The sequence below is a fragment of the Chelonia mydas genome, chromosome 1 (genome assembly GCF_015237465.2).
Source record: "Chelonia mydas isolate rCheMyd1 chromosome 1, rCheMyd1.pri.v2, whole genome shotgun sequence".
Lineage (NCBI taxonomy): Eukaryota > Metazoa > Chordata > Testudines > Cheloniidae > Chelonia > Chelonia mydas.
In genome coordinates, this window is record NC_057849.1 from 200801071 (window position 1) to 200935699 (window position 134629).

The window sequence follows — 134629 nt, forward strand, 5'->3', positions numbered from 1 at the left end:
AATTAATAGGTTTTTTTTCTCTCAAAAATTCATTAGGTTTTGACCAGAGTGCACAGGGGGAGAGAGGGAGACAAAAGGCCCGGCCATAACGGGGTGAGGGCCTGGTTGCGTGTCCACCTTGGCTACATAAGCTGCCAAGTGGAAGCTGCTGTTGCTACTACAGGAAAAAAAGTCTCATGGAATAACAAACGCTAAAACCTTGGTATCCTCATGTTCTTGGGAGTTTTCTTGTGAAGATCAAGGGAAAATATATTGGAATAAATTCGAGGCCTCTGACCATTTGTGGTTTCCTTGATGCAGCACACTAGGCAGAGAACATCCTCAACTTTGGGGCAACACTGAGGATACAACTCAGGTCCTCCTGCTACAAAAGTTGGATCTGTCTCACTGTTTGAGCTAAGTAAATACTTAAACCCAGTGCCTGCAGCGCAGGCCCTGAGACAGGCTCGTAATTCTGTTGCCAGGGCAGTGGGATAGGCAAACACGAGCCCGGTCGTTACAGTATCCCAGCACGCTGCTTTGGGGCTGATAGTTCTCTATGGTCTTCAGACAAAGCTGATTTTTTTTCCTGGAAGCCTAGGTGCAGAACTGGTCCAGCACGTTCAGAGTAACTCCTTCGTGGACGACCCCTCCCCCAGGAAGGCAGCCTCTGAAGCTGGGTGCTAAGCTGCACTTTGCATGCACAGCGCCGCACCCCCAGTAGCCAGCCCGCTCGCCGCGACGCCCAAGAGGCCACGGGAGCTAGCCCTCACTCCCCTTCTGAGCGCTCGCGCCGGCGCGAACGCTGCCACTCACCCTGCCCCGCCCACTTCTACTCTCGCTCCGCCCTTGTACCCCTCAAGCCCCGCCCCTTCCTTATCAATGGCCGCAAAGGTGCCTGCCGGTCGTCCGAGAAGGGCCGCGCTGCGCATGCGCCGGCTCGTCGAGTTCCTTCATTGCATGTTGTCCCTGTATTCCTTTCCCGCTAAGTTGCGCATGCGTCCCCGGTTTCTCTCGCTCTCGTTTCCCGCCGCGCGAGAACGCGCATGCGCATCGTGTCTCCCGGCAACGAGCCGTCGTGTCAGTTGCCTTAACAGAGCCGCTGGCTGCTTCCCGCCCGGCCGGGGATGCGCTGCCTGCGGCCCTGGCGCAGGGGCTGGCCGGGCCCCCGGTGCTACTGCTGGGCGTGCGAGGGGGCGGGCCCGGCCCGGCATGGAGGTGGAAGAGGCCTTCGCGCTGGTGGGGCAGATGGGGCCCTACCAGGTGTATCTGTGCGCGCTGCTGGCCGTGCTGCTGCAGGTGGGGCCCGGCCCGGCGCCTCCGAGCGGGACGAGGCGGCCGGGGCCTGGTGCGGGGGCTGGGGAGGGGCGAGGTGAGGGGGCCTGTGGGGAGGGGCGGGTGTGGGGGGTTGGGGGGGTTTGAGGAGGTGTTTGGGGGCCCTGTGCCCGGGGGGGCGGGTAAGGAGGTCTGTGTGGGGGGGTGTCCTGTCCTGGGGGGGGGCGAGTGAGGGGGCCTGCCCTGGGGGTGCCCTGTGCCTGGGAGGGGCGGGTGAGGACGGCGGGGAAGGGACTCGTGCATTGAGGTGTGTGTTTTTATGCTTGCACATTTCTTGTAATTCAGTGGAATTGGGAGAGTTGAGTCTTCAATCTTTTTTTCCCTCCCCTTGAAACGAACAAGAATTGTATAGCAAAACTCACTTCATTATTATGGTTTGAATTTTGTATGCTCCAAATTGATGATTTCTTCCTTCGCTGTAGCCTGGCTGCATTGCACAGATGGAATATCCTGCATTACTAATCATGCTTTTGAGTCTAACTTCAATACACAATGATTTCACCTTTGTCTCTGTGTGGGTGTGGACAACTCAGGTAGATTTGTGTGGGAATTGCACAGCTCTGTCTGTGTGTGTATATATAGTGTGGCCCAGTGACAGTGGTTATAGAAATTATAATCTGACTTTCAAATGTTTAAAATTCTTTGCCACATAAATGTATGTCTTTATATCTATATTTGATGTCTTTTACAGTATCTCTTTAAAAAAATCTTTAAAATAGTTGTCTTTAAATTCAGACCTTAAAACATGATGTACCTGTAGATAGGAAAAGTTGGACTCCAGTTTCTTGAAGCACCTGCTTCTTTCTCTACTGATTTAAAAGATATTGAACCTTTAAGCTATCTTTGGTTGCAGGACTGACTGGATGTGGGTCAGTAATCCCCCAGGTAGAGCAGGAGTCTGGATCAAATCTGCATTGAGCAGGAGGGATAGTAGGGGAATTATAATTTCTGTGATATTTTAATTTTTTTAAGGCAGTTAGTGGAAAGGTACTAGTCCTGACTCAGAGGGAATAATGAGTGAAGTGCGAGGGAGTAGGTGAAAGGTACTTGATATATGCAGTTTATTTTATGGTTGAAGAGAGTTTGTTAAAATGTATCCAATATACATACACACACACACACACACACACACACAGTATGGGGGTTATGACTGTTTTCATTAACCCTCTTCTCTCTCTCACACCTGCACATTTTCAGAGTATAAATTCCTTCAAGTCACAAGCTACTGCATGAGATAATTTTGGTATAAAGCTTCATCTTTTCCCTTCTTCACAGCCATTCCAAATCTTTTATACAACCAAATGAATCAAGCTTCTCTTTTGTTAGAATCAGCTCATAAGGTCAGCCTTAAATGCTAGAAGTTATTGATGCTTTTCAGGGCAAGGAAGGTGGAGCATGCTTTGCTGCTGTTCAGCACCTTCATTTTCCAAATCTCAAATACCTTTAGTCTTAAATCTGCAATGTTACCTTGTCTCCTGCCTCTGGGTGATCTAGTCTGTGAAAGATGGTTTAGCACCGTAATGCTCACATTGCCAAGAGGAATAATTGGGGACCTTTCACCATCCCCTGCCATTGAGTCCTACTGCAGCAATGCCATTTTTTTTCATCTTGCTAAATTCATCTCTTTCTCCAAGGTGCAGATTTAATCTTTTTGTATTAGAAAGGTCAAAGTTTCGTGACTTATTGTGTTTGACAGTACATGTTTCACCTATTATTTGCTGAGAACAATGAGGCTGCTTGTGAATTGTTGATAAGGCAAACACCTGTCAGAGATGGTCTCGATAATGCTTAGTCCTGCCATGAGTGCAGGGGACTGGACTAGATGACCTCTCAAGGTCTCTTCTAGTCCTATTCTATGATTCCTGTGTAGTTCAGGCTGGAGTGCATTTGGGGTATTGAGTTGCCATGATCAGCTGATCTTGTTGGATCATATTAAAGAAGTTCTGTATTAAAATCACAAATGAGTTTGATTCCCCATAGTTTAAATTCCAGGGTATTACTAATTAAGAGGTCTCTTGGTTTTTGGTACTGTTTCTCTCCCTCTGTGTGTGAAACTTGCAAGCTGCTAATTGTGTTAGTACATTCTAAGACAGAGTCTGTTCTCAAAGCAATTCACAGAGAGAGAGAGACTCAAAGCAATACTCTAAGAACAGAAACAGCACCCAGAAACTCCCCGCCCTTTTGTTGTATTAACAATTGTGATTGAAATAGAGATAGAGGATGTATGTGGATGGATGCTTGGTGTGGATAATAACTGAATGATCAGGGAGGTGCCAGCCTAAGAATCCAGTGTCCATCGGCTGAAGAAGGCGTCAAGTGGAAATAACCAGAGGACCCCCGGAGGGCAGACTGGAATCCACCCAACAGCCTCAAGAATGGGAGAACTAAAGAACAAGATAACATCTTGGAGCCGTCAGGAATGTGCTATCTGCTGATTGATTCAGCAACAGCATGATGAAGCAATTCCCATAGACTGGCATGGAAAGAAATTCCTATAAAAATAGACTCTAAAAAGTGAGAACTTTGGGGTCTGATTCTGCAAACCAACTTCCAGGAGCATCAGATGAGCATCTGACAAGGCCCTGCTCCCTCCTCATGTCCAGGCCACCTGGCCAGTGGCTTGGCATGAGCAACTCTAAGGCTGGTAACTATGATAACAACTTTGCAGAACCTGTGTGTGTGTGTGTGTGTATGAATGAATGTGTGAATAAATATGAGATTGAATGGAATGTTATAGCTATAACTAACTGCTTACTATGATTCTTTCTGTATTCACAATAAATGTGGTATTTTGCCTTTTTCCCTTTAATAAGATCCTGCTGGTTTTTAATTTATTGGTACAACAATCTGGCGAGCTCTCCATGCTGATCACACAGGAAATGGGAATTCAAAACTTCCCGGGGCTTTAACAGGGGAGGAACTGTTTCCTGTGTACCTGGCTGCTCTACAGCGGAGTAGAAAACGGTCTCCAGAGTGGTCACAGTGGAGTATTGTGGGTCACCTCCTGGAAGCCAATTCAGTCAACTTACACAATGCTGCTTCTACACTGCCTCTCTGTTGACCCATCAACATCTAATTAAGCTCTACGCCTCTCACGGAAGTGGAGTAATTAAATCGACATTACAGGCAAGTTAGGTCATCAGAAATGACCTGTAGTATAGATGCATACATTATTAGGTGGCTTCTGTCAACCTAAGTTTGTATTGTAGACCTGGCCTAAGTCTACACTAGGGCTTATGAGTGGGGAGGAAGAGGGGGGAAATGAAACTCTACCCAACATAGCTATGTGAGCAAAAGTTTAAATGTAGACCAGGCCTAAGAAAATACCTGACTTCATGTAGGTGGTTTTTCTCCAAACTGGAAACTGACCAATAAGACCATGAAATCTGCTTCCACCCAGGAAAGGGACCACACAGTGCTTGAAAAATTTACCAGGTGCCATGCCAGCATGGAAGTTAGAGGCTTCATGGGCCATCCAGGAGCAAAACTCTGAGAAACTTTTTCTCCTTCATCCCCCAGGTACCAAGAATGAGGATGAGTAGACAGAGGGTGCTGCTGCTGCACCCTGTGGTGAGCACCCCAATTCTAATAATTGGTTTAAAAAAACAAACCAAAAACCACAACTTTAAAGGTGACCAAGAGAGGACTTGTTAAAACAACCCAAAAATATTGTGCTTGCTTCTTTTTGACTACTATATGATAAAGAATGTGTAATTTTTTTCTTAAAATGTGTTTTTTTGTGTGTGAGTGTTCACTTTTACGTCAGTAGTATTAGAAATGCCAACTCTAGTCTTTCTTGGTTTTATTGGAGGATATCCAGGTTGTCTTGGAGTTTTTTTATGATGAGAACAGACACCTTGGTATCGGGAGCAGAGGTGATGAGATATTTTTGTTAGATATTGACTTAACACATTAATATTTTGGAAATTAACTTCAAAACTTTAACAGAATAGTTTTAAACAGTCTGACTAAAAATCTATTCCCCTCTGTAACGCTGCCTGAAGTGGCTCAAGAGCGAGAATATCAACCTCAGGGCTGACTGTTAGGAACCAGGGCACAAACCCAAAATTGGTTGTGAATTCTATAGTTAGATTTTACCAACCAGTTATCAAGTGTAAATTCCTCAGATTCTATAACAGCCTTAGCATGGAGTCAGAGAGGTCCCTTGCATACTCTAATCTATGTTGCCACCCAGGTTTTTGGATTGGTCCCTTATACCAAAAATCACAGCAATATTGAGGTTACTCCCAGTCTTCAAGGACCTGTCACTCTACCTCGGGTCAGTTGCACTTAGTTCTCACACCAAAGACAATGCTTGTAGTCAGTCCTATAATAAATTATATAAAGATTTATTATGAAGGAAATGCACCTGGGAGTTATTTACAAGGTTTAAGCAGGTACATGTAGATAAGATTGTAATTTATTTGTGTAGGTTTCCAAAGGTAATAAAAGCTTCTACTTCTATAATCAGCAGACTCTGTATCTCTTTTAGGGCTATCCCTAAGCAGCTGGGTATCTCTTGCTTATGCCTAGAAACACTCCCTCCCCCCCCCCCCCCCCCCCCCCCCCCACCGGTTCAAATAGCATAGAGATACCTAATCCCTTTTATACAGGGTTTTAAATCACCCTGCTGCCATGTGCTCTGAGCTGCAAACTCAGCTGATAGGAGGAATCCACTTGCATGACTCATCTTCACAGGCAGGGGAGGTGGATGGAGACAGCAGAACAACAAATGTATTTTGTCCTCTTTAAGATCCCACAGTAGTCCATCTGATGTCAATGGACCTTTCCTGTTGGGAAGGACATAATGTCTTCTGTTGAAGATCAGCCTTTCACACTAATTAATGTCTCTTTCCTGTCTGGTGACTTACAGTCACAGAGGCTCACAATGCAATGGCTCAAATATTACCTTACAATATGGGATTCAGATGTTATAAATGAAACAATTGCATAGAGCAACGCCCGAGCAGTCAATAAAGCCTAAATACTGAACATTCTTTTAATTCTAATGCCTATTTTAACAATACTAACACACAAGTGAGCCAGACTGATTCCAACTGTGCATTTGTCAGGGTTCAGTTGAGACATGGGTACTTGGGCATGAGCTGGCACCTGGTCTCCCAGGGTCACACTCTCTCAGTTGGTCAGCTTGCACTTTCTTCGCTCTTATGGTGATGTAATTTCACAGGTTTGCTAGTCATCAGAGTTTTCTGGGCAAGACAGGATCTGAATTTTGGTTGTTTTTTGTGTTAAGCACATTAGAAAAACTACATCTTTGAAGCCTACCGCATCCATCATAAAGAAGAAAAAAGGGCATATGGCTATTTTTCCCTTTTGATGGTCATCTATTAATATAAATCAGTGCTTTATCTGTGTGGAAACAATAGCATCATTGTGTGGAGCAAATTCAAATGTTATAGGACTATAAGGCAGAGTGTAAACTAAATGGCATGATTTTGACTTATTTTATTGTATAGGGTGAATACCAAATTGAAAATAAAAGGCCTGGTTCTCTACTACCTTGCAGAATTATTTACCCATTGCAAAATTAATGTAAAACATTAGTGTTCTGATTGTGTAACATCACATCCCCCCAAATCATGATAAAATAGAAATTTGGCTTTTATTTGCCGTCTGGATTTTTTACCTGTGAAGTTGATCTGGGTCATATTTTCAAGCTTTTCTCTACAACTATGAGGGCCAGGAACTGTTTTTAAATGAAAGGTGAGATTCTCACATAATTTCAGAAGCTAAGGCTTTGAGAAAACACTAAATGTCTCCAGGCTTATGACAAAATTGAGTTGGCAACATTGCTGTTGGCAAAAAAGCTCTGAGGAGCTTTGAGTTAAAACAGTCTTATAACAGTGAGTCCAATAAGCTGTAATGCAGAAATATGTTCTATATTTAATAGCAGCAAGATATGTCCCGAATATTTCATGTATTTTTTTAATTTAAAGGACCGATTCAAGGGACCTATTTTTAAAAATAGGCTTTTAAAAATTGTTCTTCTCTGTGTATGCTGTTACTCGTAGAAAACTTGCAGCTGAAATCTTTCCATACCAAAATATCTATCTCCTCCCATTGTACACTTGTATCTATCTATCTTTGGATTGAGTGCTCTGTGGAGTAGATTTCTTTTAAAGGAAAAATGAGTATTGTGCTTCCATTCCCCAAACCAAATGTGTCAAAATATTTTACTAATTTAAGGGTGCTGCCTGTTAACTTGGTAATAAATGTATTTTGGGCTTATAAGAACCCTTGAATCCTCAAGTGTTGTTTAGACCAGGATAGCATTATTTGATGTTTTGTTTAAATCAGATCACACAATCCAGCAGACCTAGGAGATATATCTGGTAATGCCACAAACAACTTTATAAAATCTTCCCTTATTTTTTCTGATTTCCGGTTGGGGGATTTCCATTTTTACAGAAAGTCTTAGAACAGTAGTTTTCAACCTGGAGTCTGGACACCTTGAATTTGTAGACTGGTGGTCTGTGGATCTTCTTTGTTAATGGGGAAACAACTCGCTATTGTACACACTACAGCTTATGTCGGTATAAGTTATGTCGTTCAGGGGTGTGAATAGCCACCCCCCTGAGCGACGTAAGTTACACCAACCTAAGCACCGGTGTGGACAGCGCTATGTCGGCAGGAGAGCTTCTCTCACTGACATAGCTACCACCACTCGGGGGGCTGGATTAATTAAGTTGATGGGAGAACTCTGTCCTGTTGGCTTGGAGCATCTGCACTAGCAGCACTACACTGGTGCAGCACTACACTGTAAGCTCTGTAGTGTAGCCATAGCCTCAGTCTTCAAGCAGCAATGTTCCCTGCTGTAGGCCAGACTAGGGCACTTTGGATTTTCAGTGGGCTTTTTGACTAAATAAAAAGCATCTGTCTGATCCCTGACTCGTCTTTGTCAGGTTGTATGACGGATTTTTGTTACCAATCTGCCTGAGGCGTCAGGTGATCAGGCTGAGGCCGCAGGATCTTTAGGGGAGGAGATGAAGGAGCAAACCAAGCATCTAAGTTTTAAAGCTTTATTGATAAAATAATAGTGGAGAGTGCTGGGAAGAGGGGGGTTCCCCACATCACTGAGAGGAGGGAAGAAAGCGTTAGTGCCCCAAGTCCTAACCCACTTTCATACTCACACCTGCACTACCCGAGGCTGGCCAAGCCTAGGTGTAATGTAAGAAGAAGGGGTGGACGGGAGTTCTTGTCCCGTGCATGGGTCATCCAGGGTCCGCTGTTGATCTCCATGTCTCTTCGGCTCTTAGAAGGGTTTTTAAGTTCTGGGTTCTTTTGGGGGCATTTCGTTCAACGACCTCTGTTTCTGGTGCTTTTTGTACCAGTCCAAACCAACTTTCTGTGGCCGCCTCAGCTTTCCCAAAACACACCGGCTCCAGGGACATGAAACTCTGCTTTGCCCCCACCCGTCGTCTCACCTGTTTGCAATCTCTGCAGCCCTGATTCAGTTTACTTTTACTTTTCTCATGGCTGGCTGGGGCTGAGTGAAATCTAAACGCAGCTGCAGGCTTCTTGTCGAGTGCTGTGACCTTGGGTTGGGGCCAGTGTCTTATTGTCGAATTGAGCTAGCTAGCTGTAGTGTCGACTTAACCCGTGCTCTGCTCTCTTCTTCCTTCCCCCTCTAGCCTCTCGCAACCTGCAAAGGAATCTTCCACCCCACACTCACACCTTTGACCCTTCGCAAAATGTTTGCGAAGCTTGCAACAGCATTAGCAATATACAATGCTAATCTGCCTCTCCCAGGGGACCCCTTGAAAGAGGGGGCCATTGGGGTGTGACAGTTGCGTGTGTGTGTATTAATATAAAGAAATCAATTGATCAGGTTTGTAGAAGACACCAGTGTTGGGAATGTAGTAAACAGGAGGACACAATCAAACTGCAATGAGATCTGGAGAGATTTGATTGGTGATGGGGGTGTCTGCTGTAGGCAGTGGGGGGATATGTGGTTCAAATAGTAAAATGTCCCCCAAAGGGGACGAAGTGAACAGTACAGACATAAAATCTCGAGATGGAAAAGAATGTAATCTAGTTCCATTGAAATGCATTTTCATCTTGTTTTCTTGATACTCTTCTAAATACTCTTTTATGTATCCAAGCCCTGTATTTCCTGTAGTTGTCACTGGGTTCTTAAGGTTGGTGGGAAAGGAGGTATCCACAAAGAGCGTTTCTCAATAGGTGATCCACGCTCTAAAAGCATGTGAACCACTCGTCTGGAATCATGATACTGGAGTATATGATGTTAGATGCATCTTGAAGTCATAAGAGAATCTAAAAAGACAGGAAGGGCATTTTAATATTGACTTGAAATCTCTGTGGATGAAATGTTGCTTTTTTGGTGTTGGGTTAGCATCTTTGTTGTCTGTTTTGTTTCAGCTCTATGCAGCTACTGAAGCAATCCTCATTGCGCTAGTAGGGGCGACACCTCCCTACCACTGGGACTTTGAAGAGCTTTCAGCTAATCAAAGCCATAGCAACCAGTCAACTAATGAAGAGAGAGCCTTTGGGGAATGGCTTCTGACAGCCAATGGGAGTGAAGTTCATAAGCATGTGCACTTCAGCAGCAGCTTCACATCAATAGCTTCCGAGGTATTAAATAATGAAATGGGTTTCTCAGCCCAGTGTGAGATTAATACATGTCATGGGGGCAAAGTGGGAGGAGTAGAGGAGCTGGTTGTACAATTTTCTTGTCTTGGTTTCCAAACCAATGAGTGTTTTGATTATCAAAGAAGTAGGTGCTTTAGTCCAACTGGAGAACAAGTTGTCTGTTCAAATGTATGCGTGGAAACAACAAACCAGCCTTGTTCTGCTGTATAGACCTTGCTCATTTGGGTCTCCTCCAAAACTTAAATAAGTTTCCCATATGGGAGTTGTACATTATACTGTTGCATGTTTCTAGAAGTGGATTGGAACTGAGAAAAAGGATCAGTGGCATTAGTGTTCAAAGTTCTGCATGGTGGCTGTGTTCTTCCTCTGTAATTTTTGTCATTCTCATGATGGGGCTTAATTCATAAATAGTGCTATGCTTAAATATACCCCAGGCTGCTCTGTAGCTCCTCCATAGCAGGAGCTGTTTAAGGTATTCCAGGGTGAAGTTTAGGGTTTATAGGTATGGACTATAAGTTTTTGCAAGTATCCCTTCCATGGTTCCTACGTAATTCCCCATATAAACTACTCAGGTCTGTACTGGGGTGGGGATTTGGACAGTGCATGAGATGCTGTGGAGCTAGGCCTTAGATCAGGGGTTGGCAACCTTTGAGAAGTGGCATGCCAAGTCTTCATTAATTTAAGGTATGGCTTGCCAGTAATACATTTTACGTTTACGGGGGCCAGTGGACGGAACCCCAGACTGGCAGCGGGCTGTGTGGGGCCGTTGGCCGGGACCCCAGGCCGGCAGCGGGCTGAGCTGCTCAGCCCGTGGCCAGTCTGGGATTCTGTCTGCCAGCTCCTGCCAGGCGGGGTCCCGGCCGCTGGCCCTGCTCAGCCCGCTGCCTGCCTGGGGTTCCAATCATCCAGGCAGGCAGCAGGCTGAGTGGGGCTGGCGGCCGGGATCCCGACTGGTAGCAGAGTGCCCCCAAAAATCAGCTCGCATGCTGCAGGTTGCCCACCCCTGCCTTACATACACATTAACGCTAAATTAGCATATGTAGTTGCCCATTTTGAGCACATTTACTTGTAAATGTAAGACCTGAATTTAGACCTGTGCAGTTTAGCCAACTGTTAGTGGTTATAAATGTATGGTCAATGTCCAGAGGTATTAATTTAGCTTGGACATGTTTTTTAAAAAAACTCAAACTTCATTGGTTGAGTAAGGCTATGTTTTAGTCATGGGTATTTTCAGTAAAAGTCATGAACAGGTCACGGGCAGTAAACAAAAATTCATGGCTCGTGACCTGTCCATGACTTTTACTGAAAATACCCATGACTAAATCTTGAGTGCTCTGTGGGAGGTGCCATGCATACTTTGGGAGGTGGTGGCCTGGGACCCCAGCTGGTGCTGGATGGGGAGTTTGGCAGGGCTGGCAGACTCCCTACATGGCTCTGCCTGGCACCCTGGAAGCAGCAACATGTCCCTTGGCTCCTAGACAGAGGTGCAGCCAGGGGTCTCCATGCACTGCCTTCGCCCCAGGCACCAGCTCCACAGTTCCCATTGGCCAGGAACTATGGCTAATGGAAGCTGCGGGGACAGCACCTGCATGTAGAGGCAGTGCACAGCGCCGCCTTGCCACCCCTCAGCCTAGGAGCCGAGGGAGGGACATGTTGCCTCTTCTGGGGAGCCCTCCAAGGTAAGCACTGCCCTGAACCCTCACCCCCTCTCGCACCCCAGCCCTGAGCCCTCTTCTGCACCCAAATTCCTGCTGCCGCTGGGGGGGGGGGGGTACGGCACGGTGGCCCGAGACTGCCCCAGCGGCGGCTGGTGCAGCTGGCTCAGGGGTTGCCCGAGCTGCTCAGGTGACCCCCAAGCCAGCTGCATCGGCTGCTACAAAAGTCACGGATCTGTGACTTTCCGCGACAGTCTCTCAGCCTTAGTTACGAGCATGTTAATAAAAACTGGCAGTTTTAATACACTCCCGACTAACTGTGTTCAGAGACACTTTCTGTGCTGCTCCATCCTGTATTATAGAGCAAAAAGAATGAAGAGTAAAAAAGAATATAATGTTCTTAACTCTAAATTTAAAATGTGATTGTGTATAATAATTTTAGTGCATAACTTAAGACAATTTAAACTGGCTATAACATTTTAAAATCTTCTGTAGACACTTCTGTATTCATCCTCTTGAATTCTTCCCCCTTGTTTTTAACCTTAAGTACGTTTGTGTATGTGTCACCAACCAATGTCTTAGGACTTAAATTCTCCATAGAGTTTTTCACATGGCTTCATTCTGTAGATAGGAGATGTAAGCAAAGAACAAATAAAAAATAATTAAGGAAGTACTTACACAAAAAGTTTGTATCTGAACCCTCATATTTTGGAAAAGTTCAGAATTGGATCTGAACTTTGCAGCACAGATTCATCTTTTTAAAAATTCTGCATCCTACTAAGATAAATGTAAACTACAGCATGTTTCGGGTCTGCTAGGGGTATAGTGCATATTTGGAGGAAGATCACCTCACACTAAACTGGGAGGAGAGGTAGATACGCTGGAGGGTAGGGTAGATACAGAGGGCCGTAGACAAATTGGAGGATTGGGACAAAAGAAGTCTGAGGTTCAGCAAGGACAAGTGCAAAGTCCTGCACTTAGGACGGAAGAATCCCATGCACCGCTACAGACTAGGGACCAAGAGGCTAGGCAGCAGTTCTGCAGAGAAGGACCTAGGGGTTACAGTGGACGAGAAGCTGGATATGAGTCAACAGTGTGCCCTTGTTGCCAAGAAGGCCAATGGCATTTTGGGATGTATATGTAGGGGCATTTCCAGCAGATCGAGGGATGTGATCGTTCCCCTCTATTCAACATTGGTGAGGCGTCATCTGGAGTACTGTGTCCAGTTTTGGGCCCCACACTACAAGAAGGATGTGGAAAAATTGGAAAATTGCCCAGCGGAGGGCAACGAAAATGATTAGGGGACTGGAACACATGACTTACGAGGAGAGGCTGAGGGAACTGGGATTGTTTAGTCTGCAGAAGAGCAACGAAAATGATTAGGGGACTGGAACACATGACTTACGAGGAGAGGCTGCGGGAACTGGGATTGTTTAGTCTGCAGAAGAGAAGAATGAGGGGGGATTTGATAGCTGCTTTCAACTACGTGAAAGGGGGTTCCAAAGAGGATGGCTCTAGACTGTTCTCAGTGGTAGCTGATGACAGAACAGGGAGTATTGGTCTCAAGTTGCAGTGCGGGAGGTTTAGGTTGGATATTAGGAAAACCTTTTTCCTTAGGAGGGTGGTGAAACATTGGAATGCATTACCTAGGGAGGTGGTGGAATCTCCTTCCTTCGAAGTTTTTAAGGTCAGGCTTGACAAAGCCCTGGCTGGGATGATTTAGCTGGGGATTGGTCCTGCTTTGAGCATGGGTTGGACTAGATGACCTCCTGAGGTCCCTTCCAACCCTGATATTCTATGATTCTATGTGGTATTCTAAAGGTTTTAGCCTAGATTTTTTTCAAAAGTGATGCAATTTTTGGGTGCCCAACTTGCAACATCTTAAAGGAGCCTGATTTATAGAGATGCTGAACAACCACACTGTGAAAGGCCTCCTTCTTTAGGCATGTCATAATGAGCACTGAAAATATCACCTCTTCTCAAAACCTAGACCCTTGTAGACAAGTTCTGAATGATCATGTTTCTCATGAGATATTGGACACCATGCCATACTAGAAATTGGAGCTTTAAACTACTGGAATGGGGAGATTCTCAGACTTCAGTGTGGGATGCAGTACTTGTCCTATTGCATGGAAGGTTCTGCTGTAGTAGGCTTTAAAGTTATGAGGTAGCTAAAAGGTATTAGTTATAACTTTCCTTTTTAAGTTCTGTTCAGTTGCACTCCTAATAACTGTGGTACCTGGCTTTACAGGTGGAAAGTATAGTTCTATTAAAATACTGTCAAATGTACAAAAACTGCCTAAAAAAATTTCTGTAAAATATGTTTTAATTCATGATGGAGTGGTCTAAAGACATGATCTGCATTTATTTGGGATGATCTGCACACTGTTGTGTCTTTACAACTCGTGGCCGTCACAGATTCATGCTAGAAAAAAATCGACTAACTCACAGACCAAGTATTTCATGAATTGATGTGATGGGCCTTATACAGGGGAAAGAAGTACTATGTCGTGACTACATTAAAATGAAGTTCTTCTAACCGTTTGGGTGAATTTAGAGAGCAAATTTGCTGTAACTGAATTATTCCCTGAGCTGTGACTGATTCAGAAAGCATCAGGTTTTACTCAGACACATGATTATTGGGCTTAATTAACATTTATATCAAGAATTACAATATGATTCTTGTGATATTGCAGGAAAAAAACTGCTTAGATAATTGAAATGAGTGTGTATATGTTATCGGAGTCCTGTTCTCTAGATGTTTCCACATACAGTGGGGAAAAAACATTTGAAAAATGCATGGCAATAATTAACTTTAGAAGCTAATTTTCTCAAGCATCTGGATTCCTTATGGCCATGTTACTAACTATAACAGCATGCATATATCACCCATTAAGTGATAATTCAGAATTACACATACAGTAAGACGAATCAAGTTATTTTCATGGTGTTCCTGAAATATTCTGTAGGCTTTGATTACATGCTTTTGCTGCTTCTGATGAGGCTGTTCATTACTGGCCTTCAAACCAGTTTTTTGAGCTCTGCTAGAAAAACTATATGTAACAGTGTTTGGAGCATCTGGGTAGTAGAAGACAGAAGGGAATTCAGAAGGTCAGTGCACAGATGTTTCAAGAGTGGGGAAAATGGCACAATCATACAGCCAACATGTCAGGGAAAGGATCTGGATGTTGTTGTTGGGAAGTGAACACAGCAACAATAAACAGGGAAAGGTAAACAAGATGGTTGTAGTGGAGAGAACACAAGAGAAGATAGTATCATTGAACAGTATGGAACACTTATTAGGTTCATTCTGGAATTCCTTTGTGTTGGAGGTTATTGCCTTCTAGAGGCTGCAGTATATAGACCTGCTACAAAAATGAAACTGGATCTGATTTCAATTCCAAGAACAAACCCAGCCCTATAAGAGACTTGGATGTTATCAAGTAGAAATGGATTGTAAAGTTGACCGAGGTAATTTTTTTTATTTTGATGAAGAGTTCAGGAATTAGGGGACGTATGAGGTGAATATGTGCAGAACAATTTCTTGCTAAAGATAATAAAACTTCTCATCTTCACTTTCAAGGCTTTGTACAACTCTCCCCCAGTGTTTCCCTTCTTAGCCATCAGTGTCAGCCTTGAGGCCACATGTGTTTCCTTCTCCCAGTCCTTCATTAATGCCTCTTTCCAAGCTGCATCCTGTTCTTGGAATAAACTCCTAATGTCACCTAATGCTCTAGGTCTCCACCTTCTCATTCAAATCCTTTCTAGAGTCTCACTTCTTGTATTGCTAACCCCAAGAACTCAATCGTGAGTTAGCCTACCCCAAAATCATGAGATTTTTGTTTGTTACATGGTTTGAGTGTTTAGGGTGCACTTGGGTCATGTTTGGCGGGGGAAGTGGGGAGGCGTATGGACCTTGACTATACCTTGATCAAGAAATTTGAACCTTCACAAAAAATAATTGACTATGCCTGGCCTAGATTAACAGCTCTGGAGACTCATGTTATCCACAGTACAGGTACAATAGAGACAGTGCTTGGGAAAGGTTCTGGTCCCAGTCCGTCTCCCCCCCCCCGCCCACCTCCCACAGCCTGCTCTTCTAAAAAAAAATAAAATGCCAGTGCTTACAAAGGCAGAGAAGTAGAAGCCAACCAAATGGATCTCACTTACAAGGTAGGTCATGATGAGGAGAGTTAGGGTCATCTTTGGATCCAAACTGTGACTCTTAACTCTGTGTATGTTCCCTAGATATAATGGTCATGTACATACAGGTACATAAATGAAAGGTACATAGACAAAAAACAACAAAGCCAACAAAAAATAATGTTCCCTTGGGGAACCTAACCTTTTCTTCAGATGTGAAAGGCATTATTGTTTTGGAGGAGGGGAGGAATTGTACAATGGGCCAAGGTCTTTAGGGGGTTTGGGGTGGGGAGTGATATTTTGGTGACTGAAGTGGAGGTTGAGCTGGAGTTTTCTTTTTAAAAGATTTTTCCTGCCCAAGCTGTTTACTTCTTGGACTTTGACTAAAACTTTTTTTTCTTCTCCCTAGTGGTTTTTAATTGGGAACACATCGTACAAAGTCAGTGCTGCCAGTTCGTTTTTCTTCAGTGGTGTCTTTGTTGGAGTGATCTCTTTTGGCCAGCTCTCAGATCGCTTTGGGAGGAAAAAAGTCTATCTCACAGGTAACCCACTGCAGCCCTAACAAAATGACTGGAGAGAAATGTCATTGTCTTGTTATTGCCTTCATGTCTGTCTCAGAAGACACAGTAGCAGTTATCCAAGTTTTGTGGAAAGCCAAGGCATAGAGATGAATTTTGCATCTTCCACTACACACAAAGAGCCCAAGTTAGGGACAAATAATCCATATTTGTGTGCTCAGTTCAGCACTTAAAAGCCTGAAGTGTTTAAGCAACCAGTTGTGAAGTTTGGACCCCCAACACATGTGCTTAAACTTAAAAGTTGGGCCCACATTTTTTGCCATGATGCTCATGTTCCCTGAATGTTCCACAAAATGAAACTAAAATTTCAGAAAAAAGAAAAGGAGTACTTGTGGCACCTTAGAGACTAACCAATTTATTTGAGCATGAGCTTTCGTGAGCTACAGCTCACTTCATCGGATGCATACTGTGGAAATTGCAGAAGACATTATTATATACACAGACACCATGAAACAATACCTCCTCCCACCCCACTCTCCTGCTGGTAATAGCTTATCTAAAGTGATCATCAAGATGGGCCATTTCCAGCACAAATGGCCCATCTTGATGATCACTTTAGATAAGCTATTACCAGCAGGAGAGTGGGGTGGGAGGAGGTATTGTTTCATGGTGTCTGTGTATATAATAATGTCTTCTGCAATTTCCACAGTATGCATCCGATGAAGTGAGCTGTAGCTCACGAAAGCTCATGCTCAAATAAATTGGTTAGTGTCTAAGGTGCCACAAGTACTCCTTTTCTTTTTGCGAATACAGACTAACACGGCTATTACTCTGAAACCTAAAATTTCAGAGTATCCGAGATTAATTATTCATTAACCTCTCACTTAATTGTCAAGACTCCTAAAAGTTCCAGATGAGTTTGTCATCACTTCTCAAATCATGCATGCATTGCTGGATATTTGTGAACTTAGCAGAGTTTTAAAACCCATGGACATCATGTACCATTTTCATACCATAAATTTGTTCGGGGAATTTCGTGTACAGGACATATATTAAAGTTTAACACTTTAAAAAAAAAAAAAAAAAAAAAAAAAAAGCATGACATTTTTAAGTCTTGTATTAACTTGGTGCTGGTAAAAGGTGTCTGACCCCGAACACTGAAACCCTCTAGTCACAGAACAGATACAGGGAAGATAACAGCAGTGCAAACTTCCTCCAAACTGTTTTCTGACAACAAGGAGGAGTTATGACCTGGAGAGAGAACTTCTAGGGATGAGAAGAAAAATCTGTTCATGGCCTGTTCAGTCCTGGGCTTCTCTATTGAAACTACTAACAAGATATCTTGGTTACTGTCAAATGTGATGGTGGCTTTTCTGAAGAGGAAAAACAGCTCTCTATTAACTGGTGTTGGGTATTAGTGCAGTAAATCCTGTAAAAAGAAAAGGAGTACTTGTGGCAACTTAGACTAACAAATTTATTAGAGCATAATCTTTTTTGAGCTACAGCTCACTTCATCAGATGCATGCATAAATTTGTTAGTCTCTAAGTTGCCACAAGTCCTCCTTTTCTTTTTGCGGATACAGACTAACAGGGCTGCTACTCTGAAACCAGTAAATCCTGTGAAGATCACCACCTTTCTAAAGCAATCTCCTTTAAGAGATTGCTCCAGTGTGCTTACTACAATTCTGCCCCATCATCTACATTAAGCAACAGACGTTTGTAGCTCTTGAATATGATTTGATTAGAACAGGTTTCACTGAATGTCAAGTAATGCTCATGCTAAATGCTGTCTTTCTCATTCAGGTATTTTTCTGAAATTAAATCTTACGCTTTGTCTTCCAGGTTTTGCCCTTGACATCCTGTTTGCCATTGCAAATGGATTCTCCCCCTCATATGAGTTCTTTGCAGTCTCTCGCTTCTTGGTGGGGGTGATGAATGGAGGGATGTCTCTGGTGGCCTTTGTTCTACTGAATGAATGTGTGGGCACTGCCTATTGGGCATTGGCAGGTACAGCTTTAGCTGCAACACTTTTATAGAAAACTATTCAGCTCTAGAGATCTGTTTAAGCACTTGTGCCAAGAAATGCCAAATTTAATGTTGCAGACTCTGTTCCCCTGTGCATACGCATGATCATACAGTCTCTGAGCCTTGCCACATTTAATGTACACCTTAGATGAACACAGTAAATGACTTCGGGCCACTTCAGATTTCTGCACCACTAAGACTGGACACTGGCAAATGCACATTAGTTGAGTTACTCTCCTCTGCACACTACACAGCTGGACAAGCCACGCATGTATGCATGATACTGCATTCCTTCACTTAGAACTTTGGACCCAGGAAGGCACTTCTCAAGGGGAGTTGTTTGGCTGCCAAATTTCAATTCCTTCCTCCCTCATGCAGTTTTGATGTAGCAGGACTCAAAAAAAATTGTGGGCTTTTTTATCAAACAAACCATTTCTTTCCCCCCCCCCCAACTGCCTTTTTTTTCCCTGTATTCTCCTTATACTCAAAAGTGGCTGGACCACTTTTGTTTAAACTGCCCCCCCCCCCCAAAAAAAAATCACCCTGTGATAAAAATCAGCCTATAAACTTAAAATAGAAGAGAGACAAGGTGGATGGGGCAATATATTTTCTTTGACCAACATCTGTTGGTGGACGAGACAAGTTTTTGAGCTTTTCAGAGGTCTTCAGGTCTGGAAAAGGTAACAGAAGTTGGTCCTACAAAAGATATTAACTCACCCATCCACCTTGTCTCTCTCAGATCCGGGGTCCAATGTGGCTGCAACAACACTGCAAAGAACATATAATGGAAATATTTAGACACCTTTAACTGTAGTCATTGCTAGCATACAAGCTGTAATGCAGTACAGTGCCTGCAGATTACACTTCTCCAGAGTCTGGAACTTGACACATTTACTCTTTGCCTAATTCCAGGGAAGTGCTTGGCTAAGGGATCAATGACAGTTTTAAAGCTTAATATCTCATGAACCATGAAGGTTATAAACTAACGTTTTATGTTGGAAATGTCATCTTTCCAATAATTAGTAGTATTTATTTTCGAGTGTGGGAGGTTGCAATAAGCCATGTGGGCGTTATAAGATCTAATTGTTTATAATGTTTTGAAATTGATGGGTGAAAAGTTCTGTAGGAAGGCCAAATGATTATTTATGTAGCATTTTTCTTTTGTCCTGTTCTTTTCCTGCTTGTTGTTGTTGTTTTTAACAGTTCTTCCCTGTTAAGGATCTCTTTTCCGTGATTTTGAGTCAAGTAGCCTTTTTGTCCATACTTCCTGCCTTCCTGGTAAAGTGCTAGTCTTTCTGATCGCACATAATGGGGATGAGCAATGTAGTGAAATGGTTTGTAACATTTCTTTTTTTTCCCTATGTTTCCAATGTGTTAGGATCGATTGGTGGCCTGTTCTTTGCAGTGGGAATTGCCCAGTATGCTATGTTAGGGTACTTCATTCGCTCCTGGAGGACTCTGGCAGTTGTGGTTAACCTGGAGGGAACAGTCGTCTTTCTCCTCTCTCTGTAAGTTATTGTTTTTAAAACTGTTTCATTGGCCTTCATCAAAAGAGTAGGAATTGAGAAAGTAGATCAAAGAGTTCTCCAAGGATCAAGTGGAGCACTAGGGTGAAGATAGTGGTACTTCTATGTGATGTATGAGAGAAATCTCATGTCTCCCTTACATTGGAGTGCTGACATATCTGCAGATTTAATTGGCTTAGATATGCCATATTTTTATTACTCTCTAGTATGAAGTTTAAGAACCGCTTACTCTGCACTTGTCATATACCTGAATGTGCTGGATTTACACATTTACTACAAGATGCTGCATATATGTAACTATATGGTCACATGCTATTTCTCAGTTTCAAGGGCAGTATTATAATGTATGCACACAAGGGACAGCATTGAGGTTGTGCATACACTCTTAAAGGTATGCAAAAGGGAAAAATTTAGTTTGGTGCCATCTTCTTTGATTACATAATGGGTAAAGAGGCCTAAAAGGTTTTTATCAAAAGCACTGTTTTTTCCTGTTGGTTTGTCTTTCATGTTTTGGATCTTGTGACTAGCTGTCCATTTGTCATAGCCTTCCAGCCAAGACATCACGAGCAAAAATTTAGCATTTGTAAGAGTAGGATTTCTAGTTGCTGTTTAACTTCAGTGACATTTTAAATAAAAGAAACCTTTATTAGAGATGCAACACATTCACACCTTCAGTTGAGGTGTTAAAATATAAATCCCAATGAGAACTTTGCTCTTCCCTTAGTGAAGAGTCTGACTTGACATTCCTGATATTTTTAGGTTAAAAATCTTTAGTTAAAAACACCCTAACCTTTCAGCTTGTCTTTCTGAAGCAAAATAAATAAAAATAAAAAATATAAATGCTTTCCTCTCAGGACTTCAAAGCTCTGCTCAAAAGTACCTCTACAGTAAGTGCAGTTTCTGTACCAAATCTCAGTCCTCCAGCTGTTTGACCCTAGAGCTGTTCAAAAAAGGTTGCAAGGATGTTCTGTGTTAGAGAGGAGAAAATGTTCCTTTCCTAACTTTTTATCCAAAGGTGGCTGGATCACTTTAAATATATGTTTAAAAAAATCAACTTTGGGTAGAGACTACAACCTGGAAAGGTGAAAGCTTCAGGAAGTTATAAGCTGCTGAAAACAAGAGGCACAGGAGGATTTTTGTAGGCAGCAATCTCAGCTGTACGAATCAGATTCTGCCAATAGGGAGTGACAGAGCTGTTTTGCAGTGACTATTCTGATGCCTGCAGGAGAAAATTTTGGACTGTGTTGGGGAGAAGATGTGAGACAGCTAAACTAGTTTAGTTTTTCATAACCAGCAGCTGCCTGTGTACTGTAACTGCTTAATCCACACATCCTTAATTCTGTATTTCTCTAATGCAGACTCCTAACATTTGAGTCAAATTTTAAAATACAGAGCAAAGTTGTTGCATGTTAGATACTGAGAAAATTGGTAAATAAAGATGCTCTTATTCGCCCCACTTTTTATTAAAGTGTAGTTTACCTGCAACTACAGATGAATTCTAAAACTGAGGTGAAACGTTGTTTGAAAAAACATGCTGTGACATTGAAATGTCCTTCAGCTTTATTCCAAACAGGCAAATCCAATCCTCTATAAGAGTAGGGCCCTAAACCCTCAATGAAATCTCTGTTTCAGATTCATTCCTGAATCCCCCCGCTGGTTATACTCACAAGGTCGGCTGAGAGAAGCAGAAAATGCCCTCTATCTCATTGCAAAGAGGAACTGCAAGCAGAAATGTACTTTTTCACTAAAGCTCCCAGCTGACAGGAGTCACAGAGAGACCAGCAGTTTCTTGGACCTGTTCCGATACAAGATCCTTTTGGGGCGCACTTTGATCATGATGTTCATCTGGTATTTGCAATTCTTTTTAAGTTCAGCTCTTTTTAAAGTATTTGAAAAACGTGTTGAGAGACAGCTCGTCATGCTTTCTGCCTCTTTATTACTATGGGCATTGTGCATGGAACAGAATCTTTGTTTGAGTTCCTTAACTCTTGGTGCTTATTCTTCACCTGATGTCATTTTAATAATCTAGGCCTGAGGTACTTCATCTTGACACTTTTATGATGCTTTTCATCCAAGAATCTCAAAAGTAGTTGAGAACTCTTTCCCTACAGCCCTCCAAAATTGCTGAGATTGGTCATGTCCTAGTTCTTTGGCCCAGGGTTGTGGGGTTTTTAGTCTGATTCTTTTTTAGTGCCCAAATTATTTGGTCCCTTTGGATAGTAAGTCAGTTCTATTCTAGTATTCAAGATACTGCCCTGTTCAGAGAGCTGCTTTAAAAAATAAATATCTAGCACTTCATAAAAGGATCGTAAAACTCTTTACAAAAGCCCTGGTCCTGCAAAGATGTATAACTTAAGGTTAAACATATGTGTACATTCTTTGCAGGATCTGCTCAAAGTTGGGTAAGATCACATTTTCAAATGGAAAAGCTGAGGGGTTACATGACGTAATGGCATTTTCAGGAATAAAATCCAGGTCTTCAATTCTCAGTCCCCTGTACAAACCACTAGTTAATACTTTTTCTATTTTTAAAATAAACAACCTTCCTTTTGTAATACTGCCATGACAGCAACCAGTTGTTGTCTGTCTGTCTGTCTCTCTGTCTTAGTGGTTTATACCGCTGCCCATCACCGGGTATCAGAGTACCTTCCATGTAAAAGTGGACTTCATGGAGTCTTTGGCACTACCGCCTTTTCAGGGTAGTAATTCTGATTGGAGTAGGGTTTTGTTTTTGACTTCTTAGATTTCATTAACCTTTTTTAGGTTGACTTTTGTTAGAGTAGATTTTTATTGGTTGGGGTTTCGTGGGGTTGGTGTTTCTAACTTCAGGTGAGGAATAATCAGCAAAAGGAGACATTATCTTTATATTTAAGATGTTTTAATGCAAATATCCTGGGATAAACAGGGTAAGAAAAGTAAAGTAAGCTATTAAACAGGTTTTTGAAACTTTCCATATAATAATAGTGTCATCTGCTCTCTTAAAGATCTGGGCAGCCACTAACAAATGTATTTTGTAAGGCCAATTTGTTTTGTAAGCAGAAAAGAAAAACTGATTTATGAATGTGATGATGTCTAGACAGACAGGTGATTGGTACTTTAGAAATTCAGGTAGAACGGTTTCAAATATTATCAAATAGTATGTGCTTAAACATGCATGGTCTGATACAATAGATTCCTAAGAATAAATTATTTCCCTTGCTTGTGGGGATTCCACCCCAGTAATGATAGGTGCACTTTCTGGTAGCTTTTAATGTTCCTGCAATCCAATAGTGTCTTGAGTTCACTGTTGGCGAAATGATTCTCCTTTCTCTTGGCAAACACACTGCAGTGCACAGCTGGCCACAGTGAGGATGGCACTGACATCCAGAGAGTTCTGAAGCAGCCCCATCATGACTTCTACCAGACAAATGAACAGTCCACCGTTATCCTACAGCTACTGAGTGGCAGGGGGTACCCCGGAGCACACTAGAGCTCCTGCCCGCTGCAGGCAGTGGGGGCTTCCGGAGCTCTGAGCGGGCCCCCACAGCTGCCTAACCGCTGCGGGCGGTGTGGGGACTCCACAGCTGAGCTCCCCATTTTGTCATGGATATTTTTAGTAAAAGTCACAGACAGGTCACAGGCTCCTGTGAATTTTTGCCCATGACCTGTCCGTGACTTTTACTAAAAATATCCGTGACAAAATCTTGGCCTTAACTATAAGTGAAGCAGCCTTGTGCAAACTATTGTAAACTTTAATGACCAGGTTTACCTCTGGATTGCCCATGGTAGGCAAAGAAGGTGGTTACGTTCATATTATTTACTTCCACTTTAGTGATAAAGTGAAGAGGTTTGTAATCAAGCATGCTTATGCTATCAGGTTAGTAATATTATCTAACCTGTGCTGAAAAAAGTTAATGAGAGGAGTTGAAACCAAATAGTATGTTATAAGGACACTTGATCATAGAGTGGAATAATGAGAAATGTAACTGTTTGATCAATAATGCAATCAGTAATACAGCTCAGCTATACGTACCATGGAAGATTTATACAGTGGTTCCAGCTTGCTGGAGAACAGCTCTTGAAGTGACTTTGTTGTATAATGGACTGCTAGAACTATTTTAAAGATTATCAAAGAATATGGAGGGCCTTTGTATACACTATAGGAACTGTAAAGTGGATGTTTCAGGAGCTAGCAGAGTGTTGATGGTGAAACCGCAACTTGAGCAAGCATAACTGCAAAGTTGGCCAAGGGATGCACCGCAGAGGGGCCCAGGGAAAACTACTTGTGGAAGTAAGTTGCTGACTGGAGCAAACAAGCTGGTGTTCAGCGTATGTCCCAAGATGGCTGTACCAACAGCTATAGCCTAACTTACCTTATGCAACACATCTCATCAGCTCAGCTTGCGTAAAGAGAGGAAAATTCCAGCCCCAGTTGCAAGAGCTGAAAGGTGATGCCTTGTTCCCTGACTGGATGGTGGAGCAAAAACAACTTTTTGTGGTTGGACATTTTGAATCTTCAGCAAACGTATGGGTCAGCATCTGATTGGTCCATGCCAACATCTCCAAAAAGAGCAACCAGGTTGGACCACCCAGCAGAAATGAGACAAAACAGCCTGTCACCTTCCAGAAAACTGAAGACACCTGGAAGGGAAAAGACAGAGGTCCTGGGCTGGTCACCTGGGAGTCCTCTTGATGACATCAAGTTCCTATGTGGGATAGACATTTTTAACTGTCTTTCTATTTTCCAGCAATTCAGGTTGCCTGCTAATGCATCTGGAAAAGACTGTTCATGTCATCGTTCACTTCGCTTGTTTGCAGTGTCAACTCCTACTGTGAACAGTAACTGAGCTGATGTTCTGAGCAAGTTCTAGTGATAAGTAACACACAGACTTTCTCTTGAGTGATGACCAAAATGAGTTAATTGACTACTTCCTGAAACTGGGAACCGAAGTAGTAGAAATTGTAATCAAATCAAAAATTCAGTGTGTCCTCCTTTTGTGAAAGGTTCCAATAAAAATTGTTCAGTTTCAAAGTCTTATACTTGGTTTTTCTTTCTCTTCTCCTCCTCCATCTTCCCCCCCCCCCCCCCCCCCCCCCAGGTTTGTGTGCAGCTTGGTATACTATGGTCTGACTCTCAATGCAGGTGACTTAGGTGGAAGTATTTATGCCAACTTGGCTCTCTCTGGGCTGATAGAGATACCTGCCTACCCAATCTGTATCTACTTGATTAACCAAAAATGGTAAGTATTAAATAGAATGAAGCTCAATATGTAATTTTTTTTCCAGAGGTAATTTTCCTGGACACCTGTTTGCCCTTAGCTTATTCTCAGCTTAGTCATGTTATAGGAAGTATTAACAGTCCCAACCTACTCTGGCCTCCTGGGGGAATGAATTATGTAAAAAAATTAATAAATTTTCATGAAAGAGAGAGCAATCTTTCCTAACCACTCCCAAGCAGTAAATAATACTCTAGTTCTGGCACACAGATTAAACTGAAGCTCTCAAGGAGAATTCTGTAGTGTCTAGCTGCTCTGACTCTCTACTAACACAAGATGGCATTCTTCAGACTTCTGATCTTGTGACACCACAGTGAAGAATCCCATAATACTTTCTATGCCACTCCAAGATGAATTCTTTTGGAACTAGAGTGCTGTCTTGGGGGCAGCTCCCATCTTGGTGTATGTGCATTGTGCCTCATAGGGCTGACCGATAGGGTTTCCAGTTTTGGTTGGCTATATTCCTGGAGGTTAGATCACGTGACATAATCTTTTTAATTAAAGATTAATCTTTAATTTCTGGAGACTCCAGGACAGTCCTGGAGGATTGGCAACCTTACTGAACACTGGGCCATCTGGCCTATGTTTGACGTGCAATACTCCATTCTTTCTCTCTTTCAGTAGAGCTCATCTCAAAACTTTATTAATAGGTGGCTTTTCTCCCTTTTCCGTCTGTGTTTGAGGAATAGCTCCTCCTGCACGCGCCCATTCTCTGCCCCCTCTTCTCTCTTTCAACCCCCCTCACGTGTGCGCGTACACACACACACACAATGGGAGACAAATTAAAAAGATAGGAATAGTCAGCCAGTCTGTCTGGAGATTTCTTAGTGATTTACAATCTGCACTACGTAGTGCATCCTTGACAGGCTCATGCACTGACCATACTATGAGAGGACCAGAGATTTCTGTTTGAAAATTTAAAGAGTGAGAAAGTAAAGACTCTGCAGGAGATTTTCAGTAATTTATGCTATGTGAGTAGAGTGGTGTTGGGTGACTTTAGATTGCTCAGTGCATTGAAGTCCTTGGATGAAAAATGGAATAGAAAAGTTAAGTATTATCCTTTTTGGGGACCCCATTAGGTTCGGCCGAAAACGGACATTGGCAGCGTTCCTGTTCCTGGGAGGACTGGCCTGTCTTATTGTCATGTTTCTTCCAGAAAAGAAAGGTAAATGCCTTTTTAAGATTTTTATAGTAGTATTGTGCATGTATATAACCCCCTCCAACTCAGGATCTAAAGATTTCACAAACATTAGGTTCATAACATTGACATGATGTAGGTAATTATTATCTCCATTGTACATCTGGGGAAACTGAGGCATAGTAAGGGGGAATTGGTTTTTTGAAGGCTTTGTGATGAGTTGGGGAAAGAGTTTGGAATGGAACCCATTTCCAGGCCACCAGTCCTATGCTGTTAATCACCATACCAACATATTTCTGCCTCTGCTTTATACTAGGAATTGGGGAAACGTACCTTACGCCGGGGTGGGCAAACTTTTTGGCCCGAGGGCCACATCTGGGTATAGAAATTGTATGGCGGGCCATGAATGCTCACGAAATTGGGGTTGGGGTGCAGGAGGGAGTGCGAACTCCGGCTGGGGGTGCGGGCTCTGGGGAGGGGCCAGAAATGAGGAGTTCAGGGTGCAGGAAGGGGCTCCAGGCTGGGGCGGGAGGGGGTAGGGTGCAGGGGGGTGAGGGCTCCAGCTGAAGGTGCAGGCTCTAGGCTGGGGATGAGGGGTTTGGGGTGCAGGAGGGTGCTCCAGGCTCGGACCAAAGGGTTCAGAGTGCAGGAGGGGGCTTGGATGCAGGCTTGGGGTGAGGTTTACCTCAAGCGGCTCCCGGAAGCAATTGCATGTCCCCCTTCTGGCTCCTACGCGGAGGTGCGGCTCTGCTGCATTCTTCCCTGTCCACAGGCGCCGTCCCTGCAGCTCCCATTGGCCGCGGTTCCCAGCCAACGGGAGCTGCGGGGGCGGCGCTTGGGACGGGGGTAGTGTGTGGAGTGGAACCCCTTGGCTGCCCCAAACATAGGAGCCAGAGCGGGGACATGCTGCTGCTTCAAGGAGCCGCATGAGGTAAGCGCTACCCCAAGCCTGTTCCCCGGCTGGAGTGCAGTTATTTTTTGTACATAATTCTACATTTGTAAGTTACTTTCACAATAAAGAGATTGCAATACAGTACTTGTATGAAGTGAATTGAAAAATGCTATTTCTTTTGTTTATCCTTTTTACAGTGCAAATATTTGTAATAAAACTAATATAAAGTGAGCACTGTACATTTTGTGTTCTGTGTTGTAATAGAAGTCAATATATTTGAAAATGTAGAAAAACATCCAAAAATATTTAATGCATTTCAATTGGTATTCTACTGTTTAACAGTGGGATTAATCGTGATTAATTTTTGCAATCACGATTAATTTTTTTGAGTTAATCGCATGAGTTAACTGCAATTAATCGACAGCCCTAATTTTTAATTTATTTCAGGAAGCCATATAAAGGTCCAATGCTAGGTTGTTTTTCAACTATTGTACACAGATATAGAAACAGAAAATATTAGCAAGAGAAAAGACTTCTCCTTCCTTTCAAAGCTAGGCACATAAAATTAATGATACTTCATACTTGTATTACATAGCATTAGTCAAAGGCTTTAGACCATTGAACCTAGCAGGATTTTTAAAAGGATTAAACATTTATATGGATGAATATCTATTGTTACACTAGACAGTGGTGAATGTAATTGTTTTAAAGGGATAGAACTCAAATTTCAGGGTATATGTCAATCACTAACTGCCTGGGTTGAAATAGAAACTGGGTCTTTTGTCATTATCCTTTATATAGGATTTTAACACTTTCCTCTGAAGCATCTGGTACTGGCTAATGTCAAACAGGATACTGGGCTAGGTGGGCCACTGATCTGATCCTATATGGCAGTTCCTATCTTTTTTTCTAATGAGGCAATTTTAGATCACCCATCACATAAGAACCAAAGCCCCACTGAAAGTCACCTAGATACTAAGTCACTTAAGAACTTTTGAAAAAATTTTCTGTTGTCCTTTCCACCAGCTTACCAATAGTACAAATTCTACTCTTCAACATTTATTGCTTTTGCCAACGGTACTCTCAGAAAATGTTTAGAAATTGTCATTAAAATGTTCAAACCAGTCTCCTTCTCTTTTACTTCTAACGCCCATTATAACAATTTAAAAACAGAATTTAAGTACGAAAGTGAACTTCACTGTTTTTCATAATTTGGTCAATGAGAAAAACTGACTTTGCTTTTTCTGGCTCTCATGCTTTGGTGCTGGGAGCTGTAGTAATTTAAACAAACTATATCTACTGGATTTCTTAATTAATAGAAACACCTGGACTGACATTAGATGTTAAATTATTCTCCATCCTCCCCCCCCCCCCCCCCACACCAAAAAATTGTAGGCCAGATTTGAAAGTCTCTTTTTTTCAATGTAAAACTTAATTCTAAAATACATTTCACAGGGTGTTCAAAGGAAGATGTTCTTTCTCTTTGTACAATCTGACAGTATAGCTAAAGAAAATGGGTGCATTTTCCCTCCTCATCTTACAAAATTAGATAGGTGACTTTTTTGCCACTGTTGCCTGAAGGATGGATCTCTTGAATTCTTCTGAGCTTTGAGAGCCCTATTGAAGCCACATATAATTAATGTGTGCACCTCCAACAGATATTGTCAGCATAACAGACTCTTCAGCAGATTCCCTTTCATTCCATTTGTTACTGAAGTGATTACTAAAGGACATTTCTGTATGCTATGGATCCTTACAAGGGTCACACTTTCTTTATCAGCCACAGGAGTGTTTGCAGTTGTGAACAGCCGTTCTTTGTCTTTACTGGGGAAACTGACAATCAGTGCAGCATTTAACATTGTTTATATCTACACGTCAGAGCTTTATCCTACAGTGATCAGGTAATCTGAATTCACTTTGTGATGGTGGTTTCTCTTGCCCATCTCCCTAATCCTTATTTCTTCCACTTTTATTTTTGTCCTGTTAACGGCACCTTCTCATAGAGACTTTCCCTTAATTAAAGGAAAACTTGTGTGATTAGTCATAGGGCCTTATAGCAGTATCACCCGAAATCTGCCAGGTGCTGGGTAAATATAAGACAACTCCATTAAGTATTCATGCTAGTGTAGCCAGTGATGTTGGGGCTTATACCTTCAAGAGGCTGCAATTGTTTAGTGCAACTTGATCATTCACAAACACTTGAGCAGCTCTGACATTTGATCCAATAGGGAGTAGTGGAGCCACATACTCGTTGTAGGAGAGTGGACAGATGAATGTAGCGTATAGATGCACTTTGTACTGGCGGTTCCCCCAGGTACAGCCATTGGTAGCCAGCCAGCCACTGTAGCTCATACAGTGCACCCGTAGTGTAGACATGCAAATCTGATATGTGGTGTGATTTGGATTAGTGCCATTTATCCCCAATTTCAAGAAAGGTTAATGTGCACTAGTCCAAATCACAGTTCACAGTGGCTTTGTCTCTGCTGTGGCAGCTACACTAATGCCTGAAATTCTGTTTGTGAACAGGGTCTCTGTTCTTCAGCACTGTGTACAGTTCCATTACTGGAATGCTTTTAGCAGCATTCCAATACCTCCCTTGCCAACAAACTTTGTCATAGGCATAGTACCATGACCAAGAATTTTCTTATTGCGGGCATCTTTTAAAAAATTCCTTAATTCCTCTCCTGCAAATACCATTGATTAATGCCTGTATTTTTCTTTAGGAACGTTGGAATGGGTTCCTGCTCCATGTTTTCCCGGGTTGGTGGGATTATTGCTCCCTTCATCCCTTCACTGGTTTGTCTGCACTTACATTTTTATTTCTTTATCTTTATATCTTGCTTAGCTCTGACGTATCAGATGTTTTCAGGGATGGGGGAAATAGGATAAATTGTGTATGATTCAAGATCTGTAAAATATAATCAACATGGAGGACATGTCAATATAGTATCATGATTCTCCATACATGGTGAAGGACAGCAGGATGTAGCCCTTATGTAGGCAAAACTCCCACCACTTGTTTCAGTCTGTGTTTTACCCATGTAATGATTTCATGAACTGGCCTATACGCTGCAACAGCCTGACCACTTTCAGATGCTCAGATACTATGGTGGTGAGCCTCTCCTAAAACCCTGGATAGGCAAAGTTAAAACCCAAGCTGGCTTGTAGGATTTGCCATATCAGATGAGATTGTTGTACTCTCTTTAGTAGTTCTTATCCCCACTCTGTCTGTGGCTAATGCTAGAGATGAATCCCTTCATATAAATTGCCTCAACAAACATGTAGTTCTGGAAATGGATAGGGGAAAGGGAAGGAATGATGTGATCAGTTTATTCCTTGAAATGTGAGGTTTGCGGTTTAACCTTAATATTTTAATGGAGAAGAGAGAGGCAGCCTGAACTGGTTTCACTCTCACTAGATACGTGCAAATTAAAATTCGTAACTAAGTGTCATATTTCTAGATGTGGATATTTGTGTAGAGACCTGAGATACTTAATCCCTGAGCCTGAATCTTGCAGTAGGCCCTGAACAGAATGAGAAATCAGGGTGATGGGAATTACATATATTATGTATCCTGAGGTACTTGTATAAAAATAATGGTCAGATTTTCTTCTGGCAGAAAGGAACTGGAAACTGCCAACTCTGACCAGGTGACAATTCCCTCTGTGGGGTGGAGCTTTCTTGCTTCTGCATCCCCTCCCACCTGACTCGGGCAAAGGGGTCTGTCAGGAAGGCAGGGTTGAGGGTATTCTGACTATCTGGCCTTTGGGAGTCCATTGCTAGATGGTGTAGACTATACAGCCCCCAGTGTACTCCAGGATAGGCTCAGGCCAGTGTAGATCTGCCTGAGGAAGTGTCATAAGCTCCCTGACATGGGTGGTGGTGGTGATTGGGTAAGGATATGGGGAGCACTCCATTCTCTTGTGTCCGGAAAGAACTTGGCACTGTGGAGAATCTGAGCAAACGATCTTAAACAAATTATCAATTTGAGACTTCATCAAACTTAACATATGTCAGCTTTGCGTAAATATGGGAACAAATAAATGTTGAATTGGGGAGAAAAACTGTTTGTTTTGGGAGTTCCCCGAGCACATTTGTAAATAAGGTTTGTCTTTTTGGTGGGGGAGAAAGTTGTGAGATTGTATATATTGGTGATAAAACATTGTGCCTTTATGCCTGGTCATAGTCTAATATTGTGTTAACTTCTCCTATCTTGATTTAGAATTTTTTCACAAATGAAAGTGAGTGAGACTTAACTGATTTTTTTTTTTTTTTTTTTTTTTTTTTTTTTTTTAACAGTTGCATCTAAAGGGTCAAATTTTCAAAATGAACTTGCCTGGCTTCTCAATTTGCCTGAAACTGTACATTCAAGTTTCTGGAGTTCCATTTTAGGCATCTCACACTTTTTCTCCCCCAAATTTGATTTTGCATTTGACATCTACTCAATTTGTGTGCACAAATCAGTGTTTGTGGAAAAAATTCATAGCCAAGAACTTGAATGCATGAATTTAGCAAGGTAACCTATTTCCCCTTGTTTCCCCCTCCGCCACCCCCCCCCCCCCCCGACGTTCTTGTTAAACCCTGGATTTGTGCTGGAAGTGGCCCACCTTGATTATCATACACATTGTAAGGAGAGTGATCACTTTAGATAAGCTATTACCAGCAGGAGAGTGGGGTAGGGGGAGAGAAAACCTTTTGTAGTGGTAAACACCCATTTTTTCATGGTTTGTGTGTATAAAAAGATCTTCTGTACTTTCCACAGTATGCATGCGATGAAGTGAGCTGTAGCTCACGAAAGCTTATGCTCAAATAAATTGGTTAGTCTCTAAGATGCCACAAGTACTCCTTTTCTTTTTCGAATACAGACTAACACGGCTGTTACTCTGAAACATGAATTTAGCAGGCACTTATTTAAAATTCGTTCCAAAACCTGTGGATCCAGAGGTTCTAATCATTTCTGAAATCATCTGTTCCGATCTTTATGTATCATGAAGGCTACATTTTAGTCACAGGTATTTTTAGTGAAAGTCATGGACAGGTCCCAGGCAGTAAAGAAACATTCATAGCCCGTGACCTGTCCATGACTTTACTATATACCCCTAACTAAAACTTGGGGGTGGGGGGATGCTTGGGACCCCGCTGGTGCTCGGGGGGAGCGTTGCTGGTGCTCAGGGGGAGTGGGGGAGGATTGGCAGGAGTCGCAGGCTCCCTGCCGGGCTCCACATGTCCCCGCAGTTGTGGTCGGGGGGCTCCAATTGCTGCTCCCACCACAGGTGCTGGCTCCACAGGCACAGCTCCCATTGGCCAGGAACCGCAGCCAATGGGAGCTGTGGGGGTGGGGCCTGTGGGCATGGCCAATGCGTGGCGCCTCCTAGCCCCTCTTCTGCCTATGCCAGTGAGAGCCAGGGAGCCACCCTCCCCCTTCCCACCCCTCCCTCTCGCGGGCTCCCCCTCCCCCCTGGTAAGTGCACCCTCCTGCCCTGAGCCCCCTCCCACACACCCAAACTGCAGCTGCTGGCCTAGGGGCTGAATCTGTGACTTCCATGACCTCCGTGACAGACATGCAGCCTTACGTATCATACCTGTGATGGGTTCCCCACGGGGTGCCACCTGGAACTGGGGTGTCACTGAGCCCACCAGCCTGGGTTCCCTTTACACTGTACTGCTGTGACCAGCCTGTCAAGCCCTCTTCCAGGCTTCAGTCTGCACCTTCACCAGCACACATACAAGTAGGGACACACCCATCTTCAGAAACATACAGATGCTGTGATCAGTTCTGCATGGGAAGGCTTCAGCTAGGGAAATTCCCAATTACTCAACTGCACACACCCCCCTCTGGAGGGTAAAGCCAAAATTATACTGTCTTGCGCTGCGCAGAGAACTGTACAGCCTAAGCTCATGAAATTCGCCCCCTCCCTCACAACTTTCTGCCCCCAGTTATGACTCCCACACACTGGTTTTAGACCAATCAAATATAAGTTTATTAACTACAAAAGATAGATTTTTTTTTTTTAAGTGATGATAAGCCCTCGGATCGTTACCCCTTCCTACTTCTGCACGTGGGCACCAATGATACTGCCAAGAATAACCTTGAGCGGCTCACTGCAGACTACGTGGCTCTGGGAAGAAGGATAAAGGTGTTTGAGGTGCAAGTGGTGTTCTCGTCCATCCTCCCTGTGGAAGGAAAAGGCCTCGATAGAGACCATTGAATCATTGAAGTCAATGAATGGCTGCGCAGGTGGTGTCGCAGAGAAGGCTTTGGATTCTTTGACCATGGGATGGTGCTCCAAGAAGGAGTGCTAGGCAGGGACGGGCTCCACCTAACGAAGAGAGGGAAGAGCATCTTTGCAAGCAAGCTGGCTAACCTAATGAGGAGGGCTTTAAACTAGGCTCACCGGGGGAAGGAGACCTGAGGTAAGTGGGGAAGTGGGATACCGGGAGGAAGCAGGAGAGCACAAGAGGGGAGGGCTTCTGCCTCATACTGAGAAAGCAGGATGATCAGCGAGTTATCTTAAGTGCCTATACCCGAATGCAAGAAGCCTGGGAAAAAAGCAGGGAGAACTGGAAGTCCTAGCACAGTCAAGGAATTATGATGCGATTGAATAACAGAGACTTGGTGGGATAACTCACATGACTGGAGTGCTGTCATGGATGGGTATAAACTGTTCAGGAAGGACAGGCAGGGCAGAAACGGTCGGGGAGTTGCATTGTATGTAAGAGAGCAGTATGACTGCTCAGACTCCAGTATGAAACTGCAGAAAAACCTGAGAGTCTCTGGATTAAGTTTAGAAGCCTGAGCAACAAGGGTGATGTCGTGGTGGGAGTCTGCTATAGACCACCGGACCAGGCGGATGAGGTGGAGGAGGCTTTCTTCCGGCAACTAACGGAAGTTACTAGATCGCAGGCCCTGGTTCTCATAGGAGACTTCAATCACCCTGATATCTGCTGGGAGAGCAATACAGCGGTGCACAGACAATCCAAGAAGTTTTTGGAAAGTGTAGGGGACAATTTCCTGGTGCAAGTGCTGGAGGAACCAACTGGGGCAGAGCTCTTCTTGATCTGCTGCTCACAAACAGGGAAGAATTAGTAGGGGAAGCAAAAGTGGATGGGAACCTGGGAGGCAGTGACCACGAGATGGTCGAGATCAGGATCCTGACACAAGGAAGAAAGGAGAGCAGCAGAATACGGACCCTGGACTTCAGAAAAACAGACTTTGACTCCCTCGGGGAACTGATGGGCAGGATTCCCTGGGAGAATAACATGAGGGGGAAAGGAGTCCAGGAGAGCTGGCGGTATTTTAAAGAATCCTTATTGAGGTTACAGGGACAAACCGTCCCAATGTGTAGAAAGAATAGTAAATATGGCAGGTGACCAGCTTGGCTTAACAGTGAAATCCTTGCTGATCTTAAACACAGAAAAGAAGCTTACAAGATTAGACAAATGACCAGGAAGGAGTATAAAAATATTGCTCAGGCATGCAGGAGTGAAATCAGGAAGGCCAAATCACACCTGGAGTTGCAGCTAGCAAGAGATGTTAAGAGTAACAAGAAGGGTTTCTTCAGGTATGTTAGCAACAAGAAGAAAGTCAAGGAAAGTGTGGGCACCTTACTGAATAAGCGAGGCAACCTCGTGACAGAGGATGTGGAAAAAGCTAATGTACTCAATGTTTTTTTTTTGCCTCTGTCTTCACGAACAAGGTCAGCTCCCAGACTACTGCACTGGGCAGCACAGCATGGGGAGGAGGTGACCAGCCCTCTGTGGAGAAAGAAGTGGTTTAGGCCTATTTAGAATAGCTGGATGAGCACAAGTCCATGGGGCCGGATGCACTGCATCCGAGAGTGCTAAAGGAGTTGGCGGATACGATTGCAGAGCCATTGGCCATTATCTTTGAAGACTCATGGCGATCGGGGGAAGTCCCAGACGACTGGAAAAAGGCTAATGTAGTGCCCATCTTTAAAAAAGGGAAGGAGGAGGATCCGGGGAACTACAGGCCACTCAGCCTCACCTCAGTCCCTGGAAAAATCATGGAGTAGGTGCTCAAGGAATCAATTCTGAAGCACTTAGAGGAGAGGAAAGTGATCAGGAACAGTCAGCATGGATTCACCAAGAGCAAGTCATGCCTGACTAATCTAATTGCCTTCTGTGATGAGATAACTGGCCCTGTGGATGAGGGGAAAGCAGTGGACTGTTATTCCTTGACTTTAGTAAAGCTTTTGATACGGTCTCCCACAGTATTCTTGCCAGCAAGTTAAAGAAGTATGGGCTGGATAAATCGACTATAAGAAGGTGGATAGAAAGCTGGCTAGATCGTCGGGCTCAACGGGTAGTGATCAATGGCTCCATGTCTAGTTGGCAGCTGGTATCAGCGGAGTGCCCCAAAGGTCGATCCTGGGGCTGGTTTTGTTCAATATCTTCATAAATGATCTGGAGGATGGCGTGGACTGCACTCTCAGCAAGTTTGCAGATGACGCTATATTGGGAGGAGTGGTAGATATGCTGGAGGGTAGGGATAGGATACAGAAGGACCTAGACAAATTAGAGGATTGGGCCAAAAAAAATCTGATGAGGTTCAACAAGGACAAGTGCAGAGTCCTGCACTTAGGACGGAAGAATCTAATGCACCGCTACAGACTAGGGACCGAATGGCTGGGCAGCAGTTCTGTAGAGAAGGACCTAGGGGTGACAGTGGATGAGAAGCTGGATATGAGTCAACAGTGTGCCCTTGTTGCCAAGAAGGCTGTTAGGAGGCTTATTCCTTCACCCACTTACATCCCTGGTCCTTCTTGCATGAACAGAGAGCAACAATACCCAAAGTCCAAAAGTGCAAACAATTCTATGTTTATTGGGGTGAACTTCCAGCAAGCATGATTCCAGTTTCCTTCCTTAGTGTCCCCCTTCCCAGCTCTGACACCACAGAGCCTTACACCTGTGTCCCTGTTCCCATTCCTGCCCTTAGCCAAACATGATTCCAGTTTCCCCACCCCCATTCCCTGTTCCCATTTCCCCCACACCCACTCACTTCCTGATTGACTGCAGACTATATAGTAAAACTTGAGTTCTGCTTCGCTATAGCTTAACTAATCATTTTCCTGAAATTTAACTAACCAATCCTAACATATTGTAACATGATTATTTAACCAATTATATCCCACCACCTTAGTTTACACCCAGCAAAATTAATTATACAGCAGACAGAAACCATCACAGAACCAGACAGAGATTATACAGACAAACAGTGGGGAAATGGGGACTACAGTGATAGAACAAACACAGAAATGAGGATTTCACATCCCAGCTATTGATAAGTGAGTTCTTGCCAGACAGGAAGCTATCAAACTAAGTTTCCTTTTACATTTTCTAGGCACTTCCCTTTCTCTGGAGGCGATAGGCATTATCAGGACAGGATTGTATTCCTAACAGCCCAATAGCACCTTATTTCAATGTGACTAGTTTGGAATGTGAAGAGGTGACCGGTCGCTTCCCAGCTTATGGCTGCGTCTGTTGCTTAGCCAAAGGCCTTAGCCTAAGAACAGGGCCTCAGACTGTCACAGTAAGAGAAGGACCTTACACTGGCAGACAGTGATTTTGATTCTTTTATACCTCTATAACTAGCCAAGGGATAGGAATACACCTAAATTCTTAGAGTATAGGCCTTTACAGACAGGCCTGAATATCTATATCCTAACAAAGGCTAATGGCATTTTGGGCTATATAAGTTGGGGCATTGCCAGCAGATCGAGGGACGTGATCATTCCCCTCTATTCGACATTGGTGAGGCCTCATCTGGAGTACTGTGTCCAGTTTTGGGCCCCACATTACAAGAAGGATGTGGAAAAATTGGAAAGCGTCCAGCGGAGGGCAACAAAAATGATTAGGGGACTGGAACACATGAGTTATGAGGAGAGGCTGGGGGAACTGGGATTGTTTAGTCTGTAGAAGAGAAGAATGAGGGGGGATTTGACGGCTGCTTTTAACTATGTGAAAGGGGGTTCCAAAGAGGATGGATCTAGACTGTTCTCAGTGATAGCTGATGACAGAACAAGGAGTAATGGTTTCAAGTAGCAGTGGGGAGGTTTAGGTTGGATATTAAGAAAAACTTTTTCAATAGGAGAATGGTGAAGCACTGGAATACGTTACCTAGGGAGGTGGTGGAATCTCCTTCCTTTGAAGCTTTTAAGGTCAGGCTTGACAAAGCCCTGGCTGGGATGATTTAGTTGGGGATTGGTCCTGCTTTGAGCAGGGGGTTGGACTAGATGACCTCCTGAGGTCCCTTTAACCCTGATATTCTATGATTTGGGATAGCAAACAGATCAAAACAGATTACCTAGGAAATAAACAAAAACGCAATCTAAGCATAATATACTAAAGAGATTGGATATGAGTAGCAAATTCTCACCCTAATTGTTGATTCAGGCAGTTTGTAGAGATTAAGGGGCCAGCTGCCCTTGCTTGCAGCTTAAAAACCCTAGATATTGCTTTCACAGGCTAGAAATCCCTCTAGCCTGTGTCCAACCCTTCTCCCCCAGTCCAGTCCTTGTTTCTCAGGTGTTTCCAAGCGTCTCCTTTGGGTGGGGAGTCAGCGAAGAAACCTGATGTCACTCTTCTGCCTTAAATAGCTTTGTCTCCAAGCTTGGTTCCCGCGCCTGTTCAGTGGAAATACACTGATATTCCAAGATGGAGTCCAGTACCAGGTGACTTGGTCACATGTCTGTAGGGTCACAGCAGCAATGACTCAGTCTGTTTGTAGCGTCCTCAGGAAGGCTCCCTGGTGGGAGATTAACTTTTTCTAAGACCTGTTCTCCATAATGGCCCTTCCCAGCCAGCCATCTAGACTGCGTGCATTCTGCCTAGTGGGCGTTCCCCAGGTGTAAACACATTTGTAATAGATGCATAAACAATATTCCTAACTTCAGATACCAAAATGATACATGCATATAAGTAGTATAATTATATTCAGTAAATCATAGCCTTTTCAATGATATCTCACATGATCAATCTTGCATAAAATACATTATAGTTATGCCATAATTATATCATAATATCTCTATGAAGAACGTGGTGTAGTGTGACAATACCTACCTCACAGGGTGGCTGAAAATTAAGTGCCTGAATATGTAAAATGCCATATGTTTGCCCCCCTTTCCTTAACTATCTCTGCTCTTAATTTTCAGAAATCTGTGCAGTGGTCTCTGCCATATATCGTGTTTGGAGTGACTGGCCTGTTGTCGGGGCTCCTGAGTTTGTTGTTGCCAGAAACACTGAACAGCCCTTTGCTAGAGACGATATCAGACCTGCAGGTGTGCTCATACTGGAGACTGGGGGACGAAGCTATGTCATTGCAAGCACTAGGCGGCTCCCGGGTACATCACTTTTCATAATACTTCTCCACCATTGTAGTGCATCGATTACAGCTGTCAACTTTAGGAGTGCTGAACTAGATGGTGCTTAGTCTGTGGATGACAGGCCCCAAGGGGACACTGGGGATAGTTTAGTGACCTTACCCTCATATCTGAAATACTCTCTGCAAGTGCAGGCTCAGATCCTAGCTAGGTCAACTCATCCCTCTCATGCTTGGTGAGAAAGTTACAACTTTCCCTTTAGGATAAAGGACCCTAACACAGAGATCTCTGCCTCTGTCACCTCTAGGCTGCTGGGTCCTATAAGGCCGTAAGCCTTTCAAAAACCTTATCTGGCACAAGATGCAGCGGCTGGTTTATGAGGGAGGGCTGTGCCTGTATTCTATAATCTGTGCAGGCTTCCACTTTGTTTTTGGATGCAGTTTAAGATGTTGGTTCTAACATACAAAGCCTTAAATTGGTTAGAACCTGGTTAACTCTGACGTCTGCCTCACACCTGACCGTAGTAGCTGAGATTAGTTGAGATGCATGATCTAACAGCTCCCAGGCTTAATAATGAGGAGACTTGGAGGCAAGGTATTTTCAGTGAGGTTTACTTGACTGCTGAGTTTGCTTCCCTTTGTTCATTCATCAGGTTTTGTTGACCTTCCAGTCATGTCTTGGTGTGAGAGTTCTTCCATCTGTTTTTTTCTCCTGGGGAGGGAGAAATAAATGAGTGGAAAGAGTGATTAAGTTTGGGGAGGGATCTTAGGTTTCTTAACACTGGTCCAAAACGTATAAATATTGTAGGGTTTATAAAGATTGACTTGGAGCACTAGAAGGGTACATCTTGTCACATTAAATGAAATGAAAAAATACTCAGTCTTTAGGAACACGCTTCCCCAGATATACATCTGAATTGAATCCAGATAAAACAAAAGGAGCCAGATTCATGTCTGCAGAGACGCTGTCTACTTCAGTGAAGTTACACCCAAGATGGCCTCTGACATGTTATACATTTTTTTAAGACAATCACAGGTAAAACATATGGAAAATGAAAAGCTGTTAAACATTAACCCTGTCTGATAAAGGTGATAGAAAGGTCTAGTGGAGCTGCCATTAGGATTACTTAATACATTGTTCTGCTGGATACCCACTGATGCCTAGTGTACATTTGTTTTGCCAACATACTATGTCATAGACTCACAGACTCAATTAGCGGAGTGATTTTTTTTTCCTGACATAGCTGTGTTAGCAAATGCCCTAGCGTTATACCATCAGTATAGTGTTATACCCCAGTTATACCATCAAAGCCATTTTGCTGGAATAGCTTTTTTTCGCCCTCCTGGTATAGATGCAGTTTAAACCAACTCTTTTGCTGGTAAAAACTGCATCTATACAAGGAGGATTTGCTGGTGCAACTGTACTGGCAAACCCCTTAATTATCGACAAGGACTGGGTATAGCCACTTTACATGATTCATAAGAGCTGAAATATTTGGATAATCTCCCACTGTGCTCAAAGATTTGCGGAGAAAATCTGACAGTGTCCAATGTTGTTAGTCTGGGTTGGGCAAAGTAAGAAGACTTGTCTGATTCTATGCCAGGGGTCGGCAACCTTTCAGAAGCGGTGTGCCAAGTCTTCATTTATTCACTGTAATTTAAGGTTTCGTGTGCCAGTAATACATTTTAACGTTTTTAGAAGGGGTCTCTCTCTCTGTCTATATTATATAACTAAACTACAGTTGTACGTAAATTAAATCAGGTTTTTAAAATGTTTAAGCTTCATTTAAAATTAAATTAGAATGCAGATCTTATCAGTTTAGTGTGATCCTTGCCCTTGCTTTTCCTTGCTGCGTTTTCCAGTATCCCCAGGCAGGCAGTGGGCTGAGCGGGCCGGTGGCTGAGATCCCGGCTGGCAAGGGGCTGGCAGCCGGAACCCCGGGCTGGCAGCCGGAACCCCAGACTGGCAGCAGAGTGCCACTGAATCAGCTCGCGTGCTGCCTTCGGTATGCATGCCATAGGTTGCTGGCCCCTGTTCTATGACAATACATGTGTTAATGTTTTCCCCTCTTCTCTGGGAGCAGTTGCTTTGTGGGCTTTTAGGTCTGTAAGTTACATACACTGAGTGCGATAATTCTCCATGCCAAGGAAGACCCATAAATCACTGTGATACACTGCTACCTCGATATAACACGGTCCTCGGGAGCTAAAAAATCGTACCGCGGTATAGGTGAAACCGCGTTATATCGAAGCCACACACGTGACGTGCTGATCCACCAGAGCAAGCAGCCACACCCCCTGGAGCACTCGTTTACCGCGTTATATCAGAATTCGCTTTATATCGGACCATGTTATATCAAGGTAGCAGTGTATTATAAAACTGTAATGCACAGGTTGGTTGCTGCCTTCCATCCCAGAGGGCTGTGTTTCACGGGTGCTTCGTTTATTGGGTTCTAAAGCACTTCAGAATCTATGAAAGACAGATATTGCAAGCTGAACAGGATTGGGCTGGGTCAATACTTGGATGAGACGTTCAGGGAAATCAAAAGGATATTTTAGGAAATGGTATTTGTGATTTTTGTCATAAACAAACTAGGGAAATGTAGCCTAGATGGAGTTACAATAAGATGGTTGCATAATTGGTTGAAAAACCATTCCCAGGGAATAGTTATCAGTGGTTCACAGTCAAACTTGAAGGGCATAATGAGTGGGGTCTCACAGGTGTCAGTTCTGGTTCCAGTTCTGTTCAATATCTTCATCAATTATTTAGATAATGGCATAGAGAGTACACTTATAAAGTTTGCGGACAATACCAAGATGGGAGAGCTTGCAAGGTTTTTGGAGGATAGGATTATAATTCAGAATGATCTGGACAAACTGGAGAAATGGTCTGAAGTAAATAGGATGAAATTCAATAAGGACAAATGCAAAATCTTCCACTTAGGAAGGAACAATCAGTTGCACACATACAAAATGGGAAATGACTGTCTAGGAAGGAGTACTGCAGAAAGGGATCTGGGGGTCATAGTGGACCACAAGCTAAATATGAGTCAACAATATACTGCTGTTGGGGGGGGGGGGGGGAGAGCAAACATCATTCTGGGATGTATTAGCAGGAGTGTGGTAAGCAAGACACAAGAAGAACAATTTTTCTCCCTCCTCGTTGTAACAACCTTTTATGTACTTGAAAACTTATGTCCCCCTCAGTCTAAACAAACCCAATTTTTTCAATCTTCCCTCACAGGTCATGTTTTCTAGACCTTTAATCATTTTTGTTGCTCTTCTCTGGACTTTCTTCAATTTGTACACATCTTTCCTGAAATGTGGCACCCAGAACTGGACACAGTACTCCAGCTGAGGCCTAATCAGTGCAGAGTAGAGCGAAAGAATTACTTTTTAACCTCTGAGGATAGGACAAGAAGCAGTGGGCTTAAATTGCAGCAAGGAAGGTTTAGATTGGACATTAGGAAAAAATTCCTAACTGTCAGAGTGGCTAAGTACTGGAATAAATTGCCCAGGGAGGTTGTGGAATTTCCATCATTAGAGGTTTTTAAGAGCAGGTTAGACAAAGACCTGTTGGGGATCGTCTAGATATTGCATAGTCCTGCTGTGAGTGCAGGGGACTGGACTAGATGACCTCTCAAGGTCCCTTCCAGTCCTATGATTCTATTATTGTTTACAATTTATCACCCATTCCTTTAGTCAGTGCAGAGCACAGTTCCCTACCAAGGTGTTAGGGGGTGCTTACTGCTGGAAATGCTCTGTCTGAAAGAATGTTGTTCATCCAAACAAAATTTTAAATGTGTGTATTTTCGCACTTGCACCACTCTAACCTTTTTTTTTTGGGGTGGGGGGTGGGAAACAATTCCCCTCTTATATGTAATTAGTGCAAGTAGGGCAAATTCCTTTGCTTGGAGGATAAGAATGATCTTGTGGCCAAAGTACAGCACTGGGAGTAGGGAGATCTAGTTTCAGCTCTCATTTAGCAAATTGTCTCTGCAGTTCCCTTCTCTACCCCAGACAGTCACCTGACTTGGATCGCAAGCCACAAACTTTTCAAGTAGTGAAAATAGCTTGCAGGTATGTATGTTGCACACCCTTGCATTGTAGATTGCAAGAGTACAGAATAGCCTTTTGTCTCACAGTTTCTCCCTTTCCAGCAGTTTCAGTGCCTGCAGAACCTCTTTCCCTTTGTGTCAGGTATAGTTAGGTTTTTTGCTGTTTTGTTTTTTCTAGTAGTTAGCTTGTTCTGTAAAAGCTTACTGGTCCCCTGAGTCTCTTTTCACCTGTGTTTAGGCTTATTGTTGGCTAGTTGGAGCTTTGTTTATCTCCATGGCAGGTAATCCTGGCAAATGCCTTTTTTTTTTTTTTTTTTTAATGTGAAGCTTGTGTAGGAAGATGTCCACTCGTGATAAATAAGGATGAAGAGGCATTTCCCCCAAACTCTGCTTCCTGAGCCTCTGCTTCTAGTAGATCACAGAGGGACAGGAACATTGCTACTGCTTTCTTAACTCAGAAAGCTTTGTAGAATGCCAGATCAAGCCATCCTAGTCAGTTCATTTGTCCTGCATCCGACCTCCTTAGTTTGCTAAAGGGAGCACAGGAGTTCATGCTGGATAAAAGTCCATTTTCTAAGAGGGTTCGAAGAAGTATGAATCTAAAATCCTCAGATCCAAGTGGAACTGACCTTGGGCAGGTCATTTAACTTCTCTGTACTTCAGTTTCCCCTATGTAAAATGGGCAAAATCCTCCCCACCTCTCAGTAAGGTTGTAATGCTTCCTATTTGTAAAGAGCACTTTGAGATGCTCTGAAGGTGCTGCAAAAGTACATTTTTTCAATGTTAACTGTTGAATGTGTTAACAATTTCATTTTTTTTCCTAATTTTTTAGTCTGCAGATAAAGATCGCTCTGTGGGGAGTGAAAGTGAAGATGAAGAATTCTATGATGCCGATGAAGAGACCCAAATGATCAAGTAACAAGAGAAAGCTTTCCTTTTTACGCCTTTTTTTTTTTTTTAAACTTGTCCAGCCAGGTCCACCTGTAAGAATAAAACTGGAACTGTCTGCGGGTGAATTATAACAGGGCAAGTGCCTCTGCCTTTCCAGCACTGGGGGAGGAATTAGAGTACTACTCAGATGCATTACAGTGGTTTGACTGGTGACCACTGCTGATTTTTTTTTTTTTTTCTTACTCATGAAAACCATTCAAATGTTTGTGGCTCAAACTTATGATAGCAGGCTAGGTTTGAGGCCAAAGATGATGGGGAGGGGTTTGAGGTATTTCTGAAACTTGAACTTGAGAACTGATTCAACTTGCAGACTTCCGCTGCATGTGTTTGCATTTTTCCTTCAAGGTGGGCTCATGTTGATTTTGAAACAGCTGAAATCCATAAACTGGAAAGGTTTCAACTAGGCTTCTTCAGATGGATGAAATCTAAAGAGTTAAATTGGACACAGAAGATACTATAGCCAGTATGATGGGAACAAATTCCTGAAATCCTCTCAAGTAACCTGCAGCACACTGGAAAGAATGAACTATGGAATCTCCACCAGTTCTGCATCCGCTCACTGAAATGGAATTTCATACCTCAAGTGCTTAGGGAACACCAACAAAAGATAGCTGTACTCATTGATGTTGTAGGGTGGATGTCTAGGGGGCCATCGAAGGTTAGAGGGACCAGCTAATAGGAAAGGGCAGAGGGACTTAAGTAAAACAAAATCCCCATTATTGCTGATCTCTTCTCCCCCTATCTGTCTCCTCCACCCAGCCCTTGCACCTCCCAAAACAACTTCCTTTTTTTCCCTTTTATTTTGGTTCTTTCTCACACAGGTTTGTCATGACAGTCTGTAAATCTCAGGATGGCTCTGAATTTCTGTTGCATATTCTGTTTGATTTTTTTCCTCACTTTGCCATGTAAACTGAGGGACTTGTTTTTCCATGGCATAGAGTGAATGTCTTACGGGAAGTAATTTTACTTAGCTATGTTTTGCATTATTGTGGGCTATCCATGATTATGGCTATGGAGGAAAAATGAGATCTGCATGCAGTGGTACAGAGTACTGAAATTGCCTGTGCAGGCTGCTACTAGTGTCTTGGGGATCATTGCAAGAGGATGCTAGTATTTACTTTAAATTTCTGTATGTAGATAAAGTTCTTTGGAAGTTTCTTGAGCCCACATTCAATTGATTACTTGACCTTGCTGAGGGAGAACTGTATTCTTTTGTTTACACTAAACTTTTTTTTAAAGTATACTGAAAGAGAAGGATGTTGAGTGTTGAAGTTTTGCCAACTAATAGATGCGGCCTTTGGGTACGGATTCAATATTCCTAGCTGTTACAGTTAACTTCTATATAATTCTTTGCAGTTTATGGGATCAAATTTCATATTAAAAGTGTAAAGGTAGCTGGTTATTCTATTGGAAAATAATACATGGATCAAATAATTGGGGAGAAGGGTGTTTACTGAACATATTCCAGAATCAGAGCAAAAAACTCAGTTATTCTGGAAGGAAGCAGAAGATCGGATCTGAAACTTACAGCAGGGTATCTAAACTTTGTCCAGTCAAGAGCTGCATAGGCAATTTTCTAGGAGCCCAAGAGTTGTATCTCTGTTACCTGAGTGGAATGTAGTGCTGCCATCCTCATCTTCAGTGCAGAGGGGAAGCCCACAAGACTACATGTTCTAGCATGCAGTACTCCATCTTGATCTGAACAGATTGATACAGTGCTATGAGCACAACGGTGAGCTGTAGTGGGGCTCAGTAGTCTCTGCGGGTAGCACATCAGTAGGGAAGATGAAGAGGACTGCTGGCTGCATTGTAGACAACAGTGGGACATTTGACCAGCAGCCCACGCTTTGATCTCTCCTGACTCTTGCACAGCTCTTGTGGATGTGATAGCAAAATTAATAGAACTTTTTAAAACTAATCTGGATGTTTTCAGCCTTATTTATACATAGGAAAATGACTGAGTGGAGTTCTTGGAGTTATAATTAAGTTTGTGTGTTGTGCTTTTTTTTTCTAGTTTGACATTTGACACTTTAAAATATGGGGATTATAAGAAACATGGGGGGAAAGGGTTTTTTTCTTTTCATTAGGTTCTTGGTGATTTTTTTTCCTCAAAGGTTCTACATGTGCAATAGCTCTTACTGAAGTTAATGCTGCAGTACCTAGGAACTGTATTGATGTTGTCACAAACCCTATATTTGTTAGGGGATCAGTCTCCACAATGGAATCACTGCCTCTTTCTGGCTTTAAGCAGTGGAAATAGGGACTCCTTTGTGAGACTGACTAGCGCTCTTGGCCTTGTTGGTTTTGTTTTTGCTTTTATCTACATTCTAGATTGCTAAAAGTCCCAAACCTGCAAAGAGATCCATCCATGTAACTTTCCATTGTTACTCTGTGTGGTTGCAGTGGTTCAGGTGGATGGATTTCTTTGTAGGATCATGGTCAAAATTTGTGACAGTCCCTAATTTAAGGTCAAATGTACCTCCATTTCATACAAGCACTCTTATACATATGATTGCAAAACCAAGGATGAAGAAACTTTTATGAAATAAATTAATTGCAATTTTTTTTGGAGACCCTTATACTGAGTCTGTCCCAGGTTTGCACATTCAAAGATTGAGGACCTCCTACTCTGTCTACCACAGAGGCTGTTGAGTGGCTATTTATTTATTTTTGGGCCAGTGAATTGCTAGAATAGGATCTTCCTAGGCGGAAGCTCAGTGTTCGTTGAGGTGGGGGTTTTTTTGTTTGTTTTGTTTTTTACAGAAGGATTCTGACAAATGACTAATTACTCTTCCGCTCCAGGCGCTTCAGTCTGGCTCCTCTGGTGTTTGGGTTTGTGCTTAGAAGTTGGGGGTGGTACAAACTGATCACATGCTACAGAACAGTAGAAGATTCCTGTTTCATACAGGGAAGTCCTAAGCTATTGTGGCATCAGATACTTTGCCCTTGTTAGCATTTCTTGTGCACATATGATGCACAGCATTTCATGGCAAGTATGGACAGCATACACTGTATCTAGGCAGACCAATATTGCTAAGCAGAACTCTTCAGATTGACAATGCATGCTGTTCTGAACTCTGCAGCTAGTGCCTGTTTTAATTAGAGACCCAAGTCACAACATTTGTATGGCTACCCTACCTCCAGGTATAATCTAATGGTTCAGAGCTGGCCTTATTCTAATTCTTCCCATGTATGGGCAGCACATATTGGACATCTGCCCAGGGAAACTTGAATATACACCAGTTCAAAAAGAAAAGTATCACTGTTAGTGACACTAAAATAGCACTGATGATCTGACAGATTTAATCCTTGCAATTCTTGATTGAAGTTTGACAAATGCTCTCCCCAGGCTTATTTTATTTCATTGTTGCTAGGCTAACTTTACATAAGTGATGTGCACTGTTCAGGGTTCTTGGTCCTGTGTAGACATAAGAATAAATCCAAGTTGGTAGCTGTCAGTCTCTTACCTATATTTCCTTGTTTTGTAGAAGTTGTTTTTCAGCTGGGTCTCTTTATGGGGCTCTACTGGAGAGAATTGAGACTTTCCCACAGCAGAGATCAGGTCAGCACTGCTTCCAGCGAGACCCATCTTCTTACCATTTCCCAACTCTGTTGTCAGGGTGTGGCAGGGGATGTGCTCTAACTTCTAGACCATGTTGACTTGGTCAAGCAAATTCAAGAAAGAAGAATGTTATGGAAGCTATGGTGTTAGCTTCTCAGTTTCGTTTATTTTAAAACTGTAATACATTCATGTCAGTATATCAGTATTATGGGCCCAATTCTGGCTGGCAGCACATACACCAAAAAATCTGTGGGCAACACAAGGATTGTATGGTGGAAGTTAGCATGTACGTGCACGCTTTTGGGTGGACCAGCTAAGTCTTTATGCACAGCTCTTCTTACATTTAATTATTTCTAGTGCAGGACTATGCATGTAACTGTTTTGAGTTTCAGTACTCTATGAATTCATTGTAGGGTATAAAGAGTGAAGGAAGGGTTCTTAGATGGAGAAATCGCTGCTATTATAGAAATCATATGGAAAGGGCTTATTTGATATTGTAGCTTTTTCACCTCTAGCATCCAGTGCAGCATTCTTCATTACCATATAGTTGCCAATGCCTACTCCAATCTACTGTAACCTTCAAATGATCCATGTGATAGGACTATTCCAGTCTAATAGATGTTTTAAAAAGTTACCTTGAAGGTCAGCCTAAATTTATTTACTTTTTCATCCCGTCTCTCCTACTGATAGCTTCTTGAATCATCCTAAAATAGCTTTGATTGCAAACCTAGTGAAAAATACTAAGAAAATATAAATAGGGAATCGATTTTTGTTTTACTTTGATTCATTTGAAGTGTCCCTAGTGCTAAAGTGCTTTTAAGTGTCCTCAAATCAGTTTGGACTGGTGCTATCCGTAGGTAATTCTACGGAATTGGTCTAAGCAGTTGCCAGATTTCTAAGCTGGAATGAAATAATGTCTAAAACTAGTTCTGTGTGTTCATTTGGAATTCTTCCATGTGACCGGATAAAACTAGATTTACAAGCATCTCTCCATGGATCTTTAGGACAGGAAAAGGGAGAACTACCTTTGTTCATGCCTTAATGCTCTTTGCACTTTAATGACCATTGTTTCTGAAACCCTTCTCACTGCTTGCAGAGACAGTAATTAGCCAAAGAGATTAATATTTAAAAACAAAGTATAGAATTTGCATAATATGAAACCGTTGCCTGTCTCATATATCATACACAAGTCTGCAGGGTCTTATTTTATTGTAAATATCAAAGCTCACTCTTCAAGATCAGGATAAACAAGATAAGACCACTTGCTAGAATTTTAGTTCACTCATCAGACTTTTAAGGAATGTTAATTGAAGGCCACATGGAGTTTATAGAATGAAGTAGATGGTTGAACTGGTATTTTTAATTAAGGGCAGTGTTAAATATTAAAATGTCTACAAGAGAGTTCAGTTTCCTTTTGGAACTCAGTTTTAAAAAAAAACTTGAATTCTGGTGGCAGCATGTATGCCAGCAAAAATGCAGACAACTGCTGGAATGCACAGCAGGAGCTGGCTGCTTCCTGTCTCCAAAAGATTGTAAAGAGATTCTGTACCTCCAGGCTGGTAAATGGAATGGGACAAAGCCATGAGGTGGCATAATTCACACCTTTATGTGGGTACATATAACATGGCTGCCTGGACCAATCACTGTTCCCTTTTGTATATCTGCCCCTCAATTACAAATAGTGCATGAGTCTCTAAAACAAAATATTACTGCTTCCCAGCCAACTTTGATATACTGCTCAGATTCATAGTCAATCAGGAGCCAGATAAAGTGCGACAATAATAGTAATCAGAATTTCTGATTACTAAATGGATAGATTATATTTACAGAAATACTAAACAGCTGTATTTGAACAGTGCATTATCCATGAAGCCTTCTAAATTCATGAAGTGTTGCTCAGATTTTGGCCTTAAATGGTTTTAAATGATCAATGAAAGTTGAAAGGCTGCTAAGGATTTAGTTGGGAAGAAGCCAATATCCGTGTATAATCTGAAAAGAGCAGAACTTTATGGAAAGATTTGGTATTGTCAACACATTAAAAATACAATTTACAGTATATCGAAGAATAGGTTATTAGCATTTCCCTAAGGTATTCTATTTTCTTCCCTTAGAATTTCAGGTGAGTCTCTAAATGGTCAGTCTTTAATTCCAAGGAAAAGTGAAATCAAAACCTTTTTTTTTACATGTTGTTGGTGAAGATTGAATGAGATGCAGTCATTGTGCAGGTATAATTTTTGCTTTATGAAGAAAATTTTTATTGCACAGCGTACTTAATGGTAGCAGCTTTTCCTTCCTTGAGTTAATAACATTGGATTTTTTTTAAGCTACCTCTTTCCATTAATCTTTATTTGGTACTGAATATTACATTAAAGAGATTTTAGGAAACTATGGGAAAAAATATTTTCCATTGTTTTGTTTGTATGCTGCTGGTGATCCACTGATTAACTTGAAACGGGGAAGGACTTATGGCTTTAATGTTTTTTACGGTGAGTTTTGAATAGTGAATGTAAGTACAAGGGTTGTTTTGGGGTGGAGTGGGGGGTAGTTTTAGAAGGGTTGAACAACCATGGCTGTCATTTGTGATGCTCTGCTCTTCTGCAAACCAGGCCTTTACTGTGCTGAAACCCATCTGTTGGGCAGAAGACTGTACGCTGGCACTGTCTTGTTTCTCCTTGCTCTTAGCCTTTCGTAAGCAGTTAATTATTCGCATAGGACAAGCAAATGAAATTCCTGAACAGAGGATCAAATTCTGCCCTGAGTTACTTTACACAACCCCTGAATTTGGACATTACCCTGACAGAGGAGCAGCTAAGTGGATGAACTTTATTTTTTCAACATAAGACCAAGTTCATTGCCAGTATAACGCCCATTGACTTTAGTGAAGTTGTACCTACTCACACCAGGATGGAATTTGATCCTACATTCAGAAGTGCTTGTCAGCCTGTTGGTTAAGCAAAAAGATGTCTGGTGGTTAGGGGGGTTGGGTTTTTGCTTGGGCCATGTACCCAGGCAGAAAGTTTTAGATGTTTGTTTTATGCAATGTGTGGGTGTATATATATATATTTTTTAATCCTTGATTTGGACTTCTTGAGCACTGCGTGTACAAGGCCTTTCAGCATAAATATGTGGATTTATTGAATTTGGAAGTTGTCCTTCTGTCATCATCCTCTGAGTGCCATTTCTGGTTCACAGCTGTACGGTTAAAGCCTGTGGGGTTGTTTGTGTTTGTTTTTTTAGAACACCAAGAAGTCACCATTTGTTCAAGCCTCAAAACATTTGTTTCCCTAACGTATGTCTTTTGTAATGGTGGCATTCACTTATACAGTGTGACTAAGTGCTGGGTCCATTTCCTTTTAAGATGTATTTGCCACAGAGGACTAAACTGTTGTAACAAATGTAAAAATATTCAGAACAACTAAGACTCTCGTCTTCTGTCTAGGTTGTTTCTGTATTTGATGCACATTTTTGATCTATAGCTGCTATAATTCACTGGAGCTCTGCAAGGTAAAACCAGCAAATTGGTTCAATTTTGGAACCTTTTGCAATGTGAGATTTTAAAAAAAGGACTCCATTAAAATTTTACACATTTTAAAGCTACTTACTCCCAAAATGTAATAACACTATTTAGCCAGAAATCAATATGGGATATGCTTTACATTCTGGGAGATGTTAGTTTATTTCTGGGTGACCTTTTGAGCATTTTTAAGATCTTAATCTTTAAGATTTCGTAGATATTTGTCTGCCATGGCACGGTAACTTTTAAGTAATTTGTAAAAACTCTGAAACTGCCTCTGACTCATACAGTTCATATAAATGTCTTTGTTGCTTACTTTGTGCCTTTTCTTTCACTAATGCAAGCTCTCTCAATAAACATCAGCTGTTCTGGACCATTGCAAGCCTATTTTATTGTACTGATTTTACTTGCCTGACCCCCTTTTTGTTTTCCAAAGGGTGAGAAGTGATCTCTAATAGAACAGATATTTATAACTGATTGTTCAGGAGGAAATTGACAAGGTGGAAAGCAGGTCATTGTGGAATGGCAATGCCGCAAAACCCCTGGGAAGCTGGGACTGTCAGTACTAATCAATATATTCCACTATATCTATCACAAATCATTTCTAACAAAAACAAACTGGAGCAAGTGGAATGTGAGAATCAATTTACTACCAGCCTCAATTGTTGCTTGATGTTGAAAGACTGGAAACGCTCTTGGGGATTTAGCCCAGTAAAATGTCAATGCTGCAGTTGTTTTTAATATTTATATTATGGTAGTATGCACAGACACTGATTGGGACTTGGGGTCCTGTTGTGTTGGGTGCTGCACAAACACATGAAAATATGGTCCCTGCCCTAAAGAGTTCAGTCTAAAATTATACCACTTTTTGAAATACTGTGACAGCTACTGGCAATATTTTAACACTTGTTTTCATTAACTGAGGAAAAAAGTAATGAATAGCTGAAGTGCACTTCCTTTATCACGTCAAGAGAGAGTCTCTTTATATACCTGAAAAAATATGGCTTAGGGATACTGGAGATAATGTCTCTTCTCTAAATATTGGGCAACAGGTTTTTCACTGTGATATATCCACCTCTGCATAGTAATTGAAGGTTTTTTAAAATGTAAGGTTCTTTGGACATGTCTGTAAGTAAAGCATATTTTGATTTAATTTTTTAACTTCCCCTTAAATAGCTCCTTTTTTTACACTTCAGAGGTTAATATTTTTGATTTATACAAACTAAATAGAAAAGAGCATGTATCCAATACTAAGTTATGTACATAACAGGCTGCGAGGTATGTTGCCATTTTCCTTTCTGCAAAGTGAGGCTAAGTGAAAGTGACCAGCAAGATTCCTGGTTTGTATTCCCACCTCTGGCATTGGGCTCTGACAAGGATGGGAAGAAGTCAGTCTGCTCTCACATTGCTTCATTGTTTAAAATAGTCATCTGTCTTTGGGTTCACCTCTTTTATATTCTTACAGCATAAAAGAAATCTCTCAAAACAAAGTACTGCTAAAGCTGAAGACGTTTTTCCTCTTCAGTAGTCTTTAAGTGAATTTTTACAAACAGTTGAAGTGTCCATAACAGCCAAACGACCAATTAATTTGGTACCTTTGTTTAGAATTACTAAACAAAACTGACCTTTTGTTCCCCATTCTTGTGGACATTACATTTGTCTCTTCTATCATAATGGTTTAATACTTTCTCTCTTTATTTTAATTTTCAATGTAGTGTTGGTGAAAGGTGTAGACTTGAAAGCCCTGCTGCTTAAGGTCTCTGTCTACAGAATCCGTACAGTGCAGCTAACACCAGTATAAACTTCCACATCCTTTACTACTACTTGCCTCAGTTATGCCCTGGAGGGAACAGCTGAGTTGAAAGTAGGCGCTTGTGTGCACTTAAACCTGTTCTGCTGCTGCAGTGCTTCAGTGCAGATGCTACATTCCCCGATGGGAGGGGTTCTCCTGTCGGTGTAAGTAATCCACCTCTCTGAGAGGCCGTAGCTACCTCAACAAAAGAATTCTTCCATCAACCTACTGCTGTCTACGCAGGGATTTAGGTTGTCTTAACAGTGCTGCTCAGGGGTAGTTGAGCTGACCTAATTTTCTAGTGTAGACCAGGCCTCGGTCTATCCTTTGTGACCGTGGGGATTTGTCCGAGTTAGTTATCTGTGGCCAGCCGTTGGTTTATCTGCACTCATACAAACCCTTAGTGATGACAAAGCTGTGACTCTCTCTGATGCATTCCTTTCTTGCTTGGAACTCAGTAAGATGCCCTGCCACAAACTGCAGTTTTAACATCAATGGCTGTGACTAGGACAAATTCCCACTGTGAACAAGTGCCATTTAACTACTGACCCTCATACCTTTCAGTCACCCAGGCCCAAATGAGAAATGCAGTTTATTAAAGGCCTGAAATGAGGGGGACAAACTATTCATGTGGAAAACTTGAAAGTATTGTGGTATTAGTTATTCACAATAAGGAACAATCTACTGTCTCAGCTGCTTCATTCTCCATTTCTGATGTAAATCGTCAGTAATAAAGGGGAGGTTCCCCCACCCCTGTTGGGACTAACATCAGTGTCATTCCTTGAAATCATGGACACTTTGAGAGGTATACTGGACCCTCTGTGAAGACTGCCAGCAGTGGTGCTAATTGTGGTAGCAGTAACACCTTTCCCCATGGACTGCCAAACAGCCATCAAACAGTAACAACTTTTAGTTACGTCTAACCTGGACCAGATTCAAGCTGGTAAGGTAAAAGTAAAAAAAAAAAACTCTCCCATTGCAGCCTCCTATATTGGTTTAAAAAAAGTTGATTTCTGAAATACACTCAACTATGCTTTTCCCAGAATTATCAGTTTGCATCTTTTTTTGATGGTTGGAGATGAGACAAACAGTGGTGGCCAAATTGTCTTTGAATTTCTGAAGGAAACCACTACCATCTTGACCAGCTGCTGTGAAGAGCATCTTCACTGAGTAACTCCTAAATTCTTTTGAGGGGGAAAACACAACCTGGTACAGAAGTGACAGCAGCTCTCTCCTAGGTCATGTACATAATTCACCAAATTAAAAGAGCAGCCTGTTGGTCTGTATCCATATTTCTCTTGACAGCTGACAAGCTGAGGTGGCTGAGCTTCGTCCTCATCATGAAGTGGAGAGGATAGATGTGGAGAGGTCTTGGGCTTCACTGTGGGCACCCTTCTCCCACTCTGTCCTGGTGTAGTGACATTGTAAGGATTGTGTGATTATGTTGGGGGTGGGGAGGTTGTGCAGTTTCCTCTTGTCCTAATGCACAGTGCCACTCTCCCATTGCACACAATTCCTTTGCCAACTGCTCATGTGTGGTATGTTGTTTGGATACCATTCTGATGGATTCAGGGGAAGGCTGAGTGACTGCTCCATGCAGAATGTGTGGCATAATGGGATTGCTTGAGACTGGGCAAGTTTAAGAGACTGGATAAACATTAAAAATACTGCTTACCTTTATCCAGACTGACCTTTTTGTTGAGATGGTAGCTAGCCATGGACCAGATCCCTGAGAATGTAGGGCTGGATTGCTTTCATCTGCTTTATTTCAGGATGTCCTTTGAATCACTCACAGATTGTATTTGTTCAGTGTAAGCAGCACCATAGATTCATAGATATTAAGGTCAGAAGGGACCATTATGATCATCTAGTCTGACCTGCACAATGAAAGCCACAGAATCTCACCCACCCACTCCTGCAATAAACCTCTCACCTATGTCTGAGCTATTGAAGTCCTCAAATCATGGTTTAAAGACTTCAAGGTGCAGAGAATCCTCCAGCAAGTGACCCGTGCCCCATGCTGCAGAGTAAGGCGAAAACCCCCCTGGGCCTCTTCCAAGCTGCCCTGGAGGAAAATTCCTTTCTGACCCCAAATATGGCGATCAGCTGAACCCCAAGCCTGTGGGCAAGATTCAGCAGCCAGATACCCAGGAAAGAATTCTCTGTAGTAACTCAAATCCCACCCCATCTAACATCCCATCACAGGCCATTGAGCCTATTTACCATGAATAGTTTAAAGATCAATTAATTGCCAAAATCATGTTAACCCATCATACCATCTCCTCCATAAACTTATCGAGTTTAATATTGAAGCCAGATAGTTCTTTTGCCCCCACTGCTTCCCTTGGAAGGCTGTTCCAGAACTTCACTCCTCTGGTTGTTAGAAACCTTCATCTAATTTCAAGTGTAAACTTCCATCACAGTTCAAGGCCCTTAAACTTTCCTCTGGCAGGATTAACAGAAGTTCCATTCATCTGCTCAGCCAGCATGAGGTGGGGAGCAGCACTAGCATCCCTACCAAGCTGCTCCAGTAGTGGGTCTGGTATAGAAATGAGCAGCATGTTGATGCTTCAAGAAAGGAGCATGTGGGTAAAACCTGCTGCAGCCTTGGCAGCAGATTAAGCCATTCAGTACAGGGCACTTCAGTTGCTGCTGAACTGTCACTTGCTCTCTGGCCCCACATCTCTGCTCAGGCTCATCCCACCCCTGCAGTTCTGGGGTTTGTGGGGATTTCCCCCAATCTGCTCTTCCTCCAAAATGGGCTCCTGGATGGTGGGGAGTATCTTTGTCACCTCCCGTGTAAGCAAAAGAGTCCCGGCCTAATAGCAGTGACTTTCTCTGTGATTTCCCTTGGCTTTTACCCTAGACCTTAGCAGAGCAGACCCCCAAAGTTAAGTGAAGGCAGTATTTAAACACTAGGGAAGAAGCAGTCCAATTCTGCTTCCAATTACACTGATGTAAGTGGGAGCAGAATTTGGGTCAATGTCTCTAAAATGTAAGACTTCTAACTTAATGTGCTCAGTGTGGCAGCTGTCCATATAATCGTATCCCTTTACCATCCTTTATCATTAGTAGTATCCCTTTATCATTTTGATGGCCACTTTGAGCTGCAGCTTGCCCCCCTAACACTTAAGTTCTAATGTATTCTTCTTGAGGCACCATCCTTCCCCAGCTGTGGGGATAGTTTCAATTTCTGGTTTTCATTACTATAAACTTCTGTTGATGTAGCAAACGCTTGAGGTTTTTTCTTCTATTTGTAAACCTGCGAGGCATATCACAGGGTGTGTAGCTGGGCTAAGAATATACCTGCAGTGTTCACCAAAATAGTCATGTAATACACTCCCTGGATGAGAGCTATTGCTTAAACAGTATCAGGTGGTGATTGTTTACCAGAGCCCTTTTTCCCCTTGGGTACAGCTTTCATTCTATTTCATTGGTATTCACTTGAGTGTCTGATTAATACTTACTTACATTTTTACAGTTCTTAGATTGTGTAGTGCAGTAGATAGGGCTGAATCTCAGATTTCTATTCCGGAGGCTTACCCTTTCTGAAACTTTAATTCCCTAATCTATACAATGGAACCAATACAGTTTATCTACATCACAGGGTATGACACTTATTGTTTGTAAAGTTGTCTTGACCTAAAATATTTGTCATCCCCCGCTACCATCATACCTGAGTGTCTTCTGGTCTTCAATGTACTAAACCTCACAACAGGCCCATGAGGTAGGCAAGTATTAATATTACCATTTTACAGCTAGTAATTGGAGGCACAGAGAGACTGTGACTTGCCCAAGGTCATACAGGAAGTCTGTGGAAGAGCAGGGAATTAAACCTTAAGTCTCCCAAGTCCCTACCCACTAGCCTTATCCTTCTCTGTTGGATGAGAAGTGTTGCAGAAAGGCAGAGTATTATTGAGAAGTAACTGTTATGCTTTTGTCCTAGTATCTTACAAAACTTGGTGGCATGAACTCTTGGGGTGACTTGGCCTTTCCCTTGAGCAGTGTGAATGTGGGGGCTAAGTTTGATCAGTTCTCAGAGGCTGGGTAGTTTGAAATTGGCATTTGCCCTTGCCCTCTCCTGTCATTTGAAATGTGTCTGAATTTCCACTCCTTATCCCATCCAGATTCTCTGCATGGATGGGAGGAGCCCTGCCTTTTTTTGTCATTAAATTGGCAGGCATGTTCATGTTGTGTTCTTAGTTTGTTTGGGGGGGGGGGGGGTACAGGCAGATGAAGGCTCTTGTTCCTCCTACCAGTCAAATGACACAAGCCTATTTCTGCAAAATTGTAATGCTTTTTAATTTTAAAAGCTTGTGCTCCACTTTCTCCTGCTCTTCCTATTTCTCAGGAGCTCTGCAGTGAATTCTCCATTTGACCAGCTCTGGCCCTACATATCTACCCTTGCTCCACTGCAACCTTGAGCCAGTGTAATGCAAATGATTGAACTGTTCCCTGAGGTTGTTTGGCTGTGACAGCACAAAGCAGCCAATAAAGAGGGAAGAGCCAAGCATCTTGTTAGTGGGGAGCAGCTTGAACTTGAATTGTCTATTGACAGAGATTGAGGAATATGTTTGCTTACAAAACAAATGTACGTTTCAGAGTAGCAGCCCTGTTAGTCTGTATCCGCAAAAGGAAAAGGAGGACTTGTGGCACCTTAGAGACTAACAAATATTTGTTAGTCTCTAAGGTGCCACAAGTCCTCCTTTTCTTAAAACAAATGTAATCATCCACTGATGCCAGCAGGTTATTCTAGGAGGCTACTTAACTAGAATTATTACTAAATACGTGCCAACCACAGTGACCAGGAGCCTGTTAGTGCACCTCAACTATTGCAGTTGTATCTATATATGACCGAGAATTGGTAGCCATCCTGAGCACAGGAATTCTTTCAAAAGTTTGTAGAAACTTCTGACCAGGTCCTCTTCCAGCCAAGCTAGGCTGCTGGGTCGATCTAGCTTTATACACCATGCCCATCAGTATAGTACATAAGTGCTGAACTCTTGCTCCACTTTGTTCCATTTGTAACCTATTTCTAGTAAAGTGTCTCATCAACTTTAATCCTCTACTGTAGTGTATTGGTGGGCATTTGTCCCATTTGCTCGCCCCCCCGTGCAGGGGGGAGGCTGGGCTGGAGGGGGAGGGAGGAAGGGTTCTTGGGGGGCGGGGGCGGGCAGCAGGGTTTGAGTGACCAGTGACAGCTGGGGCCACCTTGGGTGAGCAGCTGCGGCCAGGGGGGCCTTGAGCCAACCCCATGTGGTGTCCTGTTTTCCCTTTGGGAAATATGGTCACCTTAATTGTTCCTCTATGTCCACCTTTTTCCACCGTGACCCTAACTGCTGTCTGATCTTCAAGCCCCTGCATAACATAGCCCTTGCCTGCTTCATTTTTCCTTTGCTTCCTCCCTTCTCTGTTCAAAATGTGCAGCTACCTAGCCCCTGCGGTGTCCTTACTGCTGTTTGAGTCTGGGCCCTCTTCCAAGTGACTTCTAATGTACGCCTGGACCACACTCCTGAATCCGTCTGATGCCTCCAATTTCAAGGCTAAGTCTATCCTATAGACCTATATCGGTATAACTACGTCACTCGGGGGGTGAAAAATCCATACCCCTGAGCGCTGCAATTATACAGTAGACCTGCCCCAAGTCCTCGCCTCAAAGCAATGTTAACAAATCGGGGGGGGGAGAGGGGGGAATCTGTTTGAAATCATGAATTCTAAGCCCCTTCAGTCACTGGGTTGGGTTTGCATTCCCATGCCCTCTCCAAGGCTGTTATGTGCTAAGCATCTCCATGCCACTCACAAATGTAGCATCCCTGTCACACCTACCCCCAGCTCTACTGAATTCTCATCCATCTTGCTGGGCTCCAGCCAGGGGTAGCAGTTGCTCTTTCTCCCTCTAGGGAGCTGCTGTGGTGCTTAGTGTGCAGATGGTGGTCTCTTTGCCTCTGTTCTCACTATTTCCCCCAGCTCACTCAGAGCAGGAAAGGAGTAGTTAGAAGGAACAAGTGCCATCAGTAGGAACAGGTGGTCAGCATGCAGGGACAGAAGGTCAGAGGCCTCGGTATTACCCAGTGAGTCCCCAGGCACCAGCCCCCGCAATAAGACCCCAGATTCTCAGCTGGCCTCCAGTATCCCTACCCAGCATCCCAGACAAATCCCAGTTATCTGCTTACTTGTGACTCTCAAGAACTCTCCAGACACCCCAGCATCTACACTCCTAGCCTAGTGGCAGGTATATCTGTTTGTTTCTATACATTGTTGAGTTAGCTTGCAAGCTATTCAGGGAAAGATTTATCGGTAAATTGCCTATGCACTAGATGAGTAATAATCCATTATAACAAACTTTACCATAAAAAGTCTCGCTTAGTTTCAGAAAATCCATTGGTTTTCTAATGTTGGATCATTACAAAACCTAAAAACCTACTTTCCCCCATACTAATTTCCCCCTATTGTTACTCACACTTTCTTGTCAACTGTTTGAAATGGGCCACTCTCATTACCACTACAAAAGTTATTTTTTCTCCCCTGGTATCCTGCTGTTAATTGAATTGTCTCGTTAGACTGACCTCACACTTGGTAAGGCAACTCCCAACTTTTCATGTATTTATACCTGCTCCTGTATTTTCCACTCCATGCATCTGATGAAGTGGGTTCTAGCCCACAAAAGCTTATGTCCAAATAAATTTGTTAGTCTCTAAGGTGCCTCGTGTTTTTTTTTTTTTTTTTTTTAGAAAACCCAATGCCTCTCAATGCATGTGAACCTAGACAAATATCTTTGTGCCTGCCTTCCAAGTCCTATGATCCAATTACTCTGCAAAGCTGAATATTAACTAGCACTCATCAAGCCCCAGTTAACATCTGCCACACATCTCTGCTCTTGCTATTATTCCTTTGAGGCAATAGCCCTTGACATCTCCTACAGAAGGAAATCATGACAAAATCCTGCTTGAAGCAATTGCACATGTGGTTTTCCATTACACTGAAATGTGTGGGGTGCAAACATGCCACATCACACATCCAGTTAGAGACCATCAGTTGGGCTTCTTGCTGGTGTCTGCTTAACCCTCTTGCTTGTCCTTGAATGTTTGCAATAGCCAGGAGGAGAGATGAGCTGCCAATGGTAATTCCCTGATGATTAAGAAGAAAACACTCCATTTAACTCTGTTCTGCCGAGGCTTGGTGTATTCTGTTGCAGTCATTTAAGAGATCACCTAGTTTTTCTTAAACACAGGGCAGAAACATTAATAGCCAGCAGAAATGGTTACAAGCAGATTGGCTATAAAACTACTATCCTGGGCTACCTGAGATTGTGTTTCAGTAAGAGCTCATAAATTTGGTCTGGACAACATTTTGTTAGGATACTGTGTATTTCCAACTGCAAGTGTTCAAAAATCATGAGATTGTGAAAAATAAATGTGGGGGTCAATTTGCTTTCGAGTTTTTTGAGCTTTTAGCATTCATGTTTTCAAGCTTGTCTCTGCAACTAAGGGTATCATGTCTACACAGCAATGTAAGTCTAAAGTTGGTGGGACTCAAGTCATCTGATCGAGGAACCCTGGGCTTGAGCGTCTACATTGCATTTTTACCCTAGATTAAGAATTTTCTGACTTGTGCTTGAAGGCGTCTACACTGTAGTGCACAGATCCGAGTCAAAGTAAACATATCCCAAAGTGCCTACCACCTTCTACATGTTGACATTCTAGCCCTAGGACTGTGGTGCACTGTGGGAAAACTCTACTGCCCACCCTGTTTCCGAACTGTGGCGGGGCTATTGATAGGCCTCAGGTGCCCATAAAGAACATACAAGTACATAATCCGCTCCCTTGGTGACTATCTCAGTCAAATGACGGCAGTTTGAGAAGGCTTTACACTGAACTACCATCTAATCTGATAATTGGGCTCCTCAGGCTGAGTCCCATGGCAGGACAATGCCCATGTGCACCTGCTCTGAGGATAATTAGCACATCAGTCTCCAGGGCTGTCAAATTATAATGAAACTTTGCAATTCTTAATTTTTAAACTGGGCTGTTCAATGAAGGTGTTTTTGGTTGGTTGGTTTTTATTTGTTTTTGTCTGTATGTTTTGAAGTTTGACATAAAATGAAGGTATCAGAGAAAAGACACCCACCCAGCCTGGCTGGTGTCGGCTGCAGAGGGTGAAATGTATCACTCAGGCCTGGGGTGTAGTGTGCTCCAGCACCCTCGGGATCCCTTAGCCCTGCCCTTGCCGTAGCTCAGGAAGCAGGGATATGGGATCCCTGGGAGGTTGTGGGGAAGTTTTGGGGCTGGCTGTCACTCACTGCCCTCACAGTGCAGGATGCCCACACAGCCCCAGGGAGGGCAGGGCGGGCCTGAGAGCAAGGGGCAGCAAGCAGAGAGGGACCAATGCAGCTGCCCTGCAGAGAAGGGAAGCAGCAGAGCTCCCAGCTCAGCACGGCTGGGGAAGGGGATGCTGCTCCTGCCTGTCAGCTTTTGCTCCCTGCTCCAGGCAAGCTCCGCCCACAGGGTTACCATACATCCAGGTTTTCCTGAACATGAGCTCTTTTTTTGGTCCTCCAATTTCTGTCCGGGCAGATTTTTGAAATATGAACAAATATCCGTCACTTTTCCTTGCTCGTCTTTTTTCCAACATCAGTTTTGGTAGAACTGCAATTCCCGGCAAGCCTTAATAGCAGTGTGCGTGTTCACTGGTTTGCTACCCTTACTTCTGTACTGCTGCTGCTGGGGGTGTTGCCTTCAGAGCAGCTGGAGCGTGGCAACTGCTGGCCGGCCGCCAGCTCTGAAGGCAACACCCCAGCCGGGAGCAGCGCAGAAGGAAGGGTGGCATGGTACTGACTGTTGAATCGCTGAATGGGATCCTGCTTGTACAGTACAACTTCAGGCACACATCTTGCAAAGACTTTCATGGCTACTTGATGAGCAGTCAACCACTGCTGAGCAAGATACGCTCTTCAAAGAAATGTGCATGGGCCCAAGAAGTGCAGTAGGAAAGGGCTGACTGCATGTAAAAAGGTACATTTAAATTTGATTTACATTTATTTTTGAGGCCATTATACTTGTTTATAAATGTTAGATAGTCAAAGTGGAAAGAAACTGTACAGTAGAAACTGTGTCCCTCCCCACCCCCCTCCCCCAGTCCCATCCCCTACAGCTACCTCTCCTCCTGGCAAGAAGAAAAGGAGGACTTGTGGCACCTTAGAGACTAACAAATTTATTTGAGCATAAGCTTTCGTGAGCTACAGCTCACTTCATCGGATGCATTCAGTGGAAAATACAGTGGGGAGATTTATATACACAGAGAACATGAAACAATGGGTGTGAACATACACACTGTAACGAGAGTGATCAGGTAAGGTGAGCTATTGCCAGCAGGAGAGCGGGGTGGAGGGGAAACCTTTTGTAGTGATAATCAAGGTGGGCCATTTCCAGCAGTTGACAAGAATGTCTGAGGAACAGTGGGGGGTGGGGCTGGGGCTGGGCAGTGTCCTCTGTGTGGTGTTTTATCAACCAGGCAAGATACTAACAAACTTCAACAGGACTTTATTTTCAAAGTGGAAACCTCTTAGCAAGCTGCTGCTGCACCCTCTGTAGCTTTCTTCCAGCCTCTCAACTCCTCCCCACTCCTTCCTGTTTCCTGTCCTTTCAGACTCCCAACAGCCAGTGCTCCCAGTTCTAATAATTACAAGCAACATCTGAACACCACATTCCCTCCTCTCTTAAGAAACTCTCCCACTTAAAATAAACATTGTTCTAACCACAGGAACAAATATGAAACAAGACACTATACTGTTGGCAGAAATATTACATTGAAAACACTGTAGATACTACATAAAATAGTCTCTAGTCCAGATAGGTGGTCGTCTGGGTCTGACAGGCCGTCTCTCAAGCCCCGGTTCCAATGCAATGTCTTGTTGCGTTGGTACTACGGTGAAGTCATCCAGTGCAGACTGGGTGTTGGCATAATCTCCTCTTGGTGCATAGGCAGGTGCAAGATAAGAAGCATTCCATACCCGCCCCTTCATCTCTATGATTTTAAGAGGAGCTATGAATATATGGTCCCTTTTGCGTAAAATTCCAGGTTTTCGTATTCTAACGAAGGAACCACACTCAAATTTTGGTTTCTTAGCACCCCACAGCTTCTCTGTGAAAGCCTTAGACTTTGCTTGGTTCTGTTCAACTGTTTTTCTCACATCATCCTCGGTTGGGGCCTCAGGTCGTGCCTTTAACAATCCAGCCATGTTCAGTTTAGTATTCATCTGTTTCCCATGCAGTAACTCTGCGGGTGATCTTTGCGTTATGGCATGTTGTGTAGCCCAGTATGCTTGCAAGAAATCAGTAGTGAAGGGTATCCACAATTGCCCTTCCAGTTTAGCTGTTTGCAAACTCTTTCAAACTTCTGTTAAACTGTTTGATTTCCTCATTGGCTTGAGGGTAATATAGGGATGACCTTCTGTGTAAAATCTTCCTCTGTGCTAGAAAAGTTTCAAACTCCAGGGAAAATAATTGACTACAATTATCTGAAACCAGTTCTTTGGGGTTACCTTCCCTGCTAAAAACTGAAGAGAGGAACTTAATTACTGTAGCAGAAGAGATTTGCGATGTAAACACTACCTCAGGCCATTTACTGAAATAATCTATTAAAGTGATGGCATAACGGCAGTCAATTGGAGCAATATCAAAGGGTCCAACAATGTCAATCGCCACTTTTTCCCATGCAGATTCAGGAAGAGGAACAGGCTGTAATGGAGGGGTACATGTCACTGCTGACTTATCATGCATTTGGCAAGTGACACAGGATTTTATGAGTGCTTCAGTTTGAGAGTCCATCCCTGGCCACCAATACAGATACCATAGTCATTTGGTTCTGACAATTCCTTGACGAGTATCGTGTGCCAGGTGTATGAGTTTTGACTGTAATTCTTCTGGCACAAGGAGCCGGTGTGTACCTCATGGCACACAGCCATCAAACAAACAAAGTTCATCCCAAACCCTAAAATAAGGCAGCAAAACTGGGTCAAGGTTTTTAGGATGACTGGACCATCTCTTTGTCAGAAATTCCCATAGTTTTTGTCGAATTGGACACATTGAACAAGCAGCTTGAAATAGTTCTCTTGTAACTGCAGTGAGAGCGCTTGTAATAAGCACAACCACTACATCCTCATCCTCCGGTGGACCATCTGGTGAAGGCGAAGGCAGGCGAGAAAGGCAATCAGCGACCACATTTTGGTTTCCAGGCTTACATTGCAGTTCATAATTGAAAGAGGGTAGTCTTGCAGACCATCGAGCAATATGGTATCCTGCTCTTCCCAGTCCTTTTGTGGTGAGCAACGTCCTCAAAGGGCTGTGGTCTGCGCGCAACTTGAATGTGCGGCCCCACAGGTAAGTTCTCCATTTTTCAGTAGCCCAGACACAAGCAAGTGCTTCTTTTTCGACTGTAGAATATTTTCTCTCAGCATTACTTAATGTCCCTGAAGCAAATGCAACAGTCCTCTCTGTGTTGTCCTCGTGCAGTTGTGTGAGAATTGCCCCAAGTCCATAATCAGAAGCATCAGTAGTTACAATTGTGGGCAATGCAGGACTGAATAGTGCAAGTTCTGAACTATGGACAATCAAGTCTTTCACCATTTTGAAACTAGCTTGTGCATCCGTTGTCCACACTAAGGTTGAACTTCCCTGCAGTAATTCTTGTAACGATTGAATGACAGAAGCATAATTGGGAATGAATTTTGCATACCAGGAGGTAAGACCCAAGAAGGAACATAAGGTTTGCAAATCTGTTGGAGGAGGAGCTTTTGAAATTGCCAGGATATGATCTGGATAGGCTTTAGTCCAGCCTGTGAAATTGTATGCCCCAGAAAGAGTTCAGTTTGTCTAAATTTGCATTTGGACCTATTAAACTGGAGGCCTGCTGAGCTGATGCAGTTTAGTACAGACTGCAGGCTATTGTCATGCTCCTCAGAAGTATTTCCAAACACGATAATATCATCCAGATAGCACTGAACTCCATGTTGATTCTTCAGTATCAATGACATGATTTTTTTGAAAGGCACTTGGGGCAGATGCGAGACAGTATGGAACACGTTTTAAAACGAAATAGTCCCTCATGTGTAATAAATGCTGTGAGGTCTCTGCTATCTTCATGCAACATAACCTGGTGGTATGCGCTCTGCAAATCAAGAGTAGAAAACATCTTTGCTCCACGGAGTTCTGCAAATACTTCTTCTATGTGAGGAAGAGGATGGCTGTCAATCACAATAGCTTTATTCGGCTCCCTTAAGTCCACACAAAGGTGAATGCCTCCACCCTTCTGCATCACTACTATAGGTGAAACCCATTCTGAGGAGTCGATCTCTTCAATAATGTCCTTTTGAACAAGTTTTCTAAGTTCCTCTGAAACAGCTTCCCTGACTGAAAATGGTAAGTGCCGTAACTTCTGTCGTACAGGCATCACATTATTCCGCATTTTAACTTTATGCAGAAACCCATAAGCACAGCCGAGTTTCTCCTCAACCTGGTGTGTGTACCACAAGAGTGCTTTGCTGAGGAAGATCAAGTCATCCATTAACTATCCTGAGATTTAAAGCAGCCAATAAATCTCTGCCAAGGATAGGAGTGACCTTCTGGACAATGTAGAACTCTGCAGTTACACCGCAATCACCAAAAGTAACTATTACTGGCAGGCAGCCACGTACTGGAATATGGTTTTTCAAGTAGCACACCAAGTGAAGTTTGGGTTCAGTAAGAGGCACATCTTTAAAGTAATGCAGATAGATGGAATCAGGGAGCATAGATACTGCTGAGCCAGTGTCCAACATTAGCTGAATAGAGTGTGGTTTGCCTGAGGGTGTGGCAGAAACGTTTACCGTGCACTTTATCTGTTCTGGAATATGTACAGTCCTGATTTTGTCCATGCTCAGCACAGTAACATCTGGTATTGTAACTGCATGCACCTGTTGATTGAACTGGCTACTGCGATATACTTTAGCAAAATGCCCAATCTTTTTGCAATGATTGCACTGAGCTACTTTTGCTGGATATCCCGTGTAGCTTGCAAGGTGTTGTGGGGATCCACAATGAAAACATGCTTTTACTGTATTTTGATTTGCTGATTCAGTGGTTTTTCATTAGTTTTCCTCTTGCAATTGTGTGTCTGCAGTGCTAGTGAACTTTTCTGCAAAGGAGTCACAGCCTGGATTGTGCCTCCTGTATCCATGCTCATTATTTTGGCTTCAGCTGTAGCTGACTCAATCTGAGTAGCAATGGTTATTGCTTTTTCTAGTGTAAGTTGTGGTTCTAGAAGTAAGCGTTCTCTTACATGAAGCATGGTTGTTTTCTCAATGAGCTGGTCTCTAATCATCTTATCTGTCATATTCCAAAAGTCACAAATTACAATCAGACTCGTCAAGGAAGCAGTATACTGCATTATAGTTTCCCCTGGTTTCTGCTCATGCTGGCAAAATCTGTAGCGATTAGCTACTACAACTTTTGGTACAAAAAAGTTCTTTAATGCAGTGAGTGCAGTCTCATATTTATCATCTGCAAGGGGAAAAGTGTAAAAAATATGCTGCCCTTCTGTTCCAAGGCAGTGGGTTAGCAGAGCATGCTTTCTTCAGAAATCTCTGTAGCACTGATTGCAAGCAGATAAGTCTCAAATATATGGATCCAGGTAGTAAAAGCAATTGGAGGCTCACCTGGGCTTTGCAGAAAGGGTGCAGGTGGGTTCAGAGGCAGAAGATCCATCCTCGTTGCCAAAATGTTGTATCAACCAGGCAAGGTACTAACAAACTTCAACAGGACTTTATTTTCAAAGTGGAAATCTCTTTACCAAGCAGCTTCTGCACCCTCTGTAGCTTTCTCCCAGCCTCTCAACTCCTCCCCCTCCTTCCTGTTTCCTGTCCTTTCAGACTCCCAACAGCCAGTGCTCCCAGTTCTAATAATTACAAGCAACATCTAAACACCACATGTGGGAACTTGAAATATGGTAACCCTACCCAGCAGTGGGGAGGAGCTGGAGCAAGAGCTGCCACAGGCACCATGCTCAGCCAGGCAGCCATGGCGCTTGCAGCCTGTAGTGCTGCTCCTCTGCTTCTGGGAACTCTGGGATACGTTTGGAGGACTTCTGGGACCTGAGGTCAAGCTGGGTCTTCGTCCACACAGGAAAGCAACAGGGCTCAGACCCTAGGTCCCAGATTAACACAGGCTCAGACCCTCCAGCTCTGCACAGTCCTAGGGCCCTGGGCCTGAGCCCTAAGTTAGCACAATGGGTGTGTGGACGCAAGTGGGGGTTAGGCTTGACCCTGGGCTTACGTAGCTGTAGCCATATCCTATGGGGCTTTTATAAAAAGAAAGCTGAGGTTCTCATATAATTACTTGATTTCAACACCTGGGTCTCTAAGACAAACACCAAATATCTTGAGCACTGGCAACACTTTGTAACCTGCAAGCAAAAGCCAAATTGCTGTAGGAAGAAGTCTTGACGACTGGTGAGGAGGCTGCCTTCCCTCTGCGTGGGGCCTGAGCCTTTGGGGAAGTAATACTGAGCACTACCCAAATGCACTTCTAGTGTGAAAAGTAACTTTATAAAATCAGCCTTGTGGGCCTGCCGGCTCAGCGCTGGGGCTGGGCTTTTACACATGTTGAGCCTGGCTATGTGATCTGGACTGATCCTGTGCAGCTGGAGCTGCTGCCGGTCTTCCCATCCCCCAAATGCTCAAAAGTGGTGAGCTATTCCCCTCAAAGCATAACATTTTGAAAGCCTATACAATATATTGGCCTGTCTTTCCCCCTGCCCACCATCAATAGAAGATATTACCTCACCCACCTGGTCTCTCGACCACCCCAGGGGTGGCAATTACGCTGTTGCCAGCTCCCCCGCCTGTACAGCATGAGGCGATTCTGGCCCTGCTACAGAAGCTCTCGGGGCTGCTGATGGAGCAGAGCTGCCACCTTCTCCCCATGCCCCAACAGTCTAATTAGCTAACTGTGTGTTGCCCCCACAGCCCAGCTATTAATTTCACACCCCCAGCCCCACATCTGCCTGCTCCTCCAGTCCCTCATATTGACTCTTTCTGAAGCTCCAAGGGCTCTTCACCCCTCTCCTAGGCCCCAAGGGGGTGCGGGCAGCTGGAGTGGAGTTCTCTTCCTTCCCAAGCCTGGTGGTGGGAGGAAGCAGAGCACTGACCTGCTGTGGGCAGTCCAGGTTCGGTTCCCGGTTCTGCCACAGCCTTCCCGTGTGTGATGAGCCAGAGTGGGTCACTTAATCTCTTTGTGCTTCAGTTCCCCGTCTGTGACATGGGCATGATGGCTCGGCCTAGCTCAGAGGGATGTGGGGAGGATGAATACATCACACGCAGTGCTCAAATACTAGGGTGATGGGAGCCAGGTAAGTACCGTAGCTGGGGTAAGCACTTTTGAAATGCGAAAAACCTGGCAGCCGCCTGGCCCCAAGGCAAGCCCACTACAACCCCAACCACACGGCAACTCCACAAACCTCCCCCCTTTCAACACATATGGTGCGTTCAGAGGTGGATTAAGCTTTTAGGGGGCCCTGGCCCAAAGCAAGTGGGGTGCCCTCCACACCCCCATCACACACACCCCCCATGCTCCTGCCAGGGAGTGGCGCTGGGGGGGCTTGCACCGCTCTGCTTGCCCGGTGCTCCTGCCCATTGCTCACAGGAGGGGGCAGCGGAGACACCCTGAGCTCCTGGGATCTTTCGGCTCCTCCTCCCCTCCTGAGAGCACGGTGCCACTATTCCTTCCCCGCCCTGCCCTCCTCTCAGCCTAGGGTTGCCAGTTTTGGTTGGATGTATTCCTGGAGGTTTCATCACATGACATAATCTTTTAATTCCTGGAGACTCCAGGACAATCCTGGAAGGTTGGCAGCCCTATCTCATCCCCTGAGGGGAGGGGGGAAGAGCTCTGTCAGCCTCCTGCAGCAGCTCTGACAGGGCCGTGGGGAGACAGAGCCGTGGGGCAGGCAGCCAATCAGAGGAGGGTTCCCCCTTCTGCCCCCGCCCAGCAAGGTTGACACTTGCATGAGGGGCTCCAGCTTCTCCCCTCAGTGGGCGACCAGCTCCAGCGGGGCCAAGCCCCACCCCAGTGGGTGGGGTGGCCACTCTGTGCCCTGCGGCCAACAAAGGGTGCTGGTGGGGGAGGGGGGAGCGCTGGTGAAGGCGCCCTCCAGTGACAACATCATGCAGCACCCGATTTGAACGAGGCCCCGACTGGCCCGTGGGCTCCCTGGTAAGGGGGAGGGAGGGGGGAGAAGGGAGGCCGTGGACAGGAAATAGATGGGGGTGGGGGGAGCATATTTCAATGTGGCAGCTGTGTGTGACTTCGATGCTGTCACAATGAATTAGCAGCACTCACAGAAAACCTTCCTCCTCTCGCCTCTAAACGCTCCCAGGGCACTGTTATTTAAACATCGCTTTTGACCAAATCTGGGCTTTTTATAAAGAAAGAAAAAGTAAAATGCAGAGAACTTTTTGCCCAAAGTAAACCGATCAAGTGCAGGTCTTGTCCCAGAGCAGCCTGCGTGAAAAACGGCTTGAGCAGCAGTTGGTCATTGCTAGAGACAGCTACTCTGCACGGTATTTCTAAGGATCCCTAACTCCACCTGCTAGCCCCACACAAGGGTCTCTTCATTCTCCTTGTTGCTTGATGTTGTGAAGGCCAAAAGCATAACAGGGTGCAGAAAAGAATGAGCTACCTTCTTGGGGGATGGGTCCATGAATGGCTATTAGCCAGGATGGGCCCGGATACAACCCCATGCTCTGGGTGTCTCTAAACCTCCGACTGCCAGAAGTTGGGTGTGGAGGACAAGGGATGGATCACTCGATAATTGCCCTGTCAGGAGGCAAGATAGGGGGCTTGGACCATTGCTCTGACCCGATATGGCCTTTCTTATGTGGGAGTTGATGCAATCACAAAATGGCAAGAGAGTACCAATGACCAAGACTGCTTGGGTGGCACGCTGGTGAGCTGCGCTACCAGGAAATGTTAATATGGAAGGTTTCATGGACTAGCAAACTAGCTCACTAAGGCTGAAATGCTGGGGCAGTTGGCATTTTTCTATGGTCTATTTCCAGCTGGATGTCTCGGCCTAACCTACTTAGACTGTGGTGACCTACTTAGACATTGGTGAGGCCTCATCTGGAGTACTGTGTCCAGTTTTGGGCCCCACACTACAAGAAGGATGTGGATAAATTGGAGAGAGTCCAGCGAAGGGCAACAAAAATGATTAGGGGTCTGGAACACATGACTTATGAGGAGAGGCTGAGGGAACTGGGATTGTTTAGTCTGCAGAAGAGAAGAATGAGGGGGGATTTGATAGCTGCTTTCAACTACCTGAGAAGTGGTTCCAGAGAGGATGGTTCTAGACTATTCTCAGTGGTAGAAGAGGACAGGACAAGGAGTAATGGTCTCAAGTTGCAGTGGGGAGGTTTAGGTTGGATATTAGGAAAAACTTTTTCACTAGGAGGGTGGTGAAACACTGGAATGCGTTACCTAGGGAGGTGGTAGAATCTCCTTCCTTAGAAGTTTTTAAGGTCAGGCTTGACAAAGCCCTGGCTGGGATGATTTAATTGGGGACTGATCCTGCTTTGAGCAGGGGGTTGGACTAGATGACCTCCTGAGGTCCCTTCCAACCCTGATATTCTATGATTCTATGACCCTGATATTGCAAAACCATCAGTGTCCCCATTGCTGATCACTTAGCTGTGCTAGGGCTTATTTTCATTCCAGAATGTACCTATGTTTAGTGTCTGACTGACTGGATGTGTTACTCCAGTGGGAGGAACTTGGTTGCTTACTCCCAGCCATCCTGAACTGAACTGTTTCAAAACAAAGCTCCAGCTCTCTGTCTGTCTTGCTCTCTTAGGGAATATTGGTATGAAGTTGAGAAAGGGAAAATTTAGGCTGAACACCTGGCAAAACATCATGACAGTGAGATCTTTTCTCCTGTGGAATCCCAAAGGGAGGGGTGGAAGCTTCGTTGCTTGGGGTATTTAAAAATTGGCACAGCCCCAGAGAATATTGTAGGGCACAATCTTGCAGTGTCCAAGGGGAAGTGGATTAGATGTGATATAAAAGGTCTTTTCCATCTGAAACATCTCAAATGCTTAAGTCTTGCTCCAGTTTAAGGCTGTCAAGTTTCCTTCCCCACTCTGAACTCTAGGGTACAGATGTGGGGACCTGCATGAAAACCTCCTAAGCTTACTTTTACCAGCTTAGGTTAAAACTTCCCCAAGGTACAAATTAATTTTACCCTTTGCCCTTGGAATTTCTACTGCCACCACCAAACTTTAACTGGGTTTACTGGGAAACGTAGTTTGGACACGTCTTCCCCCCCAAAATCCTCCCAACCCTTGCACCCCACTTCCTGGGGAAGGTTTGGTAAAAATCCTCACCAATTTGTATAGGTGACCACAGACCCAAACCCTTGGATCTTAGAACAATGAAAAAGCATTCAGTTGTCTTACAAGAAGACTTTTAATAGAAGTAAAGGAATCACCTCTGTAAAATCAGGATGGTAGATACCTTACAGGGTAATTAGATTCAAAATATAGAGAATCCCTCTTGGCAAAACCTTAAGTTACAAAAAAGACACACAGACAAGAATAGTCATTCTATTCAGCACAGTTCTTTTCTCAGCCATTTAAAGAAATCATAATCTAACACATACCCAGCTAGATTACTTACTAAAAGTTCTAAGAGTCCATTCCTATTCTGTCCCCGGTAAAAGCAGCATATAGACAGACACAGACCCTTTGTTTTTCTCCTTCCTCCCAGCTTTTGAAAGTATCTTGTCTCCTCATTGGTCATTTTGGTCAGGTGCCAGCGAGGTTACCTTTAGCTTCTTAACCCTTTACAGGTGAGAGGATTTTTCCTCTGGCCAGGAGGGATTTTAAAGGGGTTTACCCTTCCCTTTATATTTATGACAGAGACCTAGTACTTTGGAAACTCCCTTAGTTAAACTTGGTTTTCCCCATTACTTAAATAAAGTTCTGTTATCATCCTCACTCAGCATTGGTTCATGCCTGCTCAGAATCCATGTGGCCCTGACTGATACTGCTTTCTAACAAGATCTGAATGGAAGCCCCAGGACGCAGCCCCATTGCAAGAGTGTGATCCATACAGATAATTCACTCAAAGAGCTACGGTTAGTATTGAGCAGACTCTCTATTTTAGAAACAAAGTCTAAGTATTTCCCAGGAAGGGTACTCACGAGGAGTCTGCTGCATGGTGCTGCCTCACTCCCTAGTTAGGGGTTTGAGAGAGCCATTTGTTCAAATGGCCAAACAAATGAATCGATTTCCCTGTTCCCTCGCCACTTCTCTCTGATGCCCATGTCTCCTGGGACAGACTTGCTCATAAACTCGGGGGAAGCACTTTTGTGGGAGTTTGTTTTTATCATTCTGGCAGCACATCCCTGTTATGTACCCCGCTGCTTTGACCAGTCCAGGTGCCTTTGTGATTTGGTTCTCTTTCCCTCCTCCTTGAGTGTTTGCTCCCTCTCCAGTTTTATTTTCAGCTACAAATGGGATGAGGGTTGAAGCAGCCATAGGGAGGCCAGATTGGAGCTCAGGTGTGCTTTTTTAGGTTAGCTGGTCAAAAAAGCCTCTGGAAATCGTGCATTTGGCTTGGAGATCAAGGTTCACGGCTTGAAGATTGATGGAGGCTTCACTACACCGGTGTAACAAACTGCTGCACAGCCCACCCAGAAGTGCTCATTGAGGGTTCCTGGATTATATTCTCTTCCGTTTCTCTGTTCTCTTCCCACTCTCTCTACAGAGCTCTCTCTCTCTCCCCTGCTTTCTTTCCTTCTCTACCCCACTCTCTCTATTTTTCTCTACCCTCACACAACCCTCTTATTCTCTTCTCCTTTAGAGTGCTCTCCCTCCCTCGCGTATTTTGTAACAACAAGTTGGTGTATTGTTGATCCTGACACAAGGCCAGGGACAAGTAAGCACCTGCTGCCCATGCTGTTTTGCTGCTTCTGGCCAAACGCGACCCTTTCACTTTCCAGCAGGAGCTGCTGACACTCCTTGTGCTTACCTGACTTTTCCTGCCTGTGTCAGAGGCTTTCCCTTTGTTGTACACAGTATTTCCTGGCTGTCCTTCAGCAACACTGTGATTCCAAAATAGGCATGTCAAAATCCACTGGAATCCCCCATGGGCCAGTACACCGCAGTCTGCCATTGGCTGCTGGGGTCAGCTCTTGCACCGCCCCCTGGCTTTTCTGTTTTCCATTGGAATTAACTAAAGTTAAGCAAATAAAGCAGCAAAACCTACTGGTTAGAGCAGGGGTCTGGGAGTCAGGAATTCCTGTGTTCTCATCCTAGCTTTGACACTTGCTCAGGCAAGTCGCTTCTCCTTTCTTAGTCTTCGTTCCCCATCTGTAAAAGGAGGGCAATAATCCTAATGATGATTTATTATTTGCACTGCAGTAGCACCTAGAGGCTGCCAAAGAAAGGTCAGGCCCCCATTGTGCTAGGTGCTGTGCATGCGTGTGACAAAAAGAGGGTCCTTGGCCCAAACTGCTTATACTTGCCTCCCTCATGGGGTGAGGGAGGTGAGAATTAAATTCCTCTTTGTGAAGTGCTTTCAAACCGTCAAGTGCTGTGTGTTATTGTTTAATGTGAAATGACTGGGACCAGATCCCTTGACGCCTGTTTGTTCAATAGCTGCTATAGCACCAGACAGCTGGTGGGCATGGGAAAACGGGAATCTGAAATCCACCACACACATACAAGCCTTGTGGGTGTATGAGGTGAAGAAAAATGACTTTTCTACGGCGTCCTTATACCTTCCTGGATTTGAAATATCTAACTAGGAACGGAGAGGGTGGGGAGAGGAAATAAGGACACACTTTTTTAAATTGAGTCTGAATATTTAAAATGTTCCTTACCCTCCCTCATTCCCTGTGCTCTCCCAGTGTGCCCTGTCCCGCCTCTCCTTACATCTTCTTCCATTCTATCCCTGGTTCCTGCAGTGCCCTCCTTAGCCCACTGTTCCACACTCCCTTCTCTCTGCACCTTATATCTGACTTCTCCTGCAAAGCTCACAACATTGCTAATCCTTTGGGCCATCACCTTAAAGAAGGGCCCCAAAAGGAGTAGGAGAACGAGTGGCGGGAAGGTTGGGAGGCTAATGCTTTAAATAAACGGACAATAGAAAATACCCTGGGAGATCCAGAAGCAGGTTTGATTTTTAGACTATCAGCTCCTCGAGGCAGGAACCATATTTTCTGTTGGGTCTTGTACAGCACCAAGCACATTATCATCATTTGGCTAATAATGAACAATAATAAGTGTATTGTGGTAATGTCAGGACAGGAGCCCCATTGCCTTTGGCACTGTACAAGTAATAACACACAAAAGAGGGCTGGGAGAACACAGAGTGGAAAAGGCCCAGACCTTCAAAGGTTTTAAGCTCCCAACTTCCGCTGAAATCAGTGGAAGTTTAGGAGCCTAAATACCTTTGTGGATCTGGGCCAAAGTAACTATTTTGCTAAACAGTGGGCCCATTCTTCCTAACCAGGGACAGTTTGCAACACGTCTCTACAGGGCTCTGCCACTCTCCCCCAGGATGACGTACCCTTTTTTTAAAAGCCACTAACTCTTATCAGATCGATAAGGCCCAATCAATGGTTTTCCCTTCTAACGATGTGTTGGGTTTGTTATCTGGGCAGCTGGCAGCTAATAAGAGGCAGCTTTATATCTGTTTATTGTAAAGAAGGCGAAGCAAACTGCAGGCTGGAGACAGGCGGTGGGATGATTACTGTCAATACAGCAGGAAAGAGAGAGGAAATATAAGGAGCAGAGGCCGTGGACTGCAACCCAAATGCGTGATCTGAACGTAAACCTAGCAGTACAGCTACAGAAGGAAAGTGGGTGGATTGACCTCGACAAGGGAGTGTTTCTCTGTGTTTTGAAAGGGTTTATACACGATCTAGTTATAAGAGTTAGAAAACAGGGAAGTGTTTGTGGCAATCAGCAAATAATGCTGGGCAAGAGAGCTCTGAATCCCCAACAAAGTCTGAAAGGTGCTTCAAATTCAGACCAAAGGCAAAGCAGTGTCTGGGATATTTTTTATATATGTTAAGAATCACCATTTGAAAATAATAATAATAATTAATAAAACCAGAGCTTGAAAAAGATAATTGGACATGTTTTTTCCTAGTAAGTTGAAACAAACTGTAACACAAAATGGAAAAAACAAGCAAACCTCCCAGCTTGTCTCCCCTCTTCTCCATCCACAGAGGAATTAGGTGTCTTGGGTTTGCAAGGCAAGGAAGGCTGCAGACCAAAAGCTGGAAGTGGTTCTCAAACACCCAGAACCAAGCAAGAGAATAAAATTAAATTTTGGAGCACAAGGAAGAACTCCTACCATGAAACCATTCACTGAAGAAGATGTGGAATTTTACATCCAGAATAAGGTAAGTCTTTGTGTGTATGTCTCTTCTCTGCCTCCACAAGTAGGGATGGTCTTGAAAAGTTCAGAATTCAAGGATTGGATGCTTGTCTGACTCGAGTCTTGGGACAAAATGGGGCTTAAGTATCATGATAAGATTTCTAGTGACATTTCCAAAGCTTCCCTTTCAGAACCTTAGCAAAGGATTTGGTTTGGTGGCCTCTTAGTTTTCCCTACATGGTCATCTGTCCCTCTTCAGAACCAGTTTGTGTTTTGGGCTCTGTCCTCCAAACTTGGAATTTCAAGTGTGGTTACAGCTGGAGTTGTTTGTGTTTAGAACTAGGAGAGATTCTAGGGTTCATCTTTATCCAGCCAAAGACCCAGATTTGGTAGAAGCAGGACCAAAAATATAGCAGCAAGTTTGTCTCTAGGAAAGATAATGCATGTGTTTAATAATTAGGAAGAGGTGGATAATACTAGAATACTAATCCTTTTCCTAAACCTTGGATGCTTATCTAAACAAGCCATCTAACCTTTTTAAGAGAGCTAGGCAGGAACCAGGTTTCAATTTCATGGGAACTGCTCTGATTTTGAATTTTTTCTTTTCTGTTCTGAAATGGACCAAAACCAAAAAAAAATTGAAATTGTCTGCACAATGAGAAATCATGTCAGGTCGACTAAAATGTTTTGTTCCAATTTCAACTTATATTCTATATTTATTTATTAAATACCAAAATTCAACAAAAAGTAATATTAAACAGAAAATCAAGGCTTCTGTTTCAAAAAGGTGGAAATGTTTTGCCCTTATCAGAACTTTGTTCATTTTTTCTAAACTCAAGATCACTGACATCAACACGTCTTTGCAAAATGTTTCACTTTTGACAAATTGGCATTTTCCAATGGAAAAATGTTCCATCCGAAAATTTCCAGCCAACTCTGCCCATTAGTACTTCTCGCTGTAAAGATTTCTGTTGCAGGGTGACACAGGAACCGGAGGGCATGGTTGTGCATAGAGAGATTTGTGGTAGTGTGCTGCCTCATTTGCAGTGATACTGAGCACCAGAAGTAGCGTTTAAATGGGGCCCGGAGCCACCAGAATTTTAGGTTCCACCAGAAGCTTCCCAACCCTCAGAGAGCGACTCCCTTCCAGCATCCGACTAAGTGAGAAAGACAAGGTTCCAGTTATTAATCATCATTATTCTGTATTAAAGCATGTCACTTCACAGCCTGTTTGTTAAAACTTATAATCATATAATGAACCAGCACAGATACCATGTAATAATTTATGCATGTTAACTTAAACGGTTTTTTACAACTGTGTCTATTAAGTGTATGGATTCTTCTGTCCACTCCTTGGTCATTGATCTTCCTCCCAAGGGAGGCAGGGCAGCAGCCAGCCACCAGCCTGCCTGCAAGCTACTGCCTGCTTTTTTTTCTGAATCAGTGTTGTTAACCCACTCCTGTAGCAACGAAAAAATCCAAATATGTGTTGGATGGAGATGGAGTGACGAATTAGACCTGACCTACACTTGGCTCCAGATCCCAAACCAAACCCATTTTTGATATTCAAAATATTAATACTTTGGTGTTCAGTTTTTAACATTTGCTTTGACACTCCCAAAGCTGGGATCTGGAAAGGGAAACACCAGTATATGGCAAAAGAGGCTGTTCAGCACAGTGTTTATAACTGTGATGGGAAGTGGCAAACATCAGAGATCTCATGGGAAAGCCACTACTCCCAAGACCTCCATCCTGTTTCTGCAGACCTAAGATATTCTGGGGCCTGAGGTTCATCTATTACTAGATGTAGTGGTAACCACCATGGCAATGGTGAGTTTTCAGACACACAGTACTCTAATGAAGAGTGAATCAGTGGCAACTAAGGTGCAGAGGTCAGAGGAAGTGACTGGGAGTAGACCTGGCTTTTATTCTTGTTTCTGCCAGTGACTTACTGTGTGGCCTAAGGGCAAATCACTTCCCCTCGCTGAGCCTCAGTGCTGTTATTTCAAAATGTTGCGATTTCAAATGCAAATAGTTTGGTTGGGATTTTGGCTGCAGGTTCTGGTGGGTTTCATTTTCTCCCAATTAGTTTTGCTAACGCTGGCTGTTGAGTTTCTGCTGGGTTTCTTCCTCACTGCCTCTATCCTCATCATATAAGATCAGGGACTGGGACGAACGGAAGTGCATTGAACAGTCCTCACTCATCATCCTGCATAGCGATCCCTGGATGGAGGAGTAATTAGGCATATGTTAATTAACTTACTTAATAGTAGCAATGAACTAGCCTCAGAATGGTTTGGTGTGGATAAGCCTGCATCCCATATTGACAAATGTGTGAGGAGCATGTGTGGAATATGCCAGTGTCCTTCACTAGGCATGGTCTTGTATATTCCTTCGATTAAACCCTAAATAATTGACTCTTGCCTGTATCTTGTATCATCCCTGTATGAGCCTTGCACTTGTGCTGGTGTGGGACAGTTCATGCTGGTTCTTATTTATCTGGTCTGCCCATCCTGCACCTCAGTTCATCCTCCACCTCCTCCGTTCCACTGAAATTCGTGATAATCAATATTTTGCTGCTACTGCTTGACTGGAGGGAGGGTACAGCAAGGCATGAACTTCTCGTGAGAGCTTGTGGTTACCGCTGAGATCAGCACAGAGGAGGAACTTCAGCACCCTTTAGGAATGGAATTGCTCCTATGCTTCACACATACAGGGCCACTGAACCAAATTCAGACCAGTCAGTTGAGTTGCGTCAGCCTACGCCAGGAATGAATTTGAGTCAGTGTTTTCTGTCACAATGGGCTTGACCCAGCAGAGAATACCTGAGCCACACAAGCTCCTAGGAGGCTACAGTTCCTGGATCAGTGACTGTCTAGCCTACACAAAGGAAAAGCTGCATAGTCTTGGCCAAAACCAAAATCAACCAAAGAATGAGAGTGTACCCAGGTGTCGGAGATTCCAAGATAATGAATTCTCTACCTACCCTTCCATGCTGTAGTACACTCCTGAATGGCCTCATCTGCTTTAGAGCCTCCAGCCAGAGCTCCATTATTACCAGATGGAGTAAGCTGGCAATTATCAAGAGGAGAACTCTAAACCTTTATTGCCCAGAGTTCTGTACACACACGCATGTGTTCACACACGTTTCAAGATGCCCCAGGTTCAGGTGATCTCTTGGCTGGAGACAGAGATTGTTTGCAGTCCGCCATGATGTAAAGTGACTTGCTTGATGTCTACAGGTGGAACAGCGACACCACCTGGTGTCTAAGACAGTGGACGAGGTGCAGAAGATCATCCAACAGCTGACCGCTGAAATCAGCTACAGGGACACGCGATTTCAGGCCATCTCCAACTCTGGTGTTCACAACGAGAATTTTAGGGTAAGGGTGAGGGGTTTAGTGTACTGTCTGGTGAGCTGCATGCAATGAGTTGGTGGTTCACCCCTGTTCATAGCAGGCAGGTGTTTGTTTGTGATATGGACACCCATAGTTGGCACATTTCAGAGTAACAGCCGTGTTAGTCTGTATTCGCAAAAAGAAAAGGAGTACTTGTGGCACCTTAGAGACTAACCAATTTATTTGAGCATAAGCTTTCGTGAGCTACAGCTCACTTCATCGGATGCATATTGTGGAAAACACAGAAGATGTTCTTATACATACAAACCATGAAAAAATGGGTGTTTACCACTACAAAAGGTTTTCTCTCCCCCCACCCCACTCTCCTGTTGGTAATAGCTTATCTAAAGTGATCGCTCTCCTTACAATGTGTATGATAATCAAGTTGGGCCATTTCCAGCACAAATCCAGGTTTTCTTCCCCCCCCCCCCCCAAACCCACTCTCCTGTTGGTGATAGCTTAGTTGGTGATAGGTATCACCAACAGGAGAGTGGGTTTGTGGGGTGGGTGGGGAGAAAACCTGGATTTGTGCTGGAAATGGCCCAACTTGATTATCATACACATTGTAAGGAGAGCGATCACTTTAGATAAGCTATTACCAGCAGGAGAGTGGGGTGGGGGGAGAGAAAACCTTTTGTAGTGGTAAACACCCATTTTTTCATGGTTTGTATGTATAAGAACATCTTCTGTATTTTCCACAGTATGCATCCGATGAAGTGAGCTGTAGCTCACGAAAGCTTATGCTCAAATAAATTGGTTAGTCTCTAAGGTGCCACAAGTACTCCTTTTCTAGTTGGCACATTGTTATCTTTATTGGCAGTCTCGGCAGAGAAGCCAAGGTCTGAAGGGACCGTGGCGACTGAATTCCCTTGTTACTGCTACAGGAGGATCTGGCAAGGCAAGATTAGGGAGTTGGGTAGTTTGCCTTGCTACTGCTGCCATGTGTAACATGGATAACCAAGGGACTTCTGTCACCAGGGGAGGTTTCAGAGATTTTACTCATAAGCTGGAATTTCTCCATTTTCATCATGAGGGTGTAAGTTTGCTGGTGGGAAAAGTGAAACTTCCCCCTGGATTAGACTGTCAGATACCCACCAGAATAACAATGTTCACTCTCAACTCTGCCAGTGTGAAGATTGGTTATTTCATGTGGCTCTTTAAGTCCAAAATAAATTAGTTTAATAATGAAAGAATAATAAATTTGAACAGACCCTTTCACCTGAAGGGCATTGTATTACTATAGTTATGCATTATAGACCCCATTACTGAAATGCAGTCACTTCTAGGGTGGAACAAAGCAACTGAATAAAGCACAGAGCAATCTTTGCAAGAGTTTGGGGCAGAAAGTTGAAAAAAATAAGTGTATGCGACTGAAGCTTCAACGGGTATTTGGGGAGGCAGAACATTATTACCCGAGTTGGCATTTGGCTATGCTCTGGGGCATGCAGTCTTAGTCATTCTTAGGCCATTTTTGAAATATGGCATCTCCAGCAGCACAGTACTGCTGTATTGATCCACAAAGAGTGCCACACTCCAAACAACAAACACCACTTGGTGCATCATTCAACTGGTCCCCATACTGACCTAGATGAATTCCGCTTAACATGCAAGATGGGGCAAGATCCCAGTCCAAGACAGAATGGCTGCTGAGGCCTGCAAAAAAAGCAAGATAATCTTTTTTGAGGGAGTAATCAGGAATAATCTCTGCCCAAGTGAGACTCTGAAAACTTAACTATCTGTAAAGTGGCTAGTGTATTATCCATATTTAACTAAATCCAGTGCTAAAAATATGCATTTTATATTCAAGTTGGGGGACGGACGGACTGTATCTGTTTGTTAACTATATTGTGTAGGAATGGAGTTGTAAAAGATGTATTTATAGGCAATGACAGTTAGCTCAGGGCACTAGCTACTCCTGCTTCCAAAACAAAGCCCATAAAGTTATTGCTGTGACTGCCTCTGGGAGAGTAATGTGGTGGAAAAGACATCAGAGCGCATGCCAGTCTGTGTTTGATGCTGGGAGTGGACAATGGGATGGATCACTCAGTGATTGCCTGTTTTGTTCATTCTCTTTGAAGCACCTTCTACTATTGGAAGACAGGATTTTGGACTAGATCAGATGGCCCATTGGTCTGACCTAGTATGGCCGTTCTTATGGTCCTTGCAGTAGAACTTTTGAGGTGTTGCTTTTGGGAACAGGAATCATTTAATATTGTGGGATCCCAATTTTTGGGAAGATCCAGACATCCATGTTGTATTTTAGGCATTCCTAACTAACTGTGTTCTTTCAGAAATAGAGCTGGGAAAGAAATTGTTTCCCTGTCTTGGGAAGATTTTTTCTGATTTCTCATCCTGAATCAGGACAAAAAGTCAACGTTTTGAAAATGTTCACAAACTAAATATTTGGGAGGGGGAAATCAATTTAGGTCAACAGAAACATTTTGTTTTGATAAAATATAAGATTTCTTTTGATTTTGACCTTTTTTATTTTAAAAACTATTTTTAGTATACGTTAACTTAAACTCTGAAACGAAAAGTCCATGTTGAACCAAAAAAATGGAACTTTTCATTTCAACAATTTCAAAACTTTTTCAATTTGTCAAGAGGAGGAATTTGTCGAAACTGACCCTTTCCCTTTCACAAAAAGTTTTAGTTTTGACAAATTGGCATTTTTTGACAGAAAATCATTTTGTTGAAGAATTTCTGATCAGCTTTACCCAGAAACTGTTTAGTGCAAGTATGTCAAAGGCTCTTGCCAAAGCAAATCTCACCTGCTCCTGGTAGCCAGATGCTCCAGTGTGGACATGGTTTATTCTTCAGAAAAGGGCTTTATTTTCATCTCCCTGCCCAGTATTTGCACTGTTTATTTCCTATGCCTGCCAGTGGGAGTTCTTCAGAGATAGCAGCTATAACAGGCCCAAGAATGTGAATTTATATACAGGTCAGAATTTCAGAAAACAACAATTACAGGTAAGTAATACCTCTTACACCCAACAAAAAGGGAACATACCCCATGGTTGTCATCAGGAAATAGTACTCTAGTGGCAATATCTGTCCAGTTGGTAGATTTACACAGGGAGAGATTTAATCAGGTCTCAAGCCTTTCACATATAGGTCATTGATTCAAATATTATTGCCTGTACAAAAGGAGTTTAGGGGTCTCAATTCAGTTCCTGGCGGAGAGATTCCAGATTGCAAAACCACCATCACACAGTTGACACCATGTTGGTGGCCTCAACACAGACCCTACAGATTAAACAAGCTGTAGAGATGGGACTCCCCTCCTGCAGTAGGGGTGGTCAATCCAGGGCAGGTGGGACAGCTTGAGGGGTGTTGGTGAGGCAGAGCTGGGCAGCTTAGCTCCCTCTCCAGAGCTGTAGCACTTCCCACCAGCACTGATAAGGCCTACAGTGTATTTTCTCTGTGGACAATAGCTGTGCAACCTTTTCTTTATTATTAGGCTCGGCGGAAACTCCAAAATGCCGCAAGAACTAACTGTATGGCACGTGCTTTCTCTCCATGTATACTTCTTATTTTCCTCTCTGCTTCTCTCAGGATCAGCTAGCTTTACTGGCCAAGTGGTCCGCTCTGCTTCGGGGGAAACGCCCATTTCACCCATCTGTCCAGGTACAAATACCTCACACAGACTCCTCCAAACGGTTGCCCCCATGCCTGCTTCATCCTCATCCAGTCCTCTTCTCCACATAACTAATCTCCCCTCTGACCTTCCCAGCCTCCTTGTAAGGGAGCTCGGAGCACAGGACTCTTGTTTCTAACTTACTGCTTCCTTCTTGCTATACTGATGTACCCATCTAAGGAATGCTTTGTATTTGGCCAGGAGCCCAAGGGCTGGGCTGCACCTAATTTGCATAACTGTACCAACTGTTTTTAATACAGGAGAATGGGCAGCAGACTACAGGTGCCAGCATAGATTGCTCTAGTTTGCTCCCAGTGGCATTGCTCAGATAAAAGTGGTACATGGCATGCGGGGGCTTGTAGTAAATTCAGCAGGCGCAGAATGTCCATATGAAAGACAAAGGTGGGTGTGAGTCCTATTTAGCCAATGGGCTGCAATGTGAATGCACCTCTTCCGTTATTGCTAACTCTTGTGATTCTGTCTGGAGTCTTTTGATATTTGGTGTTTTCTGCTAAAGCCCCATCTGCAGGAGTCTTGTGATTCCATGAGAATCTCAGGTTTCATTTGAAAAACAAAAAAGTACATTTCTAGTGCTCACGGTTGCAGAGAAAAGTTTGAAAGCACGACTTAAGTGCAGCCCCCGGGGCTCAGAAACCAGAAGGTGAATATAAAGAACCCCCCAGATCATTACTATTTTGTTTAAATGTCATGATCTCTTATGGCTCGACTCATGATTTTTGAAAGTTGGGGAATGGCAACGTGGTTGTTCAATACACTGGGGCTTGCTCACCGCATCTCCAGCCTTCTGAAAAGTGAGATTCATGTATGACGTTACCCAGCACAGATTCAATGATGTTTCATTCACTGAGGCCCTGCTGTTGTTTTAAGCCCAATGTTTGAGGCAGGAGTGGTCATGTGGCACAAAGCGGCCCTGCCCCGAGGCCATGCACACAGAGATTCTCTCCCAAGCCAGGACAGCTTGAAGAAGTGAGATTTAAAATATCTCCTTGAAACACACTGCAGGAGAATCAGTCATCATGAGTGAGAGAGGCCTTACAACACTTTAAGAGTAATTCAAAGTGACAAGTGAATCTCAGTCTGAGCAAGACTTAAGCAATGGCTGAGTTCGCATTAGGGCCTGGGATCTGGCTCGGATCACTGGACTAGTGTTTCTTAGCCTGTGGATCACCAGTAATTCACTAGGAGGGGAGCATTTGTGGTTCCCAGGTTACATCCGAACAATTACAATCAGGGTGAGCAGGTAAAAGCAGACATCTTAGAACAGGAAAAGGCTGGGGGAAAAATGGATTCTGTCCTGCACGATTTTTTTTGTGCAGATGTGATTTTTAAGGAGATGCACTGTAAAATAAGCCAGTCGTCCCATGAAAACTGCTGTATTCTGTTCTTAATGAGTGTAGCATGTAGATCCTAGATTGGCTTTGCTTATTTCTCAACACCCAGAAACAAAAAAAAATTTCTTGTGGGGTCCATTTTGTTCTGAAATTTCCTGTGGTGACTGTCCTCTTTCCTCCTCCTGCCCTTATATAAACGGTGAACTGGATTTGACTAAGCAAAGGTTTCCGCTGTTGCATTTGCCGTTTTTATGCTTCCTGCTGGTAGTCTCGGTTTAAAAAAAATCCTACCGTGTTCAGTAGCAATACCCTAAGTGAGTGGAGCTACCAAAAGTGTTACTACAGTGCTTTGGACCATTACTGGAGAATGGCATAGTGTTTTGTTTAGCTTGGGGTAACCACCTTCCAGCAATTGCTGTCAGTTTAGATTCTGTTTCTCTCGTAGGTTTTCCTCTAATAATGTCAGGGTGAGTTATGATTAGTGATAAGTAAAGCTGAAAAGCTTCAGAGTTCAGAGTGGTAAACGTCTGGATGTTTTAGCCACGTTGTTTGGACAGAGAGAGCTGAGATGGTTTAAAATCTCCAAAAACAGTGTTAGGAAACATTTGTTCAAATTCTGAGTAGCTAATAGGTTTGACTATGTTCATTCCCCTGCTAATTCACTATTCACAAAGAGTTTGTTATTGGAGAATGGCTGTTCTTCATATGAAGACCGTATTGATATGCAAACAAGACTAGTGGCTATTTGTTATTTATCACCTTGTTTATTACACTCATGTTTTAAAAGTTTGTCACCCAATCAAAGAGCAGAAACAATTCCATGTGACATAGGTGACCAGACTACTGGATTCTCTTCCTGGCTCTACCACCGACTCACTGTGTGGCCTTGGGAAAGTCACTTCACTTTTCTCTGTTTCAGCTTCCCCATCTCTGAGATGGGGACAATATTTCCCCACCACAAAGCAGGCTGTAAAAGGCTTATTTTACTAATGTCTTTAAGGGACTTTTGGATTCTTGGGTGAAAGGGGCTAGAGAAGTGAGCATTGGCATTATTATTACTACTAGCAATCTCTAGGCCCATCTCTAGAAAGAATACTCAGGCAATAATTTACACATATCTTGCCTTCCGTCCTAGCATCTCTCTCTGTAACTGCATCTTTTGCAATTGCAGAGCTAACCATGGAAGATTATGGATCCAACGAAGGGTAAGGAGGGGAAGGTGGAGGGAGAGGTAACAAATGAGCCAACGGTGTTCCAATTTGACGTTGGTAGCATTGAATGTGATGGTCACTTCAGCTTCCTTCTAATGACAGTTTTCTTGTTTTGTGAACCTAAATAGCACATGGCTGACACATTCTAGCCTCCAGCCTTATTCTAAGACCGCATTTTAGCCAGATAGGCCTGGAGTAGGACCTATCTGCACAGAGCTGCTTCCATTCCAGCGTGACTTTCCCTTTTGCTTAGAAGCCCCGTGATTCTACCTGTTGTGACCATGTTTCCCGCATCCAGGTTGTAAATCTGCCCTCATTTCCTCTCTCAATCTCTCTGAACTCTTCTAGGTCTTAGCGCCCAGCCACTTTCTCATCACAGTCCCACTGCGCGGCCTGACAGGGTACCGGGAGCGCCAGGTACGGCACTGGCGGTATTACACCGTGCATGGAGCAAAGCTCCTTTCCCCAGTACGGGACCCAGAGGAGCTGCAGCAGTGGCTGGAGGTGGAGCAGTTCTCAAAGAGTCTGCAGCAGTGGCATGAGACAGAGGTGAACATCGAAGGTGATCTCGTTCCAGCCAAGGTCCTTGCCATCTTCAGGGAGTTGATGGAGAAGTCAATTACCTCCTGTAACCTCTCCAGTGAGTTGAGCGGGAAAGGTGTGAAGGGGGTCTGCTTCTCAAGTGCAGTCCTCTGACGGGACTGTGATCACTACCCCTAGCGGGTGTTTGGCCACTTGCCTCACTCCTTGTGAGCAGAGATTGGCTCACACACGCCAGAGTTGAGGAGACACTGGCCCTTGATGAAGATGAGGTCCATTTGCACAAGTAAGACCTCTCGACCCGGGTTCAGATTACAAGCTCTCAGTGCTCAGGGATGTTTGGATTCTGTTATGAATTTGGACCCCGTCCTCCCTCAGCACCACCCCAAAAAAATCAACCAACATTTTCTTTTGCCTAAATTTTCAGAAAATAACCTGCTTTTCTGCCGGGCCAGAAATTATGTGGGTCCGATAGGCCTTCTAGGCTTCTCCAGCCCAAGCTGCAGAGCTTCCATGGGGTGTCCTTGTGCCCTCTGCAGAGGGCAAGCACTGGTACCTCTTGCCTACAAATGTCTTTAAATGAAGGCAGCTGAGGTTGAAACCTGTGTCCATGACCAGCTGGTGTTTAAGTCTATTCCTTTGTGGGCCTAGACCAACCAGAAAGACACTCTCTGGTGTGGATGAAGGTTAGGACAGTGAACGGAGAGAGGATTGGGAATGGTACTGGGAGCCAGGGGCAACCTCAGGTATTTTTGACATGGTACGCCCCAAGACTCCCTGCTGCCTGCTCCCAGCCAGCTCTCGAGGCTGTCACTGAGTGTATCCTGTGGGCAGAGCAGAGGGGACATGGGCTGCTGTGGGGTGAGGCTGGGTAGGGAGCCTGGTGCAGGAGCCAGCCCCATGGCATCATGATGGGAGGGCAGCAGTGCCAAAACAGAGTGAGCGGCATTGCAACATGGTGTACGGGGGTTGTAGCACTATTCAGGTTTGGCACCACAACCCCTGCATCCAAACCCCATGCGGTATGGCAACCCCCACGCAATGATACTCACTCAATTTCGGCTCTGCCGCTCTCTCGCCCCTGCCATAATTGAGCGGTCGTGGGGCCAAACCTGAAGGGGCAGTGCGGCAACCAGCACTGTTCCTGCCCTGGGAAGGGCCCAACGCTGACGACTTGCCACCCCTGCCAGTGGCCTGCACCGTGTGTAATGTGCGTTTGGCTGCAGGCACCACTGCTTGGAGGTGAGTATTCCCCTAGAGAAGCCCCAGGGTTTCATAGCTTGGCAGCTTGTAGAGTTGAGTGGCTGGGTGGCAGATCTTCTCCTTGTGCAAAACCCTTTATCTTTATTCAGACTTTAGACCAATATTGGCTATGCCCAGGCTGCTCCCACCCCATCCTGCTTCGAGGTAATGTCACCCAGGGTCACTTTCAGCAAAATTGCTGCTACTTCTCATAGGCAGCTCCAAAATATGTGTTTACATCCCAGCCTTCCATACAAAAGAAATTGAAGAATTGATTGCAGATTTGATGTGCTTTGTGCTGTGTTTTAAACACTCCTTTAGAGCTGTGGCTGCAGACACCTCTAATTGCTAGCTTATGGGAGGCCACCTTAATAATAATAATAATAATCATACTTACCAACTGTCATCTTTGAAGCACTTTACTGGCTTGAACTTTTTAAACCCACACCCTCTGGTGTGAGTAAGTATGATTATCTCCATTCTTTTGCTGGGGAAACTGAGGCACATCGGTTGTATCTTGTCCAAGGCCGACCTCAGACCATGATGTCTCTCTTCTAAGGACAACTTTTCCTTTCAGTGGGATGACACTGCATCCCGGCATTGCAAACGCACAGATTCCACTTTCCCTACCCAAATGTAACTCTGGATTTTGGTCTTGCAAGATCCTGGAGAGACCTGTTAACATCAAACTCAGTGTTCAACCAATTCATCTAGCAACTCATTCCTATAGCAAATATTTATTACTATTGAGGGAGATGGAGTGGTGAGAAAAAAAATCCCACCACCAAGCAGAATGCTATGGCTTGGCAGAAAGTCAAATGTTTTGGTTTCTTGCCTCAGATATTTTACTTATGTAGAAGGCAAGGGGTCAGGGTGAAAACCTAGCATTCTTTAAAGCAACAGCTCCAAAACGGTTTGGTTCATCAAAGATGTCTGGGCATATGGTGCTGACTCCTCTGGAACACAACAGATGGGAAAAGAAAGGGACTGAAGTAGGACAGTGTGATTAACTGGTTTCAAATAGGACAAACTCTGTCAAAGACCGCTTAAGTTACCTGAACACTTCCCTGATTTCACTGTTGCCTCTTTGCCACGCAGTAGCAGATTTGGAGGCTTTGCAGTGCCTCAGTTTGCCATCGTCACTTCAGACTGGTCAGACTGTCCACAGGAGTTGGCTTCCCTGTGAGTTCCCAGCCAGACCAGAGTATGCCTAACTCTCCCAATAGCCTTAATAACCACTAGGGGCAGAGATACGCCTCACAACAGAGTTTCATGGATCTGGACTTCCCCTAAAGAGGAGGGGATCTTTGAAGCCGAGGGTTCAATCGAGACTCTTCTCCACTCAGACTCCCTGAGCTCCCTTGCTGCCTCTTGTGCCAGGGGGTTGTTGAAGACATTTAGGTTGCAGCAATTCTGCTCTTCTTTATCTTGGGCTGGTCTTATGATGTGCTTGGCCCCACACAGACAAAGGGTCAAGGCTGAGGGGGAAACAAGATGTTGAGTTTCTGCCTCCTCCTCTTGTCCTGGTGCCCCGGGGGGATCCAGGTGGTGAGTTGTTTTCTTTGGTCCCACTGTTGGAAAGTGAGAGTGGAAGCAGGTCCATGAGGGGCAGGGTTTGCAAGGGATACATAGCCCCAAACAGCCTCTTGCTTGGCCTATGCATAAGGTCAGCCCTGTCTTTATCATCTCCTCCCATCTTTCCTTCCCAGGTAAAGTCAGCATTCTGGAGAGTTTCAGCTCAGTGGTCCGAGTTGCTGTGGAGACACCAGACTCCCAGGTAGAGGTGGAGCTGGTCCCTACTGTGGAAATCCCAACCTGCTGGCCTGAGAGAGCCCGGTGGCCCCGCTGCTTCAAGCGCTGGCCTTCCCAGGAGAAAGTACAGTGCATCAAGGTACAAAGCAGGTTGGCACAGGAGGGGGACTTAAAGGGCTAGTAACGCTGTGAAAGGTCTTACCATATTGTCAAAAACCTCTCCCAACTGAGAGCTGGGAAACCTGCTGGAACTCTCAGAAGATATCGGCGTTAAATGCTTCTGAGAAGCACAAAAGTTGAGGCACACTGTTGTCAGGGTGGCTTGACCCAAATCAGAACAGCAGCATTTTCTACCCACTTGTCACTCATTTGGCACAGATGTAAATAATAACACAAGGTGCAAGATGGGAGAACCAGGCCCTTTATGGGGAGGAAGAGACCATTTTCCATCAGGCACTAAGAGCTCTGTTGACTTCCATAGTCTGCAGATATTGCTCCCCAGAGGAGGAGGAGTGCCAAGCAGCCAGTACTGGATTTCCAATTAGTGGCATCATTCTCTTTCTAGGGGGGTCAGTCTTAAGGTTTCAGGTCTCCCTGTTCTGTATCCATCTAAAATGATCTTCCTGACCTGAAATCAGACCTAGAAAGAGTCATGCTTCTTAAATGCCCAGAAGGGCTACTTTCTTTAGTATAAGCATTTCTAAGTATTCAGATGTTTTTAAGTGTACTAGGTTTCTTAATATTAGTGTTTGTGAATCCTGTGCAGGTTTGATAATGTATGGAACTGTATAGACAGATGTTGAGCAAGACTCCCCACGCCTCTCCCTCAGCTCTGCGAATGCCACTCAATCCTGACCAGCACCATCCTTGTTGTTCTGTCTTCTCACTCTGCCTCTTACTGTCCCACACACACCCCTCTCTGCACATGCCCCTCCATCTTGTCCTGCCCTGTACATGGTGAGTCCGGTCTTACACCCCTGGCAGAGCTCTGGCCACCTCGATCCTGACATAGTGAACAATGTTGGTTGATTCCTGCTGTTCTAGTACAGGGATTTCCCATGTAACTCAATTGCCTCTTCATCCTGATGTGCAGTGGGCCCTGCTGTTCCATTACCACATCCCCAGACAGTTGTGCCAGTGCAGCACTGCTTGCAGCTCCCCCTTCTGCTTTGGAGCTGGGTCTCTCTGGAGTGAGTAATATCCACGTGTGAGGAACTGGCCTGGTTTGATGTGGACAGACGTCCACTGGGAATTAGGAAACCCAAACTTGCTGTCCCTTGTAACTCAGTCCATAATGCACAACCTGATCTCAAGCGGTAACAGGCAGGTGTAGTGGATCCTTCCCTTATCCTCCCTTCATGCTGCTCTGAAGATAAGTTTGTATCTCCCCTTCTGTAGCTTCTCCCCCTTTCTTCTGCAGTCATTTGGCTTTAATCTCCTGGCCCGCTCCAATTACCACTGGCAGCTGGGCTTCTCCCGAGCTGAGCGCATGCTGATAGAGGGCCTTGACGAGGACGGTGGCTGCCGCATGAAGTGCTTCCGGGTCATGAGACAAATGAAGGAGGATGTCTGGTGTACAGGAAATAAGCCAGTCCTGACGACCTATCACCTACAGGTGTGTATAGCAGGCAAGAGTGGTGAGGTCTGAGCGGGGCAGGGGAATATACTGTCATCAGGAGAGAGCAGCAGCCACAGTGTCTTTCCTGCGGGAGGCCTGTAGCAACAATTACAATACAGGTTTCAGAGTAACAGCCGTGTTAGTCTGTATTCGCAAAAAGAAAAGGAGGACTTGTGGCACCTTAGAGACTAACCAATTTATTTGAGCATGAGCTTTCGTGAGCTACAGCTCACTTCATCGGATGCATACTGTGGAAATCGCAGAAGACATTATATACACAGACACCATGAAACAATACCTCCTCCCACCCCACTCTCCTGCTGGTAATAGCTTATCTAAAGTGATCATCAAGTTGGGCCATTTCCAGCACAAATCCAGGTTTTCTCACCCCCCGCCCCCCCACAAACAAACTCACTCTCTTGCTGGTAATAGCCCATCCAAAGTGACCACTGTCTTCACAATGTCTTCACAAATTGTGAAGACAGTGGTCACTTTGGATGGGCTATTACCAGCAAGAGAGTGAGTTTGTCTGTGGGGGGGCGGAGGGTGAGAAAACCTGGATTTGTGCTGGAAATGGCCCAACTTGATGATCACTTTAGATAAGCTATTACCAGCAGGAGAGTGGGGTGGGAGGAGGTACTGTTTCATGGTGTCTGTGTATATAATGTCTTCTGCGATTTCCACAGTATGCATCCGATGAAGTGAGCTGTAGCTCACGAAAGCTCATGCTCAAATAAATTGGTTAGTCTCTAAGGTGCCACAAGTCCTCCTTTTCTAATTACAATACAATAATTGGCCTAAGTGGCTATAGTGCCCCCTAGCGAACACCAGAGGTAACGACCCTCATCACATTAATCTATTTTCCTTACATGGTGTGAGAATTGTTGTTTGTCTACATTCCATACAAAAAGATTTGTTAAAAGAACATTATGGTTGCACAGTTACAGGTAAACACACACAAGTCAGGCAGTCTCAGAGATAAGGCTGCCCATGCTACCTTAAGTCCCCATATGCATCACAGTACAGCTTTCAACTGCATGATCACACACTATTTCTTGACCAGTATCCTATATTATACTCTACTTTGCCTGCTACAACCTAACCCACTTTGCATTTCTACTGAGACTTCTGTCTGAGGAGCTCAAAGTTTTTACCCGGTCATGCTCGGAACCATCTCTGAGACAGCAAGGTAAGTACAGAGGTAGGAAACAAGCACAGAAAGGGGAAGTGACTTGTCCAGGGTCACACAGTGAATGCTGGTGGTGGTCACTGGTTCCAAGCCCGCCGAGGTCAGTAGTGACTGAAAATTGTTCCCAATGGATGGCTGTTTGGTGGCCTCTCTGAAATGAATTTCGTGGGTCTCACTCCCCAGCCCCTGGTGAACCACTGGTATCCTTGTTGGTATGGTAATTAGAGAGGAGGGCTAGGATTAACTTAGCATGATCCCTCTGTGTCGGGGGGAGGTAAAGTGGCAGGAGACGCTTGCGTTGCCATTGCCTTCAGTCGTCAGGGCAGTCACTACAGCACTTTTCATCAGCAGAAAAATTACCTTCGCTAATTGTGTGAATCTTTGGCAGCATCCCTGTAACATCTCTCCTTCCTCCTTCCCTCCCATCTACCTCTTGCAGATGGTGCTGTTCTGGACATGCGAGAAGTACCCGCGCACCAAGGACTGGCTCTGCTTCCGGGAAGGCTTCCTGCGCATGGTGCAGAAGCTGCACAAGTGCGTGAGCCAGCACTTCCTGAAGCATTACTTCGTCAGGGGCACCAACCTGCTCAAGTATGCCAACACCAGCGACCTGGACCTAGTGGCAGGCAAGCTCGCCGTCTTCCTGGAGAACCCCGTGCTCTGCCTGGACTGAGGCAGGGAGAACCTGCTATCCCAATCTTGTTTTACTACCTAGCCCTTCTTGTTGTCTGTAGTTGTTCTTCCTGACCTTTCAGTAGATGCTGTGACCTTGAATGTGAGACGTGTGGCACGTGCAGTATGGAAGAGAAGAATCAAACTGAGAGCAGTAAGAGGACAAAACTAGAGGGTTTCTTGATGCCCAGCCATTGAAATTTGCTTTCTACAGCTTGAGCTGCCTGTCTTGGAGCCACTGCCATCCAGATCCCCAAAACAAACCAGACTAGATATTGCCCCACTGTTTGTCACTAGTCCTATGGCTCATAGGCCAAAATGCAGAGTGGTCTAGTGGTAAGAGCAGGGGACTAGCAATCAGGAGACCTTACTCTGCCACCTACTCGCTGTGAGCCCTTCTGTTCATCACTTGACTCCTCTATGCTGCCTCCTCGCCCATCTGTAAAATGGAATTAATACCTACCTACCTGACAGCATTGTTGTGAGACTGAATGAATGTTTGTACAGTGCAATGAGATACTCAGATGGAGACCTCGGTACAATCACAAGGTGTTATTGTTAGAGCCAGTCTCTCTCACCTCCCTCCACAATTAAATGTGGGTCCCGCCCTCATGGTAAAGAGAGTTTAACTGATAAGTATTGAATAGTTCAGATACTGTTTTTTGCCTTTCCCTCATGGTCTTTTTGTTTCACGTTTTGCTTGGGGCAGGCTTCCCGGGTTTGCCTTTGCCACCTGTGTAGTGCCATGCTGTCAGCCCCTGGCAGTGTTTGCTGTGACAGAGCTCTCTAGCACATCTGGCTCTGCCCAGCTGTCTGGGGGACGAACTGATCTCTCACCTTTTAGCACCTGTATATTTTTGAGTGCTGTTAGAGACCGAAGGAGAATTTATCAAAGGTTCCTAGTTGCAGAGGATTCCAGAGCTTTATATAAATAACATATAAAAAATAAAGTGCTAGTGTTTTGAGAAAAGAAACAAAAAAAGTTCTAAAGTGAATGTTGTGTTTAATGTTCTTAAATGACTCAAATTTAAAATCAAGTGTTTTATTTTCTAGAACCGTAAATTGCTGGCTGGATTATAACATGCTCACATAATTTAAAAAGACACCTTCTCTTAGCTATCATGGCCAGGGGATCATCATGAGCTCTGCTCTAGCCTCTTACACCCTTTCATGTGATTGTAAGTTCTTTGGGGCAGGGTCTGTCTTTTCATGATGAGTGCATACAGCACCCAACACAATGATCCTTGATTGGGGCAGCGAGGCCTCCCACAATATAGATAATAATTAGGGCTGTCGACTAATCGCTGTTAACTCACACAATTAAATAAAAAAAAATTAATCGTGATTAAAAAAAGTAATCGTGATTAATCACGGTTTTAATCGTACTGTTACACAATAGAATACCCATTGAAATTTATTAATCATTTTTGGATGTTTTTCTACATTTTTCAATATATTGATTTAAATTACAACACAGAGTACAAAGTGTACAGTGATCACTTTATATTATTATTTTTATTACCGTGACAAAGTTCCTCCTCTACCTTGGTGGGTCTTGCGCTTATTGAAGGATTTGCTCGCCTCGGAGATTCATGGCAGCCCTCAGTTTGGCCGTTTTCGTGAACCCACAGTCTAGGTCAACTTCTCCTGTGTCTGACCAGGAGTTGGGAGATTTGGGGGAAACCCGGGCCCGCCCTCTACTCTGGGTTCTAGCCCAGGGCCCTGTGGAATGCAGCTGTCTAGAGTGCCTCCTGGAAGAGCTGTGCGACAGCTACAACTCCCTGGGCTACTTCCCCATGGCCTCCTACCAACACCTTCTTTATCCTCACCCTAGGACCTTCCTCTTGGTGTCTGAAAATGCTTGTACTCCTCAGTCCTCCAGCAGTACGCATTCTCACTCTCTGCTCCTAGTGCCTATTGCTCCCAGCTCCTCACGCGCACGCCACAAACTAAAGTGAGGTCCTTTTTAAACTCAGGTGCACTGATTAGCCAGCCTTAATTGATTCTAGCAGCTTCTTGATTGGCTGCAGGTGTTCTAATCAGCCTGTCTGTCTTAATTGTTTCCAGAAAGTTCCTGATTGTTCTGGAACCTTCCCTGTTGCCTTACCCAGGGAAAGGGGACCTACTCAACCTGGGGCTAATATATGTCTTCTATCACTCTCCTGTAGCCATCTGGCCTGACCCTGTCACATTACAAATATTTGCACTGTAAAAAGGATAAACAAAAGAAATAGTATTTTTCAATTCACCTCATACTGTAGTGCAATCTCTTTATCATGAAAGCGCAACTTACAAATGTAGATTTTTTTTTTTTTTGTTACGGAACTGCATTCAAAAACAAAACAATGTAAAACTTTAGAGCCTACAAGTCCACTCAATCCTACTTCTTGTTCAGCCAATCGCTAAGACAAACAAATTTATTTGCATTTGCGGGAGATACTGCTGCCGACTTCTTATTTACAATGTCACCTGAAAGTGAAAACAGGTGTTCACAGGGCACTTTTGTAGCAGGCATTACAAGGTATTTATGTGCCAGATATGCTAAACATTCCTATGCCCTTCATTCTTTGGCAGCCATTCCAGGGGACATGCTTCCATGCTGATGACTCTCGTTAAAAAAATGTGTAAATTAAATTTGTGACTGAACTCCTTGGGGGAGAATTGCATGTTTCCTGCTCTGTTTTACTCACATTCTGCCATGTATTTCATATTATAGCAATCTGGGATGATGACTCAACACATGTTGTTCATTTTAAGAACATTTTCACTGCAGATTTTACAAAATGCAAAGAAGGTACCAATGTGAGATTTCTAAAGATAGCTACAACAATTGACCCAAGGTTTCAGAATCTGAAGTGCCGTCCAAAATCTGAGAGGGGTGAGAGGTGTGGCGCCTGCTTTCAGAAGTCTTAAAAAAGCAACACTCTGATGCGGAAACTACAGAATCCGAACCATCAAAAAAGAAAATCAACCTTCTGCCGGTGGCATCTGATTCAGATGATGAAAGTGAACATGCATCGGTCCACTTCAGTTTGGATCATTATCAAGCAGAACCCGTCATCAGCCTGGACGCATGTCCTCCGGAATGGTGGTTGAAGCATGAAAGGACATATGAATCTTTAATGCCTCTGGCACATAAATATCTTGAAACGCCAGCTACAACAGTGCCATGTGAACGTCTGTTCTCACTTTCAGGTGACAATGTAAACAAGAAGCGGGCAGCATTATCTCCTGTAAATGTAAATAAACTTGTTTTTCTGAGTGACTGGCTGAACAAGAAGTAGGACTGAGTGGACTTGTAGACTCTCTAAAGTTTTACATTGTTTTATTTTTGAATAGTTATTTTTTGTACATAATTCTACATTTGTAAGTTCAACTTTCATGATAGAGATTTCATTAAAGTACTTGTATTAGGTGAATTGAAAAATACTATTTATTTTGTTTTTTTTCAGCACAAATATTTGTAATAAAAATAAAAACAAAGTGAGCACTGTACACTTTATATTCTGTGTTGTAACTGAAATCAATATATTTGAAAATGTAGAAAACATCTAAAAATATTTAAATAAGTGGTATTCTATTATTGTTTAACAGTGCAATTAATCATGCGATTAATCACAACTAATTTTTTTTAATTGCTTGACAGCCCTAATAATAATAATCTGTTTCCAGCTCCCTCCCCGTGTCTCTTTCCAGCCCCTCCTTCTCAAAGGCCATCTCTGTCCCAGTTCTCGCTCATATCCAAGGATGCTTTTTGCCCATGTCTGGCCCTCTCATACTCTCTCTCCCAAACCCTCACTTCAGTAACATCATTGACATGACAAGGAATACAAGTGTCATCCAAGCTAACAGCCTGAGTGTCTGTCTCGAAGGAGGTCTCGTGGACTTGATAGGCTCATTTTTGTATCACTGTCCATTTCTGAGTTGGTAGCAGGATACCATCATTCTCTGTCCTCCAGTTCCATCCTCCTGCCCCAGACTACTCTTTTTCACCTCCAGCCCCTTTCCCCTCTCTCCTCCTTTCCCCAGAACTCACTGTCTTGTTTAAGGCAGTTCCCCTACAGCACCTGCCTGTCTTTCACCTCCTCTCAGCACTCATGCTGGGAAGGGAATTCAATATGAGTTCGATAAAAGAGGTCTCCATTAGCAGCACCAACAAAGATGACTCTGCCTGATGTGATCACTGCACTCAGGGAAAATTTGTTTCATCTCCATGATAGGTCCTTCCCTGTGGGTCTTTTCAAACCTTCCCCCTTCAGCATGCGTGGTACGCAAATCTCATGCAAGCTTGCAGTTTCTGCTTGTGCAGCAGTCACTACTGCTCCTTCACTGTTTCTCTTGTCATCTCCACCACCCTTTCTAATTCTGTAAAGGTGGGAGAGGAGTTGCATTCAGTTACAACCCCTTCTCTGCCCAGTCCCCAGATGGAGAGAAAAAAGGAAATGGGGAGCTTCCAAAATGGCTATAAAGAGACCCATCCATTCGCCAGGTTGGCCTTTTCCCCCATCCTACGGTCACCCACACAGTGAAGATGAAGAGAAGATGACAGTAGGGCTGCAAAGAACTTGAAAAGTGATGGAAGGGGCTGGGGAACGCCAAGTTTCCACCTATACTGGTAATTGTGGACTTGCAGCACCCTCTAGCATCAAGTTGTGGTATGGCCACGAATACTTTTTCTATAGTCTGCCTTTTCTCTCTCCTTGATTTTATAAATGGAAGCAACACATCTCTGAGTTTGTTCAGGTCTCATGGTCCAGAGCACAGGGATGGGAGTTTGGCTATTTATCAAATCCAGATCCCTAGCCTTTGAGGTTTGCCCCATGCTTCTTTCTCAGAGCTGGGTAGGAACTGCTTTTCCTATCCATTGAACTCTCAAAAAGGTTCACAACTCTTTTTCCATTCAACCCTGGGATGAAATCAAGAAATTTCAAAAAAAGAAAAGACACCCAGCACCACCCCATCAGAGTGTGATTCAGCACAGGGATGTGAACATGGGTCTCATACAGTCCAGGTGAGTACCTTAGCCATTGGACTACAGAGTCTGTCTATTGCTTTTTGTGGCCCAATGAATATTTAATAATTTATACAAAATGGAACAACTCCAACAGGAGTGATTGATCAGGCCCCACTCCAGAATAGCCTTTTGGTTAGGGCACTCCCCTGGCATAAGAGTAGTGGTGTAGTCCTGAATAGTGCATGAGAGGTATTGCTAAGTGGAGGATGCCATTTGGAGAACGTCATTTTGTTCTCCATGCAGCAAAAATGCAGGTATGCCATTGCAGTGCAATCTGGCCCCACTACAGCCCAGTCTAGGAGAGAGCCAGGTTCAAGTCCCTCTTCTGTCTGACTGACAGGAAGAACTTGAAGGTCTCCCAGGTGAGGCTTATAATTACAAGGTATTGTCTAATCCCTGAGGTGAATTCTGGTTTTGACCAGAAATTCCACCCTGAACCCAAGGCGCCTTCCCTATGGAAGCTGCATTGACACAGATAGGTTTCAGCAAAAAGTGCCAGTTTTGATGCATCAGCATTTTCTGACAAAATTTTTTTCAAAAGTTCCCGACCAGCCCCCACTCATTAGCCTTTAGAAGACTGCCTGGGTGCCACGTGGCTGAAACCTGTGTTTGGAAGGCTTGTTGTGCAGGGAGCACTGGTCCCAGGTCAAGGAAGGTTTATATTAGTATCCCTTGAGGCAGCTCAGAGCAGGGGTTTGTGTGGAGGGAATCAGGGCCTGTCCCACATCTCTGGTGCTAGGAATGACTTCTGAGAGTCACGGAGCTGGGACAGGTGCCTCGTACCTACCGTACCACCAACCACAGAAGATGGGCCTGATATCTTGTGGATGAAGGGCTTAGTGGTGCTCCTCTCTCTTCCCCCACCACTCATATGGAGCCTCTGCTGCTACGGCACACAGCAGCAGTTTACCAATACGCACCTCCGCCATATGGTAATTTATGACAGGAAGCAGACTGAATCCACCTGAAACTGCAGAGGGGATCTGAGGTATGCAGAATGTCATCCTGAACAATGGACTCTGACCAGGACACCAGATTTGATTGTACTACTCTTATGAAAAGTAACTGTGGGATAACCTGTGATGCTGTATGGAATATGGGAGACACTTCAGGATATTGTTGATGCCAATAATATAAAATTGCAAGGAATCGGACCAGATATGCTGTGTAAAGTATCTGTGAAAATGTTACAATTTGCCAAGTATGATAATCTTGTTTATATATTTTTATCACCTTTGTATTCTGAGTTATAGATACATAGGGTATTGCTGTATTTCCAAACTTGTGCTTGTTTCTGGGTGACACCCCCAGACAGATTGGCATCAGCACTGCCTAGCCGTTTTGATGGCCATCAAGGGTCATCAGCTGTACAATGAACCCATTGAAAAAGCCAAGGACTACACCTTATGAGTCATCAAGACAAGCAGGGGCATGCCTCTGGGCAGAACTCTAAGGCTTTTCCATGCCACGTGCTGTGAGCCTTGTGTTTGGGACAAAGGCCACATGGCAATCGTGTGACCAGATGTCCCGATCTTATAGGGACAGTCCCAATTTTTGGGTCTTTTTCTTATCTAGGCTCCTATTACCCCCCAGCCCCACCCCGATTTTTCACATTTGCTGTCTGGTCACCCTACATGGCAAAGGATATTAAAAGGCCATTTTGTCTTCATTCCTGCTTCTCACCTCTGGAGGAACTTTTCTGCAGACTGAAGCTCTGAACAGAGGACGAGCAGTGCAAGTAGGGCGGTCCGGTGTGGTACGCCATACCAGCAAGGTATTTAAAGACACAGGAGGAGCCGAGCCCCTCTGGCGCGGCTGTACCGCCCCCTGCCCTTCCACAGAGCTGCTTCTCCTCCGTGTGTACAGCAGCAGCCCTGCTGGAGGACGGGGCTGGCATGGGGAGGCTGGGGGCAGTACTGCTGCCGGAGGAGCTGCCGGTGTTGTGCTCCTTTCCCTGCTGCCCCTCCCAGCGGGGAAAGGGGCAGAACCCCCAGCCCTGTCCTCCAGCAGGGCTGCTGCTGTACAGATGGCGCCAGAGGAGATGCAGCTCCGTGGAAGGGCAGGGGGCGGGGCTGGGGGTTCTGCAGAACGCCGGCAGCTCCTCCGGCAGCAGGAGAGGACAGAGCCCCCGCCCCAGTGATGTGGGATGAATCATGGGGAGGGGATGGGGAGAGCATGGGGGCCCCCGGCTGAGAGAAGTCACATGGAGGGTCAGTGGGAAGGTCACATCCCCCCTTTAGCTGGTGCCCCCCGACCCCCGTACCGGTAAGAAATGGATCCTACTTGCACCACTGCAAAGGACTGAATTACCCTTTCAAACTGTGGGTGTGTTCCAGAGGGACTTTCAAGCCAGCAAACTCACCAATGCTGCTAAGAATCTGATATATGGACTTTTGAAGTCTCTATGTATGTGATTGCTTTACCATTTAACAACTCTCTTCTTGTTCTTTCTTTCTTTTATAATAAACCTTGAGTTTTAGACACTAAAGGATTGGCTGGCAGCATGGTATTTTGGGTAAGATCCAAACTAATATTGACCTGGTTACGTAGCTGGCCTTTTGGGATCAGAAGAACATTTTGTATAGTGAGCAGAGTTTCAAATAACTTCTGCCTGTACTGGACCTGTGTGCTTCTTGATAACCAATGTGGGGGATCAGGAGCACAGTTTGTGACTGGTTGGTGAATTTAACTTCAGTGTTAACCACACATCTTTGGGAGAATCTGTTCTCCTTTTTGCAGCCTGCCCTGCTCTTGGCATTTTCAGTGAGGGCTGCCCAGGCACCCTGGGTCACATAACCCATGAACACAATTGGTCATGACCCTAATTTTACCTCACATCTGAAAGAGGCCAATTATGCTAGTCCACGAGCTCCATTCTGGGGTAGTGGTTCTGTACTCACTCAGCAGGAGGAGTAAGGAATTCCTAGCACTATTGCAGGCAGCTGCTGGGCTTTTCTTGAAAGTGAATCAAAATCTTACCAAGCCCAGCTTGGCTTAGTATATGACTTTTGATTAGATTACAACCTCTGCTGTTATGGCTTCAGGGGTGGATTAGCTCCATGTCTGGTGTTAATCAACACAGCTATGCTAAGTGACATGAGCTGAGGCGGTGGCCCAGGCCTGTGTATCTCAGGGCACAGTTTGGCGCTCACAGTAGCACCTGTTAGTGGTGAAGGAGGCAGAGTAATAGCCCATTAATGAGGGCATCTTTGAGCTGGCCAGGATCTGTGTCAGACCCTGGCCTCTATCGCAGCCACTTCTAAAAGAACAAATCACAATTATCAAGTCCCTCCAAAAGGGTCTTTATATCCACCCTGTCCCTGGATCTCTACTAGTGGCTGCAGTACACAAGTACCAAATACAAAATAGTACCAGCCTTCTAAATTGATGCCTGATGATAAATAGCCAAAGAAACTTTCCTTATTTGGAAGGAAGATCAGTTCTGCTAGCCTTCAGGTTCACATAGCAAATTATCAAGCTTTGCTGGTGAAATATGATCATCTCAGATTGGACAAAATCTCCCAGTTTGTGGATAGACTTACACAGGACTCAAAAAGATGAACTGACGTCCGTTTATACTGAAGGTCAGCTGATTGCCAAGACAGTATTGTCTGTAGCACTAGATGCTTTTGACCTAGCCACAAGGACAAGGGCTACTTCTGTCACCATGCACAAGGCATCCTACCTGCAATCATTAGGCAAACCAAATGAGATTCACAGCACAATTGAGACCCTACCATTGGGAGGTCATGATCTTTTTAACTCCAGTATTGACAAAGCACTCCACTCCTCTTGAAACCAATGGAAGTTGAACACGACCTTTGAGTATCTGGGTTTAGGCCTCTACTCTCCAGCCCAGAAGAGGTGGGTTAGGCCTCAAACCTTTTACAGCAGAGATCAGCCTCCTTATATCATTACCCAAAAAAGTCCTTACAACCTCCCAAGAAAAGACCTCGGAACCAGAGAAGTTCGGCCTCACCTACCGTTGCTGATCACATGACACCTGGCCTCAGGAGCAAGTTTGAGTCCACAGTCAAGAGTCCTAGACTGATACATAAATCCCTTCCTCCCCCGCCCCCATTTGGCAGCCATCTTTCTTTCTGTTTTGTATCTACAACACAGCACCTTCACAGAATGAGATGAACAGCAAGAACAAGAGGACACCCGATGAAAATCTTGTCTGCCTCATCCATTAGATGCTTAAAGGTCAGTACATTACTCAGTGAAGTGCTTGTCTACTTAGCTCTACAGAGCATTACAGTTTGGCCTTTCCATGGCACCAAGAGTTTTTATTTGAATGCCTATCAATCTTAGCAGCTCATTTGTGAAGACAAGGACTGCACATTTACCTCTATCTCAAAGATTGGCTGATTTGGGGCAAAACATAGAATATCAGAGTTGGAAGGGACTTTAGGAGGTCATCTAGTCCTCAAAGCAGGACCAATCCCCAACTAAATCATCCCAGCCGGCGCTTTGTCAAGCCTGACCTTAAAAACCTCAAAGGAAGGAGATTCCACCAACTCCCTAGGTGACGCATTCCAGTGCTTCACCACCCTCCTAGTGAAAAGGTTTTTCCTAATCCTCTCTTTGGGTTCTTAGTTGTTGATAAATTGTATAGTCAGTTGCTCGACCATACTTTGCTTCATTATAAAATACATTCAAGAGACCAAATAAGCAATATCAGTCAGGTTTATTGCTCTAAGCCAATAATAATATCATACAGAAAAAAAGTTCTATTTGATACCAGTCTCTGGGAAGCCATCTTGTACAGCAATGTTACATTCACCTTACACAGAAAGTGAGCTCCCAAAGTTACACAGTGCAGCAAGGACTAGTTATAAGATATTTTAAAAGTTATAAAACTCCTGACACATCACTAAAATCCAACCCAGCAGTCCATCCCAGTTCCTTGACTTATGTTCCTTTCTTTGTTTGTTTTGGATACTAGCATTCCAGGTACTAGTCTGTGAATGCATCTCCTTGATTTGTACCAGGGTAGAAAACACATATATCTTGTCCATTTCCTTTGGGACATTCCAGTACTGGCCTGTGGGAATAACTCTCTAGCTGTTGCTATGGTAAAACACTCATATATACTGATTCTGACAATTTTCCTATCTACTTAAGCCAAAACTTACTTCAGCTAATGCCAGTTATTATGGGACACTTAGCACAATTGTACACAATTATAAAAGGTATAGGCCACTTTGGGCTATATAACTATTATTAACAGTGTGTGTGTGGGGGATGTAAATGGTTAAATGGTTAAGCATTAGGCTTACCGTTAACCGGACCTTAACCGTTAACCCTGGCGGCTGGCCGAAAGCTCCCCAGCCTTAGCAGCCCTGGCCGAGTCGGGCCAGCCAGCTGTTGGGACCCCAGCCCCAGCCGCACGAGGCCAGACTGGCAGGACCTCAGCCTCGGCCTGGCCGGAGTGGCCATAGCCCTTGTTGAGCCATGCTGAGCGGCTGGAGCTGCCCCAGCCCCGTCCATGCCGGGCCAGCAGGACCGCAGCCTTTGCTGTCCTGCATCAGCCCACCGGAGTGACCTCGGTTAACCGGTTAAATTATATAATTTTAATAGTTTAACCAATTAACTTTTTTAACCAATGTTCACATCCCTTATATGAACAAATAATATGTATTATTAATACGATATATATATACATGCTAGCTAGCATATATTGGTTAACACAATGCAGTATGAATGGTTCTCCACCTCTTTGCCATTTCAGGCCTCCAGATCAATCAGGACAAGTCAACTCTCACTCCCACTCAAACTGTTCATAGGTGCAGTTCAAGGCCCGTGAGAGCTTATTTCCCACAGGACAGATTTTGCAGTGGAATGTACTCATTTCAAATCTACATGAACACCCAAGGACTTCAGTGAAAGTCTGTCTTGGGTTTTTGGGCCACGTGGCCCCTTGTACTTTTGCTACATCCAGACTTTATCTTTGGCCTCTTCTGGGGCAGTTGAAATTAGTTTGTCAACCAGGCAGCCACATCATGAACTTTGTAGGTCCTAATGCCAGTGACAGTGGACGCAGCTCAGTGAATGGCGGGACTTTCCATTCCCCCCTCAGCTGGACAAAGATACTCCCTCTGAGATGCATCTTTATACCCTGTGTGACGGGGCAAGGCCAGATGGCTATAGTAAAGTAGTGAGGAATAAGTATGTTAGCCCCAGGCTAAACAAATCCCTGGTACCATGGTAACCAAATGGCAGTTGCTCCAGGTTAATCAAGACACCTGGGGCCAATTAAGATCCTTCTAGAAAGCAGTGGAGATAGCTAGGTTGATTGGGACACCTGAAGCCAATCAAGGGCTGGCTGGAACTAGTTAAAAGCCTCCCAGTTAGTCAGTGAGGTGCACGCGTCAGGAGCTGTAGGAGGAAGCCATGCTGTTGGAGGAACTAAGCAGTACAAATCCATATCCGGCACAAGGAAGGAGGCCCTGAGGTAACGGTGAAGAAGATATTGAGTGGGGGCTGCTGTGGGGAAGTGGCCCAGAGAATTGTACACATCCTATTTCCAAAAAGTCAGCTACCATAGCTGCTACTATTAGGGTCCCTGGGCTGGAGCCCGGAGTAGAGGGTGGGCCCGGGCTCCCCCCTCCCTTCCCTGATTAATCACTGAGGCTGGGAGACAACAAAGACTGTGTGAGGGAGGGTTGCTTCTCCTCATCTCCCTTGCTGGCTTATGATGAAAATGGCTCAGTAAGCTGTGACCCTTGCCTCGAGAACAGTGGTTCCAAAACTGGGGTTCATGAACCCCTGAGGGTTCGTGAAATGTTACAGGGGTTCTCGGGAAAAAATTCCCTAATGGCAGACAGAGCTGTCTCTAGGGACTGCAGGCAGCATGGGGCCAGCAGCCCAGAGGCCCTGAACTTCCAAGAGCTAAGCAGTTCAAAGCAAGCATATCTATCACACTGAGGAGATTTAAACTTCAAGAGTCCTTATACAAAATAAAAAGGGAGGTGGATATTTTTCTGTTTTTAAAATTAAATAGGCAGCTAGTATTGTTTTTAAAATTATTATGAAGAACAAGTTTAAGCTTTGTTGTAACGTGTGTTGTTTCCCTGGACTGCTCAAGACCTGAATGCTTGTGTAGGAGGAACTCTTTGAGTTGGCTTCTTAAATACCGTCCTCCTGTTTCACATCTGATACTCCTTGATGAAACATAGGAGCCTTGTCTTCTAACAGGCTTATTCAAAATGATACATGCTACGAAAGTGAGATCTTGGAAGAGTGTTGCCATTTTCATAATGTAATAAAAATACTGTAATTATACACAATAAATAAATAGTGTGTAATAAGCATGTCATAAAAACAAATTTTATCTTTCCAAGATCACTGCTTTTATAATTTATACTCAGGTAAAGGAGAAAATCTCTGGAAATATTCATTTTTAGGAGAGCGTTCGTGAAACTTGACATTTTAATGAAAGGGGTTCACAGGTGGTTAAAATTTGGGAACCACTGCTCTAGAGAGAGAAGGGCTACGTGGAGAATCACAGTGAGCCTCTGAGGCTAGCGAAATCCACCAGGAAACACGGGACGCACGGAGACAAAGACAGAGCTTTGTTCCACCTGATACAAACAAGTTAGTACTGCCCGTTTGACATAGTTAGTTACTGCTTCCCGACGATGCTAGTTATCACCCATCACCTTGTACATGTTGGTTCGATCAAAACATCTTTATTACGTACTGTCATCCTGACCTTACCATTTAGGAGGGATCAATGTGATCCAGTTATCCTTGGGGAATGTTTTTGTACCATCCTTGATATCGGGATGTTCTGATACCACTTGATATCGGGATGTGTTTGCGCAAGCACTCTGTGACTAGCACTTCTTAGGAATGTGTACTTCTGCAATTTCAGCCCTGTTCTTGCCAGATTGTGTGAGCAGGTCCTGCCTCATACCAGGCCTCTGATACAAGAGCTTATGTCTCAGGCTCTCTTCCTACTACAGTGTGACCGGGTAGACTGGCCCCGCACTGGAGCAAAAGGGGTTAATGCAGTGCTCTCAGCAGCCAAAGCCACACCCCCTTGACCCTGCTGGGCATGCTCCAACTGCTGCTGCAGCATAAAAGGGAGCAGCATAGCTCAGTCTGGGCACTCTGCTGAGGAGGAAGGACGCTTGGTAGGGGCTCCAGCCCAGGAGCCGTTAGAGCCCTTACCAATGGGAGCCGAAGACCCTGAGACCCAAACCGGACGCCTGCCACCAGTAGAACCCCAGAGAGCGTCCGGCACTGAGGAGCCTGGAGGCCCTGATACCTCTGCTGTAGGAAAGCCGGTAGGAACTGTCCCAGGGAGGGTAAGGGAGTGGTACCTCCCACCCTCAGGAGGTCAGCATGTTTCGGTGGGATTCCCTGCCTACCCAGTGGTGGGCTGCTCAACTGCTGTTAGGGCCCTGGGTCAGGGCCCGGTAGAGTCGGGTGGGCCTGGGCCACCCTACCGGGGCCACTCCCTCTCCCCCCCCCCCGCCCCCCGGTGATGGCTCCCAGGCACCAGCCACTAGGTCACCCTGTCCTGCCTCCAAGGGTGGCTGTATTGACTTGGGCTGCTGCTATGCCATCCTACCCTTCCTCCAAGGGTGATTATATTGATTCCAGCCACTAGGTCACACCACCCTACAGTCGAGGGTGGTTGTATTGGCTCCAGCCATTGGGCCACACTCCCCTGCAGTTAAGGGGAGTCCTGTTGACTCTGGCCATTGGACTATGCAGCTCAGTGGCTGAGCACAACCATATTGACTTAACCGTGGGCTACCACATACGTATCCCACCCCAGGGTGATGGGGGGTACTGGTCCCCTGACATACAGCCACCAATTTGCACAAGAGCCACACATTTTTGTTCTGAAGCAGCATGAGCCCAGGCTCCCTTACGGATGCATTCTTGAGCTAGTGGAATACAGACCTGATGTATGTCTTCCTGCCAATCCCATTAATCCCCAGAGGGCCTCAGAAAAGTCAGATGGGACAAAGCCCTACTAATGCTGATAGCATCCGCGTGGGTGTGTCCGTTCCGGTATTCAGAACAGATGCATCTATCGATTCAGTTGCCCATTGCTCTTCCAGATCTCCTGAACATTATGTCACAGAATCAGAGCCTAATCCTACACCTGTACCCCCTTGTCTCTGTTTCTGACCGCCTGGATGCTAGCTGGTTAAGTGCTTTAGACAGGAGCTGTTCTGATACTTTGATTCAAAGCAGAAAGGCCTTCTACAAGAGTCACAAGTAGATCCAAAGGGAAAGGTTTTTTGCTTTGGCAGCTCAGTGTGACCTTCAATCCTTAAAGACATCCATTCCTGACTATTTATTATCCTTGAAGTATTCAGGCCTTTCAGTCTTCTCAGAGTTTATTCAGCAGGAATATCATATCAAAACATCTCTCTGGTGTTTTATTTTTGCATGGAGCCCAATACTCCTCAAATTTCTGTACTATAATTTCATAGTTAGCCTCCTGTGCCTGAGTTAACTGAAAACTATTAAACACATCTAGTGCTACAGAACCTACTGCTGCCAGAAATAAGGGTCCCCGGAAGACCTATCCTCGGATGGAAAGATCTTCAAAACATCTGCCCGGGGCATCCCATTCACCTAGTAATCCCCCACCAAGGCTCTGGTAATGGATTCTTCCAAGCACAGAGCTGCCCACCTGAAAAAAGAGGGTGCTGCTCAGAAGATGCCACCTTCTGGGTCCTAGTGCTGGTTGAGCTCCCCTTCTGCCTGCTGGGAGCCATCTTGTTTTCTGTACAACAGTGAGTGCCTATGGTGGGGAAGGGCAGGGGCAGGCTGGGGCTAGGAGGAAAGAGGCAGTGGGGAAGGAAGGGGGTGGGGTGGGGAAGAGAAGGGGATGGGGGAAGTGGGGGCAGGGGGGAAGCTGGACCCCAGCATGCGGCATCCCCTTGGCAGAAGCTATGGCTCCCCTGTTAAGCAGGCCCATCGAACCCTCACCCTGACAAGCCCCACCTCCCCTGCATCTGTACCATCCCGGTGAGCCACAACCACCTGCACCTGGACCCCCACTCACATGAACCCCACCTCCCCTGCACCAAGCCCTGTGCGCTGAGCCCCACACGCCTTCACCTGGATCCCCTGCAGAGTCCCATAGTCCCTGCACCTGGAACCCCCCAATTAGCTTCTGTGCATCCAGATCTCCGCACCCAGATTGCCCCACAGAGAACTCTCTTACCCCCACCTGGATCCCCCCACACTAAGTCCCTCTGCTCTTGGATCCTGCTGCTGGACTGAGCCTGCTCACCCACACATGGTGCGCCTGGCACAGGGGGCAGGGCCCCAGGGTATTTCTGGGGCAGGCCTGGCCCTTGCACTGTGTCAGAGTCGGGTGCAACCTCACTGCCGAGTCCCTGTCCCGGGGTGGGGTGGGGGGAGGCTGCAGGGTAATCTCCCACCTGCATGCAACCAGTGGCCTGTGCTCCCCACTGCCATGTTGGAGCCTCCACATTTATTTATTGACAAATAAAATTTGCAGAATTTTAAAATATTGTGCACAGAATTTTTAATTTTTTGGTGCAGAATCCCCTCAGGAATATGGGGTGCTGTGCAGCTGTCATGGTGGGACTGTGAGGAAGGTGGTGGGCAGTGGGGAGGTCCATGGCTGGGGGCGCTGGGCGAGCGGTGTGGTGTGCAGAGTGCTGTGCAGTTGTGGTGGGAGGCCAGCGGGGGAGGTCTCTGGGAGGGGTGGCGGCTGGGCATAGAGATCTGTGGTGGAGGTCTCTGGGCGAGGGGGCGCTGGGGAAGGGACATGCTGGCAGCACAGGGCTGAGCAGGCCTGTGTGCGTCTGGCAGCTGCAGGTTCGTGAACAGTGCCCTCCTGCTGGGCTGTGCAGAGCAGGGCTGCTCCCGCCGTGCTGTGCCTCATCATTGCCCCCAGCCCACCCTTCATTCCCGAGACTGACCATCCCACCCCCCTGCACCATGCCCCATGGGAGCCCACAAATATATTCCCACAAAAAGTTAATCCGGCCCTGTCACTGTGTGCTCTGGTGCCCCGCACATCCCTCCCCAACATCTGCTGGGTGCCTCAGTCTCTTGGGACACCCCAACATTGTGTGCTCGCTGAAGGGCTCTCCACTAGCTGCCTAGATCACCCTTGTGGACAGGCAATGATCCCAAGCATAGGCCTCGCACGATGGACAATGGCCTTAGACAGGGCTGTCCCTAGCTATTCTGGGGCCCTATGCAGGGCCCCCCCCCACGCAGGGAGGGGGCCAGGCCTCTGGGGGTGGAGGGCTGGCCCCAGGCCTCCGCGGGGGAGGGGCTGGCTTGGGGGGCAGGGGGGATCCGCCCCCCAGCACTCACAGGCGGCGCATCTGGGGCCAGGTTTTTGCACTTCCCGCCGCTGGTGAGTGCAGGCCCAACCCTGCTGTAGTCCTTAGGGGCAGGAAGAGGCAGGGCTGGGGTGGGAAGGGAAGAGGCGGGAGCGGGGCTGGGACGGAGGCCATGGGGAAGAGCAGGGCAGGGGCTGGAGCAGCATGCAGTTGCACAGGGCACCAGGAAATGTGGTGCCCCAAATTTCCTGGTGTCCTACGGAGCTGCATACTTTGCGTATGGTTAAGGACGGCCCTGGCCTTAGAGAAGCATAGAACAATGGCAGCAAGGTCCCTGCAGCACAAAAGAGCCAAGAGCCACGGATGTGGAACGGGAAGGGAAAGAGCCCCGCTTGGGGCTCAGCAAATACAAACAGCAGCAGCTGGAGTGCAATGGGGATCGCTGAGTGGGTGTGGGTGTTGCAGCATGACAGGGACACAAGGAAATGTGGGGAGGGGAAGGTGACGCCCATTAAAACTGCAGAAGAAATTTTAGAAGGGGAAGGGGGCTGAAAAACATAATGACATATGCAAATGAGGATGTTAAATTATTTGCATACAATCTCCAGTTGTTTGGACTTTCACCTTAAGTGGTGCGTCCTCCACATCCTGTTCCTTGCCAATGCCGCGGTCTGTTGTTAAAATAAAAAAAGTGTTTTCTTGATTTTCAGTGGAGCAGCAGGGGGCCAGAATAACATGGCTGCCTGAAGTCTGAGCTCCGAAGGGATAGCAAAGCAATCTGCCTCCACTGACCCCCTAAACCCAAGGGTGGCCAACCTGTGGCTCCGGAGCCACTTGCGGCTCTTCAGAAGTTAATATGCGGCTCCTTGTATAGGCACCAACTCTGGGGCTGGAGCTACAGGCGCCAACTTTCCAGTGTGCTGGGGGGGTGCTCACTGCTCAGCCCCTGGCTCTGCCACAGGCCCTGCCCCCACTCCACCCCCTCCCGCCCCCTCCCCTGAGCCTTCCGTGCCCTCGGTCCTCCCCCCACCCCAGAGCCTCCTGCATGCCACAAAACAGCTGATTGGGAGGTGTGGGGATGGAGAGGGAGGCGCTGCTGATGTATTACTGTGGCTCTTTGGCAATGTACACTGGTAAATTCTGGCTCCTTCCTCAGGCTCAGGTTGGCCACCCCTGCTCTAAACCTATTAAACTCTCCCAAAAAATAGAATGCAGAGTTGCAGAGGATGGATTCTCCAAGAAAACCCTGAAGTTTAAAGATACCTCACTAAGAAGAGTGTTTCTGGCTCACAGCATTGAGAGACCTCTCGGACCCCACATGAACACAAGGCAGCCAAATCAGGCAGAAACGTTTGGGAAATCAAATGGCTACAAGCAGACGTTCTGGAGATGACCTCTGAGTTGAAGGCCATGCGAGATGAGCTGACGATCAAACTTCTCACAGTAAAGAAGGAAAGTGCTGATTTGGAAGAGCGAGTCACTGCTAGAGACCAGCCTAAGAGAAGCCAGTGAGAGAGAGACAGCTGCGTGGCACTGATGGAGCAAGGAGAGAGAGATGTAGCTTAAACTGGATGATCAAGAAAACAATCCGAGAAGGAACAACATCAGAATCAGGGAACGGCCTGAAAACGCTGAAGGAGGATTCCCAAACTGATGTGTAAACACTTTAATTGTGGAGTTGTTACATCTGAGCTCCCTGGAAGAGGTAAAAGTGCAGAGAGCACACAGGCCACTGCTTCCCCTACCTGGGCCTCGTCGTCGTCATCATCATTATAAACCCAACTGTGAAATTTCACGAATACCCGCAGAAAAATCGAATTATGAAAAAAGCCAAAGAGCATTCAGAACTCATACGCAAAGGCCATAAGCGGCACATTTTCCCTGACCTCTTTGCCCTAACTTTAAAAAAGAGAAGAGAGCTAGAGTAAATTACAGCAGCACACGGGAGGGCAGAGATCTACTACAGATGGGGATTCCCACTGAAACTCTCATTTGGCTTCCAAAATCAGTATTCTACAGTAAGAGACTTTGAACATGGAAAAAGTCCAGTCCACTCACTTGGGAGAGAAATTCAAACCTCGGCTGTACAAAAAGACCCTCCAGAAGTCGTGACTACAAATAGGCTTCTGAAAAACGTTTGGGTGGCAAACAGTGAAACCCAGGAAAAAGAAGATAAGAAAGAAAAGACAAAAGACTAGAAACTGTACTGGCAATGGCAGAAGTGAAGCTGAACAAGAGACCTTGGATACAGTGGCCCTGGGGATTACAGTGGACGAGAAGCTGGATGTGAGTCAGCAGTGTGCCCTTGTTGCTAAGAAGGCAAATGGCATTTTGGGCTGTATTAGTAGGAGCAGTGCCAGCGGATTGAGGGAAGTGATTATTCCCCTCTATTCAGCACTGGTGAGGCCACACCTGGAATATTGCATCCAGCTTTGGGACCCCCACTACAGAAGGGATGTGGACAAATTGGAGAAAGTCCAGCAGAGGGCAAAGAAAATGATTAGGGGGCTGGGGCACGTGACTTATGAGGAGAGGCTGAGGGAACTGGGGTTATTTAGTCTGCAGAAAAGAAGAGTGAGGGGGGATTTGATAGCAGCCTTCAACTACCTGAAGGGGGGTTCCAAAGAGGATGGAGCTTGGCTGTTCTCAGTGGTGGCAGATGACAGAACAAGGAGCAGTGGTCTCAAGTTGCAGAGGGGGAGGTTTAGGTTGGATATTAGGAAACACTATTTCACTAGGAGGGTGGTGAAGCACTGGAATGGGTTACCTAGGGAGGTGGCGGAATCTCCAGCCTTAAAGGTTTTTAAGGCCCGGCTTGACAAAGCCCTGTCTGGGATGATTTAGTTGGTGTTGGTCCTGCTTTGAGCAGGGGGTTGGACTAGATGACCTCCTGAGGTCTCTTTCAACCCTAATATTCTATGATTCTATGATACCTGAGGAGTAACCTAAAGACTAGCCAGAAAGGTGTCACTAGGAATGAAGAGTTGACCAGTAGCTATATTAACGTCATAAAGAAAACCGTATGAAATTTGCTTTAACTGGGGTGATCTGTAATAGCTGTGTTCTGTATCTCAAAATGTAGAGGGAATAAAGGACATTAAAGGGGGAACATAGAGGGGAATTCCAAGGATGAAGGATACTGGAGAAAGGAGAGAAGGGATGTGAAAGAGGCTTTATGGGTACAGTGTATTTTGATAGCTGGGATGGGTCCCTGTGACATTATCTGATTACAATACCATACAGATCAGGGGTGAGCAAACTTTTTGGCCTGAGGGCCACATCAGGGTTCCGAAACTGTATGGAGGGTCGGGTAGGGAAGGCTGTGCCTCCCCAAACAGCCTGGCTCCCGCCCCCATCCACCCCCGTCAGAACTCCCGACCCATCCAACCGCCCCTGCTCCTTGTCCCCTGACCACCCCCTCCTGGGACCCCCCGCCCCTAACCACCACCCCCAGACCCCACCCCCTATCCAACCCCACCTGCTCCTTGTCCCCTGACTGCCCTGACCCCTATCCATACCCCCACCCCCTGACAGGCCCCCTGGGATTCCCGCCTATCCAACCGTCCTCTGCTCTCTGTCCCCTGACTGCCCCCCAGGACCCCGTACCCCTTATCCAACCCCCCAGCTTCCCGCCCCCTTACCATGCCTCTCAGAGCACCAGAACTGGCAGCTGCACTGCCTGGCCAGAGCCAGCCATGCCTCCACACAGTCTAGAGCCGGGAGCTCAAGGGCCGGGCAGGATGGACCCGCGGGCCGGATGTGGTCTACGGGCCATAGTTTGCCCACCTCTGATATAGATCATTGTTGCAACCACTGTTATATATTTGCAGCAAATATTGTACAAAGGTTGTCGAGTGAGGTGTCCGTGAAAAGGTTACGCTTTTCTGGTTATGATTCTGCCATCTGTATGCATGCATCATTTCTGTATGTGAAGTTATAAGTATTGGCTCTAAGCTTGGATTTCAAATGTTTGCTCCTGGGGTAACGCCCAGTAATGAGCCAGCGCATCTTGGAGGGACTACTCAAATTGAGTGGCCTGCAGAAAGAACATTTAACTGACAATGGACAATGGGAGACGCCTATCTACAATTAATGAAATTTCCTGCTGTGACTAGGTGAAATGCATGGACATGTGACTTCATCATGTGACTCCAAACTCCATCTTGTTGCTAGAATTTTCCACAGTAAGAACATTGAGATGCCCTCCACATGGCAAAAGCTATAAAAGGCCCTGGAAACACCTCCATTTTGTCTTCAATCCTGCTTCTTACCTCTGGAGGAATCTTGCTACAGACTGAAGCTCTGAACACAGGATTGAATGACCCATCCCAGCTGTAGATGTACTTCAGAGACTTGACTTAAGCCAGCAATATATTCCATCACTGCTACAAGCCTGAACCAAGAACTTTGCCGTTACTGTATGTAATTGATTCCATTTACCCAATTTTAACTCTCACCTTTTTCTTTCTTTTTATAAATAAATCTTTAGATTTTAGATATTAAAGGATTGGCATCTGTGTGATTTTTGGGTAAGATCTCAGTTATATATTGACCTGGGTGTGTGGCTGGTCCTTTGGGATCAGAAGAACCTATTATTTGATGAGTCTGGTTGTAAAGAACCACTCATCTCTGAATCCAGTGTTTTTGGTGGTGATCTAAGAACTAGAATGCCTGAGGAAACTGCCTTTATGTTTTCTTGTTAGCCAGTGTGGTGAAACAGGAGTTTACTTTTGTGGCTGGTTTGGTATATCTTATGGAGAAATAACCACCAGTTTTGGGTTGTGTTCGCCCTATTTCTGAGCAGTTCATCCTGAATTTGGCATCCTCAGTTGTGACCCGCAAAGTCACGGTTACAGTCCCAAAGATCACTTTTTTAGTAAATGAACTGTTTGCTTCTCCAAGACAAAGCTCGGGTTGCAGCAGTTAAATAGGACATTGCTCAATACTTGACAATAAATGGTACAGACAGTATAAAAAGAACGCTGCTCTGGGAGGCAGGTAAAGCAGGATATAGGGGTCAGTTAATAAGCAGAGCCCTTCAATGGAAACAGAATAAATAGAACTAGAACAGGAGATAAAAAGGATACCAGACAATAATAAAAACACAGGTTAAAAAAACATGTCAACAGTTAATTAATATTAGGGGGAAACTGAATATGTTGACCACAGATGCCACTTGAAAAAGCCCTTTGATATACAAAACAGTTGTATGAAAAAGGAAATAGAAGTGATAGGCTATTGGCTCGAAAGCACAAAGGGAATCAAGAGCAATCACCAGTCAAGAATAATCAGCAAACAATTATGTCACACCTTAATGAAATATGTGCCATTTTTGCTGCTTCTTATAAAAACCTCTACACTGCAGGTAGTCCAAGCTCTGAAGTTATTCAAAACTATCTGGAAGTAGCAGGCTTGCCAAAGACAAGCAAAATTGATAAAGAAACTTCAGATAAATAACAGAAGACGAAAGCCGAGAGGCAACAGCAAGTGTGAAAAGTGGTAAAACTCCAGGACCTGATGGCTTTCCAGCTGAATTTGCAAGGTATTTAAGGAGGTATTAGTGGGTCCCTTGAGAGGAACCTTCAACACTATTCTGTTAGGGAAAGCACTTCCACAACTACTGTGGTTGTTCTTTCTAAAGATGGAGAAGACTCACAACATAAAAGATTTTAGCTAAAATTCTAGCTAGCCAACTGCAGTCTGTGCTCTCAGTTTATATAAATCCAGATCAAACTGGATTAATTAAGGATAGAAAAATGTTAGACAATATTCAGAGAGTACTTGGAATCCTCTGTAATGCCAGATGGGAAAAAAATAATCAATTTCTTTGGTTATCACTAGATGCAGAGGAAGCCTTTGATGGAATAGAATGGAACATTCTGTTTCAGGTTCTGTCCCATATGGATTTTGATCCCCTCCCCACAGTTCCTTCTGTGGATAACTGCTCTTCACACTGCCCAAAAGCAGCTGTGCCAGTTAATAGGGTTAAACCTCTCCTATTTGACCTACAAAGAGGGATTTGATTTCAGAGTAGCAGCCATGTTAGTCTGTATCCGCAAAAAGAACAGGAGGACTTGTGGCACCTTAGAGACTAACAAATTTATTTGAGCATAAGCTTTCGTGGGCTACAGCTCACTTCATCGGATGCATGCAGTGGAGAATACAGCAGGACGATTTTATATACACAGAGAACATGAAACAATGGGTGTTACCATACACACTATAATGAGAGTGAGCAGTTAAGGTGAGCTATTACCAGCAGGAAAGAAAAAAAAAAAAACCCTTTTGTAGTGGTAGTCAAGATGGGCCATTTCCAGCAGTTGACAAGAACGTGTGAAGAACAGTGTGTGTGTGGGGGGGGCGGGGGGGGGCGGGAAGTAAACATGGGGAAATAGTTTTACTTTGTGTAATGACACATCCACTCCCAGTCTTTATTCAAGCCTAAGTTAATGGTGTCCAGTTTGCAAATTAATTCCAATTCAGAAGTCTCTCGTTGGAGTCTGTTTTTGAAGTTTTTTTGTTGAAGAATTGCAACTTTTAGGTCTGTAATCGAGTGACCAGAGAGATTGAAGTGTTCTCCGACTGGTTTTTGAATGTTATAATTCTTGACGTCTGATTTGTGTCCATTTAGTCTTTTACGTAGAGACTGTCCAGTTTGGCCAATGTACATGGCAGAGGGGCATTGCTGGCACATGATGGCATATATCACATTGGTGGATGTGCAGGTGAACGAGCCTCTGATAGTTTGGCTGATGTGATTAGGCCCTGTGATGGTGTCCCCTGAATAGATATTCGGACACAGTTGGCAATGGGCTTTGTTGCAAGGATAGGTTCCTGGGTTAGTGTTTTTGTTGTGTGGTTGCTGGTGAGTATTTGCTTCAGGTTGGGGGGCTGTCTGTTGGCAAGGACTGGCCTGTCTCCCAAGATCTGTGATGAGTCGTCCTTCAGGATAGGTTGTAGATCCTTGATGATGCGCTGGAGAGGTTTTAGTTGGGGGCTGAAGGTGATGGCTAGTGGTGTTCTGTTACTTTCTTTGTTAGGCCTGTCCTGTAGTAGGTGACTTCTGGGTACTCTTCTGGTTCTGTCAACCTGTTTCTTCACTTCCGCAGGTGGGTATTGTAGTTGTAAGAATGCTTGATAGAGATCTTGTAGATGTTTGTCTCTGTCTGAGGGGTTGGAGCAAAAGCGATTGTATCGTAGATCTTGGCTGTAGACAATAGATCGTGTGGTGTGGTCTGGATGAAAGCTGAAGGCATGTAGGTAAGTATAGTGGTCAGTCGCAGTATTACAACAAAAAATCTTCAAAAACAGGCTCCAGCGAGAGACTATTGAATTGGAATTAATTTGCAAACTGGACACCATTAAATTAGGCTTGAATAAAAACTGGGAGTGGATGTGTCATTACACAAAGTAAAACTATTTCCCCCCCTACTGTTCCTCACACTTTCTTGTCAACTGCTGGAAATGGCCCATCTTGATTATCACTACAAAAGGGGTTGTTGTTTTTTCTCTCCTGCTAGTAATAGCTCACCTTACCTGATCACTCTCCTTATACTGTGTATGGTAACACCCATTGTTTCATGTTCTCTGTGTATATAAAATCTCTCCACTGTATTTTCCACTGCATGCATCCGATGAAGTGAGCTGTAGCCCACAAAAGCTTATGCTCAAATAAATTTGTTAGTCTCCAAGGTGCCACAAGTCCTCCTATTCTTTTTAAAGAGGGATTAGGCAGGGATGTCCTATGTCTTCTCTACTTTTTGCACTGGCAATGGCCTCAGAGGATAAGGAGCCATGGAGTCATCACAGGAATAAAACTTGCAGGAACACATCAGAAAAGAGCATTATATGCAGATGATGTAATATTTTTATCTAAACCAAATATTTCCTTAGAGTTAGTTGCTAAGAAAATCCAGGACTTCGGGAATGTGCCTGGATGTACAATAAATTTTGCAAAATCTAAAATGCCAGCTATACATTTGCTGGCCTCTGAGAAGGCATTCATCCAGAAAACATTTGGATACAAATGGGAAACACATTCTATAAGATACCTGGGAATTCAATTCTCAAACATCCTAGAAGAGTTCTATGATTTAAGTAGCAATCCGCTGTTTCAGCAAATGAAAAAAGACTAGGAGTGCTAGGGGAAATATGTAATGTCTCGATTAGGAGGAAAAGCCACATTCAAGATGACCGTTCTGCCAAGGATCTTGTTCTTGTTTCAAAATCTTTCTGTGATTATCCCATATAAAACCATAGTAGGAATACAGAGGATGTTAGAATTTGTATGGAATAAGACGAGACCAAGAGTGTATGCAGATACTTTTCACAGATCCATTAAACAGGGTGGACTAGCTGTTCTATGGTACTATCAAGCCGGCCAGCTCAAAGCAATAGTGGACTGGGAGCGCCCTAACCCAGACAAACACTGGGTCTTGATTGAACAAGAAAATTGCGGCACTGTAAATATCACAAGGTTACCATAGATAAATAAAAAATCTCACCTCCAGAAATTTACACAGATCCTTTAACAAAGGCTGCTCTGTGAGTTTGGGATAGAACTACAGATAGATCAATGCTTTTCCCTCCCCAATGACACAGATTGCAAATAATCCCGATCTTAACTCAAAGTGCGAAGCAGAGAGCTTCAAAGATTGGCAGAGCCATGGAATACACATAGTTGGCCAACTATCCAGTAAAGAAATTTTTCTAACTTAGAAATCAAAATGAATTTGACTCTCCCCTAGTACCAGTACTTTCAAGTAAGGCATTACATTTCTAAGCTTACTATAAAATCTGTTCTCTACAGAAAGCTCATTCTACTAAAAAAAATAGCATCTAGTCAACTGAGAAACCAAAAAAATTATAGCTAATTTATATCAATGTTTGCAGATCGCTTTCCTAACAAAAAATGTCCATATATGACATGTTGGGGGAAAGGATGTGGATAGACAAATTGTACCAAAGGACTGGGGTATGATCTGGAAAAGATGATCAACAACCTGAGTCTGTAGCACAATAAAAAAACATGTTTTCTTTTTTTAAGATACTGTTTCAGTGTTACCTTACACCCATCAGATTAAATAATATAGAGAGACTGAATGGGGATATACGGTGAAAGAGGCTATTTTGTGCATATTTGGTGGACATGTCCAGTCAGAGAGTATCGGGATGCAATCTGTAACCAAATATCACACATCAGTGGACATTTATTACCAAATGATCCCATGGTAATCCTCCTGGGGTTTGCCATTGGAAATGGTCACACAAAAGGAAATGAAGAATTAATTTCCTGGGTAACTGCTTGGCTAGTGATAGCCTCTCACTGGGAAAAGAAAAATAGTCCATAGCGAGACAAATGGTTCAAAAAAAAAAAAAGGGAGATACCCAGGAAAATAAAGAGAGGACAGATAGATACTTAGATATCTGGTTGCCTTTTATTCAATACTCAGGAAAAGTACATTCACCTGCAAAAAAAAACCAACCCACCAGACCTATCCAATTTTATCTTTAATATTAACATTCGCTAGATATGCCTGGTCTGTTAAACCTGTGTATATTGAGATTTCACTCAACATAATAAAATCACTAGAAATGACACTCACTATGTAATATAACACCCTGTCTAATAGAAAGATCTTCTGATGCCTATATTCCTGTGTAATGCCTCTTTAAGCAAAAGCTAACTGCTGTAATGATTGTTTTGTTTCTGATATTTACAAGGCAAGGATTTGTAAACTTGTTAAAACTTTTGAAATAAATCGTTTTTTAAAAAGTATTTTTCAAGCCATCATCTAAATATGTCATGTCTGATTTCCAAATGCCTTCAAGCAGTATCCACTGCCTCATAAACACAAGCCATGTGTGTCTGTCTGGTATACGTATGGGTCTCGTTACTGCCTTTCCACAAGGGCTCCTCTGGATTGATAACACACCCATGTCTTTCAAAGGGTGACGCAATACATCACGTGTTTATCACAAACATTTTTCTTTGCCAAAGATAAAGCAATGTGATTGCTGGGCTACAGACGTATATCTGGCTTTAGGGTGCACAAGCCAGGAAACACCCATGCTTTGGCTGTGATATTTGGATTGACATTCCACTTTGAATGTCTAACTGGCAAAGGCTTCCCATGAGTAAAACAATGTCACAGGGAAGCTGGTCCCTGTGAGTAAAAGCCACAGTGCAGGGCAGTCGAGTCAACTCTGGTTGTGGGTCCCTGGAGCAAGGGGCCAGGTGTGGTGTACAGGGAAGCGGCCCTGGGTCTGCTCCTCCAGGAAGACAGCGGCGTTGACTATCACTTGGAAGCTGCCAGGAGCAGGAGCAGTAGAGACATGGATGGGGGAAAGGCGTGATCCTGGAGCCTGAGAGAAAAAGGACTGAATTACAAGTTTCTCTTTGTTTACTTGCCTGATTTAAGAAAATAAATCTCCCTAAAGGAGACTGTGTAGGTGTGGCAGCGTGTGCTTGGAAGCCAGGGAGAAGCCCTGCGCTGTGACATATGGGTGGAGAGACTGGCCCTGACATAAGGGAAGTGTGGAGAAGAAAGCTGAGCTGACGTCATCTAGTCTGGGAAGTAAAGGACAGAATGAGGAGGTAATGTACCTGTTAGTGACTGGGCAGCAGCAGCAACAGCAGACTTGGGGCCCTGCTCGTGCTGTTAATGGAAAAGCAGCAGGAGGCCCAATTTGCAGCACAACAGAGGTGGCAAGAAGTCCACTTCCAACCGTACGAGTGGCTGCAGAAATGATTGGGCCAACAGGCACCAGGACACGCAGTCAGTGAGGTGACCGTGGGCCAGCTGGCTCCGGGCCTAGCAAAGCTCAGACCAGAACCTCGAGGCCTTCCTGTGAATATTTGAGAGGGGATGAAGGCAGCGGGCTGAGAGGACCTAGATTGGACTTCCCATTAAGCAAACTAGCATGGGGATTCAAACGGCCCACACCAACAAATAGATGCCCAGATGAAGGGCCAGCAGTGGAACCAGGGCTCTGGTATGGGGAAGGACATAGCAAGTACCTGTTTTATGTCTCCTGTCCTGAGGGCCAAGGAACTTAAAGAGTGATTAGAAGCAGCAGACCATGAATTACAATACCTCAAGTTCAAGAAAGAACAACTTGCCACAGATCCCCTGTACACCCAGGAGGAAAAAGGACGTTTACTCCCCATGGTTCATGAACTTGAGGCTGAGGTAGAAACTCTGTGCGCAGAGACAGAAAGGCCTAAGCATGCAGGGACCTTGAATCCAGGCAGCAAAGATAAGACTGCATGTTGCATGTGCCTGGTTAGGCTGGGGATGTGATTTTGCCCCCACTGTATTAGACTCGGGGTGACGGGAGCCATGGGATTGTGATGGAGGGACTGTGCTAGGGTTCCTGGGACTGGGAGAACCGTGGTATGTTAAAAGACTAAGAGGAATGTTTTGGTTGGTCTGGGGGAACGTTGGGGTCCTGGAGTGTTAAAAAGAATGTTGTGTAAAAAGAACAGAGAGAAAAAACCTGGTCCCTGTAAGTCGAGCTGGACCCTGTGCTGTATGTCAGAGCAGGTGAGCCCAATCCAGCCAATTAAAGGGGGCTAAGCTGCACCTGGGCCTATGAAGGGCAGGAAATGAGAGGTGGAGGGAGGAGTGATTGAGACATGCTCTGCATGGGGAAGGGAAGCCAGAGTGGAGTCCGGTGATGGGTCCCTGGAGTAAGGGGCCAGGTGCACAGGGAAGCAGCCCTGGGAAGGGAGCAGAGCTGACAAAACCTGGGAAGCTGCCAGAAGCAGGAGCGCCAGAGATGCCTGGGATGGGTGACTCTGAAGTCTACGACAAGGGAGTGAGTTTCAACCCAGCGGCACTTTGCAAAGTGGCGTGCTGTTTTCTCCCGGATTTCAGTTGCCAGAGCAACTCTCTGGACCACTCTGGCACTACTAGCCCCTGCTTGACATGTGGGATAAAAGACATCTGCACTGATTTAATAAGGGACAGGCAATTTTTTATACAAATAAGGGACATCCCTTATAATACAGAACTGCTGGTAGCCCTAACCATGCGTGTCTCTAATACGAGTGCCCTTCATTTGGTTTTTGCCAAGCAGCTCTTAAACTGGTTGCAAACACAATGCTCTCATGAGGGGAGCATTATCTGCATTGCTGTTATGTCTCTAACCTAAAACTGGGAGGGGGAGGATGGTGTACTTGCCTCATTCTTATGTCTCTATCCAACAGCACAGGAGGAGTATTTGCAATACTGTGATTTCTCTAAGCTCCCCACTGTTGTCATGGATCTAGCCAGACAGGAAGGGTGGTGACAGAAGGACAGTGTATGAATAGCTGTTATCTTGCTAACTCACCACAGGGTGGCAATGTCTCTTCATTGCGGTGACACATCTAATCCAGCATTTTGTTGGCAGTTTCTGTGTTACTGTAATGTCATTGTCTCACCAAGGGGTGGCCCTATCTCTGCATTACTGCTTTGTGCCTAACCTTCTAAGCAGGTGCATCTTCTGCATGGCAGTAACGTCTCTAATCCGCCATGGGGAGGCCATCCTCCCTGTGTTTGTGGTTATCTCAGGAGGGCAGTTTCTGCCTTGCTGTTTACTCTAATCCACCCAGATGGGGAGAGTGACTCTGCACTGCTGTTCTGTATCTAATCCAGGGGTTCTCGGGACAAATTATTTGGTGCTTCAGAGTGTAGCCACCAACTCTTGCTGGTGGCCGCTCTCACACTTTTTCCTAAAATACTTAATTAGCTGTAGGGAAAAACAAATACATATGCACATCTACATGTCTAAATCATTGTAATTTATTTATTGCTAGCTGGCAAGTCTGTTCTGAAAAGTGATATTAACAAACATACAAGCAGTTGTGAGCTGGAGCCGGTTTGCACAAACCGGTTGTTAAATTTTGAAGCTGGTTTAGAACCGGTTGTTAAAGTGGCGGGCAAACTCCGGCCCGCAGGACCGTCCTGTCCAGCCCGCCTGAGCTCCCGGCTGGGGAGGCTCCCCTTTTTAATTTTCACTCATCCGGCAGCGCTCTGGGTCTTCGGCGGCACTTCGGCGACAGGTACTTTGGTGCCGCCAAAGACCCGGCCCGAGTGAAGGACGTGCCGCCGAAGTGCCGCCGAAGACCCGGAGCGACTGGTTAATAGGCCCAGTGGTAAATAGGCCCAATGGCCTGTGATGGGATGTTAGATGGGGTGGGATCTGAGTTACTACAGAGAATTCTTTCCTGGGTGTCTGGCTGGTGAATCTCGTCCATATGCTCAGGGTTCAGCTGATCGCCATATTTGGGGTCGGGAAGGAATTTTCCTCCAGGGCAGATTGGAAGAGGCCCTGGAAGTTTTTCGCCTTCCTCTGTAGCACGGGGCACGGGTCGCTTGCTGGAGGATTCTCTGCACCTTGAAGTCTTTAAACCATGATATGAGGACTTCAGTAGCTCAGACATAGGTGAGAGGTTTATCTCAGGAATGGGTGGGTGAGATTCTGTGGCCTGCGTTGTGCAGGGGCTCAGACTGGATGATCATAATGGTCCCTTCTGACCTTAATATCTATGAACTGGTTCTTCAGATTTTGGCAGCTCATCACTGCATACAGGTATCACTTTTCACAGCAAACTTACTCACCCCTAGCAAGTTTGGGGACAAATTAAGCCCTGGATGGGGGGTCCGGGGGGGCAGCTGGGGCTGGGCAGTGGGGGGCCAGAGCCTGAAGCCCCGTGGCCGAAGGACAGAGCCTGGGGCCTGCGACCATGCAGCTAGAGCCCACAGCTGCAGTCTGAAGCCCCACAGCCAGAGCCCGCCACCCCAGGACTGAAGCCCAAAGCCTGAGTCCCACCGCTCCTTGGAAGGTGAGGAACTCACCAGCTGCTCCTCGAGTGTTGTGCCCGAGGTGCCCAGAGGTGGGCAGGGTCCAACCTCTGCTGGTGCACCCAGCAACCAACACCAAGGCGGTGTATCCAGGAGCACCGGGGGGGGAGGGGCCACTGCTTCCCTCTGCCCGCCGCCATCACAGTTCAGGAGGCTGTGGCTGCATTTGAGAAATGCTGAAAGTGTCTAATCCTGCATGGGATGGTAGTTTGTGTGTTTGTGTCTCAAACTCACCACTAGGTGGCAGTGTCTCCCAATAGTGATTATGTCTTCATCCCACCCTCAGATGGTGGCAGTCTCTCTGCATTACAATAACCCAGCAAGCAGAGTCTTCCCTTCCCATACGGGGTGAGTGCAGAGCTATCTCCACTGCCAAGAGCTGAACTCGGACCAGAATCTTCCCCTGCCAGGAGGATGAGTGCTCTGTGACCCCACTTGTGGATTGCAGAGTCCTCCCATGCTGGAGGGTGTGACCCCACGGACCCTAGAGCCCTTCCCTCCAAGGGGGGCTGGGTGCTCACACCCCAGAGCCTTGCTCCAGTGTTTGAGAGCTTGATTCCCAGGGCACTGCTCCAGCAGGAGAAGAGGCTTAAGACAGGACTCTGTGCTCTCCCAGGAACCAAGCACATGATCTTTGCTGCCCTCCCAACTCCAAGGGACATGCTGTGCAGTCCAGCCACTTGATGGCCCAAGGAGTAAATTGTTTGCATGAGTGAAGCAATACCTGCCTTGCTATGCAGCTGTTGCTGCAACTAAACCTTTGGGCAGGGAAGTGAGAAAGGAGCGCTCTTGCCTGGTGGGGACCGTGTAGCTGCCCTTGCTGGTTTCTTAGGTCTCTGTGTGGGCCCTAAAACCACCTCTTTCCTTGTCTCTAGCATCTTGTGTGTCCCCACCTGTTGTGTGGGAGGATGAGGTTTGGTCCCCCGGGAGGGAGACAAGTACTCTCTTGAAGGGAACCCATTCTGTTCCGTCTCACATTCCCGTCAATCAGATGTTTGGGTTCGCCTGTTGGGATATTTGCTTCTTCCTCCTCCACCCTCCTAATCCTCCCTCCCACACAAGCACCTTTAGAACTCAGGGTTTGCTAAAAGCTTCCCCTTAACTTGGTGCAAAGCGTTCTCCTGAGCTAGTCATAACCTTAAATGATGTGGCTTATAAGTGCCCTGCCAAATCATCTCTTTGGTGCAAATGGCTAGCAAGTTTGGTGGTTGTTTAGTGCCTAGTGGGAGGCACAAATGAAAGGTTCTGGGAGGGGTCACATGCCTCCTCCCCAGATTTCTTGGGAGGCCTCTGGTGGGGACGCCCAGCCACAAGGGGGCAGTGCTCCCTCCGGCAATAGCACTCTGTGTCCATGCAGTGCGAGGGAGGAGGAAGCAGCAGGGCGTGGCTGCTGGCTGAGCTCCTCTTGAGAATTATGGCCATAGTCTCCTCACCAGGTTTGTAGTACTCATCCTCTTGCAACAATGCATCCACCTTCCTGTTTCTTGTCCCCAGCTGGTAGGTAACCACAAACTTGAATCATGTGACGCATGCCTACTACTGGTTAAGGTGCCTGGTCATTTTTAGGTATTGCAAATGTTTGTGATCCATCAGAATGTGGACTGGGAACCTAGTCCCACTCCTTCCCTGGAAGATGGTGCCATTCTTCAAAGGCTGCTTTGATGGCCAGCAGTTCCTTGTCCAAGATGTCATAATTCCTCTCTGTTGGAGTGAGTGTTCACACATAAAAAGCACGCAGGTGAAGCTGATCATTGGGAGCAGCGTGTTGGGAAAGGATTGGCGCTGATCTCTCTGTCCACCCCCACCTCCTCCCCCGGGTGAAGTTTGAAGCATCTGCCTCCACCGTAAGTGGTCTGGCAGACTCTGGGCGGGTTGAGATGGGAACGGCGATGAATCTGTTTCAAATGATCAAAGGCAGCCTGTGCTTTTGGGGACCATGGAAACTGGACTCTCATTCACAGCAAAGCAGTGAGAGGAGTGGCCAAAGCAGAGAATCCTGGGATAAGTCATTTACTAAAATTAGCAAAACCCAAGAGGCATTGGATTCTGCAGACATTCTTCAGTGCCACCCTATTGGTGATGGTCATCACCTTGCAGGGGACCATTGCCAGTCCCTTGGATGAGATAATATATCCAAGAAATTCCAGGGTGTCCCTGTCAAACTTGCATTTTTTCTGGCTTGGCATATAGATGATTCTGGCATAGTCTTTCAAAAACACTAAGCATGTGCTTGTCATAAAGAGCCAGGTCTTTGGAGAAAATCAGAATGTCCTCAAGGTAGGTAATAAAGTGGTCCAGCATATCTCAGAATATGTCGTTCATAAAGCGTTGAAAGGTTGCTGGAGTGTTGTGTAGGCTGAATGGCATGACTAGATAGCCGTAGTGGCCGTATCAGGTATGACAGGCAGTCTTCCACTCATGTCCCTTACACATACACAGCAGGTTATAGGTCTGGCGCAGATCTAACTTTGAACATATGGGCTGCATATAGCAGGTCTAAGAGCCTGTTGATAAGGGGGAGCAGGTAGCAGTTTCAGGCCCAGTGGTCAGAGCAGGCGTCGGGGGAGCCAGAGTCAGTAGTTGGAAGCTAGAGCCAACTAAACCTTCGGACAGGGAAGTGAGAAAGGAGCATATCTCAGAATATATCATTCATAAAGTGTTGAAAGGTTGCTGGAGTGTTGCCAAGGATCAAGCTGGGGGCCAGGTCACTTACCTTTTTATTTTGTTTCTTTGGGGAAATTAATTTTTAAAAGGACAAATGTGACATTTCTTATGTGTCGTCTTACACAGAAAGCTAAAGGAGGCAAATGAACATCACGTTTAGACCATGGGGAATTCCCTTGTCCCCTTGTGTCATTGCTGACTCGTTAGCAAAGCTGAGTGCTCCGCTTTACCCGTGAACTATTCCAGTCATGGAGTCTCTCTGTCGTAAGATTGCCGCTGAATTTCCGTTATAAGCTTGCCTTTCTGCAGCCATCATTCAGTATCCTCTAGCTGTGGGAGCCTTTACCATCCTCAGCCTGACAAGCCACCTCTGGTTTGGTATAACAGAACTCCCAGCCAGCTGGTTCCAAGTGACTTGGGGAAGGGGCTGCAGGAGCAAAGCTGGGGTGTGGTGTCTTGTAGCTCAGACCTAACCAGATCCAAGTCTCCTCTTCTGTCTGCCTCTTCCTTCTGCCCTCCCGCTATAACATGGGCGCAAGAGAAGACTGAGGGTTTGGGTAGGAATATTAAGCTAATATCAACTAAGGCCACTTTACTTCTGCATGAACATGCAGGAACCTCCTGTAGAATGTGCAACAGTTGATTTCATTGTCAGAAGCCAAGATGGCCAGCAGGCTCACCTTGAGGTAGATCAAAGGAAAAGTTTGTCAAACGAGCGCCACTTTGTGGGGGGAAGGAGGATGTCCCCCTTGAAACTAGAGAGTGGGGGGAGCAGGCAGGGATGGGTCCCCTGATCTTCCTCATGCTGTGGAATGAGAACAGCAAGTGGAAGTGTAGGGGGGATATGTGGAGTTCATTCCTAGCCAAACTCCTGCAGCGGTGGAAATCCTCAGCACTGTTTGGAGACATTTCCCTTTGTTAAAGCCTGAGTTACTTTGCTCTTCCATAATCTACTTAGCCAGAAACTCCGTTGCCAGCGGTTTCAAGTACTGACGTCAGAACAAACTGCCTGAGAATAAGATAAGCAGAACTAGACACCAGGGAATGGAAATGAAGCTATTTATTGTGTGAGGAAACAAGTTAAGCAGGAAGTAAAGAAAGCTGAGGGGAGAAGCTGGATTATGGTTTTGCATTACTGCAGCTGTAAATTGGTGCTTGAAATGTCCACACGAGGGCAGTAGAGGCTTAGCCCAGTTACATTAGATCCTAGTCCTGCAACAGTCACTTTTTTTCTCTCTCCCTCTTATTCTCTCAACTAATTTATTTAGGGTCCCTGTAAACTAATATATATATATATACCTACTGTATTTTCCACTCCATGCATCTGATTAAGTGGGCTTTAGCCCACGAAAGTTTATGCTCACATAAATTGGTTAGTCTCTAAGGTGCCACAAGGACTCCTCCTTCTTTCTGCTGATACAGACTAACACGGCTACCACTCTGAAACCTATATTTGTAAACCATGCTCAAGGGCCTCCAGCTCCAAGGTGCTAATGGGGTCAGAGTTAGCATGGCTGCTTTGCAAGAAAATGACCAGAGGTAAATTACAAGCCAATGCAAATACATCGCCTTAATCGCCCCTTCCTCTGGCCCTTCCCGCCATGGCCTGCCTGTTACTATCAGTACTGCCCCTCCCACCCTTCTGAAGTGCTCAGAAGTCATGAGCCAAGCTCCAAAACTCACAAGATTGGCTTAAAAAACCATGAGATTTAGGTGGCTTTTTTTCTTTTTTGCTTTCTGGTTCTGGAGCCTTTGGGGTACATCTGGGTCCCGTTTTCAAGCGTTTCTCTGAAACCATTTGCACTAGAAACTTTTTTAAAACCCTAAAAGCTGAGATTTTCATCTAATCACATGACACCAGGAGCTTGAGCTTGGGGAAGAAATACCAAATATCACAAGATTTCCAATAAATGGCATGAGACTCAGCAACACTGGGCCATGTCTTTGGCTGTCTGGGATTTATATTTAGGATATACTGTACATAAATCCATACATTATGCACCACCTGAGGAAGCCACGTTGTTTTAATTAATTGCCTCCCTAATTACAAACATCCTCTCAGGCAGAAGCTGATGAAATTTCTTGATTCCAAGGGATAAGAACATAAGATCGGCCATACTGGGTCAGACCAAAGGTCCACCTAGCCCAGTGTCCTGTCTTCTGACAGGGGCCAGTGCCAGGTGCTCCAGAGGGAATGAACAGAACAGGCAATCATCAAGTGATCCATCCCCTGTCACCGATTCCCAGCTTCTGGCAAACAGAGTCTAGGGACACCATCCCTGCCCATCCTGGCTAATAGCCATTGATGGACCTATCCTCCATGAATTTATCTAGTTCTTTTTTGAACCCTGGTATAGTCTTGGCCTTCACAACATCCTCTGGCAAGGAGTTCCACAGGTTGACTGTGCGTTGTGTGAAAAAAATACTTCCTTTTGTTTGTTTTTTAAACCTTCTGCATATTAATTTCATTTGGTGACATTTGATAAACTTTAAGAGTTTCAACTCTCCCTTCTTTAAAAACCACAAAACCAAGCTCCAGGTAGAAAGCGGCGTTCTTGTGCTACTCATGCCTGAATTGGCACTCACAATCAGATAGCTTAAATGTATGCCAGAAATTCAATTGCAGGTGCAAAAAATGCCCTCACACAGTCTTGCAGGCACAAGTGGTGCCTGCAGAAAGAGAGCCACCCTTTGGGAAATGTAATCCCAGACATCATCTTCAAAGCTGCTTTTTCTACCTGAGCACCAGCTGGATGGAAGCGGTAGGGGAGCCTCATGGTTTTCCTGAGCAGTTTGTTTATTTTTTTGTCTCGTGAAAAGTTCACAATGTTCCAACCAGTTCTAACCTGAGGCATGGCTTTTCTCTCCTTTAGTCTAGCTCTCTTAATAGGAGTGACTGGCCTTTTGTATATGACCTGACCGCACCTGCACCGGCAGGGTGCCTCCCTTGTCAAGGCAGATCTAACTTCTGCGGAGAACATACTGTACCAGCTCATTTGGGATGGACATCTGTGCCTTCTTGGTCTGTTACATTCTTCAGCCCAACCCCAAAGACTCTCCTTTTTTTTTTTTTTTTTAATTAAACTAGTGTGTCACTGGGTTTATTATTCTAGATAATGTATGTAACAACTTTCCATAACAAATAACCAGAGCTAACAAATGGCTGGTGATGTTTGTGAGCCCAGTTCCTTTGCACACTGCTTTTTCTCTCTCTCTCTCTGGAAGAAGCTTGGAGCCATTCTGTGGCATGCACACGCCCCAAGTGAGTCACTGGGGAAGGCACTCTTCCTCCCTTTTCTCTTATAAACCAGATCCTTTCTAGCCATTTGAACAGGCTCCAGGTTTCTCAAAGCTGCAGCCTCACTCCAGGCCAACTCCTGACTCCATTCTCAGAGGGCATGGAGCCCTGCTGCAGCTCTGCAGCCTGGTCCGGCTCCACGCCCAGGGAGGCAGAGTCTCTCCAAATGAGTGACAGCTGGAGAGGCAGGGAGAAGGCTGAGTAATCCCGCTTTTCCGTACCACCATTGTCAGCTGGTAGGGCGGGGTGGGGTCCAATAACCTCCCTCCCCAGAGCTATTGGACCATAAGGCAGAAGCACTGTCCCAACCCTGCAGTGATCTCCAACCCTACAGTTCCTAAACTTACACCTCTTTTCACCCTCCTCGCAGTTGTTTCTCCTGCTACACTCCTCTCTTCTGGCCCTTGCGCCCCCTGTCCAGGAGGCAGTGCCCACACCAGTGCTGAGCTGACTTTCAGTGAGTCTGCATCTACACCGCACCCAGGGGTGTAATTTGCAGCTTGCATTAGCTATAATCTAGCTAGCTCACTGAAAACAGCAGTGAGGACATGGTGGCACTGGCTCGCAATGCATGTATGTTGTTGGGAAGCCAAGCAGGCTTGGACAGCCCCTCTGAAGTTCATGTCACTGCAACCTAGCTGCTACTTTTAGCGTGCTAGCTAGGTCACAGCTAGCAGTGGTACATGTACGCAAGCTGTTAATGACACCCCTGATTGTGGTGTAGCTGGAGCCTCAGTCGGTTAAATTCAGGGGTGATGTTGCAAAGGGCTTGCAAGTTGCATCTTGTGTGATGCAAGGGTGTGAGCCTACATCTCTCTAAGGGCTTGCCTACACATGGAGTTATTCTGGAATGGCCTCCGCACTTTAACTTCACACTAGACCTTAATCCATGTTACATGTCAAGTGTAGATGAGCCCTAAATCAGTATATCTACAAGGTCCTGGAATGTGCATGTTGAGGGTGCTGGAAGCATAGGACCGGATTCTCCGTTGTGTCTCTCGGGTGGTTCAGCCTGGACAGTGGAAGGGCAAAGATGGCTTAATGCTACTTCTGTGCACCCTGAACTCTGGGCCCAGCACCCAGTGCAATTTTGAACAGCCCTTGGGATTGCTGTACATTACAACAGTTATCCTGGCCACCTCTGAGTCCCTGTCGCCCAAAATAACCAGAGGACTCTGCCCTCCAGTAGTCCTCCCATCCTCAACACACTAGCCAATTTGTACCCATGGAACTCAGTGCACTTTAGGGCATTTTTTACAGTGCTTCTCTTTTCCCGGGGGGATGTTTACATTGCTATGTCTTGCACTAGGCTTTCACTACTTTCTTGCTGAGTGACTGGCATTTCAGTAGCTCAGACTGTCATCTCAGATGCACTGTCTGGAATAGAGGAAGCTCAAACGTTAACTGTAATTTTTCTGTAATGTCCTTAGTTAAAATCACTAGACAGTCTCTTATGTATTACCACTTACTGATACCAGAATCACAGTGCTGTGCTTGTTTAGATAGGGCCTTATGTTGGCTTCCAGGCACTAGCATCCACATTTTCTCTCTCCCTTTTGGGAAGGAAACACTCCTCTCTCCTTTTAAGTACCATGTCAGAGTTACTCCTCTCTCCTTCCACAGCAAAGGCAACTATCAACAGCTTCACTCCCTGTGGATTAAATGCATGGGCTGACTGTAGTTTCCTGCTATCTGCACTAAACTACATGGTGGGTCATAAGATCGTGAAGATGCTCTTCTTCCACTTAGGCCAGAAAAGCTTGAAAATATGAACCTGAAGGCTCAAACACTAAGAGGCAAATAAAAAGAACCCCCCCAAATTATTACTTTTTAAAATCTCATTATTTTAAAGTCAGTCTCATGATATTTTGGGGGCTGACTCCTGAATGCTTGAGGTTGGTGACACTCACCACTACTTCAGCGACATCAAAGAGTTCAAGTGATACAGTTTGCATCATGGTAACCAGGATAGGGATCCTGTGTGGGTTACGAGGCCATTAGGCCCAGGAGATTTGTGTGTATAACCTTGGGTACAGTTTTCCTGTCCTGGATTTTCTGTGTCTGAAGAGTTTACAGAGGATTTTTAGAAGAAAATAAGATTTATGATTGTGTTAATTAGAGACAAACTAACAGAAAACCCTCAGTGCCTAGAAGCTGAGTGCACAGCTAGTCTAAACCCTCAGCCTTCCTGCCTGCCCATTTAACCCTCCTATTGTATTTTGTATTAGACCAGGATTGTGAGCTGTTTAGGCCAGGACTTTCTTATTCTAGGTCATCGCCAGAAAGCCGGTTGCCACAACATTTCTAGCCCAGTCTGGCAAATTAAGGAGGCTTGGAAAGTTTAGACAAGCGTCACATAAGCCCCACCCCCATTTTGGGGAACGGTTCCAAGCTGAATCTTTGATTTGCTTGGAGATTACCCAGGTTTATAGGGAAAATGCTGAAGAGTCCCATCTAGTGGTGGAGTCATACAGCGCACACATCCATTCACAGCCCACTGGGACGTTCAGAAAGGGCAGGGAATTTCCAGTGGGGACACTCAAACAGGATGGGAGGGGTCCGGTGGAGACACTCCAATCTGGGCGTTCAAAGGAGTTCAGGAGAGCAACGGCTTCAAAACACAGTCCAACTCCGACCACGCAGCAGTCTAGTAAATGCCTGTCATACCAGACTTCTGTAACCTGGTGTTCCTTACAGGGAACACTGATGCACCCTTTCCATTGACAAAGCCCAGAGCCGTGCATTCTCTCTGTCTACCATCACATGAGTGGCGGGGTGGCTCTGGTCATAAAGAAACCTTGCACCAGCGGCATGCACTGTTCCAGGTCAGTCCATTCATATGAAGGACGCTGGGAGGACTAGGTCAGTCCTCAGGCTGCCTGCATGGTTTACATTCCACTGGCTCCCAGCCAAGGGAAAACAAATTGCAACAGTCATGTGGGGGTAAGAAAAGGAATGTGTAGATGGGATGAAATCCACCAGAGAAGCTGCCAATGGCCCACCTAATCCTGGTTCCCTGCCACGCTGGATCAGACCAGTGATCCATCCAGTGCTGTGTCCTTGTCCCCTGCCGTACCAGAACAGACCAATAGAATGCTGCTTCCAGCAGGGGTGCACGTAGACGGCCCGATGCTTTGGAGGAAGGGATGACCTTTCCATAATGCGCCCCCTGTATTCATGCAGTGTTATCCCACAAGCTGATGAAAGGGTGAAACAGGAGTCCTCCTTGAACCAGGTGACCGGTTTATGCCTTACAGCAGCTCTGAGATGAGTACCCTTGTCATTTTGCCCTATCCCTTTCTCTGGATGAATGAAAGTCCTCACCCAGCCTCTAGTGAGAGAAAGGGAGAAATGTTTTTCCGTCACATGCGTATTACACGCAATACCGACCACCTGTAGAGCTCTCGCTGCTGGCCGACTACTTATTAATAAATCAGTACCTCTTAATAGGCAGGATAAACATTTGGATCCTTTTTATTTTCCGTTTAGATGCTCTCTCTGTATGGATTTCATGGCACGACTGGGTTGCTCTGTAAGAAAAGAATGTCCACAAGTCAGGAAGCAGTGTCCATGCAGAATGCAGGCCCTGGCCTAGCTTCAGCTTATTGGGAAGGGGAGAGCAAAGGTAGCTTTACACCGTCTTTGCATTCTCCTGATCCTGGAGCCAGTCAGGGGCCGGGCTAGTCCCCAACATAATAAGCAGCTTTGGGGCTTCTCTAAATTACACCTGGCTGCCCACAGGCCCTAAAGGGCCATTCTGGCAGCCAGAGATCACCTGGACATTGGTATGCCCCCCCAAAGGACCACTGCTTCTAGTGAGGTAATTATGGGCCTGACCCTGCAGGGTGGTTAAGGCCCTCCATTCCCAGGACTTCCATGGAGGGTGAGAGAATGCAGCACTTTACAGAATAAAGTTAGTTTGTCACAAGGGTAACAGGTACAGCAGGTGTGGAGGCCAGAGGCTTCCCCTTGGCCTGGGGGAATTCCCAGATGGCCTCAGGCAGGGCCAGAGTATTGCTCTGCTCTATTGATCTCCAGCTGCTGAAATGGACCCTTGGGGGGCCATGGGCAGCCAGCACAATTTACAGCATCCCTGCAGCTGCTGTAAATTTGCCTTGGGACCAGACTGGCCCCAGGACTAGATGAGAGGCCAGGGACATAGAATTAGCTTAAAGCCACCTTTGCACTCCTCCTCTTGAGCCGCCCTGGGCACAGAAAGGGTGGGCGCAAAGATCAGGCCTGCAAAGGGCTTTTAAGGTATCTCCTCCAGTGGTTTTTATTTTGCAAGAGTCTTTTAAATAAGGGAATGAAGGAGGTGGAGTCAGCAAAAAGAGGCACGGAGCTGCTGAGAAGCTGCATCACCCCATAACACAAAACCAGACCTGCAGTGCTATGGGATTGTCACACCTCTGGAGAATGAGGGAGGAATGCCTGAGCTTAGTCAGAGAGCAGGGGACCTATAATCCTTCTTTTCAGAACGCAAATCCCTCCCTGACTTTGATAATCCCACCAGAGGCCGTGTCCACCCTGTGTTCCAGTGGGATACTGCTTACCTCCTGCAGCCTTCGGTCACAGCCTCGCTCCCTACGCTACCTCTGCAGTGTAGAAGTCATCCAGGTTTTGTGTCCCGGGAGCAATGCTCAGGCTTTACAAATGTTTCCACCCCATGGTTTATTCCGACTTTGCATCTGCATGCCACGTGCCCCCATACAACGTACATACACAAGGCAGCTTGAGTTAGTGCGCTGAGCTAGGGACACCCAAATTGCAATCCCAGCTCTGCTGCTGACTTGCTGTGTGACTTTGAGCAAGTCACTTTTGGTTGTGCCTCAGGTTCCTTATCTGTGAATGCAGAGAATGGCCCGAGCCAACCCCCCTGGAACTTTGAGAAAAGCATGCATGAGCGTCATGTATTCCCACACATGTCCACCCGCACAGATATACAAGCTATCATGGGATGTGCACCTGCTGCGGCATTCATTTTGCCCTGAAACTTAGGCGTTGGGGGAATTTTACTGGATGTCAGTTTTGTTTTCCAAGGACAGCAAGAAGTCACTGATGGGTGGGTGGATAGGCAGAGAGGAGACCAGCGGAGAAGAAAACATCAGGCTTTTCAATCTTCTGTTGTAGGCAGAAATGATTGAATGGCTTTTGCAGGTGTCTCTGCTGCAGTAGCTCCTGGAGGAGGGCTCTCCTTCTGCTCTGCAGGGATGCCAGATCCCGCTCTCTTTCTTTCTTCTGGTTTACTGTTAACTTCTCTGGCCTAATAAACCATTAGGCACATGCAGGGGACGAGTCAGACTAAATCAAGGCTGGATCAAATTGCCAGGCACACTCCCTGCCTTGCACAGGAGCTAATGCAAAAGGGTTCTGATTTCAGCCTCCCACGTTTAGGCACCAGTAAGAATTGTTCTTATGGGGAAGCCTAGAGGACACTGCCACAGATGGTAATGTTTAGGTTTAGTGTAGGAAGAAAAAGTGAAGTTTCAGGTTTTAGTCCAAATAGAATTGCCAGCATTTTCCTGAGGAACACAAGCAAGAGAGAGAAAATGGCAAATTTTCTAAGTTTATATCTCAGCAAAAGCTGAACATAAGTTTGTGGGACACAGAAAAGGCACTTCCATAGTCCCAGGGCTTTCTCCTAACCACATTTCAAAGGCAAACAATGGAGGGGTTAGACTGCCTCAGAAAGAGGCTGCAAAAATAAAAATAGTGCATGATCTTATCATTTAAAGACTCTAGCAGAATGCATAGGCACCAGGGGACCATTATAAATTGCACAGGCCCTTGTAATAAGACCCAGCACAAATGTTGGTGCTTTTCATTCACAATTCCCAAACGAGGGTCAGTCTCTTTATACAGATGGAGGCAGAGAGCAAAATGAGTTGGCCAAGGTGAGTTGACCACAGAGCTAGGAATAGAGTCCACGTATAGAGTCCCAGTCCAGTGCAGTAGCTACTGGACAATACTGCCTCTCCCATAAGTTTCCTAGATAATACTTAGTTCTGCCTCGAGAGCAGAGGACTAGACTAGATGACCTCTTGAGGTCCCTTCCAGTTCTATGATTCTAGCAGGACCCCACAGGATCACTGTTGGAGGCTGCAGCGTTTGGGACCATTACTGTAGTAATTCTGCATGCGGGGGAGGAAGCCAGCCCTTTATGTGAGGGGAGACGGCAGCTTTGCCATATTCTAGCACACCCTGGTCATCTGCCGGTGCAGCTGAATGATTGTATCTCCTGTAAGCATTACACCTGCCTTTGCCCCTCCCTCTTCTACCTTTTCTCACTAACAATGACTTCCCCTTGTTTGTGCTTTACTGAGGGCACCTGGCACTGCTGCCTGTCCCCCAGGGCAGCCTTTTAACCATTGATGTTCGGAACTGCACTGAGGAGCTGAGAGCAAGAGCAAAGCTCCACCCCCAACTCTGGAAAGTTCCCCTCTCCCCTACCTTTATATGTGCCTCAATCCTCCCTATTCTTTGTGTTTCCACTCTCACCCCTCAAGTTCCTTGGCTGCCCCAATTCCTGCCCCACTCTCTCCCCCTCGTCTGCCCCTTTTCCTGAGGGGGAGAAGAGATTTGAACAGGGCCCTGCCTTCTCTCAGGGGAGTGCTCTGACCTCTAGATTAGGCTGTGGGGCTCGTCAGTCTTTCCTACTGAAGTTGCCCCACTTTAACTAATTGAAAATTTAAATAGTCCCAAGAGACCAATTAATGGTCAGAGCAGTTAACTGAAAGATGGTAGCTCCCTGTTCAGATCCTTTCTCCTGAGGCAGAGGGGGAACTTGAACTGGGGGGGGTCTCCCACATCCTAAGTGAGTGCCCTACCCACTAGATTAAAGGTTATGAGGGAAAGTTGTCTTCTGCTTCCCCCTCCACTCCTTTGTATAGGCACCTAACAGGTTCTGTGGATTGCAGTGTTGTTCCTGTGATTTTTCTAGGCACCTAAATGGAAGTTAGGAGCCTAAATACCTTTGAGGAGCTGGGCTAAGTGACTTGATTTAGGTCTCATAGAGTCAGTGGCAGAGTCATGAATGTTTCCTCTTGCCTGGTTACCAGTTTTCACCCCTACACTATCCTCCCTCTCACAGTCCGCTACAGAACACAGCAATCCAGGCTCAGAGCTGGCCAGCTTCTACCAGGCGGCAGCCTAGAGCCCCCCCTGCACTAAC

General features: G+C 45.1%; 2 protein-coding genes and 1 long non-coding RNA gene across 18 annotated transcripts; 2 read left to right on the plus strand and 1 right to left on the minus strand.

The window, feature by feature from the left end:
- The first annotated feature begins 966 nt into the window (after window positions 1-966).
- Window positions 967-50907, plus strand: SLC22A15 (solute carrier family 22 member 15). 8 transcript variants are annotated; one of them, XM_037909424.2, is made up of 13 exons: window positions 1015-1278; window positions 9715-9927; window positions 16153-16285; window positions 18104-18268; window positions 19665-19794; window positions 21445-21660; window positions 24891-25031; window positions 26147-26232; window positions 28878-28998; window positions 29821-29893; window positions 38269-38457; window positions 42438-42515; window positions 43326-50907. In XM_037909424.2, the coding sequence occupies exons 1-12, from the start codon at window positions 1192-1194 to the stop codon at window positions 42465-42467; spliced, it is 1584 nt and encodes a 527-aa protein (XP_037765352.1). In that variant the 5' UTR covers window positions 1015-1191; the 3' UTR covers window positions 42468-42515; window positions 43326-50907. The 8 variants fall into 8 exon arrangements, with proteins under 8 accessions (XP_043394648.1, XP_037765347.2, XP_037765361.1 ...); XM_037909419.2 differs by lacking the exon at window positions 42438-42515 and having other exon boundaries at window positions 971-1278; XM_037909433.2 differs by lacking the exon at window positions 42438-42515 and having other exon boundaries at window positions 1002-1278; window positions 38269-38394.
- LOC119567116 lies at window positions 38451-72682 on the minus strand. Its single transcript, XR_005226886.2, has 3 exons — window positions 72367-72682; window positions 53988-54189; window positions 38451-39147 (listed from the first exon to the last, which is right to left on the minus strand). It is a non-coding gene; the product is annotated as an uncharacterized LOC119567116 (long non-coding RNA).
- MAB21L3 (mab-21 like 3) lies at window positions 61099-92387 on the plus strand. 9 transcript variants are annotated; one of them, XM_037909493.2, is made up of 10 exons: window positions 61099-61323; window positions 67588-67693; window positions 71336-71470; window positions 74573-74749; window positions 77967-78107; window positions 81678-81749; window positions 84671-84962; window positions 87814-87995; window positions 89277-89471; window positions 91103-92387. In XM_037909493.2, exons 4-10 carry the CDS (start codon window positions 74702-74704, stop codon window positions 91334-91336), a joined length of 1164 nt encoding a protein of 387 aa, XP_037765421.1. In that variant the 5' UTR covers window positions 61099-61323; window positions 67588-67693; window positions 71336-71470; window positions 74573-74701; the 3' UTR covers window positions 91337-92387. The 9 variants fall into 9 exon arrangements, with proteins under 9 accessions (XP_037765421.1, XP_037765444.1, XP_037765418.1 ...); XM_037909516.2 differs by lacking the exon at window positions 71336-71470; XM_037909490.2 differs by lacking the exon at window positions 67588-67693.
- The last annotated feature ends 42242 nt before the right edge of the window (window positions 92388-134629 follow it).

Excerpts from the sequence above, each read along its gene's own strand:
- SLC22A15 (XM_037909419.2), top strand. The coding sequence starts at position 976 with ATGCGTCCCCGGTTTCTCTCGCTCTCGTTTCCCGCCGCGCGAGAACGC. Across the intron at positions 19,795-21,444 it reads GTCGTCTTTCTCCTCTCTCT|ATTCATTCCTGAATCCCCCC; the intron begins GTAAGTTATTGT and ends TCTCTGTTTCAG. Across the intron at positions 21,661-24,890 it reads TTGATCATGATGTTCATCTG|GTTTGTGTGCAGCTTGGTAT; the intron begins GTATTTGCAATT and ends CCCCCCCCCCAG.
- MAB21L3 (XM_037909493.2), top strand. The coding sequence starts at position 74,702 with ATGAAACCATTCACTGAAGAAGATGTGGAATTTTACATCCAGAATAAG. Across the intron at positions 84,963-87,813 it reads TACCTCCTGTAACCTCTCCA|GTAAAGTCAGCATTCTGGAG; the intron begins GTGAGTTGAGCG and ends TTTCCTTCCCAG. Across the intron at positions 87,996-89,276 it reads AGAAAGTACAGTGCATCAAG|TCATTTGGCTTTAATCTCCT; the intron begins GTACAAAGCAGG and ends TTTCTTCTGCAG.